The 144,179-nt window shown below is 36.9% G+C and overlaps 11 protein-coding genes across 20 annotated transcripts in view; 6 read left to right on the top strand and 5 right to left on the bottom strand.

The window, feature by feature from the left end:
* Nucleotides 1-6,375, bottom strand: part of grb14 (growth factor receptor-bound protein 14) — a 39,260-nt gene extending 32,885 nt beyond the window's left edge. The window contains exons 1-3 of the mRNA XM_047814987.1: nucleotides 6,222-6,375; nucleotides 5,896-6,133; nucleotides 4,361-4,469 (exon numbers count right to left, since the gene is read on the bottom strand). Coding sequence (XP_047670943.1) covers nucleotides 4,361-4,469; nucleotides 5,896-6,104 — 318 coding nt within the window. The 5' untranslated portion in view covers nucleotides 6,105-6,133; nucleotides 6,222-6,375. The remainder of the gene's footprint in view (nucleotides 1-4,360; nucleotides 4,470-5,895; nucleotides 6,134-6,221) is intronic.
* A 5,989-nt stretch (nucleotides 6,376-12,364) lies between these two features.
* On the bottom strand, nucleotides 12,365-51,417 carry cobll1b (cordon-bleu WH2 repeat protein-like 1b). Of its 7 annotated transcripts, none has more exons than XM_047814859.1 (14): nucleotides 51,002-51,417; nucleotides 50,662-50,748; nucleotides 29,084-29,266; nucleotides 24,965-25,172; nucleotides 24,500-24,725; nucleotides 24,303-24,344; nucleotides 23,880-23,977; nucleotides 23,257-23,475; nucleotides 22,831-22,969; nucleotides 17,351-17,608; nucleotides 17,169-17,240; nucleotides 15,619-17,000; nucleotides 14,318-14,455; nucleotides 12,365-13,731 (listed from the first exon to the last, which is right to left on the bottom strand). In XM_047814859.1, the coding sequence occupies exons 1-13, from the start codon at nucleotides 51,040-51,042 to the stop codon at nucleotides 14,318-14,320; spliced, it is 3,093 nt and encodes a 1,030-aa protein (XP_047670815.1). In that variant the 5' UTR covers nucleotides 51,043-51,417; the 3' UTR covers nucleotides 12,365-13,731. The 7 variants fall into 7 exon arrangements, with proteins under 7 accessions (XP_047670815.1, XP_027019962.1, XP_027019963.1 ...); XM_027164161.2 differs by having other exon boundaries at nucleotides 17,169-17,245; nucleotides 17,347-17,608; nucleotides 51,002-51,416; XM_027164162.2 differs by lacking the exon at nucleotides 51,002-51,417 and adding an exon at nucleotides 50,871-50,902 and having other exon boundaries at nucleotides 17,169-17,245; nucleotides 17,347-17,608.
* Nucleotides 51,418-57,635: 6,218 nt separating this feature from the next.
* LOC113654571 (secretin receptor) lies at nucleotides 57,636-68,240 on the top strand. The gene is made up of 13 exons (XM_047814938.1): nucleotides 57,636-58,076; nucleotides 59,043-59,151; nucleotides 60,453-60,548; nucleotides 60,632-60,738; nucleotides 62,273-62,382; nucleotides 62,478-62,610; nucleotides 62,782-62,935; nucleotides 64,378-64,438; nucleotides 64,954-65,023; nucleotides 65,209-65,300; nucleotides 65,451-65,589; nucleotides 67,081-67,122; nucleotides 67,374-68,240. The coding sequence occupies exons 1-13, from the start codon at nucleotides 58,017-58,019 to the stop codon at nucleotides 67,521-67,523; spliced, it is 1,323 nt and encodes a 440-aa protein (XP_047670894.1). The 5' UTR covers nucleotides 57,636-58,016; the 3' UTR covers nucleotides 67,524-68,240.
* Nucleotides 68,241-68,393: 153 nt separating this feature from the next.
* On the bottom strand, nucleotides 68,394-71,092 carry tmem37 (transmembrane protein 37). Its single transcript, XM_027164802.2, has 3 exons — nucleotides 70,167-71,092; nucleotides 70,030-70,089; nucleotides 68,394-69,196 (listed from the first exon to the last, which is right to left on the bottom strand). Exons 1-3 carry the CDS (start codon nucleotides 70,209-70,211, stop codon nucleotides 68,606-68,608), a joined length of 696 nt encoding a protein of 231 aa, XP_027020603.1. The 5' UTR covers nucleotides 70,212-71,092; the 3' UTR covers nucleotides 68,394-68,605.
* A 156-nt stretch (nucleotides 71,093-71,248) lies between these two features.
* On the bottom strand, nucleotides 71,249-75,147 carry dbi (diazepam binding inhibitor (GABA receptor modulator, acyl-CoA binding protein)). The gene is made up of 4 exons (XM_027164803.2): nucleotides 74,993-75,147; nucleotides 73,026-73,143; nucleotides 72,720-72,782; nucleotides 71,249-71,565 (listed from the first exon to the last, which is right to left on the bottom strand). The coding sequence occupies exons 1-4, from the start codon at nucleotides 74,999-75,001 to the stop codon at nucleotides 71,492-71,494; spliced, it is 264 nt and encodes an 87-aa protein (XP_027020604.1). The 5' UTR covers nucleotides 75,002-75,147; the 3' UTR covers nucleotides 71,249-71,491.
* Nucleotides 75,148-75,882: 735 nt separating this feature from the next.
* Nucleotides 75,883-85,183, bottom strand: steap3 (STEAP family member 3, metalloreductase). 3 transcript variants are annotated; one of them, XM_047814936.1, is made up of 6 exons: nucleotides 85,035-85,183; nucleotides 83,906-84,402; nucleotides 82,701-83,228; nucleotides 81,213-81,377; nucleotides 80,719-80,994; nucleotides 75,883-75,906 (listed from the first exon to the last, which is right to left on the bottom strand). In XM_047814936.1, exons 2-6 carry the CDS (start codon nucleotides 84,389-84,391, stop codon nucleotides 75,898-75,900), a joined length of 1,464 nt encoding a protein of 487 aa, XP_047670892.1. In that variant the 5' UTR covers nucleotides 84,392-84,402; nucleotides 85,035-85,183; the 3' UTR covers nucleotides 75,883-75,897. The 3 variants fall into 3 exon arrangements, with proteins under 3 accessions (XP_047670892.1, XP_027020585.2, XP_047670893.1); XM_027164784.2 differs by lacking the exon at nucleotides 75,883-75,906 and adding an exon at nucleotides 78,058-78,530; XM_047814937.1 differs by lacking the exon at nucleotides 75,883-75,906 and adding an exon at nucleotides 78,058-78,530 and having other exon boundaries at nucleotides 83,906-84,426; nucleotides 85,035-85,128.
* c6h2orf76 (chromosome 6 C2orf76 homolog) lies at nucleotides 76,899-79,366 on the top strand. The gene is made up of 5 exons (XM_027164786.2): nucleotides 76,899-77,286; nucleotides 77,394-77,444; nucleotides 77,532-77,569; nucleotides 77,970-78,051; nucleotides 78,900-79,366. The coding sequence occupies exons 1-5, from the start codon at nucleotides 77,145-77,147 to the stop codon at nucleotides 78,974-78,976; spliced, it is 390 nt and encodes a 129-aa protein (XP_027020587.1). The 5' UTR covers nucleotides 76,899-77,144; the 3' UTR covers nucleotides 78,977-79,366.
* Nucleotides 85,184-85,954: 771 nt separating the features above from the next.
* On the top strand, nucleotides 85,955-89,475 carry LOC113654230. The gene is made up of 5 exons (XM_027164250.2): nucleotides 85,955-86,228; nucleotides 86,720-86,825; nucleotides 87,026-87,142; nucleotides 87,311-87,389; nucleotides 87,694-89,475. The coding sequence occupies exons 1-5, from the start codon at nucleotides 86,023-86,025 to the stop codon at nucleotides 87,786-87,788; spliced, it is 603 nt and encodes a 200-aa protein (XP_027020051.1). The 5' UTR covers nucleotides 85,955-86,022; the 3' UTR covers nucleotides 87,789-89,475.
* Nucleotides 89,476-95,831: 6,356 nt separating this feature from the next.
* On the top strand, nucleotides 95,832-98,988 carry c1ql2 (complement component 1, q subcomponent-like 2). Of its 2 annotated transcripts, none has more exons than XM_027164156.2 (2): nucleotides 95,832-96,789; nucleotides 97,328-98,988. In XM_027164156.2, the coding sequence occupies exons 1-2, from the start codon at nucleotides 96,196-96,198 to the stop codon at nucleotides 97,505-97,507; spliced, it is 774 nt and encodes a 257-aa protein (XP_027019957.1). In that variant the 5' UTR covers nucleotides 95,832-96,195; the 3' UTR covers nucleotides 97,508-98,988. The 2 variants fall into 2 exon arrangements, with proteins under 2 accessions (XP_027019957.1, XP_027019958.1); XM_027164157.2 differs by having other exon boundaries at nucleotides 96,053-96,789; nucleotides 97,263-98,988.
* A 17,655-nt stretch (nucleotides 98,989-116,643) lies between these two features.
* On the top strand, nucleotides 116,644-127,676 carry marco (macrophage receptor with collagenous structure). Its single transcript, XM_027164567.2, has 17 exons — nucleotides 116,644-116,802; nucleotides 117,947-118,042; nucleotides 120,100-120,191; nucleotides 120,352-120,475; nucleotides 120,870-120,923; nucleotides 122,252-122,323; nucleotides 122,441-122,539; nucleotides 122,808-122,852; nucleotides 122,967-123,038; nucleotides 123,131-123,184; nucleotides 125,925-126,020; nucleotides 126,103-126,147; nucleotides 126,257-126,301; nucleotides 126,383-126,418; nucleotides 126,562-126,645; nucleotides 126,755-126,916; nucleotides 127,202-127,676. Exons 1-17 carry the CDS (start codon nucleotides 116,685-116,687, stop codon nucleotides 127,330-127,332), a joined length of 1,425 nt encoding a protein of 474 aa, XP_027020368.1. The 5' UTR covers nucleotides 116,644-116,684; the 3' UTR covers nucleotides 127,333-127,676.
* Nucleotides 127,677-132,138: 4,462 nt separating this feature from the next.
* On the top strand, nucleotides 132,139-136,956 carry en1a (engrailed homeobox 1a). The gene is made up of 2 exons (XM_027164569.2): nucleotides 132,139-133,290; nucleotides 136,181-136,956. The coding sequence occupies exons 1-2, from the start codon at nucleotides 132,714-132,716 to the stop codon at nucleotides 136,489-136,491; spliced, it is 888 nt and encodes a 295-aa protein (XP_027020370.1). The 5' UTR covers nucleotides 132,139-132,713; the 3' UTR covers nucleotides 136,492-136,956.
* Nucleotides 136,957-144,179: the final 7,223 nt, after the last annotated feature.

Genomic DNA, 144,179 nt, shown 5'->3' with positions numbered 1-144,179 from the left:
TATTTCAATTACCATCTTTGTTAAACAAACGTATTATGAAAAACTACAAGGAGTGAAAAGTAAGAGTCCAGAATAGTGTATTAGCCATTTTTCACTGTTTTATATAAACTTTAGTTACTTATGTAACTGTAAATATATTAACTCAGGATATTAACCCAAGAAGTTATTCTCTGTCGTTCACACCACTCCTAGCCAGGAGCCACTGAGCCACCTGAACAACTATGATTTTCATTAGTCATTAGAGATGATTAAGGTATTCCAAACATCGAGACACCACGGTGGTTATATGGGGTCATTAACTAGCAGTATATTTCACTTCTTTTAACTGACTTCTAAGCATAAGCAAGCCCTAAAAAGGTTGCTCAGAGACGACCACCACATTCACCCCAGTGGGAAAGCCAAACTTATACAATCTGGAAAAAGTGCATGGTGATACCCAGGTAGCAGCAGCACAGACGTCTTAAGTGGGAAGCCTCTAAATAAAGCCTGTGTGGAGGAGACAGTCCTTGTAGAGTGGCATGTCACAGTCCAGCCTGTCTATAAGCCAAGGTGACGATGTCTACCACCCAGTGCTGCCTTTACATAGAAAGTTCATAAAGAAGATCTTTAAAGGATTTGCAAAAAATAAACTGCACACATCACAAGTATACATCTCATGCAGGCTCCTAAATGACTATAATTTAAGAAGGTTCTATGTGGAGGAAGTAAATAAGGAATAAGCTATCCAGATGTTCTGACTAAGGGCGTGCCTAGAAGGACCTTCATCTGAATCCTTCACATAGTGGAGCGGGTCATGGAGGGGTTAAGTAGAATTCAGGGATTTTTATAAGTGTGTAGGTCAGTGGGGGCTACAGACCGAAGTGACTACAGTCTAAAGACTGTAAAAGGCAGGTAGGTAACCTATAAACATTAGAAGACAGGTCCAAGGTGCACAGCCCTAATCATTTGAATGTTGGCTTCATGATTCTTAAACTTGCAACCTCTTATATAATGGACCAGGTTCCCAAACAGAAGTCAGGTACTGACCCTTACAACATCTGACTATTTTCAGACTGGAGGAATTAAACATTGCAACTTGACTGGTAAATAATTATCAGCTCAGAGGAGCCTCTCAGATGCAAATCAAGACATAGCATCCATAGCATGTTCATCTGATAAGGGTTGAGGAAGATGCCTGGTTATGGAGCTACAAGAAGGGGCTCTACTGAGAAATGCAGGCCCCCGTGTTACATGGTCTCATCGCCTGATCATTAATTTCGGCTGAGCCATGTCTTCTCCTGTTACTGGATGATTCTTAGTTCATTTTATTTATTTTCATTAAATTTAGCTTCATCGTTTTATTTTGCCGTATAAATCTATTGGTATCGCACATGGTTAAAGAATACTAGGTATCAAAATGAAGGAAGCATAACAACCTTACCACATTATCCGCATTACTTTCATGGGTGGTTTGTTGGTTTGTTGTTTTTGAAACATAATCAAATTGCCTATGATTAGGGATCTGAAAACATAGAATTCTCAGCAGTATCCAACTTTTAAAACATATACATTAAAAGACATTGTTGAGTTTAAAAAAAATTGTTATAATGACTAAATTGCGTTAAACTCATAGCCATAATTAGGATCCTAATCTGACACTTTTCTCATTTATGTTTTGACACTTGTACACACACATGCAAGCCTGGGTAAGCATTTTCAACAGCGATAAAATGATAAAGTGATATACAGCGTGTCCCAAACTGGATACTTATGAACTATTCTATGACATTTTGTAGTGTAAATAGTGTGAGTAGAAGATGAAGTGCACGTCAAGCATGGAATATTTGACACTTCGTGCATTTAATGGCCACAGCTATGCTTACATAGCTCTCAGGTGTATGAGACCTGAAAAACTCAGTGTATTCCACTAAAATTCACACTTCATGCTTTGACGTCATTTGCCATCGATTGGTAAACGATTTATAGTAAATTATTAAACCAACAATGAACAAAAATAATTCATTTGAGAAGATACTTCCCTTCTAAATTTCATACACTAGATGGAAGAGTACAAAGTGTAAGTGCATAGTCTATAGTACACCATTTGAAGCACAATTTAAGAGTTTAAAATGACTTTAGACAAACCTCTGGACTGGACACAAACAGAAAAAAATAAAGTACTGGTCAACATTCCTTTATTTCACTTTCACATAGGCAGTGTAAACATAGGGATAGGATGTAGATCTAGTTTATCAGGACAGTGCATGTGATGCATGAGAGCTTTCATCACCTTGCATAATATGGCAAACAAAATTCAATACAAAGAAAATGGTTGCCATGGCATTAAAATGGTGAAGAGTAAATGGTGGAGAGATAAGTTGACATGACTGTGTTTACTTTTTTACTGACAGCCTACCAGGGCTGCTTGTAGAGTGTGTGTGTGTGTGTGTGTGTGTGTGTGTGTGTGTGTGTGTGTGTGTGTGTGTGTGTGTGTGTGTGTGTGTGTGTGTGTGTGTGTGTGTGTGTGTGTGTGTGTGGTAGAGGGGTAGGAAGTGTCTTAATTCAGGATAGCCGGATTATTAAAAATTTCGCCATAGTAACACAAGTTCTTTAATATTACTGTAATATTAATTTCTTCCATAATCGTAATTATTGACTTACTGAGCATTTGAAGCAGAGTGAATTTTCCCCTACCCTTAAAAATCCTCAGCACGTAATGGTTTCACTTTTAAATAAGAAAGTTTTGTTAATTGTTGGTTGTAAAATTTATAGGCACCTCTACCTTTAATCATTGCTTGTTTATTCTTGTGCATGTAACAGGTGTGAAATATAACTTCAGCATCATTTACCTAGTGATTAATAAAGCTAAAACCTGGGTAAATATGTAATGTGAGAATATAAGAGACTGGCAGTTAGCAGTCACAGCAAACTATTGCCATGGTTTGCTTAAAAATTAAATATAATTGCTGCAACCTGAATGCTTCATATTGTCACTGCTTAAAATTAACAGTCATATTTATTCATGATAATGACTACAACTGTTACACTGCTATTGTAAATAAATTATAATGTCTACTGGAAAAGTGTATTTTGTTCTAGTCTGATCTGAATCCAAACACTACACATTCCTCTCTCCCATGCTGTAAGACTGATAAACCTTCCAGCCAATGTTAAAGTAAACCAACTCAAAACTAACTTATGCAAATCAATGTATGGCATCAAGATGAAAATGAAAAGGACCAAATCAGTCAAAATGATGCCAAATGTTTTCACAATGTTCGCCATCTTTAAAGAACTTTACAATTTGGATACCTACAGTACATCTCTCATCTCTCAAATGAATATCTAATACTGTATTGAATGAGTACAAGTGTCTAAAACAGTGATGTGGATGCAGAAGTGCATCAATTTGACCACTGAAGCTGGTGTTGTTTTATATAATGAGTTAAAGTATAATAGTTACCAACAATGCCAAGCTGCCAAGTTATAGTTGTGAATAGTGAAAAGTGGAGTAATCGACAATATGGCAACAAACAAAATCTGTGTTACATCATTTAAATGTGTAAAGTGATTCAATATTATCCTCCATTTTGTCTTCCTTTAATTTTACAATAATCTCCACTATAATATAAAAGCTTCCAGCAGATGTAGGAACGTAGCTATGTGGATTTGCCCATTAAGCCACTAGAGCATTAATGAGCTCAGGCACTGACTGTCAGGTGAGGAGGACTGGATCAGAGATGCCCTTCTAATCTTTGGTCATCCCAAAGCTGTTAGGTAAGACTGAGGTCAGGACTCTGTTGAGGCCATCTGAGTTCTTCAACACCAAACTTAGTAAAGTATAGTGTTGTAGAGCTTGCCTTGTGCACAGGGGAATTGTCATGCTGTAAGAAGTTTAGGCCTCTTTCTCCAGTGAAGTGAAACTGTAATTCTACAGCATACAAAGACATTTCAATCTGTGCTTCAAACTTTACAGAATAATTTTTGGGAAGGTCCATGTATGGGTGTGATGGTCAGGTGTCCATATACTTTTGTAAACTATTCTTCTGCCACTACACATACTGTACATGTTTAGTTGAAAAGATTAATCATATGATTGGCTGGATGCTATGAGCAGTGAATCCACCCTTAAAGTTAAAATGGAGCCTAAGCCACTAGGTAAACTTAAGTAACGTTGGCCAAATAGCTAACAGTTTTCTGCCATCTTAAAATAAATAAAGTAATAAAGTTTGTTTTAATAAGGTTAACTGATCATTTCAGCCATAGCATTTTAGGCTTTAAATCAATATTTAACAACTGCAACTATGAAATATATACCCCATGTGTGCAGGTGCTAAGAGTAAGTTTAGGCATAGAGGTGTTTTTTTTTTGTTTTTTTTACCTGAGTTGAGCTGTTTTTGGTACAGGGTAGCAAATACTCGGAGGGAAACAGGTCTGGGAAGGAGTCTTGGACCATATTCATCTGCATCTCCTCGCCCTGTCGACATTTCCTGGCAAGAAAGAAACCAAAATCGACTCATTTAAAAGCATTATGATACAATAAGCAGTATAGCATGTAAAGTATTAAAAATAAATTATCTTGAGTCGGTTTGATTTTCTTATTGCACAGCCACAGAGCTGCTGTTATGAGGAGAGGCTATTCTGTGCAGGGCAGGAGGCAGAGGTGAGGTCATTTTGATGCTGGGCCAGCCGAGTGAAACGCCGTCTCCCTGGAGACACACTCTCTTAAGCCAGGGATGACATCACCGTGTCTACCTGAGACATCTAATTTCCCATGCAGCCTGGAGAGCAGCAGGCTGGAGTGGTGAGCTCATCCTTAATAACGGGCCGCACGTTGTCGATAAACCTCAAGCAAAATTTGAATGGCGTTGATAAATGAATTGAATGCAGTGGTCCAAATTCAAAGTGTGCATGTGGTGTAAAAAACAGAAATTTCATAACACGATACAAATATCTCAGAGAGCGAGATATTGAGGGAGCAAGAAAGAATGAAAAAAGAGAAAGATTCCATAAAAAGTGCACTAAAGGGGGGAGAACTCAGCCCTGATCTGCAACAGTGTGCTGCTGTACACAAAGCCTAGCTCTCTCTAATGTTTAAGAAAGTTTTATGTATGTTAACGTGTAAGAGTATCAATACTGTAAAAGCATGTGTCTGTGTGGAATTCTGGCATGTGTCTTGCTGGGGTGTGTCTGATATGAGCAAGCATGTCGGCCATTTTGGTTGTTTTGATTGCTGTTTACGCAACAAACAAACAGAGCACGTCTGTATAACCGTATAATCCTGTAATGTCCAGACAAAGCAAACAAAATGTGATGTGTCTATGTGAAAAAATGGCATCAGGCGAGGCAGCAAAATCAAAAATTTAAACACACTTCTACAGTACGCAGAGGCCTTGCATTCCCACTTCAAGCCATCTCTCAGCGTATCATAAGCTCTCTATTAACACCACGCTTACTGAGTTACTGAGCACAGCCTGGAAAGTAGCAGGTGCTTGATTTGAGTCCAGTTCGCAGTCCGGTTTTGAAGTACAGCCCAAATGTTGAGACGATGTTTACAGGGACAAAGTCTACCTCACTTTTCAGCCAAACTTGTGCGAGAGCACAAAGGCTGCTCTGTGTCTCGTTGGGACGTTCTTACCGATTACATATGTTAAAGATTAACTGCTGAAAAGTGAGTTACACAGACAGATAGACATACATCTGTACAAAAAAGAGAAACAGTGTGCACATGCATACACTTATGTATACTCTGAAACACACTCATAGATTTACACTCGCCTCACACTCGTCTCCACAAGGCAGCAGTTGTTTAAACATCATAATCAATAGCAAGTCAAACAGAGCCTATTACTTGAGACACATGATTAGAGGTATGAGAACAGAAGTCTGTAGGAGGGAGGAGGAAAGCAGTCCTACCTATTCCCTCTGCAGAGAGCTGTTGCTGCGGAGGCAGTCCTGTTGTGCACGGCACCGGGCGGCTGGTAGGGCGAGTGCAGTGTGATTAGGGCATGGTCGCCGCCACTGAGCGCGCTCACATTGCCCTTCCCTTCTCGAAATATGGCTGCTTTCTCGCCAAGACTGCATGGAGTGTCTAGCGCATCCAGAGAGTCACTCATAGCACTCATGGAGCCCAGGTTTATATCCACCGCATCATCTAAAGCATAGGACACACAGTGTCAGAGTAGCAGAGGAACAGCAGAAATGGGTGTGTGGATGTGTGTCGAGCAGAGCGCAGTACTCACTCCTCTTCTGTCAGCGTGCACACACCCGCACGCACAAACACACACTCGCACACACATGCATATTACTCCCTTGCCCAACGGGCTGTCCTAGCATGGAAAGCAGGTCCCTCCTACCAAAACATGATCTACCACAATAAAGTTATTTTTAACTCAATGACTCGCGAGTGAACACTGCTCACACTCGCACACTGCCTCCCAGCTTAAAATCCCCTCCACTGCTTCATTCTTCCACTTAGTCCTGCTTCAAAGAGCCTAACTACTCATCTAAATTTTTCTTCCCTCTCTCCTCATCCTTCTTATGTTATGTTTAAGCAATTTTTATTTTGCATTTCTGCTTTTTTTGTTCATATTTTTGTACCTGGGAAGGAGACCCACTCAGGCTGCTCGCTCTTACAAAAAGGTTTCTCCGTTGTTGGTATGCAACTTTGGTAGTGCAATAATGAGCCCTGGAGGTCAGCCAGACAGTAAAACCTACTGTTCCTTTGTCATGGACTTCGCGCTTTGCCCCCACCCCCCTCCTCTTCTCTATTCCACTACTCCACTACAGAGACAGCTCCAGGCTCAGCCTCATCAGAAGACCTATAAGCATTGTGTGTGTGTGTGTGTGTGTGTGTGTGTGTGTGTGTGTGTGTGTGTGTGTGTGTGTGTGTGTGTGTGTGTGTGTGTGTGTGTGTGTGTGTGTGAGTGTGTGAGTGTGTGTGTGAGAGAGAGAGAGAGAGACAGGGACAGACTTCTATATAATGACAGCTAATATAATATGACAGCAAGAGATATGTTATCAGCTGAAAAGACAACAGCCTGGTACCAGTATAGTTTGACGCAGTTAGACACAGAAGCCAGTTTTAACCCTTGAATGTCCCAAACCATGATTTATTTATTCATTTTAAAACATATTATTCAATAACTACTATGAATTATTTACTAACTATAATTGCAAATGTGGTAAAGGTGCAGTTATGTATAAATATATAACTAAATCTCCAGACAGCAATCAGGAGTCCACTAGGGGACAGCAGCTGGGATCCGACCTCACCACAAAGGACTTGATACCACAAATGATATGAAGCATGGCATATCTCATATTAATGCTAAGCATTAGACATCATTTGGAAATCTCATCTATATAATTTCACTCATTTTAGAGATCCAACATCAACATCAACAGAGATAATCAGCCAGCAGTGTAAAAGCAGAAATAGAAAACACATAGTTAAACACAGGGCAGCACATACTGAGGTTTAGCAGGGTCCCTGTGTGTGTGTGTGTGTGTGTGTGTGTGTGTGTGTGTGTGTGTGTGTGTGTGTGTGTGTGTGTGTGTGTGTGTGTGTGTATACCCTACATGTCTAAGACAAGAACACTAAGGCCAAGTAGCCAAGTTGACTCCAAAAATAACACTCATCCAAGTCACATTCTTCTGTAATCAGTCCATGCAAATGCTTTCTAATTACATTAGCAGGAGAGCACAGCCAAATCAGGAGCCATCATCACACTGGCTACATGACAGCGAGAAGACTAACACACAACTTCCTGCACTGAGCACATACTAATGGACAGGATTGAGACCAGATGGGCCAAAGTGGAATTTTGGATGATAAACAGGGATACATATAGATAAGTTCATGAAATTCAGTATTTTATCAAATTTAGTGCAACTGATTAAACTTTCCGTGCACTGAGACACTGATCTGTGAAGTCATACTGTATAAAGTAGTAAATAAAATAGTATATAAAAACAAATCACATTTTTCTAAAGAGATTCAGGTTCTTACTCATTTTTACTTTACTATATCTCAGTGAAGGAGGTAACATACACAATAAAAGAGAATTAAACTGGCCCGGATGAACACCAGTTTAATTTAGCTATAAAACAATCATATCATAAAATGTCAGCCAAAAATATAAAAAAATGTTTATGGTGTCTGATGAAACAGATTTAGTACTGAACATATGATAAGCAGGTGTTGAGTTTTTTCAGTTTATTTAGAAAAAAATAGGAAAAAAAGAGAAAATATAGAAAATAGAAAAAACAGAATTTCTTTAAGGTGCCAAAATATATAAGCATGTGTCTGTGCCTTTCTCTGTTGTTTAATGGTTTTACCGTGCTAAGCAACACCAAAGAAATGCCTGTGAATAGTGACTAGAATTTAAACACATAAAAGTACATTATTTTACCATTTACATGCCTTAGTGTATAGATGTATACAAGTTACCAGAACAACAAATACACAAATTCAATATTACTATGATTAAATACACTTAACTACTGTCACATACTTTTATATATTTTATTTTTTATTTTCTTTATAGGATTATTCATTTTTAAATAGCCAACAGCATGGACGAATTTAATATAAGATTCTTCATGCATATTGTGTTTTATACAGAGCAAAAATAGTCTAGATAATCTTAATCTTTATAATCAGCTAGTAATATGATAAGCCAAAACAGTGTTTGCGTGTGCTAATATGATACACATTGGAGCTTGCACGTAAAATAAAAAACTTATGGCCTACGTTTCCTAATCATTAACTAATGATTAATCAAGAAACATACTCTATACTTTATCCTGTGGTTTAGGTTTGCTCTGATTTCCCCTGAGTCTCTCTGCAGGAGATTGGAGTTTTGCGATGAGGTCATTCATAAGTACGCCACAGAAACCTGCGGCACTGAAAGCCTGAACAGGGAAGATTAGACTTTTAAAGCTGGAGGCTGTACAAAGGATTTGTTCTAATAATTACAAACTTAAATTCCGGTAGTGTTGCTGAGAGACTTATAGCTCAAAATAATGCAAGCCCAAGGTCTTTTAGTAGGTACTAAGAGAAATAGAATAGGTCACCAAATTCTGTTAAACTGAAATTGTTCTTCTAAAAATCCACACTTGCAGGCTTTTCATTTTCATTTTTATCTATGTATTGTCTAATTCCATGAAAACAAAGTTTAAGCATTGATTTTTGTAATCATTTCAATCCAACATCTTCACAAATTGTGTATAATATACTTTATACCTGTCGTGAAAGACGCCTGAGTTTTAATGGCACCTAATAAAATCATTTAATTATATTAATTAGGTGTTTTATATTAATCTAGGTATATTACAGTAGGTAATAAGCTGAAAAATATAATGCAGATCTAGGACTCGGAAGCACTGGGTTAAACATCCTATATGTTTAAAGTAGACCACTACTGGCTGCATTCTTATAACCATGTGAGGATCAGTTCTGCTTGATGAAGCAAAACTGCCCAAAGGAAGCTTATAGAACATGCTTTCTTTATACACTAATCCTTCTTTTGAAATGATTAATCCACATGTGCTAGAATAGCTTCACCTTACAAAGAGCAAACAATGACTTCTTACTGTGAAGGTCAAGTGGTAAATGCCCTCTTTTACGTCAGTGTATTTATTGTGTGATACTTCTAAAAATGTAACTGCTATAGAAGAAACTAACAATATGAGAAACCAGTTGTTGGTAAATGTCGTGCAGGGAACCGGTTGCAGAAAGACTTGCATGCCTTTTCATTTCGGGGTATGAAGCAGGTAATGCAAAAGAGCAGGTAATTATAGCCTGAAGCATGCTCTCAGCCACACACACACACATATATACACACACATATACACACACATATATACACACACATATACACACACACAAAGCCCATTTCTTGGAGCACAACAATCTCTTACATTCACCCTTTTAACTTTAATGCAGCTTTAACATGAAATCACTTGCAAGTACACACACACACACACACACACACACACACACACACACACACACACACACGCACACACACACGCACACACACACGCACACACACACGCACACACACACGCACACACACACGCACACACACACGCACACACACACGCGCACACACACACACACACACACACACACACACACACACACACACACACACACACACACACACACAGACACGCACACACACACACACACACACACTTTGCTTGTCTAGCATCAAGACAAACAGATCAGTAAGCAAAAGCATGGCTCAGCGAGAACACAACGTTCCACAGACATTCCCGCCTTCATATGCACAGCAAGGCGGGAAAACTTTGCCTGGATTTTTATCTAAACATTTCTACCCTCTGTCTCCAGCAGCAGTGTAAAGATACATGTGACTGTGTGTTAGCCAGGCTGAACTTAATGGCACCCTTAAGACACAATTGCAATTTTTATATCGCAGTGCAATTCATAAAATCTAGTCCAATAAAACAGATAGAATTGACAGGCCATAAAGATAATTTGGAATTAAAGTCATACCAAACTTCAAATGCGTGTAAAACTAAAGAGATTTTAAACAGTTCACCACTTTACCCTCAACTCTATACACTCAAAATACAAATTTTATTTTTTCCTGTGATGGCTTGTCCGGCATAAATTTAAAAAATCCAATCATATAGATTGAATAATTTTTTAAAATATTACACATCCACACTAAAGGTAGATGATGTGTATTCTTATTGGTTCAACCTTAACAACCTGGAAAGGTGCACTGTAGTATCTTTATTTCTAGGATATTTGGAGTATATTCACTCCAGATAAGTTTATTATGTGATATATATATATAACACATATAGACATTTTTACACTTAGTCGTGATTTTAAATGAGTCCTTTACATAAGTCAGATGCCAAACAAATGTGTGCCACATCACTATTTTGGTAAAAAAAACTGAACTCCAGAACAACCTTCCTGGTGAAATGAATTTAAATATCTTAAAAAAAAAATAATGGGGTGGGGGGGGGGGATTTTGTTTATTTTTCTTCTAATAAACACCAAACACAACAGAGAGGAGGTGTGAAGAGAATGTGCTGCTGTCATTCTTCTCACTTTGACATATGGAAGAAAAAAAAAGTGTCCTTTTAAATGAAATCTAAAAGGTGTGTTGATCTGGCACAAAGACAGAGGAGCAATAATAAAAGCCTACCTGTTGTGTAATCATACCTGCTCGTATGACCCGTTTCTTGCCTTAAAATACATACAACAGGTGAAATGCATACGACGTATCAAACATTTAAAAAAAAAAAATATCTACAACAATAAGGTGAATGCAAACTCAACACAGGCGTCCTGTCGTTTCCCTTTAATGCCTGGAATAAATGTGTCTCGCGCACTTTTTTGCTGACACATGCATACTGCGCTTGGAGCGTTAATCTTTCGTTATGTACAGCAACCGTGAAGCGCATTACATAAGCGATTGTGTTACGTTACTAAAAACGCTGTTGGGGGGAAAGAAGCTCAGAAACACCGAGAGTATATAACTAACACGCTATGACAAACGCGCGTGATTTGTATGACACCGGAGCATATACAGTACGTGTGATGGAGTTATTGTACCTGCTGCTCGGTTTCGACCGGGTTTCTTTTCCTCGTGCTCCCATCGCTACCCGGTTTTTTTTGTTGTTGTTCACGCGCTGTGGCTGGGTTAAAGAGCTGCCTGTTATTAGTCATGCACGCGCGCTACGCCACGTCGCAGTGACGTTGAGCTGTAAATTTAACGCTGTATGTAAAAACGCTGATCTGTATTTATGTGTCTAGGGGGGAAAAAACAAGTTAAGACCAATGAGAAGTACTGTGAGAAGCACAACAACTACCACACTTACCCCATCACGTGCATTTAACTAAAACTGTGTAGCCTGTGTCTAATGTATACAAATCCTCAGGGCCTAAAGCCTCAAATTAATTACTGTAATCCTCTAATACAGAGCTTCTCTAACTTTTTGCATCAAAAGACTAATTTAAGTGAATAAATCAATGCATGAATAAATAAATAATAAATAAATTCAGACACCCACCGCATACAGATTTAAGCCTATTTTATAAACATTAAAAACTAATCCAACTATTGGAAGGATCTTGTTTATGTGTGTAAAGAGAACAAAAATAGGTTCTTGGGAAATATGTCACTTCACGGAGTAAGCATCTCTGGTATTGCATTTAGTGATCAGTGCATGGCTACGGTATTTTTTATATGTATAAATTTTATTTACAGTATAGTGTTAATTTATGATCTATCTTTAATATAAATAGAAATAGGACATTTTATTCTAAGCTGTGCTGTGAAATCTTGTGGAGAACAAATATAGCTTTGTGAAATAAAATAAAAAAAACACAGTCATGAAAGGTTTATGCATTACACTTTAATGCACAGTTTGAAAATATATTACAGCAGAACCGCCTTTGAAACAAGCATGAGCAATGAACAGTGTGTTTTTCTTTGTGCTCAGCCTAGTTAAAAAGTTTTTCTTTTTGCAGCCCTCATACCTGTTTGTTACACAAACAGGTTACCCCCATATGTGTAATGCATTATTATATGTGTGCAGGTACATGCCTTTACATACTGCTTACTTCATTGAAATCATGACATGTAATTTACAGCTGTCATATTCACCAGTAATGTTTAGCTGCACTAAAGTTGTGCATTCAGTATACATGCACACAAATATAGGGCAACACCAGTCTGACAAATCTGAGTACCTTTTCCACATGAACTGATAGTCACAATACTCTACACACTACATCTAATAAGTTAAAGGGAATCACACACAAATAATACAACCCATATTCCATAAACCTGAACATATTCATAATTAAAGTAATAACATATCAGCTTTTAATATAAGGCATTTGAGACTATAATAAACGAAACAAGTGTAGTCAAGCTTTCAGAAATGGCAAATGCTGTGTATAAACGTTTTAAACTCTGTGAACTTTTTCCCTCAAGAGCATTGCATGTTTACTTAGAGTGCAGAGACTATATGTATATTAACTTCTGTATATTAACTATTGCTAAGTGAGATTTTACACACACTCTAAGGCATTTTGCAGACAGAGAAGGGGAGCAAAAGTACAGGAAAGGGAATGCATGGACATTTCGACAATACAGTGTAGTCCAATAAAGGCCCGTTAGCATTTATCAGTTTTAACACTGAGAACAGCCTAGCGCAATCAAAGTTTCTGAATGTATAATAAAACTGATTATATAATAAAAGAAAATGGTCATGATCCCTGTGTCCACAGTTAGATTTCGCTGAATGTGATATTTTCTACAAATTACTAATTAACCAGTAACCCAGCAGCTATTGAAAGCAACTAAAGGTTTGTTGTCATACAAGATATTAAATGCAGGCTGCACAAAAAAGCCATTTGTTTCTTAACAGATGTTACTTCCTGGAGATAAAAATCATTCAAGCATTAGAAAATTGCCAACACAGAAGATAAAAAAGCGAAGAAAAAAAAAGGCTGTGGTCCTCCTGTACTGTTCTTGGTTTAGGTATGCTGAGCTGGTGTGTCCTCACAGTGGATGGAAAAGAGGAATTATGGGGTGAGGACAAAATATAAAGGCACTGAGCTCAAAAAGTGCTCCTTAAGGCACTACATTGGGATAAAGGTTAAAGCTAAAAAAAAGTGGTTAAATACTCTGTTCCTGTGCAGTCAAAGTCTTCAGGACTGGACACATCACAGGAGACACCAAACATCACTGCAAACTAATATACAAAGTTTAGTTAGTATTGGATAAACAGAATTCAATGCAATCAGTATGCAATTTTTCCAATATTAAAGTAAGAAAAAGGTTTCATTGCTTCTTTAAACTTTGTTTTGTCTTTATTTGTATGTTTTATTTTTCCTGACATGTTTAGGTTAATATGATTTTTTAAAATAATATAAAATTTGATTTTCTTATTGACTAATTGTATTAACACTAAACTGAAAATTTCATTATTTTTTAATCTTTATTTAAATTAGTATTACTAATAAATCTAATTAAAGCTTTTCATGTACTGAAATAAATATTAATAACTGAAGTTCAGATTGTTTCTAGCAGGATTTACAGCATTTACAGGATGTATTTAATATAAATGAAGTATATATGAGGGTAAACTGGGGGCATATGCATATAATATTTAAATAAGGGACATATGAGATGGAGGTTTGTGACCACACAGCTGAAGCTGATTTATTAGTTGCTCTTACATCACTGCTCGTTCAGCCATTCTTTCAGATGCAAATTCATTTGTATCTCACACTGTATCATTATTTCTAACTTTGTATAATAAGAGCTATTGTGCTTACTCAGATGCAGTGAGTGTTAGAGCCACTATTTGTGGAGAGCTCAGGTGTTCTCCTTTTCCACACGTCCTCAGTGTCCTCAATAGGAGAACCACAAGAGTTACTGCTGCTCTTCCTCTGTCCATGACCACTGTCCACATCCTACACAGTATACACATATGTATTCAGTCATTCCACTCATTACAGTACAAAGTTATAGAATGTTACGGTTGCTATTAAATAGAAATTATTATTCTATTATTCGATCATTATTCTAAACGAACAATTAATGTTGTAAATTAATACAGATGCAGATACAAATTCTCTAAAATAGGCCAACTTCACGTTCTGAGTAAAAGTATGAAGTTACGGTTTATGAAACTCAAAAAATGATCATTAACATCAACATGCAGTGATCGTTAATGACTAGCTGGTAAAGGTCATGGTCATTTAATTGTTCCTAGTAGTTTTTATATTATAGGAATTGGAACACATTATATATTAAAATTACACATGAATACTGTGGGCATGAACAAATAAATGTAATAACTGAATGAGTGGGATCTGTAATTGACACCAATTATGAGCTGAAGTAATGTAGAACTGTCAAAACAAGCAAGGATCCTTAAATGATTGAATGAACAAAACAAACATACGAACATGTGAATGAACAAATTTGTCCACGTCCAATTTAGATGTAAATACAAATATGGATATTTGTGGAGCAATTACCAAATACAGATACATAATTAAATAGAGTATATGTGAGCTGTAGAGTTACTCCTGCCATTGATTTTATTCTCTCTCTCACTCTCACACACACACACACACACACACACACACACACACACACACACACACACACAAAAACTTGTCCCTCAGGCAGCAAGCTGGTGATAGAGACATTGGTACTGTGACACACCTTACATACATGGAAATAAATAAACCTGATGGTACAGTATGCACACTCGTCCAATCAAGCAAAAGCCGTTATTAGATATGTTGCTTTGTGATGCCGCAAGGAAAAATAGGCGCATTGTACACGAACAGTGCTACCCACAACATTTGCTAATGACCTCAGTGACAGAAGCTCAGGAGAAGCGCAGATATTCCTGCAAGTGAATACGCTCATTGCAAAAACATCAGTGTAAAGCTGCAAGAGCACTGTGTTGCTTTTATCCCATTGAATTTAATGGATAATTGTCCATGCCGAGTGTCATTTTTTGAAACTAAATAATTCACTCGTACCCTAAAAATAGAAAAAATTAGATTTAAGTTCATTGATATCTGCATTAAAAAATATCCCAAGCCAAAATCATACTCACCCTTGAAGTTGGCAAATCAACAAACTCATCTGCCTCTCTAATTGTGCTACGTTTAGTGATCGTCAAAGGGACCTTGTGACTGCACAGCCCAATAGGATTATGGGTAAGAGATTGTGATCTCTTGACTGCAGAATTGACAGCCTGGGCAAAGCGTGATGGTGTGGATGAGATGTATGGCTTGGGTGCAGCAAAACTCCGCAGCTTTTCCAGAGTCAGGCCAGCAGTCGGTAAACTCGTTTGGCGTGGCAGGACCGAATGCCCTGATCTACTGAACACTTCAGTCTCTCTCGGAGAGGAAGCTGGACTAGATTTCTCCATCTCCTCCTGCTTTAGAGGAGACATTGGTGGAGAAATGTGCTGCACCTCTGTAATCTTTTTTTCATCCTCCCACTGTATGGGTGGTGGAGGAGGGGGGAAGGTCTCCTGCGTAAACCCATGGAAACTCTCCCTTTGCGGGCTACGTAAAGGCTCCTTTTCCTCACTTAAACTCATACTGCGCACCAACGCTGAACTGACGTAACTTCCAGGTGTTCTTTTATTCTGTGGTAAGCGGAATGAAGCTGGTTTGGGCCTGGTTGCAGGTGGAACTTTCTTCTCCTTGTACTGAGAAGTACAGGAGGAGTTTGTAGGAGATTCTATAGTTGGTGAAATGGGTGGAGAGAGATCACTGCCACTGCCAGGCCTGCATTCAAACCTGGTGGGAGATGTTGCTGCTGGTGGTGTTGTAGCTTTTTGACTTAAAGGCTCCACATTCACTTCCTTAACTCCAGGCACACTGGGACACTCAAGCGTCAGCTCCACTTCGAAGAATCGTAGCTTGTCCAAGGTCTTTGGAGGCACAACAGTGTAGGTGGTCATGCCTACTTTAGGGATGTATTCTCGGGTCAGTTCATTTGAGGGCTTAGGCTTAGTCTTTGGGGACTTTTGTTTTCCAGGATTGGGAGTCTGTGTGAATTTGGGGCTTTCAGAGAAGTGAGTACGTGCGAATTTCTGCACATCAACACTTTGAACAGAGGGAATTTCTTGACATTGGGGCTCTTCTGTAGATGTGGCCATGTCCCTTTTGGGGCTCCCTAAGGTTACAGGCATCCAGACAGTTGACTCTGGGGTAGGTGTAGCCTCCGTTGAGTTTTTTGTCTCTGTTTGAATTTCAGTGTGTGTCTGACTTTCACTGGTTGCAGTGGAGGAACTGTTTGGTGTTGTTTGTACTGCAGCTGCTGCGTAACTGGGCTTTGGAGGAGCCTGTGGTTCTGCTCGCTGGGTGTGTATGAGTAGGTCTATAGAACTCTGGGATGCATCCATCGGTGCAGTGCTCAATTCCTTCAATGCTGTAGAACATTCAGCAGTGAAACATTCTGTTTCAGTCCCCTTGTCAACACTGGCTGTATAAGAGGAGAAAAATAAAATTAAGCAGACAAACAAAAAAATTCCACTATAATCAATGAACTTTAAGTTGCTACCAAAAATTACATTCTTATTATTATCTATATGCATTTACATGTCTTACTATGTGTGGAAGTATAAAAAAAGAATATGGAAACACAACACACCTCTGTTTGTTGACTGTAATTGAGCATCAGAATCAGCCTCTGGCTGATTTCTTCTCACCTCAGAGTTTGCAGCTATTCTGTCAGGGACAAAAACCATACATCACACAGAAGCATTAACCCTAGTTTTTCTTAAATATATAAATAAAAGCAGTCTTTTTTCTTCTCAAAACTGTCGTACTTGCCATCTGTGGTCAGATCAGAGGATACTTTTTGTAGGCTTTCTGTAGGTAAAGCTACACTTTCCATCTCTGAATCCTGAGGCGGTGAGGCAGTTTCAGCTCTGCCAGAGTCCAGAGAAACGTCTGCAGAGAGGTTAACGCTGATGTCATCCTCCAGAAGCTCTGGCAGAGGACTCAAGCTCTCAGGACTGGAGTTTACAGTGATGACAGTGGTTTCAGACTCCTGACTTTCTGGGATCTCTTTAGGAGTTGGTAGCAACCCTGCAAAATTGTGTTCAATATTATAATGACCCCCAAACAGGTTTAAATAAAAATGTTATGAAGATACTAGGGTTAGAAGCATTGTTGCATTAAATATGAAAAAGCTGATTAAAATGAAAACACTCAAGACAACTTTAATTTAACAAGTATTTAACTATCACCACCACCACTAAGAACCCATAATTTGCCACATGCTGAAGTTTCTTTTATAAGCTGCACTATCCAACATAAGCAGCCACATCCTCACTTGACTCACACAGCATCTATCACATATCTTTTGTACACTTGCTGGTCACAAGCTTCAGAAGCTTGTATTGTAGATTTCAATTTTATTGGCTCTTCATTCTCTTGTGTATTTGCACTTCCGTACACCAGTTTGTGATGGGAAAGCAAACATTTGAACACTGACACATTGAGCTCTTTTGAGCAAGGTATAGATACAGCCTCATGTCTTTAAAATTTATTAGAGTTTTGTTTGAGTAAACATGGCAAGTAAACATGGGTGGGTCGGTCAAACGTCTCCTCCTGTGAAAGTACTGCTACTTTTAAAGTAGTACGCCTCTTGGCCTTGTTTAGAAAGAAAAAGTGTAATTTTTCTTTTTTTTGAGGCTTGGCTCCTCTTTAGGTTTCTTCTTTATGCTTCCATGCACTTGATCTATTCATTAAATGTGTATGAAAAGCTGCTTTCCCTTGAAAGTGAGACAAGGGCTGCCTTTACTCCAGGTTACGTATGGGTTATGATGTGTTCATTAACTTTGGATCTTTGTCTCAAATAACACATGGATGAGTCTTTCTCTGCTTCATTTTCAAAGTAGGCTCAGTGGCCATTTACAGCATGGGTTAATAAAGGGATCTGTATTCTGCTTCTCAGCGGTGTCCAGGAGCAGCTTACATAATGGGCTGATGGGAGTAGTATTAGTGTAAGAGTGAAAGCAGGCAGACCAGAGTGCTTCTGTGCCACACAGTTCTTCGAATAAGGAGATCGCTCTTAATTAAGACATCACACTTCCCTGCACCAGCCACTGCATTCAGCACTTCAAGGGCTGTCGCTGGGGACTGGAGTGCAGAAGCAGTATTCAAAGAGAGAGCTTCTCTCTGCAGAGTGCTCTGTGATCTCTCTCTCTCTCTCTCTCTTTCTTTCTTTCTTTCTCTCTGGGGTTGTGGAGTGCCATGGAAATAGATAGCGGCAATCTGAATCTAGGCTTCACTTACTTCTTTCATTCCAACTCTATTTTACTTTTTACTTTTTTCTTTTCAATGTTCTCGCTTTTTTCTATCATTTTACTTTCACTACCTATCTCCTTTTTGTTCTATCTATCTTTATTCGCTCTGTCCCTGTCAGTGTTTCACTGCCTTTCTCCATGCCTCCCTCTGCTCCTCTGTGAAGCTGATTATTGCTGTCAGCAGGGGAACAAGCCAACACTGGAGAAACAAGCACAAAGACGATTCCAAACTTTGCCCCACTCTTTATTACTGAAACTTCAAAACCTAATGTTGCAAAAACTGTAAGACATTTCAAACTCTAATATACTGGCAAAAGGATATTAAAAAAAATGTTGCACACAAACACAAAAAGAGCAAATTGATGGGTAAAACATTGCATTGCTGAAAGATATAAGACTTGGAAGAAAGCAATGGCAGTGAAGTTTCTCCCTTGTCTCAAGTGGCTCCTTTTTTGTGGTTATGAACGACAAGCTGAGTCTGTAGATTCACATCCCTGATTAGAGTGCAGTTACTCCCTAAAAGCTAGGCCCCCTTTCACCCCTGTAGACATTTTTTATTGAAAGACTTGTTATCACATCTAAGCAAAACAATGCATTTTTACAAGAGCTTTTTACCACTGGGGCCCTGGGTATTCAAGACATTTTGAAAAGTAAAACATTCATGGTTAGAATGAGAACCCTTGTTAGGTTGCCCCTCTAGAATACACACAGTTGTGATTCCTGGCATTAAAAAAAACAACAACATAGTGACTTATTAAAAGTCAGGACAGAGCGCAGTTTTTCCTCACATATAGATCATATTATATTGCCATGCAACTAGTTTTATTGATGGGCACCAAAGTATGGTTCATCCTATTAAAACCACATTTAAACAGCTTTACTAACTACCAGCTGTATTAGTAGTCAGCTTGTGAAAGCTTATAGCACATTTTTTTGCCAAACACATGTGCCTGGCCAACTATTACTAACAAAGACAATAGTCGGTGTGTAAAGTATAGAGTTATACTGTATACGGTTTAGCATTATGTGGCATTTTGGGCTTAATTAAACAATGTGATTAAAAGCTTATTTATTTCAGACAGATCATTGAATGAAGTAATCTGGATTTAGGTTTAGAAATTGTAAGTTAACTACATTTCTATGATTTTATGACTTTCACAAAAATTAAAAAAGTATGTGTAAAAATATTAACACTAACAATTATACTAAAAAAATAGGAATAAAAAAAAACACTAAAAATGAAAATAAAGAGGAAATATTGATAAACATGTTTTTGTGTTGAAGTCAGCTTCAGGAGCCTGGCAGCTCAATTGCCAGGTGTGTGTGTGTGTGTGTGTGTGTGTGTGTGTGTGTGTGTGTGTGTGTGTGTGTGTGTGTGTGTGTGTTGGGGATTGTGCGACACTGATACAGAGGTTGAGATATTTTAGATGACTATATATCAGATAGTTGTTGCTAAAATCTGTATACATACTACATCTGCTCCCCTTCATAAAACAATAATTTATAGACATGACAACACAATGAAAGAAAAGAATCCACACAAAAAATAACTAGACAAAGGTAGTGTCTGGAAAAAAAATGCAGACACTGACATGAACATATAATTAGAATCTAATTAAATGTCAGAGGGAGAAGACGCCACCACAGGGGTTGAAGTGCATCAGCAAGCAAAGTGGAAAGAAACACTGCCTGTCATTTGCCCCCTTCTGGACAGTCTGTAAAGTCAAGCACTGTAACTGCTTTTATTGCAAAAAAAGAAAGTAGCACAGTCCTTATAATAGTATATAATATTAATAGCCTACATGTCTTTGAATCATTACGTACAAAAATATTACACAAGTACTTGGTTGCAGAAACAGACATAACAATTCAGTAATAAATAAATAAACAATGCACTGTTCTTCTGTAATGTATTAATGTATCTTGCCAAGAGCAATAAGATTCAGTAGGAGAGCCTGTTATCTCTAAATATTACTGTTAAACCACAAAAAAATAAATTTCAATCTACATTCATAGATGAAATACTTCTTTTCAGGATTTTATTGTATTTAGATTAACGCCTTTAGCCATGAGCAATAATTAAACTTCAGTGATGCAGCAATTTGATGTAAGTGATACATGTTTAAGAAATTTTAAAGAAAGCATGTGTTTGCTGACACACGTCACATGACTATATAAATTTGGTTGAAATCTGTAGGATTTCTCTAGACTGAGATTAATTGAATTTCAATTCAATTCAATTTCTGTAGCGCTTTTTACAATTTTACAGAAGTTTAGTTAAGTCCACAGAAAAGGATTAAAACGTGAAACTGTTGATAGTGTGACATTTTCTGTAGATATTTTTAGGTTTTAATTATAAACAGTAACTTTAAAGGGATCAAATGTGTCTTTAATAAATAAAAATGTTTACGTTCAAATAGTTGCTGTGGTATCAAATACAATTAAACACTATGGGAGATATTATTGGAAAATAAACACAAATAATTGTCACCCATATGAGGATTGAGGTTCCCCTTGGAGTCTGGTTCCTCTCAAGGTTTCCTCCTTCCATTCAAGGGAGTTTTTCCTCCCCAAAGTCACCTCAGTCACCTCAGACTTGCTCATTGGAGATAAATACAAGCACTATCTAATAAAATATCTAATATTAATCTTGAATTTTGTATTATATTAATCTTTATATTATTCTTTATATTAACCTTTTGTTCTATGTTTATGTTCTGTAAAGCTGCTTTGAGACAATGTCAATTGTAAGAAGCGCTTTACAAATAAACTTGAATTGAATTGAACACCAAACCATCATATTTTAATCTTCCTATAAAAGAGCCCACTATTTTGTCATTCCTTAAATAACTGCAAATCAGCTCAAATAACTGTCACAGGTCTGAAGAGATTCACACATTACACAACATAAGGAGTGATTTAAACCTTATATCTAGTTACACTTTAGCTACCTTTGTGGATAGAAATAAATACAATCTATTGGATATAATGTTTTGTTTTGCGCTAGCATTTTCTCTTCATATCATTCTACAACTAATGAAAGAAACATTAGTGCTGCTGAAAATGTTGGCTGTGCCGAGTTTGGACAGAAACGACCTGCATCTTTCAAGTGAAAATAGGATGGAAAGAGCTATGTTATAGGCAGCCATGCACTACAGCACTGTAGTTCAATTTAGGTTTTTTAAACTAAGGTTAAAGATGTCTACTGAAGACATTGTACAGGAATCTTGAGTGAAATAACCAGCTCACTGTAGCCATGCAACATCCATGTCTGTGCCAGCATGCTGCAGGAGAAATGCATGGCTCATGGAGTGCTGTTTATAAACCTTCAGTCTGACCTAGTTGGTGTACCTGTTTTGAATGTGTGTGTGTGTGTGTGTGTGTGTGTGTGTGTGTGTGTGTGTGTGTGTGTGTGTGTGTGTGTGTGTGTGTGCGTCAAGCAGTGTGGATGCAAATATTCCTAATCTAGTGCAAAGGCTATTCTACTACAGTCATATTCCAGCTCCACCGCTTTACAGTGATGGAATTACTTTGACTTTTCAAAAACACACCAAATCAATAATGGACAATCAGTAGCAGACTGAAAGAGCTGTAATTTCCCAAAATGACCACTAGGAGGCAGTATAAATACATAATTTAGCTTTAACTCTGCATGTCAACAATCTCATTTACTGCTCTCTCTCTTGCTGTGTTTACATGCAGGACAAAGTACAGCGGTTTTTCTCCATCTAAATGCAAACTGCTTACTAACTTAATTTGATAAATACAATTAAAATTAAAGGACTGATTAAATCAGAAACATAAAATTCACTATATAACAAAATGGGCACATTTCTCATTTCCACTTTTGACTGAATGGATCTCTGCAACATGGCTACAGATCGCCAAGCAGAGTACAGAAACAGCTGGAGAAACACAACCTGGGGTGGACTGTGCTAAATCTTTACGTCTGTAATAAATGTCTAAGTGTTTACTAGCTGCCAGAGGCCGCAGACTGACCTGTTACAGCTGTATCCTGGATTTGTTCATCATGGGTCACAGAGGGGTTGCTGGGGAAGATAGGGGGTAGTGGTGCCTTCCTTTTACTCCTCTTTAGAGATGAATCGGTAGATAAACTTCGCCTCAGAGAAGATGTGACCTTTACAATCCAGAAGTTTCACTTTCACTTAACATACATTAATATAAGCTGAAATGATCTGAATTGTCTGATCATTTCATCTAATTGTTTCTTTAAATGAAATGGATACAGTTTTGTGTGTAGTAAATAAATCCTTGATGTAGAATATAAATAAGTTCTGAAGATGAAAAACATGACTCTGAAAACCATTGAACACGTTCTAAGAGTATTCTCATTAACTATAGCTCAGGATTTTCTCTGATGTTAAATGTAAATCTAAAGAGAAGAATAACATAAGCACTGCATACCTGGTTGCCATCAGGATGACTGCTTGTTTGAGAGTTGCTGTGCATATGGCTGAGGTCAGAGGGCTTCATTTGTGGAGGCAGAGGGGCCCGTCTCTTCTTCTGTGTGTCAGACGGCATCGTGTTGGTGTCGTATGTTGAGGAATGCATGCTGAGGGAACTCATGCTCATAGGTCTCGATTTCCTGTTGATTGGGGATGCTGGCGCACTGACAGTTGGTGTCTTTAAAAAGAAACAAAAAAAAAAAGGGAGCAATAATTTCCTGCCTTTCAGAGTATTGCACAAAGCCAAACTCCCCCACTACTGAATATCAGCAACTCTTTAAACGACTCTCCAGTGTGCAAAAGTCTGAATTTGGGTACAAGGACAAGCATGACCACTAACCAATAGAAAAGCTCAGGGTTTGTCCATGCAAAGTTTAAAGAACACCAAAAATAAACATTTCAGCCCTGAATTGACTGTGCAATAACAAATTAGCTTTGTAGACTGAAAGGCTGCTTTCTCTCTCTGGATACTTCAACATTCAGGAGCAATAATTAGGTCATCATTTAAATGCTAACAAAATTACCAACTTGAGACATACTAGAGACTATAACTTGAGACTATAACTTAAAATCTTCACCCACCTGATCAGATTTCTTCTTACTTCCTCGTCTGAACATGCCAAACAGACCTTTATTTTCCTTTTCTTTCTGGAGTTTGTCCTTGCTAGGTTGAATAACATCTGTATAATAACAAGTTGTGAAATAACTGGATTAGAAATACATGTTTTTAAAAGAAACAAATGACCACATTTTTTAAATACTCAAAATATTGCCCATTTCGTAGTATTTTAAGTGCATGTTGATCTAATCTCAGATCCTCCTGGTGAGTTTGATTAATTGTGCCTTTCAAATAATGCAATCACATCGACAGTTCAATGATGTTTTAATAGACTGCAAGACATGCTGTACTGTATATACAGTGATATTCCATGAATATAGAATGTTAGATTGTGCAAATTATGCAGCCATAACTGATACTACATTACAGCTCATAGTGATTGTTACCTGAATGAGTTGGTGATGGAGGGAAGTCTGTTGGACTGATAACTACGGAGATTACAGAAAGGAGAGTTAATAAAATGGCAGTAGCGGTCAGCTAATGTAGTAGACATAGCTCTGAGGAAGTGAATATACCTCTGTGCAGCCAAAGCCAGCTGGATTTCTAATAAGCCATTTTTATTTTTATTCATTATTGTCATTACCCCGTGTGTCTCTGGCGTAGAGCTCCCTGAGGCCGAGATCATTGAGAGAGTTGCTCGGGTCCAGAGGCTCCTGGGAGAGCACATTCTGCAGCAGCACAGTGCTCTGGACATCAAATTCACATTTCTCACAGATAGCAGGCAGCAGCTCCTGCAGAGCAAGCTTTGGGTTCACTCGTAAAATTGTCTTCTGGGTCCTTTTATAGTTTATTACCAGGCGCACAGTAGCCTGAGGGAGACAGATGTGATCAAATTAATAAAAGAGATCAAATTAATAAAAGAGAGAAAGAAAAAAAAAAGAAGGTGAAACAGAGCCTATGGGTGTTTTCATTAAATGAGATGAGACAGTGAATAACTGAAAAAGGCTAAATGACAGCAATAGAAATAAAATCAAGTCTTGGCAAGTTTATTCTACATTTTATAATGCTACATTTTCCATAATTAAGGACATAATTAAAGCCCAAGTACCTCTGGCATTTGTGGTCCAGTCTGCTTATTCTTGTCCTCCATGCCTTTGGGCTTGAGCAGAACCTTCTCAGCTTCCAGAGCGCCAATAAGAGCATTGGGTTTAAACTTAATGTGGTTCTTATTGGTGGAGACTAGCTCAATGGTGTGGCCCGACGGGTTGAGATGGTACTTTGCACACAGCATCACGAGTAGGTCAATCATGGGTTTACTATGAACATATATGGATTAGAACATACACTTTACAAATCTTTGCTCCAAATATATTATCTCCACTAGATGGTACTGTTGTGGAGGCAAAAGTTCAGAAGTATGAGTGTTCAAGATTCAAGATGATATAAAGCACCACTGCCATCTTCTTACATCTCAAGGAAGTCTGTGTGTGTGTGTGTGTGTGTGTGTGTGTGTGTGTGTGTGTGTGTGTGTGTGTGTGTGTGTGTGTGTGTGTGTGTATATATATTATCTTCTTGCGTCAAGATCAAGATTTTCAAGATTCAAGATGATATGAAGCACCACTGCCGTTTCTGATATTATCTTCTTACATCTCAAGGAAGTCTGTGCGTGTGTGTGTGTGTGTGTGTGTGTGTGTGTGTGTGTGTGTGTGTGTGTGTGTGTGTGTGTCTTCTTGCGTCAAGATCAAGATTTTCAAGATTCAAGATGATATGAAGCACCACTGCCATTTCTGATATTATCTTCTTACATCTCAAGGAAGTCTCTCTCTCTCTGTGTTTGTGTGTGTGTGTGTGTGTGTGTGTGTGTGTGTGTGTGTGTGTGTGTGTGTGTGTGTGTGTGTGTGTGTGTGTGTGTGTGTATGTGTGTAAAATTACACTAGTTTCACACTGTACACCTGAGTCACAATTTCAAAAACAAAGTAAAAATACAGTATAGGAGGTGTAGCAAACCAAACACATACAGTAAATGTAAAGTTATTTTACATAAATATCATAAAGTGCTAAGACTAAAGTGCAGAGACTAAAAACAAGCACTGTGCATGTTCTATAAAAGGTGTTCAGCACAAGCTACAGTGTATTTATTTGCATGAATAATGTCCTACCAATAGATATAACCAAATTTTATGAAGCCTCTGGGTTATAACCAAAATACTGTCCTGGTTCTCAGGTTAAAGCTTCATAAACATTCTTAAACCATTTAAACTCCCAAACGTACATTTCTCTGTCTTACAAATACACAACTTTCCTAATAGTTTCATTTTAGTTACTAAACAATACATACTAGTTACTGATATACTAAAATCTCAGATGATCATTAAATAATGAATATTAAAGGAGTTAGCATTTGAGCAAAAAGTAAGTCAACATATATACACATACAGTGCTATGAGGAATGTTTGCCAAACAGGAGAATAGTGTGTGTGGAAAATCCTTTAGTGACACAGAATGAGCTACATGATGCTTTCCAACTGCTTCTGGAATCCCAGAATCCATGGAGCTTTTGGAAATATACAGCAGTTACAGTGAAGTCCTGAAGGTTAGGGACACTTTTAGGGTCCCAACAGAGAAGACTGGAAGGAATTTCATATGTAATTCTTCTAAATTAAACATGGTTTCAGTTTGAGTCTTGCAAAAGCATCAGCATGCTATTTCATTTACTGTGATATCAAAAATTAAGAGATTTTTCACCTGAATTTATCTGCAGGCTTTTTCTGCAGGTTAAAAAGTGATACTGAATTTTGATGACCAAGTTGCAGACTGTAAGATGACATACTTATCTACTTATTTACTACAGTAACTTACATAAGTCCTTATCTCTGTGTTGTTCTATGTAGCTCTGTCTTTGTTCTATCTAGCACCATGGTCCTAGAGAAACTTTGTCTCATTTCACTGTGTACTGCGTCAGCTATATATGGTTGAAATGACAATAAAAGCTTCTTGACTTTACTTGATCACACTGACTCCAGGATGGTTGAAACCGTTTCATTTTCCATCCTACGCTCAGTGCAGAACTGTGCAGAACCACCCAAGTGACTCAGAAAAGCAGCGATTTCAGCTGCTTTAACACTGATGTAATGCACTGGCGACCGTTATGATCATACTAATGTCACTTGAAACCAAACTTCAGTACAGACCACTTGGGAGACACTGGGGATACGTGTGTGGGTCAGAAAAGCCACAAAGACGACACATTTTGGCTGTGGATTTTAATTAAGCAAGACTGATCGAGATTTATATCTGTACTGATTTCAGGAGGGTGAAATGAATTTTCCAAAGTGTGACACAAACTCTGAGCTAATATCATTAACCAAGTGTTGCCAGGTTTCAGAAAAATTTCCAGCCCAACTGCATTTCAAAAACTACACATAAGAGCTGACACTATAATATATAAAAAAAAAAATTAAAAAAAAAAAAAAGAAAGAAAGAAATAATTGGGACATTTCAGTATTTCTGATGTGTGGACTTCCCAACAGAACTTCCCAACAGAAAAGGGGGACTAAATGAAGAATGAGATATGAATGTTAAGGTCAGAGGTACACAAAATTTTGACTTTTATTTCTGCTTCTCTAATTTTATTGGACAAGCAGGATTTTAAAAGTGCTTATATTTAGTATAACTGCATCTAACAGCAGTCCTGAAACTGTAGAGTTAGCTAAATAATCGGTGGCAAACACATTTCTTTTTATTTTTTATGAATATAACATCTGAAAACATTCACATAAAAAAAACAGAGTAAGTGTGGCTTCTACCCTCCATCAGCCTCTATTAGTGCTTGTGCAGTTCCCATGTTCAGCCATTAGCTGCAATAATATCTCTATGAAAGCTAGGTGTGGCAGTGAGCACATTGTTATGATTGCCCAACATCTACCACTGTGAACAAATCAATGGAACATTGGCTTATATCTGTGAAATTGGTCACTCAAACAGGTAATTAGTGTAACGGCCCTACCATACACTCACTACAGTATATATAGGTCGGAGCACCAGGATACTAACAGTTCTCTCAAATCTCTCTCAACTTTATAGTTGCCTTAACTGTTTAACTCTTGGTGTATATGGTACTCTGATAGACAAGCTGCCACTGAAAACACATCTGCAGCAGCTATAGCTGAGCTTCATAATTACTGCAATAAGATGAAAGATCTATAGAAAACAATTTAATCTTTCCTTGATGCTCTTTACACTCATTACTTTATTTTGCAAAATGTGCAAAGCAATTGATTTTATTTCATTTTTCATCTGTTATACTTTGCATTAATAAATAGTTTAATAGATTTTTGTACATTTAATACATTTTTGTACACCCAGTTTTGTGTTGTGAACATAACTGTGGGACAGCACATGGACGACTGAAGTCATGAACATACCCGATTGCGTAACATTGCAACAGAAAGACTGCTGAACACTACAGCTTATATTTCTACCCTCCCGTTTGTTTTTTAAACCCTGTTTTCCTGTCACAGGATTCTTGTCTATCGATAGCAAGTTTCACTTCATATCACGGGAGTCAAAAACATTTATCAACTGTTTAATTCAAAGGAGTAAGAATATGCTATTAATATGTAATTTGATTCAGTGTGTAAGGTATGCTTTACCTAATTATGGGTTTTGTTTAAAAGGTCATGAAATGAATAAATAATGTTGAATTGATTCATAATTGATTAGGATCTTCTTGCTGACTTAAGCATTAATCAGGAAAAGTTTATCAAAAATGTCAATAAAGAGCACAGGAATTCAGTGTTGCTCAAGCTTAGGAGATAAATACACTTTTGTAACCACAAATCTATAACAGCACTAAAAGTCAGCAATGCACATTGATCAGCACCTGACTAATCACCTGCACTACCCCAACTTAGCTGCAGAAATATTCCACTCATCATCAGTGACAGACCGTTTAATGCTACGAGAAAACAAGTAATGAGAACCTTAAGAAAAACTTAAGCGGCTTCACACCAATACTGTATCTGTTGACATGTGGCATAAAGACTGTCACCTGCTGGTTACCTTGTCTGGGTTAAATTCTAGCCTTGAGAACTTCACCTACCATACAGCACTAACAGAAGGTCTAAGCAGAAATCCTGTTTCTCACTTGTGTACATTTCTCACACAGTTTGCACTTCATCAACAAAGCATGATTCATGAACAAAGAATGACTGTAAAATTGACTCACCTGCCATGAACCACTGTGGTCTTCTCCACTCCTTCAGGCAGCACCACAGTCAGTAACAGCTCTTGTTCTAGTAAATTCTCCTTCTGCTCCATGGTAGTGTGTGTTACTGCAGGGGCATGAGATGATACACATGAACCATGCACCACCGCTGGAGGCAGGGGTGCCTTGTTTTTAGATGACCTCCTACAAAAGACACAGAGAAAGTGATGTATTTTGGCCAGAGATAGAGAGTATGGAGACAATGATCTGATTATTTTAATTCACACTTCTTAAGCATTTCTTGTGTTTTGGCTAGCGGCACTGATTAAGTGTGTTTAAACTATTACGTCATATGAAACTGAACATATGCAGAGGTCTGGCCTCTGTTAGTGTCCACTTCCCGCAAATGATAGTAATCAAGTATGGAGTGCTTGCCTGGACTCCACCACTGAGCTGTCATTTGGGGAAAACCAGGGTGTGCATCAGACACAGTATTTTCATCTTAAGATCATTCTGGATCCAGAAATACATAGTGATCTACTTCAATTAAGAGTAGAATTCCTATTTTACACAAAGAAAGTGCCACAGGGATGAAATATTTTTCTAGGCTAACCCAGAGGTTAGGTTTAAATAAACAAAAAGCCGATAAGACTTTTTCTCTGACTTTTGGATTATCACAGAAATAAGATCTGTGATCATGATGACATTTTGTTCATGATTATAATTTTCACAAATAAAAGCAATGTTTATGAATTCTATAAAAGCCTTAGAATATAGGGCATTGCAGATATATTTAATGTTGAGGACTAATATAGGAACATATCATGATTTTTTATTAAACAGTGAGTTTGTTTAAGACATTTAACCAAAAACCCGATTCAAAAGCCCACTGACTTTGTAACCATGAAACAGGAAGTGCTCATTTATTTCAAGGTTTTAGGACACATTCCTGAAGAACACTATACAGCTAAAAGCAGCTATTTACAGGGTCGAAGCATTGTACAAATGATGATCTAGCCCTGTGAAATAGAATCAAAAACACTTGTTATTTTTCTAATCACAAAATACAAAACTATATGTCATACGTCTGCAAATGTAAATGTACACATACTGTATATTAACTGTATAGAAGCTTATACCACCTTTCAAGGTCAAATGTATGACAAAGGTGGCACCAAACTCTTGGTTAGCAAATGGTATAGTGTTTATGCTGAAGGTCTTCTATCTTCCCTTAATCTAGTAATTAAATCATTAGTAAGTCTCTGTATTAATAAGACTTTCTGGTTGAGACAGCACTTTGTATGTTTCGACAGGCCATGTGACTTACAGAGGACCAGTAATACAATTCCAGAAAACATAAAATGTTATTTATACATTGGTACACCTTGATAAACACAAAAAAAAAAAAAATGAAATCTCAATTTGCAAATCTAGACTACTGTCTCTGTGGAGCTTTATGGTAATTGAAACAGAGCTGTTTGGGTTATCATGGAAAAAAGTCTAATCAGACTAAACTCTGTGTGAAATGGGCTGTAAGTGATCCTTTATTTAAGACTCAAAGCAAACAGCTATTAAATGAAGCAGCCTGGATCCACTTTACACACAAGTCACAAGGCATTTGAATGAAGTGATTTATTCAGGGAGATGAAGGAGGAAAGGGGGAGGCAGTAAATGAAAGCACAACAAACAAGATCCATGCTAGCTTCTTTAAGACCATACAGATGAGAAAACCAGCCATTTCGCTGGATATGACGACATTTATGCATGATTTTCTGATTTGACACAACACTGGATAACAGCACGCTACTTAGATCAGAGGTTGAACATTTTGGATATTTTCAGTCAGTGGGGAACAGAACATTTTGTAGAAATGGCTGAATAATCTAAACATGACAATTTTTCAGAAAAATAAAACAGCAATAGGACACAGCATACAGACATAGGTCAAATCCCACAAAACAATCTGCTGATCTTCTACAGTGTACACTTATCTCCAGCACACTGTATATTATTTTAATGACAAGACTGTGATTTGATTTAGTGGACTCCCTGTAGTGTCCTTCACTGGGAAGTAAATATCCTCCTGCTGGGGACAGAAAGCTCCAGAACACGTATATGTTTAGGCTTCATGTTATCTTTAATTTGACTGAAGCTGAGAAAAGGACGAAGCCAAAGCAAACACACGTTTGTTTTTATAAGAGTAAATCAGCAGACCATTAGGCTTCAATTTGACCTTCAGAGAAGAAAGATCCGAAACAAGCAGACTTGCCGTGTTCAAGCCACTGATACTCACAGATCTGCACATCTGCTTCATTTCCACAGTTCTGTTTTTGGTACAAAAGTATACAAACACACATAAAAACATGATAGATGTCTTTAGCAGCTACTAAAATAACACTGTTTGGAATACAGAAAGACTAACTGGTTTGACCTGTAATCTATGAGTTCCTCTGAAATTCCCTTAAATGCACAAGAGCATTTAATTGATTCTGATTTTCTCACTGAAACATGTTAGTGTTTTTGTGGTAAATGCCACTAATTTGCTCAATGCTGAAATGATACCACATTAAGGCATGCTAACAATCTCTAAATTGTGGTAATCAGAATTCCTCCAGGACCCTTAACTTTGATTACACATTGATTAACTTTACTTTAATTACACTTCACTATGAGTAATAATGAAGGTTTAGCTTTAAATTTTAGAAAGGAATAACATTTCAGAAATAAATGACTCTTGGAATAAATCTAGCCTTCTATCCATTTAACATCTTTCCAGAAAGTTTAGAACTATTAACTATATAAAGAAATTAATTATACAAGTATACAAGTTTAAAAAGTATAAGTAAAAGAAACCATCTATAAAAGGACAAAATTGATCATGATGTCCGGGGGGGAGGGACGGTATCTTCCCTCTCTCCTGTCTGCAACATTGACAAGAGTCAGTTGTGTGTGTAAATAGCAGATACTTCCTTCTTATTTTATTACGCTGCCGAGTGACACGGTATCAGCAGCAGTTTGAAAAGCAGCAATTTGAAAAGACGTAGTTAGCTAGCTTCAGTAAACCCATGCCCATTCACACTGCCTAGTAAGTAGGTAGCTGTTAGTGCAAACATCTTTTTCTAGGTTAGACGTTTAAAGTTTTATGTAGAACTCTACTATATAATTAGAGAATGCTTAAGAAGAACCTTGAACTATCTTTAAGGCACTACTGTTTCTAAGGGTATATACCAAAACGAGACATACTGTATGCTGTTGTCAATTTAAAGTCCCTGGCAACACAGTTTTAAACAGTTCCATCAACAGTTACTCCTTTTGGATGTGGCTTGTCCTTCATGGTGGTATGCCAGCATTACCTTGGATACTATAGATATCAATATACCACAAAGACTCGCTGTCCTGGCCACAGATAAGCCAGTGAGACCTACAATGTGTCCTTTTTTAAACTCTGATATGATGTATGCAATATTTTATGAAGAATGGGTTTTGCTATTGCTCTGCTAATTCAATCTTCACAGTCTGCTCCTACTTACTGTATGGAATGTGAAATCAGTGAAGATGAAGTCAGGCTCAAAACCTCCAACACTGTATTGGCCAGTGTTTCAGTTTCATTGTCCGAATTCCCTGTGGCTTGCTGGTTAGCATGTTTGCCTCGCACCTCCAAGGTTGGGGATTCCTGCCTCTACTGTGTGAGAGGATTATGTATGTTCTCTCTGTACCTCAGGGGTTTCCTCCAGGTACTCTAGTTTATTCCGACCGTACTAAGACACGCATTGACCGGATTAAATAAGAGATAAGAATAAAATGTCAGATCCCTGGCCATGGGAACAGTGCTAGCACTAGAAATGCATGTAGGAAAATTTCTACAATGCTTTTGTTTTTACACAAGTCATATTGTGGTGTGTCTGTGTATTTTGTACACTTTTGTAATGACACGGTACACACATAAACCAGCAAAGTTAGGCAAGACTGTGGTTTTGTGCACTTTACTGCTGTGGGTCTCTCCCAGCTAATAATAAAAAAGCTATACTGATAAGTACAGCATGTGCATAACACATCTGTTTAAATAGAATGGTTTAAAATGAGCTTTTTAAACTTCCTAATATCACATTGTGGCAGGAGACTTATTAACTACATAGGATTGTAAGTTTTCCAGCAAGAGCACATAAACATGTTTATGCATTTATCAAATTATGGGATTTTATCATAAAATTTATATTCATTGTCTTGTGCTAAATGTAAATGAATATAATAAAAAATAATGAAGCAAAAACACACCGTTTCAAAAGAATTACTCCACATTGTCAAACAAATATTACTATTACAATAGACTAAATTAGTGTATACATTTAGATGAAATTCAAACTCAGGCAAAAAACAGCCTAAGTTATTAGTCACTCTTCAGTTCCTGTGATTGAGGTAAAGCAGGTAGCGGATGTAAACAGATGGTTCATTCTCACCGGCACAATGTTAAACCTAAGGAGGCGTATGAAACGTAATTTGCCCTCAAACACTTCTAAAACTGCACTATTGAGAAGAGCTAAAGTTAGCAGCTGCACTGCCAACTGTCTCAAGGCCTTGCAGTGAGTGGTAAAAGAGGCTGAGAGAATTGCAAGCAGGAAACACAGGATCTTAGCAGACATCTAGCAGACATGCTGCCCGAGGAAGGCTTACAATATTCTCACAGATTGCTCTCATCCAACCCACAACCTGTTCATCATCTATCTGGTAGGCAATTCCCAAGCTTACGGTCACATTAACCGGCTGAGGAACAATTTATATTTGCAGACTTTCAGACTACTAAATAACTGTGTCAATTTAAGCATGTTAAATATCACCTTAAGCACAAGACTCGCTTTATTTTATAGGACATTGGACACTGTGTACCACTGTGTTACTTTATACCCTGCTTATTTTTATGACTATACATACTCAAATATCCTGTTGCTCTTTAAGTAAATATTACACCCAATAGCATCCCAATAGCATACCCTATTCATTTAATTTGTATTTCTGACTAGTATCTTCTCCTAATGAAAGGCTGTGTGTGTTTTCTGTTGTATCTGTGCCATAGCAATGTTTACAGAGCCTCACCACAAGCATTTCCATGTCCAACTGATAAGTTAAATGACTTTGACTTTGATGTCCAGTCTACTTAATAAAGCCTTGCCCATCTCGAATCAGACAGGAGAAAAACGGCAGAAACCTTACCTGGAAGAAAACTTAGTCTGTTCGATGTATGCAGTAAGCACTAAAATCACCACAGAATCAGGAGCTAAGAGTAATAAGTTAAATTCTACAATAAATTTCATTTTGATTTAAGTTGGCAGGGCATTTATCAAATAACAAAAACATCTAAAATATTATCTTATAAGCATATGATTTAAAAAAGAGGTTACAATACCGTAATCTGTGAGGTCTATTGGCTGGACACAAGCAAATGTACTATAGATAGACACGTTCTCAAACACAGGTTCACATAGTGAAGGTCCAAAGTCCAAAGATTTTACAAATCGTCACCCTCTTCATTGCAAAACTGGCATTAAACTATAATGAAGTACTCTATTCTTTTAAATTATATTAAAGCCTCATCACCCTCCCACGCATACACATCTATCACCGTTAATAAATGTTAATCAGCTATCACAGAGTAGAGGTAATTGCTCTCATATGAGCTAAGGAGATGCTATGAACTGATGAAAAGTGATTGAGACTTTGGATTCTGAATGTTTACTTAAAAATACCTTTGAAAGACATAGAAGCTTCCTGGTAGTATTTGGTAAATGAGTTTCAGTTTGTTTACCCCTCTGGCTCTAATATTCAGACAGGCATGTAAGTGCAGTACACATGTGACGCGGTGCTTCACACAAAGCCCTATTTGCACACAGTGGCATTGTGCTTTTTCAACACCTGACATGTTCCAGCCTGACCTGCCAGAGGCCTCCTCCTGTTCAAACCGGCTAACAGCAAGATCTGATCGCTGCATCGGCGGCACACCTATTTTAACAGCTATCTTAACCGAAAATTGGCACTGAAACCATACTGAAAAAAATCACAAGCCACTATGACAAATCATTTTCTCACACTTTTTCCCCAGTAGATGAATCTCCAATTAAATACATTTGACAAGCAATTGTACATCTGATACTGATAGAGTACATATTCAGTTTGCTGACATTTCACTCTGCCCAGGAGTGTCTGAGTATTTAATGGCATTAACAGACTGTACCAGTGCCAGCTCAGCGCATCGCTCAGTGCCACAGGAACATATGGGAACAGATGTTCGGTGGGCATTTGGCCTGCTTTGTTCCAGGAACACCTGGTGCCGGGAGAAGTATGCAGCACAGCTGCAGATGGTTTGCATGCTCTTAAAAGATGGGCTCAAGAGCCCAGACAGCAAGAGAGCACATGGCTTTCATATCAATAAACTACTCAAACAAGTATTGATTCTAAAGTTTGATGATGGTTTACTCATGCTCAGTTCTCATTAGAGGATACTACAGGATACCCCAGAATATTGCTGAACAAAGAAATCAGACAATTCTTGCATTAATTGAATAAATAGTGAGTAATAAAAGGTCTGTGAATTAAAATTGCACTGGAACAGGAGTTTACCAATAAAGAATAATTTTTCAGGATAAAAAACGTATAAATAATATGAACGAGCCGTAAAATGCTACCCTATTCGTCTGAGAAAGGTGGTCTGAGAAAGGTGGACAGGTTCAATCTCAGGTCAGAGATTATAGAGTTGTTATATAGGGTTATATGATATTTACCCAGCAAATATCATGTGACAAGGCAGAAATTCACTCTCATCAGAATGAATGAAGACGGAGTTCCAAGTATAACTGTAGCAAAAAATATCAAGAAGACTAACTAATACAGCATTTTGGTTCTGTGCAGTATACAGTGTAGAATGTACATCCTGAACTACTTGACCGAGTTCTGCCTCTTGTGCTACTGTTTCTGAATGTTGGTCTGCAGTAGCTGCTGCTAATTGCCCATGAATGGTTGGAATAATACATGAAGATTATCATGTTTCCACTAGTCCTTAAAATCACTGATAATGGTTTTATTCATCAGGAATGGAAAAAACTGCTTCCTCTATTCATCAAGTAAAGCATGCAAGCACTAAGACTTATCTGATTTTAGCCACAAACTGACCGTAATGCGGCAACCTGCCCATTTCCAGCAGCATTAATGAAGTGGATGAGGACTGGAGGAGGCTGAGGAGTGACTACCATGAGCCTGATTAATGTTTTCATCACTTACTCAGCAAAAATGTCTTGGCTTTTCAAATCCTATGTAAATACACATTATTTTAAATGCCTGAAATCGATACCAGTACATTGAGGTAGCACAAGGTATCTAAGGTCACATACTGAAAGGAGGCAGAAATAAATGCTGCATGAATTCCATACATTCCACTTCTCATTATTACAGCTGGGACATACTGGAGCTTTCAGAAATGAATACCGTTACATCATGTCTATTATATATATATATATATATATATATATATATATATATATATATATATATATATATATATATATATATATACTTATAAAGAAAACAATTTGAATACAAAGGGTACATAATATTTTACAAAATATGTCTAGACGATAAATAGCGAAGGAATCCGAATTCACAGCTAGCTTGTAACTTAGCCAAGGTCATGACCAAGAATTGTTGCAATTCTCTGGGCTAAAGGCTGTAAAACAGCTGCTTGTAGCAGTGCTTCTGTAAAGTGTGTAACCTACTGCTCCACTGAGGAAAGGTGGGTTTATATACGGAGCTCTGAACAATGCACCAAAACTGTCCTGTCCTGCTACCTACCGGACTACACCCAGAGTATTTTAGGAACAGTTCAACACTGAAAGAAATTCCATTGGGAATTTATTGTGACATATTCTAGTCCATATTAAAAAAGAAATAAAATCAAATAGCTTGTTAAACATTTTTTTTAAAAGGTTATCACATATTTAATTCAGTATGTCTTCATACATGTAGCGTTAATAAGTAAAATAAGTAGTCGTGTTACAGTTTTGTTAGTTTGACACACTATTACAAACCAAAACAAACTCAGAAAAGGAAACCATATTATCTTTTCACAATTTTCCTTCATTCACCCCTCTCTTACCTCCTGATCCACTGAAATAGGTTCCCCTGTTTACAAAGCTATCATAGTCCACAATCCATATAGAAGGTCATACAGAGTCAGCTTCAAACTGCCTGTACACACCGAACTACCTTAATGCCACGCCTTTGCTCATGACATCAGAAAGCTTGGCTTCACATACCTTTCTCACTCCAGCCAGCTGTCATCGAGAACTCCTCACTGCTGAAGAGCCTTGCGCATGTGTGTGAGAGTGTGTGGATGTGTAGCTGATCCTGCTAGTGCAGGAACAGGCAACTGTAAGCAGAATAGTAATGAGCTTTGACTTTGTAGAAGGCGGATTAATGACCGATGCGAACCCCTAAGCATTAACACCCTTATCTCTTGTATTGGGTCTGAAACTATAAGGCAGGACTTGCACTAATTCAATCAGGCTTTATCTATCGGTTTCACCTAAGCGTGGGCATGTGTGTTCTTGCAGCTGACGTTTACACAATACCCCTCTTTCCTCAAATGTAGTTGATCAGCCAAGACATGTTAGGTTTCTAATGTCTGCTGTTTTTTATCACGTTGCACTAAAGCTAAAAGGCTGGGGTTGTTCATTTATTTTAGTGCTACTAATTTAGCACTATGGAAATGGTAGGTCTAAACTGTAATTTATTCAGTTTCAAACAGTTCTGAGCAACCTTAAACAAGCTAGACGGACCTAGAATTATGAGTACTTTTAAAATAGTTTATTACAAATCAGGAGCTTTACTAAGATGCCTTTCAGTGAGAAGGCTGAAATCTATATGAACAGTTGAACTGGAAAAAAAAAAGCTTTCTTAAAAAAAAAAAAAATTGTGTCCGTAACACTTACATGGCTACAAAATAGAAAACAACACAGTAAAAATATTTTGATTGACTTATTTTTTCCTTTTCTTGGTACTGAACTAATTGTTTAAATCGAACCAGTTGTTTACACACATCGTTGGATCGTCTCCTTTAACGCCATAATCAGACCTGCGACACGCAAAGTAAAAACCTGCATTATGCCAAACAGAGAATGAACCACAGTTAAGACTTATAAAGCGACTAATGTGACACACATACTTTGTTTGATGAAATATTATATTAATATCAAGGTTGAACCTCACATACCATTACAAAACATGTAATAAATCTAATGTGTGAATTTGAATTTTATTCAACGGAACCCGAAAGGCTACAGGCTTCATGGCACTTTCACAGCATGATGTATGTACTCACATTCCTGTACAGGCATGTTGAGTCCCAGTGGTGTAATTAAATCATGTGACAAAAAGCTGAATTTACCAAGCCTGTGCTTTTGAAGTGCAAAGTTTTCCTAACAAACCTGTGAAAAAAGAAAGTTTGATGTCTGTAACAAAAGCTCATCAGCAAATCAACTGCTGATTAGATTCATTTCTGTCAGTATCGATGGATGATTTGGTGATTAGCATTTAGAAAAGATTTCCACCATGTATTAAATAGTCACTGTAGTCAGCTAATGGTCTTTGAATAGTTACAGATACAATGATTTGTTAAGTCACACATGGAACATAATACTTTCTTTTGTGCGTAAATCTCATCTGCATACTGTAGATTTGTTCCTTATAAGAGCTGCCACTGTAATCATTAAGACATTTTTACACTTGTCGCAGGACACTTGCTCACAATATAACACTAAACATCTTTTCAACACACTTCATTCTGTTTGTCTTTACCTTTCTACAACTGCATGATTTAGAATTCCACTATCAGAAAGCATGGGTTCCCACTTCTGTCTGCTTTTTCTCAAAGTGTCTTCCTCATGTCACAGGGAGGATTTTTATTTTTTTTGCCATAGTTGCCTCTGGCTTGCTCATTAAGGATCTACATCTGGATTTCTTTAGGGCTGCTTTTCAACAATGTGTAATGATAAAAATGTTTTACAAATCAAGCAGAATTTAATTACTCAAAGTTCATGTTTGAAAACTTTTTCAAGATTCATCATATATGAGATATATATATGATCCCAGGAGAACAGTATTTGTGTTAAAATACTTGCGAAACATTTTGTTTTGTATGAGTGTTACATAAAGTTATAAATTACCTGAACTCTCGGGTTCTGAAAGTCAAGGTGCTAATTAGCAGTCACAAATCAAGCACATTAACAACAACTTCCTGGCCGAGTACCAGTGTAATTATAGTCTATAGGCATAAAAATGTCAACATAGTGTCTTTTTTATTGTTTGGTTGTATACGAACACAAGAGCTGATCTAGTACATTCCATTTATCTTTAATAGGCATTTACATTTATGGCATTTGACAGACGCCCTCATCCAGAGCAACAAAAGTGCTTACAAAAGTCTATTGATGAAAACATCAACAATGGTTCCCTAGGACACAGACTGAGGAAACCATTAATCTAAATCTCTGTTAAGAGGTTAAATACATAAAATACATAAAAACAAACAGGGAAAATAAGTGCTTCAGGAAGAGGTCAGTCTTCACCCTTTGGACTTCACCCCCTTGGTGCACAGAACAGGAAAGAGTCGATGTATACCCACCTCTTACCCAGAGAGATGGTGAGATCAGTCAAGCACAGCTAGTAGATTAGAGTGGATAATAGACTCTATTGTCAGGTTTTGGAAGATATGTAGCCTAACCTAGGAACACTGGGTGCAGGAGAACAAGGATGGTAGTCCAGCACGCACACACACACACACACACACACACACACACACACACACCAAATGGATCAACGCAACCTGATAAACCAGTGTATCATCCAGATCCAGGATCTAGTACATGTCCTTACTGTAATTTATATATATGGTGCTAACTTAGCCTCAGTAACATATTGGATTGTTGTTTAAAACAGCATTTCCACAAAGCCCTGTACAACAGTTCGGTTCTCAAGTGAAGACCTGTATTTGTGATACGTTCAGGATGACAGAATGACACTGGGACAGCTTGGGAAAGAGTGCTTGCTAAACCAAGCCAAGCCAGCTGTAGCGCTTTAAACCTGTAGACAGATGGACTGCTGAAACATTGATCATGAAAGCAATCAGACAGAGAGAAACTGTAGGAGAGTATAAACAGCCAGCCGCATCATCTTCGGTCTCACTCGAATGCTGTAACCATTCATTATATTTTATACTGAACTTGTTGCACTGATATAAACCTGAAAGTTTGGCCAAATGAGCTAATGTCTGAGTTAGTCAGCAACACCCACTATGCTTTATTCCATATACTGCAAACAAGAAAAATGGCAATGGAAATTTACAGCCAAATCAGTCAACTCTAGGATTTCATGTCAGAGAACATGTTACACTGTACTGTAGCCTTGTTTTGTCTCTATCAGAGTTTAATGAAGAAATATTTTGTTTGAATTGTATAGACCTTGGTTTTCCGGGTGAATTTTAAATGTTTTTTTCATTTGCTCTGTCGACATAGTAGAGTATGACATGAGTAGATTCTGATTGTGAATGTGCTGTAATAGGAACAATACAAGAACAGGACAAACACCAGCAAAATTATCAATTAACAAAAAAAGGAGAAAGAAAATTCTTATCCTCTCAACACTCTTATCCTTTAAGAAGAGATTACACCCGCATGTTCAAACATGACCCATAATCTCACTGGAGTTTACACAAAAAATACCTCTCAGGCTATTTAATGTAATTCAAAATGCAGGCTATTTGACCTTCTGAATCATTGTTTGCAGTGCGGAAAGTTTTATTCAGCAAGCTGCATAGAGTTCGGCAAAGCATAAAGGCAGGAAGGGGTGACCTTGAGATCACAGCGGTAGCTCACTTATTTAGAGTGCAAGTAAAGCACAGCTACATGGTGAGACAGATCTTTTTGTTGTTCAATAGTTTCCATCCCCCTTGCCCCAGTCTGCACAACCATGTTGATCTTGCCAATTTTCCTGTCTCCTTTGGAAAAGAGGGGCAATGTAAAAAAAAAAAAAAACACTGTTCTGACAAGATTTTTTTGGCAAAAATGCATTCAAGGCGTGATGGCCATAAATTAAAGAATCATTCTTTTTGGCATTGCAAAACATGGCTGCATGTTAAAACAAATGCAATTCTCACTGCTCTAAAATAAATTCTTAGCTTTCATGAGAGCCAGAAAAGTGTCAGATGCTATTCAGTGATTTGAGTGTGAAATAGGTTTGTTTTGAACCCTCCAGAAATATTGTCATAAGACAGGATATTTGATGGGAAGTAAGACAGCATAAGAGTGCGTGTAATGAAGACAGAGAAAGAGAGAAATTCCCAATGGAAAGACAAAGCCTAGAGCCAGGGCCACAGCTGGTAATATTGTAAGAAAGGTCACTAACAGTAAACAGAGGCTTCTTAGGGAAGGTCTGGGAAGACCATTACTCCAACAACTGTGTGTGTGTGGGGGGAGGGGGGGGGGGCATGTCATCCTGTATGTGAAACCACCATGTCCTCTGTGTATCCCCTTTATTTGAACCAAAACAAAATGTTTTTCCCATACAGCACCCTGCTGCCCCCCAAAATCCCATTAGCACTTTCTCACTTGTTCACAGTGCAAGATAAACATCTAATATAGATTACAAAATGCACACACACTTAAACAACAGCAGTGTGATATACATCAGTCCATTCCACCCAGTAAATAGTGCAACAAAAAGTGGGGCAATGAGGGCAGAGATCTAAGGCTGGCACAATTTTGAAAGCAATACATTTCAAATGCTATTTAAATGCTAAATCTGGAGGCGAAAATAGAGTTCACTTAAAGAGTGAGTTGTGTTATTTTGAAAAATTGACATTCCTGATCCCCATTTAGTCACGTTAGAATTCAATATACACAAGTGCAGTCAGAGGACTTTACAATCTGAATATGAAATTGATCAAATCATGTGTTTCACTTCTCTTACACTGCAAGCATTAAATTACATCTTTAATCTTTGGGTAGGAATACAACATCAAACATTAAAATTGTTTCTCCAGAGAGCTCTGTTCATGTTTATGTTAATTTTAATGGGAGGGGGATTGACTTGTATCTGGCAAAGGTCAAAAAAAGGTCTCTCCCTGATGGATGACCACCCTGTCATTCACCCGTGGCTTCTCCTGGGCCCAGTACATCCTGAACACACAGTTCCCAGCACATACACAGACACAGATACAAGCCAAGGCCAGATGAACTCTCTCACACACACACACACACACACACACACACACACACACACCCCAAATCTCTCTGGATACTGGTTCGTGTATCTGACAAGGCTTTAGATAAAGAAGCAGCAGAGAACTTGTTCCAATCAGAAATTTCTTGAATAGCATGTACTGTTTACAAGATAAGCCATTTAAAATGAGGAGTTTTGAGCACTACACTAAAAGAGTGAACCAGCAAATACATGCCTCAATACAACTGTGTGCCAGTTAAAAAGGTGTGTGCACATGTGGAAATAAAAGTATGTAAGTAAAAAAGTATGTGAGTAAGCCAACATTTACATAGATGCAGAAAAACGGCATTGCGTCTAGAAGCATAATTATGGCCATTACACAGCATCCTTTCTTCAAAGACAAAGGTGCATTGTCTGTGCAGAGATACGTGCCAAAGGAACACAGCTAGTAGCAGATCACATGCTTAGTGGCTTCAAATAAAAACAGCAGACAAAAATTCCACCATTCATTAAGACTTTGTGGTTTATACCAAAATACTGAACAAATGGACTAGAATCAGACAAGAAAATGTAATTTTGGGTCCTGAATGGCAGAATAAAGATATAGAAACAAAATTACATATACAGTCATGTGAAAAAATTAAAGTGTGTTTGGTTTTTTAAATAGTTAAACATATGGGCAATTTATCTTTATTTTCATGATATTGGAGAATTCAAGTAATATAACTAAACAAATACAACCAAAAGAAAGGTATTTTTTTAATATGTAAAATGTAACTTTGTAGAATATGTAAAAACAAATTTCTTGCGAGGAAAAAGTAAGGACACTCCCATATTTATTTGTACTTAAAATGGATAAACTACCTACATGTGTATCACATCAGCTGCAAATTATTAGAACATTGTTACAGAGCATTTTAAAGAAGTCTTGCCTTATTTAAACCTCAGATATTTAGTTTGGTGTGTTCTTAGTTAGGTCCAAAGAGCTCTCTGGGGCCTTCAGAAAGAAGATTGTTGATGCTTATGAGTCTGGTACATAAAGGAGATAAAAAAGATCTCAAAATTTGTAATCAGCCATTCCACTGTCCGAAAAGCATTTATAAGTGGAGAACATATCAAACAACTGCCAACATTGCCAGGTCAGACTGTCCAAGCAAATTCACCCCAAGAGCAGGCTGCAAAATGCTTAAAGAAGTCTCAAATCCTAAAATATCTTCAGGGGACCTACAGCAAGCTCTTGCTACAGTTGATGTCAAAGTGCATGAATCTACAATCAGAAAAAGACTTTAAAAACCCAGCTTTAATCATCATGGGATGTGTGCAAGGAGAAAACATTTGCTGTCTAGGAAAAACATGAGGGTAAGACTGAAGTTTGCCAAAGAACACAGAGACAAATGCCAAGAATGCTGGAATAATGTGATTTGGATAGATGAGTCTAAAATTTTATTTACACACCATAACAGAGGACATATTTGGTGTAAACCATATACAGCAATTCAGAAAAAGAACCTTATACCAACTATGAAACATGGAGGTGGAAGTGTTGTGGTTTGGAGACACTTTGCTGCAGCAGGTCCTGGTCAGCTCACCATCATAGAATCCACTATGAATTCTACATTGTATCAGAAGTTGCTTGAGGAACATGTGAGAACATCTGTCAAAAAATTAAAGCTGTAGAGGAACTGGACCTTACCAAAAACATGACATGGCCAAAACATACCAGTAAATCCACCAAGGACTCGGAGCTGTAAAAAAAAAAAAAGTCAGAGCCTAGATCTAAATCCTATTGAGATCCAGTGTGGTGATATGAAACGGACTGTGCATGCAAGAAACCAAACATCCCCCAAACATCACACAGCTGAAAGAATTCTGCATTGAAGAGTGTCAGAAACTTTCTTCCAGTTGATGTCAGAAACTGGTAGATGGCTACAAGAAACGTCTCATTGAGGTTATTTCAGCCAGAGAGGGAAACACTAGCTAATAGCATAGAATGTCCTAACTTTTTCCTCAGATCAAATACACATTTTAATTAGTTCTTTTCTTTTGTTTATTAAGTGTTGTTTACAAGCAATTGCAGTACATCACTAGAGGTACTCTAGTGATTATCTAGAGCAGGGGTTCCCAAACTTTTCAGACCTCGACCCCCAGTATTAGACCGCTGACGGCCCGCGACCCCCCCGGAAAAATTATAACTTGTACAATTGTATTGTAATTGTAAATGTATTCAGAAAAAAAGCCTAATGTGATGGATGGGCGCTGTGCAAGGAGCAAAGCAGGTCTACTCTAGGTTTGGAGATCGCCACCCGCAGATCATCTTCCACGTTAAGCCGTGACCTGTGTTTATTCTTGTGAATGTAAGTCAGTGCAGAGAATGTCTTTTTGCATAAAAACGTTGAGCCAAATTGCATCAGTACATCCAACACGGCTTTCAACAACTGTGGATATTCCAGCGTGACAGAAACCCAGAACTCATCCAGCGTCTTGCCGTCAAATGCGTCCTCGGGGTTCGATCGGTTGAAAGTTCTATCAGCGCATCTTCTGTATCTGACGCCAGATGATTTGTCGTGGTTACATTGAATGGTGACCTTATCCAGTCATAGTGGTCGGGAGTGTCTCCTTCAGGGAAATACTACTTATGAAAGTGATCCAAAAGGAACATCATTGCAACCTTTTTTAACATATAAAAAATGAAAAATAAATAAAAATAAAGAAAGAAAGAAAATGAAATCATCTCGTGACCCCCCGACCCCCACTCCCAGTTTGGGAACTGCTGATCTAGCGGTACAAATTAAAACAAGATCAGAAATGGACCTGTAAACTTTTCCTTAATAAAGAACTTAATATTTAAGGGGGTGTCCTAATAAAAATAGTCATTTTCACATTCAGCACTGCAAAGATATCATTTTGCATGGGAAAACTGTTTTTTCTGAATACACAGCTATACGTTGATATCTCCTTGTGTCAATGTGAGTTTCATCCACTTTCCTGGTTTTCTCTCTCTTTCCAAAACAAGTAGGTAGGACAACTGTCTATTCTAAAATTGCCCCTAGTTGGTTGTATGTAGTGTGTGTGAGCTGCCCTGTGATGGAATGGCATGCAATTGAGGGTGTATTCCCATCTCATACCCAGTGTTCTAAAGATCCTCTGCAGCTTTATAAGTTATAAGTAATTGGTTGATATAATAAACTGTATATTTTTCATTCAATTAAAAAAACATAATTGAAGGTTTTTATTGGGATTTTAATGTGCCACTATTTCAGTGGTACGCTGTAAGCAAAAATAATTATTGAGGATATGCAGTATACACTTACTCACCCGTTCAATTTAAATCACCATTCTGTGTTTCCTATAAAAGATTGTATTGTGTGAAATTCGGAAATACTTTTTCTTCATTCTGATGTCAGATGTGAACATTAACTAAGGCCACTGACCTGTATCTGCATGGTTTTATGCATTGTGCTGCATCATGAATGTACTGTATATTGCATCATGCATTGTGAACACATTTTGTTATTCATTATTATACTGACACACTACTATTTAAAATAAAAAAGCAACTGTATATGCATTTTAATGTAAAAGAATACTGTGGCTATGAAAAATATTCATATACGAGTCCTCACTATAACATTTTTCTTTCAAGGCTCTTGTACTGTAGTCATACCAAACATGCATTGTTGATGCATCATTTCATGCCTGCATTGTGTGTGTGTGTGTGTGTGTGTGTGTGTGTGTGTGTGTGTGTGTGTGTGTGTGTGTGTGTGTGTGTGTGTTTTTTTTAATTGTGGAACCATTGAGTCCTGGTCAGAATTGGGTCTCCATGTGTGGAGGGGAACTGTGTTGCCAGGCATGTGTGTGTGCCTGTGTGAGTATTTGCTCCTAGGCCAGTTGTATAGATACACAACAGAGATAAATCATGGACTCTTGTAGAGCTGCCAAAAACTACACGTCACACATGAGGAATTCACACATGCTGAAATCACACATGGCATCTTCAAGAATGTAGTTATTAGCTTTGTCTTTCCCTGAACCCCTATAATTTCCATCCAGACCATGTACAACACTATTTAGCTTTATGTTTATTATTCTGTGTCCAACAGAGAAACACAAACACCCCAGTATGTCCTAATATCACCTAATTTTCTCTCTAAATACAACCTTCTACCCCCCAGTAAGCACATATCTCCCAAAAACATAATTATTTTAATTAGGTTTTTGAATACCTGATGCACATGTTTACTTCTACGGCCAAACAAACATTGAGTCTTGTGGCTCTGCTCAGACTGTACAACGAATAAAACAGAATGAGTCTCTACACCTTGAGCAGAACAGAAGAACACACGTGTACTCACACTCTCTTTTAGGGTCCATTAGGGTCTATGGAAATGTTTTCCTTCAGACACCAGCAAAACAGTACCAGACCTAGTGGTGTTAAATGGGGCTATTGAGAGAAAGAGGGACAGGAAGGAAAAAGTGTATGTGCATGTCTGTGTGGTATGTGGAGGATTCATGACATATGGAATGTAGTGTAGATGTATGGCACGTGCAGACAGAGTGAGCATTATACAGAACTCTGGGGGAGTTTAATTTATGTGCACCGCTGTAACGTGTGATAGTGTATTAATGATATATTTCATGAACTGAAAATAAAATTTTCCACATGGTCACAATTATTTTAGTATACTCTAAAGATCTAAAAAGACTTAAGGCAGACGAAAAATGATGGAAATAAAATAAATAAAATAATATTTAAAAAAAAAGGAAATTCTTAATATCAAATTCAAATTTATGAATGGAAAGCGTATGCACATCAAAATCTGATTTCAGTTCAGTCGTGAGCATTATAAAATATTTTACGATTACAAACTGTTATAATGAAAAAATAAATATTTGGTTAGTCAGAATAGTAAAAAACATTCAGAAGTAAAAAACAATAATACAAAAACAATAAGTAAAAAACATTTATAGTGTGCATAAATAATAAATATATAGTTGGGATGTTGGAAAACAGCAGGTACATTGTTGGAACTGATGGGAACTAGTACTATAGTATTAACTTTATGTAATCAATACATGTATGATAGAATGGTAATATGGCTACTGCAAAACACTAGGCTAGGCTCATCATTTGATTCTCAGCTCAGGTGTAACCTTTGTGTTCAATTTTATTCAGGGACTTTTAGAATATACAATCAAATCATGTGGGATGTAGAAAAACGAAACGTGACCATTCAATTCAATCCCATGGAAGTGATATACACATTTGAATTAAGTCAATTTGATAACCAACCCTGTGTTGTACAATCCCACCATACATACAGAACAAACAGTAGTACAAACTACAATAAAACAAATAAACTTTAGCATTTCTATGTAGCGCCTCAAATATTAGACGTTATTTTCCTGTATTTTTTTTTCCCATAGTAATAAGTAACATTGTGGTTTTTTTTTTATTACTTTTTTTTTTTTTTTTTTAGAGCAAAAGCCTAAGTACATCTGTGCAAAATCTCTCAAAAGTGAATCACAGAGTTGTCAACATTGCTAACAAGAAAATCTGACCAGGCAGAGAGGAAAAAAAATTACCACAAAAATTCTGTTAGTAGATGAGACGTCTATATATTTTTTTCGGGGCACTAAGCAACAGAAGACAATGAAAAGGCAAAAGTCCAGTCTACGGAGACCACAATCCCACCCACATACGGAAAGAAGGAGCAAAGCAAAAATGTCCAGTAAAGCTGGGATTACTGGTTGATTAAAACTGGGATTCACTGAAAATTGTGAATCATACAATGATTCTTTGGTCATAAACTGATATCAGTAGTATAATGTGGTGGCCAAACAAAGACGACAATTCTGACAGTGTCGGAATATGCTATATTAAAAATTCAGAGTTTGGCCCTTGATACAAATCTCATTTAAATGCTACCAACAGGATGAAGGTTCAAAAGCATGAATGCAGATCTCATGAAACAGCTACAACTACGGTCGTGGCAATGAGGCAAATCATGCTGACTGATGACATAAGCAGAATGTAGTAATCGTCTTTATCATCTTCTACCTTTGCACGAAGCAAATTAATCTACAAAGTCTGACAACTGTTTGATCTGAAAAAGCAGAAGAAAGTAAGTTTTCATCTGTTTCTTTTATCACTGTTAAAAATCCTTATCTTCAAAAAAGCCATAGATGTTGGCACTTCTATTTGCCACTACCAATGGTACTGCCATGCCAAGCTGCCACTGTTGGGCCCTTAAACAAGACCCTTAACCATCCCTGCTACATGGGTGCTGTATTATAGCTGCCCTGCTCTCTGACCCAAACATATTAAGCTGGGATATGCGAAGAAAAGAATTCCACTGTGCTGTAATGTATGTGTAGCAAAAATAAAGGCTTCTAGACTCATTATGCATATAAGAATGAACAACTAGTGGGGGGGGGGGGGGGGGTAAAAAGAATGACAATATCAGCCAGAATTTGCAGTAACCCAATGCCCAGTGCAGTGATTCACAAACAACTGTCTCCATGGTGATCTTTTGGTTCTGAGTAAAAGAATAAATGACATCATAGGTGAACAATAACCCACACTTTTGGCTTTCTCGTCGGCACATTCCAAGACCAGCTGTCGAGGTGAAGAGCCTGCCAACTCCAGCAGTGCAAAATACATTTCATTTACCCAGCCTCCTATCCAACACCTGACGTTTCACACAATAGGCTTATATAAGCGATGGTACGGTAGTTAATCTTTCTTCATTTTAGAAAACCCCATTATCAAAAGCTTTTGACCAAGAAGCAGCACTACAAGAAGTGTATGTGGGGTAGTGCAGCAAAGATACAGTTAAGTGACTGAGGCTTATTTGGATTTCCACACAGTTTCACCACAGTCAGCACTGGGTAGCAGATCCAGTGACACCAAAGCTCTGCATCCATATTACACAATCATCTCCCTAAAATTAGGGTTCAGGTTGTATTACAAAATCCCTTTCTTTCACTAGAAATCCCCTGACAATAAACATCAGATTTTTCTAGAAGCCGAAGTACTGTAGGCTCTTAGAAACTTAGATTACAGTGGACTGAAAATGATAGATGTACGTATTGAGAAGGACAGACAAAGCATTAGAGGACAGGTTGCATTAAAAGAATGGCCAGTCTCTGATATCAAGAAGTCATATGCCAAATAGCAAGACTAAAATAGAATTTCTAGTATTTCTGGATAAACTTCATTTAGAGAGTGACAGCCGTTTGCAAGCCACTCCTAGAGAAAACGCTTCCAGCTACTAAAGTGTATTAGCAAGCTGAACCCAAGTACTAATTTTAAACCTATTGACTTGTATTTATGATTATAGTCACTGAAATATTCAGCTAACTTCAACTCTATGCATCTGAACTTATATCTATTGTATCTATAGATAACGCTTCCTGCAGCTCATTGGGTCTGATGAAATGCTAAAGATATTATCTGTCTTATATGATGTGCCTGAATAAACAAGCATTTCCAACTATCTTTAAAGAAACTATTCTTGAATAGATGTGCTTTAAAGTTTAATTAAAAGCTTAATTTCCTGAATATACAGAACTGAGAAGAACTTTTAAGATACTTTTTTGTAATACCATGATCCCTGCCTCTCTTCCCTATGGTCTCTTTCCCACGATCTCTCATTGCTCTGCTTTGGGGCAGGAAACAGGGAAAAGTCAAAGGTTCTGTAAAAGCCTGCAAGAACCAGGATGTTAATTAAGGCTAGAAAAAGTCACAAACATCAACACAACCAGATAATGTTTCCAAACAAGTATGTACACCACACTCTTGACCTCAATGACAAGTCATTTCTTTACAGCAGACAGAGTAGCTAATGGGTGTCAATTAAGACAGTTGCTAGCAAGTTTATCTATCTAACACAGAAGCAAATGATTTCAACAATTGTGTGAGTAAACCCTGGTACAATATTTAATATCTGGGAGCATACCAATTTTCTTCAGTTGAACTATTAGCTAATTATACTGAATTGCACATGTGTTGTTTAGTTATGTGCCTGCTCTGTCCATACACATGGAGTAGAAACACTCATTTTGTATAGAGGTGAAATAGTATTTTGTCTCATCCTTCATTGCCATTCCACTACAGACACTGTGTCTAATCTGCTCACTCCAGTGTAAACAGTGTGCCCACGCCCTGCTGTACACATCTGACTACCTGGCTTAGGTGTGCTAGGAACTGAAACAGAATATACTGATTAAAGTCTCTAAGGACCGGATAGAGAAATTGTGGGTTAGGCTACAGTGCACTGACAGAATGGTAGTGAGTATACAGTAACTCCATTTAGTTCGTTTAGACGTCTGTGGCCTACCGTTTGTGTGTTTGCCGGCTGTGTTGGGCGTCCTGACAAACATCTCCATCCATTCCTCTGCTCGGCTGCATGACACAAACTCCCCGGCTGCAAAACAAAAATAAGCCTGAAACAATAAGGCACACAGGCACGCTCGTACGCACGCGCGCGCACACACACACACTAACGCACACTAACGCACACTCACGCACACTCCGCAATGAACCAACCTAGCAGGAAAAGTGAGCAGAGCCGGCTGCAGCTATGACAAACCTACAGCGTTACTGATGGGAAAATATGCTAATGAGCACACCGGGCTCTTTAATTGGCAAAAAAATGTGTCACAAGTTATGAAACTTACCCGGATCCTCCTTGATCCTCACCAAGATTCTCAACTCTCATCAGTATCTCTCTGTTAAAATGACACTCTTATTAACCCTAAATCACTTCCGCTTCTCTGCCCCACTGCTTGCCACATTGCTCTCCGTCCAAGCAAGTAAGTTGCTTGTGTTCCTGCTTCCCTTCGAAACTCAGAAACCTGCAACTCCTACCATTATTCCCTCTCTAGCAGTCCTGCTGCACTCAACAGTCGCTCCTCTGTTTCGGATCCCCGCTTGCACACACACACTTGCTCTTTAGCTCTGCAGTGGAAGACAGCAGTGTACATATTCCAGTCATGACACGATGGGCCGAGTGTGTGCCAATACGCGCCCCCTGCACTCCTCTTTCACACAGTGCGCAGCTTTCTCAACGCGTCCACTCTGTACACTGCGCTGGGACAAGAGTGCGCTAGGACAAGGCTTGTGTTTTCCGCCCAGGCAAAAAATGAACAGTGAATAGTGTGCTGCGCTTAAAGCCCACACATAACAGGGACAATATGAAGGACACAAAGAGAAGCGGATAATGCAACCCAGTAGTGTTGTAATGGGGATGTGGTAGCCTAATGGTGCTGGACTATCAATCAGAAGGTTGTGAGTTCGATTCCCACGTGCTCCAAGCTTCCTCTGCTGGGCCCCTTAGCAAGGCTCTTAACGCCCTGTTGTATAAAAATGAGATAAAATGTAAGTCGCTCTGGATAAGGGAGTCTGCTAAATGTAAATGTTTATGTGTAGGGCGCATAGTCAATGCTCACGTGTCATCCTCTGGATATATTCTCTGGTAACAAGTCAGTGTTTTTGACAACAGGTGCTCTCATGTACATCTCCAATGAAGAACTGCTTATGTGCATCTATAAATGTTACAGGTTACATGCATAACCGTAAGATAAACGCACAACTACCGTATGCACAACTTACCTAAACAATGTGAACCTTGCATAGTGCAGTATAAGAAAAAAAATGTCATTGGTAATCTGATAGTAATATAGCCCATATGCAAATACTGTAAACGTTTCGTTAGAGCTACATGGGAAATTCTCTTTGTATAATTTCTGGCCCAACAGCGTCATCTTGTGGCTCAAATGTTGTAGTACGACTGTGAAGCCCAGAAGAATGTCATCTTCATTCCATGGAGCGTCACTGCCATCTACATTTTCATATTTTTCTTGCTTCAGCATATCTGGTTTATCTTATAGAGGACTGTAATTGAGATGTGGAAAAGAGATGAAGAGGCGAGTGCAGGCGGAATGGGTGGAGAAAAATGTCAGGTGTGTTCAAAGGAAAGGTGTACAAGACATGAGTGAGGCCAGAGATGAGGATACTGAGGTTCTCTTTAGTAATGATGAGGATAGACAGGGTTAGGAATGAGAACATCAGAGGGACAGCTCAGTTTGTCTGTTTTGGGGACAAGGTCAGAGAGGATCGATTGAGATGGTTTGGACATGTACAGAGGAGGGAGATGGTTATATTGATGGAAGGATGTTGGAGATGGAGCTGCAAGAAGATGGACAAAGAGGAGATATATGGATGTGTTAAATGAGGACATGAAGGTAATTGGTGAGAGAGTAGAGGATGGAGAGGATAGAGCTAAGTGAAAACTGATGATTCGCTGTGGCAACCGATAACGGGAAAAGCAGAAAGTACAAGAAGAAGAAGAAGAAGAAGAAGAAGAAGAAGAAGAAGAAGAAGAAGAAGAAGAAGAAGAAGTGAAATTGAGTGAAAAGACAACTGTGTAATGCCAAATAGCCTGGAAAAAAACATAGAAGCCATTGACTAATAGTATATTACTGTATATTACTGTATATTACTGTATAGTATATTACTGTGTAATTTCAAACAGTGAAATTGAGTGAAAAAGACAACTGTGTAATGCCAAATAGCCTGGAAAAAAACATAGAAGCCATTGACTAATAGTATATCTGCTCTCAAAACTCCTAAATACTAATAGTATTTCTAAATACTTAATCTTAAATCTGATACAACACAACAAATCATGATAGTAATATAGAAAGAGTGTGTGTATGCAAACTGACTAGCCTCTGATTAAGCCTATTCAAAGACTTAATTATGGTGTATAATGTAGCACTGCTCACCACCTTGAAATTGTCCCTGTTTTGTAATCTCAGTATGGTGACAGAGGTCTGATAATAAATAAGGGCTCTGTTCTATGCAGTCATATTTATTATCTCTTGATAAACACAATTATTGATGGCTTAACAGCCTACTGGTTCCCTATATGAATAAAATTTAATACAAAGATCCAGTGCCATGTTAAATGCATCATCAAGAGGGCCTTTTTAAGCTATTATAACTTAAATGTAAATTGGCTACTGTCATTTGCATTATATGTTATTAAGTAAGCCTACCATGGTACTGGAGCGCACAATCAATTATGAGTATAAACCTCATAGGGTAAAACTAAATTCTAGAAAGGACCTTATTTAGCCTATTATTTTGCTTACTATCAAAATCAGATATATACAGCTTTAGTGTGTGGACTGACTATGCTAAAAAGATTGAGTGTGTGAATGTGTGTGCCTGGGTCACTGCATTAGACTGGCATCTCATCCTTGCATGTAATACCTCTTCATGTCTAGTGCTCCTGGGATATGGTCCACAGCCGCCCTTACCAGAATGAAGCACTGAAGATGATTGAATAATCTTTGTATTAATTCTCTATTAACTGTTAAATCAAACTATTAAAATGTTGACAAATCTATGTTTTTTTGTCATGGCCTTTTAATGAATGACTTTAGAGCATTTTCCACATACGTGAACAATTTGTAGCCCATATATTTTGAAACCAGTGATACATTCATAATAAATAACACTCTGATGTAGTCTTCAGATTAGTAACTCATTCATTTGTGTTTGAGCTGAAAAAAGAATATAAACCACTTTGTTCTGTGGAATGAGGAAATAAGAAACATTCTAGATCTACTCTTTCCCATCAGTGAGTGTTTAAGCTGGTCCTGGGTTTCACCTGTCATACACCTGATAAGGAGTACTTGATAAATGCTTTTGTGGTAGATTAATACACACGTCAGGTGCATTTCCAAATGTGTTATGCAATACCTAATCACCTCTAAAAGCATTTCTTCCCACACTGCTCTACGTCAATCACTGTACTGTTTTTAATATTATGGTATAGTTATTTTAGCCTGTTTATCTCTTTTTTAAGGTTAGAGGTTCAAGGTCACTGTTCCTCCATGACAATGGTGCTACATAAAACACAGAACTAAAAGAGACATCCCAGAACCCAAAAAAGTACAACACACAGTACTACATAAATGGCATGTGTGCAAACAAGTGCAAATAGAGCAAGACGACACAAGACAGAACAGGATAATAATAATAACATGGAACAGTGCAGTTCTAACCAATATACACAATATAGGAACTGAAAGTACTACAGAATATTTATTTTTTTTTGCAAAGTGAGACCTATCCACACTGAAGCCTCTTAACATGTTTTCCATGCCATCCCATAACTTAACTGATCAGAAGGCAGTGCAATGGGTGTCATAGGTCTTCTATTCCTCCTCTCTTGATCTACGTATGTCCAGCACAGAAAAAAAATAATAAATTCACGCTAAACTAAATATTAAAAATATACATTTTATAGCAGGTTACGATCTATTCTGAAAGAGCACCCTCATCTGGAAGTGTATTGGGCAAAGGGTGTTTGATTTTACACTAGCATAGATCTGAAGTAGTTCTAGCTGTAAATGACAGTTTTATATTGTGTTGGTTTTTTTTGTTTAACTTTTTTGTACATTTAATTAAACTTAATTCTAATATTATTATTATCATTTAATATAAAAAAAAATAATCATTGCTAAACTGCTGTGGCATAAAAGTAATAAAACACTGCAATAGAAGAAAATAATCAAATTAGAGGTGGTTGATGAGGTTCCTATAATAGCACACCCCATACATATGCAGGTGAATAAAATAACATTTCTTTTAAGGAATTACATACTGTTTAGGGTTTTCTATATATTACAGCATGCTTTGGAAATAAAACATTATTCTAAAGTAGACATACTGACTGTATTATCTGTGTTCTCTGGCTGTTGTATTTGACCTGAGCTACAGAATGCTGAGATAAAACAGGCATGTGAAAGGAAGAATTATATATTGCTCTTCCTCCACCAGAAATGTCCATCCATTCATTTGTTTCTGGCTAACTTGGCACAAAACACATATGCAAACTTCAAAAATAAATCCTTAGATGCTTCTTTTGATCATTTTAGATTGAGATATAAATTGTATAAGACCATGAATTTCTTCCAAACTGTTTGATTGTACCTAGTTAAGCTGTCTATGGAGCACATATACAGTGAGTGAAATGCCATTTTGCTTTAATAATAACCATGGTGTTCCTCATTGTCTTTATGGTTGTTTCATCCTAGCTAACCATTACATGGACCTTTGAGGTTAATACCACTACAGAATCTGTGTTGATGCAGGGCTGCACCAAATAACACTTTAACACAGACAATATTAGTGTTGCTTCTTTACTGATATGAGAAAAGCCACTTAGACAATTGTGCCAAATGATAAGAGCATTAACCCAACTAGTTACGTCATATCGTTTGACATTTTGTGCCCTTGTTATTGTGAACAATTTTTAAAGCATGTCGGCTAGAGCTTTGTAACACCTGATGATTAATTCTGTAAACATTTCCATACATTTGGATATATTTTCCGAAACTGGTGTTGGCACTATTAGATGTTGGTACAAAGCAGTTTGGGCACAGCGAAGGTGAGTTATGGTTATCTCAAGTGTAAACAGTTCAGTTTTTATTGTACACAGTCAGCCAGTCACAGTCTTAATCAGAGAGTGCATGTGAGAGAGAGAAAAAGAGAGATACATCTTTGTAGATCAGTGAGTTGTCCCTGGTGACTAGTTCGAGCAAGTCCAGAACTGTTCCTTTCCTAAGCATTATCTCTCTCTCTCTCTCTCTCTCTCTCTCTCTCTCTCTCTCTCTCTCTCTCTCTCTCTCACACACACACACACACACACACACACACACACACACACACACACACACACACACACACACACACACACACACACACACACACACACACACATACGCTCCTTGTTGAAAAATGACTGTTATTACTGCCAGCAGGTTCATAAATCAGTAACTTTTCAATCACAGAGATAAATTGAGGTTGATGTACCTCAACAGTAACAGGTTCTCTACAGAACCACAGACAGAGCCTATGCCACTCTCCTGTTTTCATTGCAAACAAAAGCTGCAGTAGCTAAACAGAGCTTCATGACAGAACCGGAATTACGTCAGATGAATAATGAATAAACAGATTTTTCTGATAGAGCACCTCATCTTTCTCTCTTTCACATATCCCTGATAAGTAATACATATTTGTATGCAATTAGTCTCTTGTGTTTGTGTTGGCTACTGGGGATGGGCGAGAACAGCCATAATCGTTATCTTTTACTCTCTCTATTGTTTACAGAGAGAGAGAGAACAATGAGAGAAAGAGAACTTACTTTGCAATGGAGTACATACCCTGAGTGAAAATGATCGTGAGTGTACTTCTACAGATGTTGTGAGATAAGTCATCACTAAAAGGTGAGAACTGGTAGTCACTAAATCAGGTCACACCTACAGTAGCTATCTGTGTGGGAAATAAATATAGTGAATAGACCACAGCCTGGTCACAATTACAAACATGTAAATACTCTTGTTCTGGGTTGTTCTGAGTCTATCGTTGTAACTACAGGCACAAGGTGGGCAAACACCCACCTCCAGTCCATCATAAGTCATTTTGCACAGATTCACATATAGGGGCAATTCAGAGTAGCCAATCTATACTGTACAAGCATGTTTCTTCGGAGGTGGGAGGAAGCCAGATAACCCAGAGAAAACCTATGATGTTGTGCAAAACCTGGGCTCAGCCTGGAACTGTGAAGCTAGAACAAATGTGTCAGAAAGTATGTGGGGAAATATTACAAATTAGTGTTGCTGAGAGAATACAAGCCTGAAGGTTATTACTGTGAAGCGATTGTGGATTAGAATGATTGAAAAAAAACATTTATACCACATCCAGAAAGGCGTATTGGTATATTTCCCATTAGATGTGAATGCATATGTCCATTATGTCTTCCAGTGGATTGGCCTACACAGGCTCTTAGATGGACCACAACCCTGAACAAAATAAGTTAGTTACTAAAGGTGAATAGATGAATGAATGTATGATTGTATCTGTTATATGTCACACACTAAATGGGCTTATTCAATAGTTCTGGAAATGTCATGCAAGCAAAGAAAGTCCAAAAAACAGCAGTGACCAGCCATTTAGAGAGCCAGAGATGATTTAATTCATAGTGAATATCATTATTTTTGTGCCGCCTTGCAGAGGAACACAACATTAGAAATAATAAATGTATTTAAGATGATTACTTTTCTGGTCTTACAAGGTTGCACAAACTAAGAAAGATGTTTGGGGAAGTCGGAAATTAACATGAAGCACTATGACCAACTAGTGGGAATTTTTTCGTTTATGGGAGGGGGAGGAGTGAGGAGGGCTCAGAAAGGTAACGAAAAATGGGAAGCGCCTCAGACTACGTCATTTTCACATGATGTTGTCTATGTTACTCGATCACCCAGTAAGTCAAATAATACAGGACTTGGGCTCGAGGTCCTATCCGATAAGGTACTGGACGTGAACATATTTTCGACTAAATTATGTGAGCGCGTTTCATTTTGCATGGCTTAAATGGATATTTGGATTGTCAAATTTATTACAATCGAGTAAACTGTTTTACAGTAAGTGTTTTACAGTAAGTGTAAAACTTACGTATTTGTCGGATGCGGACTGATGCTCATCACGCACGGCCATGCTGGATACCCGCTTAGAAATGTCCACATGGGTTTCTGAGAAGAGGCGCGTGCTGTTAACTTTAGAGAAGGTTAACCTCTGTGCAGCAGGTGGTGGTGAGAGCGGCGCTTCATCTCCAGCACAATGAAGCTTTCGGAGTTCCTCAAAGCTGCAGTATTGGCGCTCATAACTTTCTGTACACGCGTGAGTTATATGTTACAGCGATTATTAGGAATATTTGATAAAATGCTTTTATGTTTTGTACACTGAAAAAAAACAATAATATTATAATAAATTAATATTATATAAATTATAATATATATATATATATATATATATATATATATATATATATATATATATATATATATATATATATATTCATTGGTTTGTTTAGTTGCGTTTTATTCTAAACGGGGTTGGAATGCTTCATGTACTTGCAAAATCATTTTATTCTTTATGTAATGATTAAATATAATCAGTGTTTATAATCATTTATTCTGCAAAATCAGTGTCTGCAATTATATATATAATGTCTACTCACATGGCATTTATTTTATATGCGACTCCGGTACACGTAAACACACACACACACACACACACACACACACACACACACACACACACACACACACACACACACATACACACACACACGCACACACACATACATACATGTGTGTGTGCGTGTGTGTGTGTGTGTGTGTGTGTGTGTGTGTGTGTGTGTGTGTGTGTGTGTGTGTGTGTGTGTGTGTTTACGTGTACAAAAAAAAGTACACGATATTTCAGGTGCTGGAACCTTATGGCTCAGAATTAGTTTATTTTAAAATCCATGGTAAATGATTTAAGATGTACGACTTTTATTTTTACAGGTACACATTTATACAGAGTACACAATTTGCAGATTTGTTAGAATTTGTTAAAGTACACAATTTGCAAAATTCATTAGAATGTGTATATACATAGCTAAATAAAATTATAAAATTAGTAGCTAAATAAAATTAATAGTAGATAAAAAGGAATAAGACATAAGGAGTAATAGAATAATTATACAAAAAAGTGCAAAACATGTGGTACAAAATGTGCAGTTGTGTTATATGCAATAACAATAAAAGTCATATTACTGTGTTTAAAGTAGTGTAACACAAATGACTGTTTTTGTGTGTGCAGGTAAAATCCATCCCTTTAGAGTGTGATCCAGAGTACCTGTGGCTCCAGGAAGAGGAGAACTGCAACAAAATCATTCACCAAAATAACATTACACACGTTAACTCCACAGGTAATCCATATACACTCGTACACACAAATGTACATTCATCTTTCACTATTCAGTCACTCCTAAATAGATCCAAAATGTTTTATTCAGAAGACGATCAAACACCACGGGGTTATACATATTACTGTACACACCTGGGCACATCAGACATTTTCATACCCATGTGTTTCTGTTAATAGACAAACATGTCATTTTATTTTTGGTATATGTAAACTGATACGATATGAAGAACCACCATGATGCAGCGCTGCTTGTTATCACATTAAACATGTAGCCCCGTCTACCTTAACCAGTTCCCACACAACCTCAACTATTGAGTCACTTTCTTCCTTTGTCAAGGTTATTTACTTTTTCCTCCAAATTGATATTTTTAGATAATGGTCTGCATAATTTGAAGTTTAACATAATTTAAAGTTTGAAGTTTAAGTCTGCATGATTGCTTACTAGAGCTGTCAGTAACAGCAGGCTTGCATGCAGACCATAAACAGCAGTCTGTCAGTACATTGACATTGATGTGTGCAATACAGGTCTCTCTCTCTCTCTCTCTCTCTCTCTCTCTCTCTCTCTCTCTCTCTCTCTCTCTCTCTCTCTCTCTCTCTCTCTCTCTCTCTCCCTCCCTCCCTCCCTCCCTCCCTCCCTTTCTCTCTCTCTGGTATTCTCAACTCAATCATCATATAAATCACCTAAGTCATTGAGATTTGCAGTTGTTTCTACCTGTGTGAAACACACTCACAATAACAAACTGCCTCTGTTTTCCTGCTGTTCATCACAAGACCAAGACATTACAGCAATACAGAGAAAAATGAACTTTGAATGTCTCCTGTCTTAAAAGGAAAGCATTCATCAGCATGTGAATGGTTCCTCTCTCATGATTGATACTGTGTGTATGTTTGTGCGTGCATGTTCAGTTCCTGATTTCTCCTGACTGATTATATCTCCTGACTGGCTTACTCAATTACAGCTACTATGAACGAGAAGACCATTTAGATCACATTATCTGTTATCACATTATTGTATATGATGTGCAATATTAAAGGGAACAGAGTTTTAGAGACTCTGTTCTAGGATATTTTTGGCTGATGCAGAGATTATTTTCCTATAAACATTATGGACAAAAATCATTTTGTTTATTTCTCATAATTATAAGCAAAACCATTATGTTTATTTCTCATCATTAACCTCTGAACTTAAATGCCAAAGAGAAGGAAAGTTCATCTAATAAATGGGAAACATTCAGTGTATATGATGTTCAAAGAGAAATCATGCTAATGCCAGCATCATTTCCCCTTATGTAACCCCTGCAGGTTGCAGTGCATTATGGGATGATGTGAACTGTTGGCCTCATGCAGAGGTTGGAAATGTAATCTCTCAGCAGTGCCCCAAGTTCCTCAGGGTCAAAGGTTGGTTTGATGTGGTTTTTGGAGGCAGTCATGCATCACAGCATGTTATTATAGAGACTGTATGTGTTTATCTATATGCATAGGAAATGTAAGGAGAAACTGTACAGAGAATGGGTGGTCCGATCCGTTCCCACCATACATGCTGGCCTGCGGATCCTTTAATGGGGTAGTGCACCAACACACAGACATGGTACGATTATACATGCAGTAGTTTAATAGTAATTTAAAGGATTTAAGCATTTTTCACCCGAATTCTCTTTATTTGATGTGTACTAGATTTGATTACTACAGGCAAGTATTTTAACACATTTGTTACTGTACTGAGCGCTAAAAATGTTAGTGGGTGTCATCACAGATAAAAAAAAAAAAAACGGGTGTTGTCACAGATAAAATTCAGACCCAAACGGGAGGATAGCTAAAAAACTAGGGGGGAAAAAGGAACCAAAACAAAACAGGGACACAAAACAGAGACCACGAAGACAGCACATGAGTATACCGCATTGCCCAAAGTCGGAATAAAAAGGGAGACAATTAGACACATGAGGAACAGGTGTGTTGAGGCTGAGGCAGACACGTGCACACAAAACGTAAACAAAAAACACAATGGACAAGAGACAACTGCTGGAACACCCCTAATGTTCCAACAGGTAAAAAATCCTGACACATTCTACAAATAAGCATCATTCATTCATTCTTTCATTCACCTTAAGTAATCGCTATATCCTGGACAGGATTGAGGAGTATCCAGAGCCTATCCCAGGAACAATGGGTGTGAGGTGGGAAAAGTTCCTGAATGTGATGATAGTCCCACCAAAGGGCACCATAAACACACATATTCAAATAAACAGGGACAATTTAGAATAGACTAAATACTGCTATTTTTAGATGATATATTATTATAATATCTGGATATTGCTACAAAGCCTTAACCCTACATCATATACAGTATACAGAATTATTAATACATTTGTCATCATGTCGAGACTACAGCAATTCTTTGTTTACTTGCCTTAGTGATGGAGCACTGGCTTGTCTTGTAGCTTGTCAGGAACAAGTAAACATAGCGAGCACTTTTCTCCAATTGTGGTGTCCTTGGTATTTTTGCAGACATGTCTGGGTTATTTGAGTGATTTATTATTCCAAAACAGTAGTTGGTGTCATGGTTCCAATAAGCTTTTCAAATCTTTTAAATGAAGTACATTACATCTTTGAAGCTGCATGTAGTGAAATTAACTCACATTATTCCAGTTAAAATATTTATACTTCATAAATATAAAAAAAAATTCTACAACAGCAATTCTGGTTAACAGTGACTTTTAGAAACTGCTGGTGCATTTCATGATGATGGCTCTGAATATTTCTCAATTGCTGTCTCCTTGTAGTAATCATCGGTCTTTCATTTAAAAGCTCCTAGCTATCCAAAAATGTTAACATGGATAAACAAATAAAGTGTAAGTATAGTAAACATGCATACTGTAGTATTCATTCTTTGCTGTGATAGACAGACATTAGGTTGAAAACAGTGAAGTATTCCTTTAGTCAGCAGAAGAGATAAGCTTTGTGTTTTTTCTTTGTTTTTATCCATTGTTGTATGTAGTCTAAATGATTCACATCTACATAAAAAATCTGGTTCTGATGCTGTGTGTTTGTGTGTGTGTGTGTGTGTGTGTGTGTGTGTGTGTGTGTGTGTGTGTGTGTGTGTGTGTGTGTGTGTGTGTGTGTAGAAGCTGGCATCACATAAGTACTTCATGGGGGTAAAGATCATGTACTCAATGGGCTACAGCATCTCAGTGATTTCCCTCACCATTGCATTCATGTTGCTGTGTGTGCTCAGGTACAGCCTTGTAAGTGTGTATATGTTGCTTTTATATATATAAAAAAATATCTGTCTGTAATATAAATATGTTATGGAATGTTGTCTTTTCTCAGAAAGCTCCACTGTACTCGGAATTTCATTCACATGCAGCTATTTCTTTCCTTCATTTTGCGGGCTGTTTTCATTTTCATCCGAGATGCAGCTTTACACAAGTCACAGGATTATTACCACTGTGAATATCACCCGGTACACACCCACAACCACACACACACAGCACTCGTATCTGGCAAATATGCACACATACACTAGCAATACACAAATAGTATGAGCTGAAAATAATTTACATAGATGTTTTCTAAAAGTGTTCTCTGTTTTATTATCCTACTATGCTAAATATGGGTTTGTATTTCCTTTCAGCTTGGCTGTAAAGTTGCACTGATTTTGTCTAACTATGGCATACTGGCTAACTATAGTTGGCTGTTGGTGGAGGGTCATTACCTGCACAGCCTCATCCATCTTTCCCTACATTCCCCAAGAAAATGTTTGCACTGGTACATCAGCTTTGGCTGGGGTATGTCACACTCACACTCTCTCTCTCTCTCTCTCTCTCTCTCTCTCTCTCTCTCTCTCTCTCTCTCTCTCTCTCTCTCTCTCTCTCATGTATACACACAAAACCTACACACCAGAATTATTGACAATCTTCAAGAGAATGGACAACAATTCATTAATTCATGGTCAGTAAGTGCTTTATGCTGGTCCTGGTCACACTGGGTCCAAATTCTAGCCTAAGCTCTTGTCACGAAGCAGGAATACACACTGGATTGGACGGCATTCCATGACTGGTCACCATGCATTCAAAAATTCACATCCAGGATCAATTTACAGCAGCTAACACCATGTTTTTGAGGAGTGGGAGGAAACCAGAGAATCCAGAGAAAACCCACATGGACGCAATATCTCCACAAAGACAGCAACCCATGTTTAGAAAAAGAGCCACAGACTGGAGTGGTGAGATAGTAATACTACCCACTGCACCATCAAATGCCTTCTGACTCCAGAAAAATGGGTTGTCCATTAATCATTCATTCATTTCATGGGGAGCCTGTACCTATCTCAGGCGTCATCAGGCATCAAGGCAGGATACACCCTGGATGGAGTGCCAAACCATTGCAGGGCACACACACACTCTCATTTACTCATGCAATCACACACTGCGGACAATTTTCCAGAGATGCCAATCAACCTACCATGCATGTCTTTGGACCGGAGGAGGAAACCGGAGTACCCGGAGGAAACCCCGGAGGCACGTGGAGAACATGCAAACTCTACACACAAAGGCGGAGGCGGGAATCGAACCCCCAACCCTGGAGGTGTGAGGCGAACGTGCTAACCACTAAGCCACCATGCCCCCACCGTCCATTAATCAAGTTAGGGTAAATTAGACAAGGTTAAACAAAAGGAGATAGATAATTGTTGACCTTGAATTGAAGAGGATTCTCCAACATTGTTATAAAATTCAAAATGCTGTTATTCTTTCAGTGGGAGTCTTCACCCAGAAAAGTCTTCACAGTCTTAATGCTAATAACATTTAAGTAACATTTAAGTCATTTGAAGAAAAAAAAAATACTGCTAAAAGAGTATTGCTTAAGAAAATATTTTAGCTTTTCTAAAAAAAAAAAAAAAAAAGAAGAAAAACATTCAGAGCCCCAGTAGGATTATGCTCAAAGTGATATTTTTCCTTTTTCCGAGAATTCCAGAGCAGATTCTAGAATCTATTTTTACATATTTTTCTCAAACACATTTTCTCAAATACACTAACACACATTAATATCTCTCAGACATGCTCACAGCTATGTATGCCTAGTTATGTAAACATTTCCTGGCAAAAAAAAGGTTATATTGCTATTGTCAACATTTTGCTGTGATATTTTATTACAATGTTGAATGCTGCAATAGTGAAAGTTCAAGCTTGCACTGTTGAGTTAAGCATTTGCTCTGTTCCCTTTCATTCAGGCATGCCTATGCTCATCATCATCATGTGGAGTGTCGCCAAATATCTGCAGGAGGATGAGGGGTGTGTTCACACAGACCAAAATATTAATACATTATAATGTATTGCTCTACAAAAATCTCCACACATGATGCAGTATATCTTTCAACAGTCACTTTCTGAACTGTGATAGAACATTCTAGTGACTAAATTTTCCAAAGAGAAACACTGACCTCACCTAAAATGTATACGTACACCTATGGTGTCATATTTACTATTCTATATTACAGGTCAGGTTTGTATCACACGAAAATTGGGCTTTCTGGGTCCAAAAATGGAGACGGATCATGTGCGCTATATTGTTTTCACTCTTATTGGAGTGTTCTAAACTATTTTCATAAAGTTAAACTTTTCCTTTGCATCATTGGACACACCTCCATCTAGTTGCCAATGGGGGTTGCCAGTACTTATTGAAAATGAATGCACAGGTTGGTTTGTGGCTACAAGTCGCTGTTTGTGTAACATAGCTTAATGGCATATTAGATTCAAACCTCCAGTACAGAGTTAAAGGAAGTGTGTGTGTGTGTGCGTATGTGTAGGTGTTGGGAGACAAGAAGCAGAGGTTGGATCTGGTGGATTCTGAGAGTTCCTGTTATCCTATTCATTACCGTAAGCAAAATAAAGACACACATTCCCAAAGTCAGAAGACTGTCTTCATCACAGCAATTTTCTAATTTTCTATTATTATTATTATTATTATTATTATTATTATTATTATTATTATTATTATTATTATTATTATTATCATCATTGCTGGAATGTACCAATATTTGTTTTGTTTTTTAACACATAAGATGAACCTCCTGTTTTTCTTGAGAATCATACAAACAATAGTAAGCAAGATGAGAGCTCCGGACACAATTGGAAATGAGTTTAAACAGCACAAGTAAGTTAAACGCAAAACAGCCAACACTGAGCACCACATAAGCATTTTCCAGGCAAACATGAAGAGAAGAGACACAGAACAGATGGAACAATTCTGTATTTTAGTTTAAACTACTTTTGTGATGCTGTTTGTCTGCTGTATTGTATGAAGGAAGCTGGCCAAGTCCACACTGCTGCTCGTGTCACTGTTTGGTGTGCAGTATACCCTCTTCACTTTTTTCCCTGATGGAGTCAGCACCCTCACTTTTCAGATCTGGAATGCCATTGAGCTCGCCCTGGCCTCCACACAGGTAATGTGATGTATAAAGTATGGAACCTGACCAGATTATACTGTTATCAACAATGCAGTGCTGTATTGCAGCCAGACATGAAGCTCCGCCACTACCCAGAAGTTCATTTTCCTCCTATAGAGTTTTATTCCGCTTATTCCACAGCAAATTACTGATTGAATGTTTGTAATATTTTTATTTATATGGAGTTATCATTATATGTGATTAACTGATTCAGTTTTGGAATTAATATTAAAATGGTCAAGGACATAGTAAGGTCAAGTGTCTGAAATTGTTTTTCTTTAAGCGCTTTCTTCCTGTTGGAAAAATATTTAAGGGAATTTCTGGTAAACAAAGTACTAGAAGGACTAAAGCCATCAACAGCATTATCATATTTTTTTTATAAGTAAATGATACATCATACTTTCTATAAAATTATAGTTTCTTTTATTGGTGTAGAATAAATACTATACTAATACTTGTCAGTGCCAGGCTTTCTCTCAAAACAGCCTCAATTCTTAGTTACATGAAGTCCATAGATATTTGAAACACTCCTTTGAGATTCTAGTCCATTTTGTCAAGATACTTCACAAACCCCTGCAGATTTAGCAGTTGCAAATTCATGCTGTAAACCTCCTATTCTCCAATATCCGTGGGTGCTGGGAAGGCCACTGAAGAACACTGAACTCAATAAAATAGATGATTTTTTAGCATAGTGGCATAATGCATTAGGAGATTGTCATTAGATCTCCACTGTTGGAGTGTTGGGTGCATGAATTCATGATGTTGGGTGCATGAATTCATGCTGTTGGCCCCAAATTCTTACCATCAGTGTGCCTCGGCAGTAATCAAGACTCAACAGGCCAAGCTAAGATTTTCTAGCCTAGATTTGTTGAGTCAGCATCCACTGCAGCCTCTGGTTTCTGGTCTTGGCTCTTCGGTTGTTGTAGCTTATCTGCCACAAGTTTCAACATGCTTGGACATTCTGTGCATTCTGAGATGCTTTTCTGATCACTTTAGTTGTACAAAGTGGTCATCTGAGGTACAGCAGCCTTTCTGTCATTGGCCAGTCTGGCCATTCTTTAATCAACAACGTTTTTGTGTCAGCAGACCTGCCATTGAATTTTTTTTTATTGCACCATTCTGAGTAAACTAGACTGTTGTCATTGAAAATCCCAGTAAATCAGCAGTTCTAGAAACATTCAAACCACCAACTACGCAAGTCTGGTAAACTACTGTATAGACTATTGCTAGAGCATTTTGGGGAATTTAACAGTGCTGTCTTGCTATAAGTTTTGTATTAAAATTGAGTTAAAAACAGTGATAAAAACCAAAAAATAAAAGCAATAAAAACAGTGCTTTTAAATTCTCAGACCCGGTCATTGTTTATTTTTCATAAGCATGACCCATTGTGTTTTATTCAAAACATAACAGGACTACTGACTAATCTAGTCTAAAATCCAGACTATGGCCCATGCACTGATGTGACTGTGTGTCTCTTCTGTTTCACAGGGCTTCATAGTAGCACTTCTATACTGCTTTCTGAATGGAGAGGTAAGTGACCCAAACACTCTCACTCATTACAGATTTTGGTTGAAATACGAGCAACAGTGCAGGATTTCAAGCACAAAGAATTGCTTGGATAAATTAGAGAAGCTGATGCTTGGTCAGCATTTTTTTTTTTAATAAAATGCTTACTGGAATCAGCACAAAATACACTAAAAGTATCTTTAAATATTCATCTATTTCAGTTGTCTTATAAAACTATTCAGGAATATATTACCTTTTTGTTACTTGTTTGGCAGGTTCAGCATGAAATTACACGGCACTGGAGACGGTGGCGTCTAAAGCAGCGTGTCCATGGTGACGCTAGATTGCATCATGGCTCCCTAAGCCAAAGTGGTCTGCCGCTCACACAGATATCACTCTTAGCCAGAGTTAATAACATATCCTAAAAAACGCATGTTTGACTGACCATAAGACAGTCAAACACAATAAAATATTACACACATCTAACTGTAAAAAATAAAATAAGCTCTGACTAATTACAAACATCAAACATGACCAAATAACTCAAACTATAAACATTAATAGTGAGCTACATTAACAGTCTCAGTGTAGTTGGACTTCTAGATGCACTATGGCTGAATGAAGAATGCTTCCCTCAAGTGCGTGCAGAGTTTCCGTTGCCATGTTTCAGTCCCATTAATCTGCTGTTAATAGAATCATAGTTGACTTTGTAATAAAGCATTTCACCAATCTACTTAAAACACGGCAAGATAAGAAAAACGTTTTATGCTATATTTAAACATACAACATAGAGTAGCTTAAAAGCTGCACACATCAGACTCTAAATAAATAGTAGAATATTCGTATTTCTTATATTACGTTTATGTCATGTGATATAAATTAACAATGTTTGTGCAAAGTGCATAAAATTCTTCACTAACTTCAGTAAACTGAATACTTCACACAATATTTTATTTTCAATTATCCAGGACCACTGACATTGTTTACTATTCTTTTAGTTAAATATTCCTAACCAGGGGCTTTTTAAAAAAGAGAAAAATTATCCCTATTTTCAATTTTCAAAACAATTTACTTGTTGTGCTTGTTGTGTCTATAAGTAGATGGTACGGTTATAAAAACAAGTTATAAAACACTGAATGTGATATTAATGATAATGTTGCTACATGTTCTTTGTTTCTATTTGCTATACAGGGTAATGATGTTGTTTTTTTGCTTAGCACAATAGTTTATAAATATGATTACCTTTGTACTGTAACTGTGAATTGTGTGAAAAATATACGATATGAAAAATTCTATTAAAGATATTGTGAAAAGTCTTTATTAAGTTTACAGAAATGACAGAATAAACTATTTGTCAGTATAACTCAAAATCTGTTTAACTGCATTGTTCTTTCAGATCTTCTTACCAATTAACTTCAACAAATCCAGCTTTATGCTATAAACTCATGTAAGAAACATGTGAATGTTGTGCATAACCCAGAAGTGCTAAGTCTAGGAGGCTCCATGCCTAAGATTTCCCCACATCACCACTAGAGGGCAGAAAATTTGTCATATTCTGGATGTGGCGGGCTGCCATGCCATTGAGAAAGAAGAGGAAGGTTGCAGTGAACTGGCACCAGAAGGTAAGTGTGAGTCCCAGAGGTGTAGCATTATCCCATAATAGAAACACAAAGGTCATGTCCCCTGCAGCAGCCAATCCTGCAGCCAGGAGCACAAGCCATGCCCCTAGATGCCACCGCTGCCGTGATGGGTATCCCTCGCTCACCTGTGATAACACCAGCAGCTCCAGGCCAAAGATAGCACTCACCACAGCCAGAGAGACGACACAACGACACAGCCCGAGCCCATGATTCAGGAGCTGGCTCCCTTCCTCTCCAATATTCCTAGTACAGTTAGAGGGTGCACCATCGTTCTCTGTGTCCATCTCACAGAAGAACCAAAGGCCTAACACACGGCGCTCAGTCAGCAGCCAGTGTCCATCACACACTGCGATGGAGGACAGGACAATGGAGAGAACCATACACAGAATGATGAGAGTGCGACAGAACACTTCCAGAAAAAAAGGGGCAGACTTCCCCCGGGCAGCAGGAGTCACAGCCTGTGAGTGATGAAGTCAAGGAAAGCAAAAGTTAGATGATGGTTTTCATAATATAGAATTAAAGATGCATTAGATACAGTCCTAGTGCCATCTGGTGGTCAACATGGGTTAATTTAATTTGCAAGTATTGTCTTTTTTTTCTTTTCTAAGCCTCTTCCACTAAGCACTAAAGTTCTTGAAGTGCATTTTGTCTCGTAATTTTCAGTTTTAACACACAACAGTGTATACAATAAACATTTATACTACAAGATGCAACAGAACAGTGCATAATTGTGCAATTTGGAACACACCTTTTAGCTGGGCCCTTCATTCAGATGTGTTCAAAATGATCTTTGCTTTCTGCTGTTCTAAATAATTTCAGAGGTTAAAATTTGTGTGTCTGAAATTGTGGAATGTTGTGGAACCATGGACACTTTTCATAATATATTGTCCACGGCTCCTTGGAGGACGATTGTGATGGTTTGCTTCACATATTTAGTGTTGTGTAAATGACATAAATAAACTTTCCCTACATATTAGGATGTCCCAGTAATTTGCAAACTTAGGGTCAATATAAAGAGAGAGAGAGAGAGAGAGAGAGAGAGAGAGAGAGAGAGAGAGAGAGAGAGAGAGAACAACAGAGGCTATTTGACTCCTTTTAATTTATGACTCTTGTGCACCTGATTCCTTTCAAAAAGCATGCATATCAGTCCATTGTAAACAGGAACTTCATTAAAAAGTAATCTTTCTTTGAAATATAAAGTATTTAGTCATTTTATTCACAATCTCTACAAATCCGTTGTTTAGCCAAAACTAACAATTCTCAAATGGTGAAAAAGTGAAATAAACCTTACCGTAATTCTTATCGCCGTCATTTTGATCAAACTTTGCTCTGCCCTGAAGGCGTCACACACCTGTGATACCAGTCGAAAGGGCAACAGTGTAAATTCTATGTAACATTAACCAACATGGAAAAGAATCAGCAGTTCACCTTTAAACCACAGCCAGCTATGAGACATTGGTGGTTAGTGGACATAGATGGTTAAGATTCTGGTCACGTCACTTTTCAGCAGCAGGAGAAAGAGAGAGAATAAAATGAACCTCCACTCCTTAAATGCAACTTGTCAGTGACATATTGGTGATTATGTAACCAAGCACACACCCGTACTGTCTGGCTACAGCTGAAAGACACTTATGCAAAACTGATATTTTGGTCCTTATTTGGATCAGGGGTTGTGGGCTAACAGAATGATATAGTAAAGCACAGTACCAGATCTAATATGGAAGTTATTTGGTACATAAGTAAAGACAAAATGCAAAATGTATTCAAAATGCATATGGTTAGGACAGATGTGCATTACATTCCACTCACCTACTGCTCATTATTTAATCATAAGGTCCAGGTCACTTTAGGTGGGGTATCAATGTGTGACGATTCATTATGTGCAGGCTAAAAATTACACTGCTGTAATTATATATATAAAAAACAAACTAAAAGTAACACTACTGAGTATAAAAACGACATACTCAGTGAACTTTCTATCAAACATCTTTAAGCAATAGGAATTAAACACTTCTCATGTTTTCCAGATATCATTTCAGAGCTGAACTTTGAGTCACAACTTGAAACTAAATCTGTTTTCTTCAAGTATCTGTTGCCAAGTGCTGCACAAAAACTGAGGTTTGATTGCATCATGTTTCAAAATCTTATCCTCTTTTGATGTGCAAGATCTGTGTGGAGGTCGGTCATCAGCACACATACAGGAAATATAAAAAACACAAAAGAAAATATTGCTAAATCAGTGTCGGCCTAGCATTAGCAACCTTAATACAGATCGAAATTAAATCAGTACATCCTTGCACACATTACATATTTAATTAATTTAGCTCTATTTATCTCAATTATTGGCATTTATTTCTAATATATAACAGCATGTGTATTTTGCATGTGTACAACTCTGAGCTGTTTAAAACACTCTGACACAGTGTTAATTATTCTGATGGACTGATCCTGACAAGCAATCTGCCATTAACAGCTCAACAAAAATAGAAATGAAAACCACACACACAGAGTTTTTGAAAATTGAACAGACTTTATGAATTTTGTAAAACATAAAAAAGTCTGGACAGGGTTTCGCTACCCAGCTGCTGGTGGATGTTTTCTGTAGACCCAAGATGGCTTTGTGCTTTGATCCAACCGAACATCATGTGAATGAGATGCATCATGCACAAACATACACACACACCAAGAGGTTTAAGGCTTTACACAGGACCACAAGTAATTGACACTTTCTGAAAGGTGACACTAATGACACATTAGATTCCATGTTTTCCTTTCAGCTCTTCCACCTTGCTGATATAAGCCTTCATTGCGTCCTCCTTACTCATACCTATAGAAAATTACAGGGAAAGAGGAAACATTAAACCCAGTGCAGAAGAATACTGCAGTTAAATTCACTTCTGCTCACTTTCGATGGCTACTTGTAAGTTTACGGAAGTAAAATCTTGGTCCTTGATCATTTCTGGTTAGTTTAACATCATTTAAATGAGCACCATGTTGTTCAGTGGCTAAATGCTCTGGAACTAACTTACTTCCAGAAATTAAAGTGTTTCGATTTCCAAGAAAAAAAATCTAAACACTTCTGGCACAATCTGAAACAAACTGGCATTGCACATGTACTGGTATGTACTTTTTATCTAAGAGGAGCAACACAAAATTCTATGAATTACAATTTTAAAAATAAAACACTATCAGCAATCTGACATCTGTAAATCTTTTAAAGTTTGTGAATATTCTAACTGCCAGAGAGTTTCGGAGTGAATAGCTTATTAATAGTCTTAACCATGTAAATCCATGTTTCTAATACTCTGACAAACCAGATACATTACTAAGCCATTAAATGAAAACAAGTAATGCTTCATGTGTGCACAGCGACCCATGATAAATGAATATTACACTAGAATGCCATCACCAGTCTGAAACGGACTTAATCTACAGATCTATGGTAAGAGGTTTGTGTTCAGACAAATCTAATAGGGCTGTATTCAATCTTACTCAAACTGCATCTCCCTTCTGTTAACAAAAGCTTTATACCTGACTGTCTGTAAAAACTGCCTGCATTGAGACTTGTTTCAGTGCTTTCTAACTTAAGAGACAGAGCTGCTTTCTGTTCCGACATATGACATATCATGTCAGATAAGACATATCATGTCAGATAAGACATATCATGTCAGATAAGGTTTGTCTTTTTCAATGCCTTTCTTCTCATTGACTTTCTGTGGACACATATGGCATGACAAATACATAGTGATTTGATTATTAGCTTAAATAAATAAATAAATAAATAAATCAAGCTGCCCTAGGACCACTTTCTGCATTACACATTATAATGCAGGTTTGTGATTATTATGAATGTATAAATATGGATAAAATACATAAATGTATTTTTATGTATAAATTATGTATAATATTTGAATGTATAAATTAAATACATGTTCTTGGTAAAAAGCTTTGTGTCTTTAGTGGCAAGAAAATGGAACAAACCTTTTTTTGCCTCCCAGGCATCCCATTTAGCTTTACCAGTGAAGTCCAACATGCCGGGCCGAGCTGGAAAAGGAAAGCTTAACTTACATCACTGAAATTCCTTTGAGCCACGATCGACATTAACATTTAACATTAAGATATATTCATTTTTTTCTATATGTTGCAAGGAATAAAACCATTTTTTAAATAAATATCTGAAACTTCTAGTATTTAATACACATACATTATATGCTTCTGCACAATGTATTGAAAGTGGATGTAAAAAGTCTGTAAAGAGCTATGGTATAAAACAGCGTATGGGCACACCGGTGTTGACGTCTCCCACTGTGGACTGTTTGAACAGACTGTAGATCTCCAGCATGTCGGCATCAGATGGTTTCGCCTTCAGCTGCTTCACTTCCTCTGCTGCCTTCTGAAATGCCTCCTGTGTGAAAGTGAAAAGTTAAGCCTCCGTTAAGCAGGGTATGTTTGATCTAATATTCATGATACTAGTTATATATTTTACATTTAGTAAAGAAAATACTGTGATCATCTCATAGCTGCCTAGAATACTGTGAAATACTTGAGTGGGTGTTAAACTACAGTGCTGTATTCCAGACTTGACAGAGATCACAAGAGATCAAAATACAAGTGTCTGAAACGTGTTTCCATTTGTGTCAGTGGATGTCAAATTCAAACATCAGTAACTGCCATCTGATAGGACATATGGAGTCATTATTTGGTAGGATTTACTGTTCCTCATAGTTGTATGTATTAATACTGCACATAATCAATTTATTCCACAGAACCACCCCAGTCCTTCACAGTATATGAAATAACAAAAGATTAACTAAAAGTGTGTCATCTGTGGCTGGCTGGCTAAAGAACAAACTCAATTAAATGGCAGAAGTGAGTAGAAGTGTGTCTAGTCTCTAAGTATGTAACCATTAACTTAAAAAAAAGGATCCCAAACAGAGATGAGTTTGTACAAGTATTATAGAGCATTACGATAATAGAGAGCAGGTGAGTGCATGCTTATGTGCAAAGACCGTGGTTTAATTGTGCAATTTCTTGCACACACTTTCTTACACAAGCACAAGTATCAAGATATTTCTGAAACTGTGGAGAGATTTATTTTTTGCCAAATTTCACTGTCTTTCTCCATCTCAATAATAAACAAAACTAATCAGAAATAGAAGTGGGTTAATCCTGCATTTTTTGGGGTCTTAATAAAGCTTACTTTGTAAATTTATTTAAAAAAAAAAAGTTTAAATAAAAATAAACAAATAAATAAATACAAACAATAAGAAACAAATAAAAAGCTAACTACAATACCTTTAACAAAACAAAACAAAAAAAGCACCCTCGGGCTCATCCGTGCTGCTGGGGGTTCCAGTTCGACTACAAACTTGACACATGTATGAAACATAACTGTACAGTCAGGAGGGTTTTTTCTGTTTTGTTTTATAATAAATAAATACTGTAGGAGGATTGTAAGGGTGTAAGGGAAGTCCACTATATTCTAAAGGATTGAGCAAACTTCCTCCTTATCAATCTATAAGACACATGAATCTTGGACCCCACATTCAAATCACACATCTCATATCCACCAAAAAATGGTCATGTCAGGTCTACATGTCCAGAGCACGTCAAGTCAAGTCAAGAAGCTTTTTATTGTCATTTCAACCACATATAGCTGTTGCAGTACACAGTGAACTGAGACAAGGTTTCTCCAGGATCAAGGATCTTCACAGAACAAAGACAGATCTATAAGGACTTAGTAAGTTAGTCCTAGATACATAAAGTGCATCTGTGCAACCTGGTGCAAACAGTGCAAGGGAAAAAACAATTATACCAATGTATCAGTGCCTAGAATACCAGACTACATCAAATAAAGAATAAATTAAATGTATGATGTTCTTATTAAACCAATCTGATCTACTTCACCATGGCAAGAAGCCACGCCCACGTTCAGTATATATATTTTCTTTAACCTTTAGAGTTGTTCACTTTGTCTAATCTGCGTCTAATTTCGCAGCAAATCACCGCCACCACCGCCACCACGAGCTGCATCCTGGTGCATAAACACTCTTTACTATTGCAGCTTGAATTAACACGTCATATTTCAGCGCCGTTAGGAAGCTAGCGTTCGAGCTAGAGTTTTAGCAATGTGCAAAATAATAAATAAATAATATTCAATTTACACCTTTTTACACGCAACATTAAACATTAATATATAAATGTACTATATGATATTTGTCTGAATCGTTACATAGTTATTCAATAACACTAACCTCACTCATGATTTCTGTAGATGAACTGCTATCTGTCCCAAAAAGAACCCGTTACAATGAACTGTGAACTTGGTCAACGCTTCAAAAGGCAGCGTATGCCCCGCCCCTTCAATGCTATTGGCTGTGACAGGATGTATGATCAAAATGAACCAATCGTGTTTGTGAAACCGAACAATGAGCTGGTCATAGACATGAATGGCGTCAGCTCACCACATATTTGGAAGTCTGCTAACTAGGGCATGGGGCACTCGGATAACTGCTATGGTGTGAAGGGTTTTGGATCATTAAAAACCAGGTTATACACATGCATGATTCTAACACACTGTAACACATTTAAACTGATATAACACCAAGTACTTTTTAAGTGAGCACCAGATGAATAGGTTTAAATAATGTACATTACGATGGCATAATATTATACGATTTAACATTGTTAACTGTTCTGCTGCTGAACAAGACATGGTTTGATATAATGTTGTGAATAATCAGTGATGGGTGGTTTGATGTGTGCTGACACTTAAATTATAATATTATATAATATCATGATCATATATGATCATAATTTATAGTTTAATGAATAGCTTTCTACTCTATTTCTACCCATCGCTTCTCTCTTTCTACCCATCACGAGGCATCCAGAAATTGTACCAGCTACGATTGTCTTCGGTGCCGCGAAGATTTTGGACCTTAGACTCTGCTATACTAAAGAGGTGATGCCAACTTCATGTGGTCTTTGAGGACAACAATCTCCACATCAATACAACATTTATCAGACTATATTTATAATCACACACTCCGGTGTCACCCATATGAGGATGAGGATCCCCTTTCAGTCTGGATCCTCTCAAGGTTTCTTCCTTTACCATTCAAGGGAGTTTTTCCTCACCACAGTCACTTGAGTCGCCTCAGACTTGCTAATTGGGGATAAATACAAACACATTTAAATATATCTAATATTCATCTTGAATTTTTGTATTATATTAATCTTTATATTATTCTTTATAATAACCTTTTGTTCTATTCTAAAAAGTGCTATACAAATACATTTGAATTGAATTGAATCGAATTGAATGTTACACTTTTACATTGTTGAATATTGTGATTGTGAAACATCCTGTTACCACTTATACTATAGCAAAAATAAACACCATTTTCTCATCAACCTACCTTTTTGTGGCTTATGGATATCATGAATCAAAAGCACAGCTTGACATGTTTCAGAGAAATGGAAAGTGTAATATCCTCTGTCCTGTACACTTTCCTGTTGTGGAAAGGCTACTGAATGAAGTGCTGCTGTCATAGAAAATTAATCAACATATTTTTGGCAACTAGACTCAAGAATTCAACAGATTTGTGGAGAAGGCTTATAATAGCATAAGAGCAAGATTAAATCTTGTTTGTGAAAAAAAAAAATGTTTAACAGAAATAAAGATAATAAGCAGCTGATTGTTGAGTTGCTCATTTATATGCTTTGGTTTTTCTATACTATATCCTCTTGTCTGCACTGTACATATTTGACTATATGTTATACATATCTAATTCCATCATTGCTACACAAATAAATAAATAAACGAACGAATAAATAAATAAATAAAGCAATAAAGCAAACATATTAACTCAACTGAAGTTATTTATTTTCCTTGATTGACGATTTTTAACTTTTGAAAGATCTATATTAGACATGGATGTGGTATTATTGACCTAGGGTTAGGATATATATATATATATATATATATATATATATATATATATATATATATATATATATATATATATATACATAAATTTAAATCCAGATTAATTCAATAGAGTGTTTGCTTTATTTTTCTTTTAACGAACCATTATTTCCACCATGCAAAGCGACATGAGTGAATCGATTATATCTGTGTGCGATTGCATTAGTCTTCTGCATCAGGTTTTTTTTTTCTCGCGTGTGCATTTTACTGCTAGTTTAGTCTGAAATTATTAAAACAAAAAATAAATAAATAAACAGTGAAATGTGCAGGACAGTGTGTAGTTCATAACCACGTTGTTATTCTCATTTGTATGAGGAGTTGAACATCTAAGGAAAGTCTATAATCCGTGAGTAAGTTTAGTTATATAAATAGTAGCATAGTAGCATAGCTCAACAACCCTTTTAGCTTGCGTGCTAATGTTGACAGTCATGTCATCTGAAGCTGTTCTCACTGTGCGCCTGGTTCGCTCTTTTGAACATCGCAACTTCAAACCAGTGGTGTTTAGTGGTGTGAATTTAGACCAGAATGTCGAGGAGTTTATTGCTTTTGTAAAGAAAGGTAAGATGTGTTATGCATGTCTTTATAAATTCAAGTTATTGTGGCTTTTCTGTAGCAAGCCATTTATGTTGACCTTCTAAACTTCTTTACATCTTTTTAACATTTAGACGTTTCTACCAGAAGTGGATTACCACCACCTTTTAAGAAATATGAATATGGTAAATTAACTCTGTAAAGGTCTATGTGATAAATATATGTTAAGGAGTGTTGTTCACAACACTGACGAACTCTTGTCATGTTTACAGACACCATGAAGATCATCCATCAAGCACATGGAGCAAAGGTATGGGCTTAACTGTAGTAAAACTCCACCATGAAAGTTTTAACCAAAGTGGAAGCCCACTAACGCTCCAGCATGTAGTTAAACTGCATTGTCTGCAATGTAGGAAACCAATATTCCATCTTGAATAAAGGAAGGTTAAACTTAATCATGTTAAAAATCTGAAAACTCGACAAAATTTCCAAAAGCCCTTTTGTTTATTTTTTTGTTATATATTATATGTATGTTTATTTTACGTATACAGATTAATATACAAGCCATTCATTATGGATTTGTACTTTAAATACAACCTTAAGTTGTAAAATTTTAGACGTTCCTGAAAAATAAAATAAACCTGAAAACATAACCCCTTATGTGTTGAAATGTACTGAGTAATAATGTAACATGGCATTTCTGATTTCAGACTAATGAACTGGTGATGAGTTTAGAGGATGATGAAAAGCTGATATTGCAGAATGGCCTCGATTTACGAGCATGTGGTATAGGTAAATGCCCTCTTCTTTCCGTGTGGAGTTGTTTCACACATTTTTCTGTTACTAAAATCTAAAATGTATGGTTAAAGTATACTTGTTTGTCTTCATCAAAATATTGGTGTATGTGAAACTGATTGCTGAAGCCTGCAATATACAAATTATATACTAAGCACTTTAACGAATATATTTTTTGTTCTGTGAGCACTCCCAGAGATTTCAGATTTGATGTTGTATATAATGGTGTAGAACAAATAATTATGGTCTTTAACAGTTCAGTCTTTATCCATGGTACATCAGATTCAGCCATTTGCTTTAATAGATTGCAAGGCAAATCATCACAATGTCTATCAATATAATGCTATTAGGGGACACAGTGTCTTAGGTGTTAGCACATTTGCTATACCCCTTTGGGGTTGGGGCCTCGATTCCCACCTCTGCCCTGTGAGGGTGACACCCCATCCAAGGTTTCCGATGGCTTGTTCCTTGTGACCCTGTGTAGTATGAGTGGCACAAAAAACATAAAGGAGTATAACCCACTATGCTCTAATGTTAAACTTGTGCAGCTACAAAATTCAATAACTAAGATAAAGAACATATGTTATCTGACGTTATAGCTCAGGTCTCTCATACTTTTGATGAGCACTTGCAAAACTTGGATATCTGTGGTTGTGAAAAATATCAAACTTGGGTTAGCAAGTCAGTGAACTTGTGTGAATATCATGTGATCTCACTGTCCATCATTACTTATTAGTGTACTAATTTGCAATTATTAATGCAGTCTTTAGCGATGGTTGTATAAATTTTGTTGCATTTATCCCCTTTGGTCACACTTGCTGTCTCTGTCTCCGTTCTTCTTCCAGCCAATGAAACAGAGATGGCCTTCTTCAAGATGAGTGACTATGAAAAGTACAAGGCCAATCCCCAGACTGTGTGGTAAGACACAGGAAAGTGACATGTTTGACGGAATCCTGATGTGTTTTTATTTAGATGAAACAGTGCAACATCCTGAACAGCTTCATGTTTACCTGTGTTTACATTGTCCAGGATCATTGATTTAATTTTGCACCAGTTTCTTCGTCATTTAAAAAAATCACTTTCTTAGCAGACTTTATTTTAGACATGATTTAGTTCCATAAGTTGGATAGATTTATTAAGATGAGTTATTTTGGTATAGCTTGTACCAGTTCACAGAAATGTATCCACCGATAAATTATTTACCAGTATAAAATCTTTGCAAGTTTTAATACCACCTGTGTTCTTTTAATTATTTAACAGTGCTGCATGAGCCTGTAATTTGGGTTTATTAAATACATTTCTTTAAAACCAATTGTGTCTCTTTTTCCACAAGAGGAACAATTACTACTTTTTTAAGATCCAATGTCAAAGTGTACATTGTTTTATTTATTGCAAAATTGCAAGATAAATTTCACTGAATATCTAGTTATAATTAGAATATCTAATGTTCTTTGCTTCACAATGCAATCACAAGGTGACATATGCCAGATCTGGTACTGGGGTAAAAACACTTTGGCTTTTTCAGTTCTTTACACCTGAAAACAGTTCAGTATATGTGGATTGGATGCCATATGATTCGAGATTTGAAACCCTGACCAGTGAAGCAGCATTTTCTTGGGTTTATTCAAATTCTAATGGTAATTAGAAAATGCAAACTTCAAACATGTATTTATTTTATGACAGCGTATAGTTCTGCTATAACAGTGTAGATATAATTCAAACTCAGTTGCAGAATGAGAAATTGCATTTTCATTGTCTTTTTATGTTTGATTTTATAGTCTATACAACATTCCATTACATTTAACCAACATAGTGAACTTTCACTAGATGATGACACTTTTAACTGCTCTATTAAGGTTTGAGAATTTATGTTGTTTAGCTTAGCAGGAAAATAGTTGGAAGTCATTAAGCACTGATTATGGTATATAACCTTAGTGATAAAAGGTTTACTGTGTGTCAACCGGAGGTAAGTTTTTGATGACAGGATATTGGTTCAGCAGAAAGGCTGACTGTGGCTTCTAACATGGGTGCAAATGTGTATATATAAAAAAGAACAGCTATCAGCAAACAGGATCTGTTTACAATGTGGCAGTTTTCATGTCAACGGAAACTATATTTTATGAAGCAGTAGTTCCGTAGCAGTGCAATTATTGAATTGTTAAGGAAACTATTTTAAAGTGTTTTTATTTTTTTACTAGTCTGAATGACATAAATGCACTTGAAATACTGTTTCACTTTTCTGTAACTAGTATGTGCTTTTCAAAAGTCAAATTTGCTACTAGCCCATTTTAAATAGTGTTGTTTTTTAAATTATAATGTCACAGCTTAACTGATACAAATGATTTCATACGGTTATACTAGTATAACACTCAGTCGATAGTTTGTAGTTTGCAGGGTTGTGTAAGGCTAGTGTGGTCTGTCTCAGAAAGCTTGAGAAAGGCCATTGCTGGTTCTCATCAACCCCCTTAACTGTTAAATGAATTTTGGAAAATAACGTAATAAAGCTTTTCTGGTTGCAGCCCATAAGGCTACAGCATCTTAAAAATGTGCATTGTGCATTATGCTTATGTAAATGCTAAATCAAACTAATGATCTGTGTTAAAATTAATAAAGTTGTAAACCAGTAAATGCTTCATCAATGTCAACTGACTCTCACTACTAGACCTGTGGAACTGTCCTATTCTCCTGCACTTGCTGGTGCTGTGACACAGGGCATTTGCGTGTGCTTTCCCATCCCCGGCGTATGCGTGCCAACTTGGTGGACAGACATGGCAGCAGCAGGAAACATCGGCACACCAGCACAGCACATGGCAGAGCCACAGCTAGCATGTAGCTGGGTGGCATATAGAATGCATAGGCCTTGGAAGAGAAGGCAAAATTCCAGCCAATCACCAATGTATGCATGACAGAGAGAGTCAAAGCAGCATAGCCCAGTCCAGACTGAAAGAAAATGAGAAAATTTGTTTTCAAGCACTCATCCCTCTTTAAATTTCATATTTATTAACAGATACAATCTGTTAAAAGGTGTGGTCTGATTGATTTAAGTCTAACTGTATAATTGTAATCATAGCTTGAGGCCTTGAAGTCTTTGCTGCTTTTTTTTTTTTTTTTTGCTTTCTTTTTCATTATCTGTGTTGACATGGACCTGCACCGCTTACCTGAATGAACCTGAATTCTCTCCATGTGAGGATGTTGCCCACTGAGGGGAGAGATGTGATAGCCAACAGGGAGAGCATGCCCAGACCTAATACTCCACTGGACACATAGAGGTCAGTGCGCCATACTTCCTGTTCATCCCAAGGCATCTCCACACCTGACTTAACCTAGGATATGAACACAAAATCTAAAAGAACACATCCCAATACGGTGTATATGTCTCATAGCACAGCAAAATCATTTCAATTTAATAAACAATGCTGTTTAATGCAGAGGTGTGATTTTAAGGCTTATTTAATTTTTCCATAGTTCTAGACCTGAGAAGTATGACCCACATGAAATATATTATATTAATTATATATGTGTGTGTGTGTGTGTGTGTGCGCGCGCACAAAATACTTAGCATCCTTAGCATCTCAGCTAGTTAAACTGTTGGCTATAGATACAGAAAACGTGAAACGTCACAGTAAAAATGATTTAAGCGCCTGATGCATCTTATCTGGTCACATGCCTGTTTATCTTTTATAGTTGCATTTATGAGACAAGTTAGTTCCTGTTTTCACCTTATTACGGGTATAAACGCCATACCCTCAAGGGCCTCTCTTTTATCTTTCTTAAAGAAAATAAAACTAAATTATTTAGCTTATCGGAGAAACCCGAAAAGTGCAAAGTCTGCTGTCATAAAGACTCTTGTACTGTAGAAAGCTAATGACCATCATACAGCGCTCCTTTCATAAATAATAAATAAACTACTTACATATTTATTGTTAATAATTACATGCTTTTGTTAATAAATACAATTATATAGATTGCTCATCATGCATATAATTCAATGATAATGTCACAATGCCCTTGTCAGTGATGACGCCTTCTGACCAATTTAGTAGAGATGAGGTAAAAAGTCAACACAAGTTCTATGAAGTACCTGAAACATAGTATGGGGAAATGGGGTAACTAAAGTAGCTCTTTTTTCCCTTATATGTGTGGTTCAGTTTTCCATAAATAACAAAAATAGTTTATAAAACACACAAGAAAAAATAAAGGTACTTTCTCATATTTTCCTCTCACCTGACATTAAAGAGTTCTTATTTCATCAAGTTCACTTAAAAATAGTATTTATTTAGGAGTAAATAAATGACACTAGTTTTTGTCATGTCTGTCAGCACATTTCCCACAACCCAGCCAGCAACCAATCTACAATCTACCACGTCTCCACCTAGATCTTAGCTCATCTGGACCGTTGACTGTATCATGGTTTTGGTTACTGCCTTGCCCAATTGTAAGTTAAACCACTCCCACATTTGCATCCAGTCCTTGTTACAGTATTTTCTGTTAATTAAATGTATGGAATAAATAACAATCAGCAACAAAGGAGTTGCCTCAGGTCAGTGGGACATTTATTGTAAAGTAATTACCATGACATCATAGTTAATTAAGTTAAAACAAATGTTTCACTGAAAAAATAAACACCCAAATATAAAAACCAGTACCTGTGAGTAAGCAGTGTTTATAAGCCTGCGCTGTGTGATGGCACGGAGTGGAAGGCAGAGGCTGTATACTACATGCAGAGCAGCAAACAGGAAACTAAGTAGACCAAGCTGTTTCCTCTGCAGCAGCCAGGTGTCCAGCCAGCAGGGGAATCGCTGGTACTTGGTGCCTCTCCACAGCTGCAACCAAGCAGCAAACAGCCCCGGCAGGTACACCAGTGCCAGGCTGACCAGTGCCACGCATGGCAGGCTTTTATTCACTAGATCAAAGACTAGGCGGTAAAAGTTGTTTTGTCCATTGGACAAGTATGGCAGAAGAATCTCACGAATAAATCCATAGCAGTAGAAGAAAATGAAGAGCAGGAAGGTAGTGAGGAAAGGGACATGCCATGATGGGAAGAGATGCAATGGCTTTCTTTCAAGATGCTGTGCACAACACAGGCTGCCAACATCTACTGGGTAAAAGCCCATCCGCCGGACGAGCTGGGCCACCTCATTCTTTGCTTCTGCACTGTCACTGCACAGCAGCACCTACAGTACAGTCAAGTCAAACATCAGGGAACTTATAGGACATAACAATATGATTAAAACAGCTGTAAGCCCAACCTGAAAACCTTTATTTTACAATACTACAATGTACATTAATTCATTATAGAATGAAGTGATTTATTATGACAAATTACCAATAATTATTTGCTTTATAAATAAATAAACAATTCTTAATACCCTTGCATGAATTATTAGATTTAGATTAAATTTATTTCATTTATATGCTGTATGTCTAACAAATCTCTTTTTAATTAGCTTATTTTGTACTTTCATTTAAGTTGTGTAAACCAACCAAACATATAGAATAAGGTTTCCCAGGCACCTTTTCCAGTGTAAAAAAAAAAACAATCTGCTCTCTTTATAATTTTGGAACACACAACCTTTATCAGTATAAGTCAATTTTATTATGCATAATAGATAAATAAATGTACCATTGTATATGTTTATTGGAGCCATCACATATATACAAATCCTGAATGTTAAACACTCATAGTTTTAAAATATGACATTAATAGTGATTGCCTTTAGCAAGTAATTAAAATCACTAAGTAATAATTTAAAAAGCATTAATATGTAGTGTTTACTAATGTAAAGAATTCTAAATAAAAAATAATAATGAATCTTTATATGTCTGGGAGTCTCTGTGCCTCGTCACTGACCTGCCGGCTACCATCCTGTGCACCAGTCTGCAGAGTCCAAGCAGAAATTGTATTAAAGGCTTTAACAACCACACTGTCTGGGAACATCTCTGCAAGCTTCTCTGCATTAGATGGTCTCTTGCTGTTCAACTCCACAGCATTACTCACATCCACGAGTATCTTTCCAGCCAGTGCTGTCCTGAGGCCCAGCAGGGATTGATAGTGTTCAGGGAACAAAGCCATGAAGACCAGCCTCTTGGCTTTTGCTACTGCCGCCTCCTGACTGTTCAGCTCCACCGCATCCAGAAAGAGACCAGGAGAGATGCGCCTCACACAACGACTCCCCACTGCCACACCAAAACCACATGCCACCAGCCGTATAGCCAAGGAGCGTGAGAAGTCACCAGATCCCAGTATGGCCACAGTGGAAGAACAAGGAGCTGCATGTGCATCATCAACTGTGTCCTCTTCATCCATGAGAAGAGGGACACTCATCTCATTTGACATAGCTACCGGTTCTGTGTATGGGGAAATGCTTTAAACTGAAATTCTACATTTAAAATTCTGCATTTAAACAAGAACAAGGGTTTTAGATTTTAAACAAACAATAGCTACTACATAAACTGGCATTCCTATAAAGCATAACTGATGATGATTATAGAGATGAGATGCATGTGAAATGGATATTGAAATAAACTTCTGCACCTCTGCATTTTGTGGGAAGAAAAATGTAAACTAGCTACTGAGAAACTATCAAAATAAATAATAACGGTAGCAAACTAACATTATCTAACACCACAGGTGCATCTTCTGTACCATTAGTATGTATCCTGGCTAGTATGTAGTGTGCATTTGAAAGTGGTCCTTAAGTTCAATACCTTAAATATCTTAAAAAGGGACGCTATATTCGTGTTTCAAGTTGAAAGATACACATAATTAAGGTGCAAAAGATGTCGTATTTAACGTTGATCCTGTCCCTTCCATTTCTCTTTTAACGGGTAAACAGAAAGCAGTGCACCGATGAAGTTTATGCTTTTGATTAAACACAGAACAGGACAAATGGGGTACAATCTGTTAACCATTTACATCAAAATGTCCACGTGTCTAAACTTCATTCAAAAAATTGAAATAAAGTTATTCTTTCACTCACTTTGTGTGCTTAGCAGCTCCCAGCGTCCAGCGTGTTGCTCTTTGTACTGTGTGTGTGTGTGTGTGTGTGTGTGTGTGTGTGTGTGTGTGTGTGTGTGTGTGTGTGTGTGTGTGTGTGTGTGTGTGTGTGTGTGTGTGTGTGTGTGTCTATAAGTGTGAGTGGGTGTGTTAGTATAAGCCAAGTTCCTCCCCATCGCCCGCCTGTGCGTTCATGATATTAGACACGTTGAACAGCCTTTATCAGATTACTGCATGTTCAGCAAGTAAAAGTTCTGTACAAATTATAGTCACAACACCAATACACTTTTCAAATTTAAATTCAAATATTATTTGTCACATACACAATCGTATACAGTACGTCATGTAGTGACATTCGTTTTATGACATGCCATATACAAAAATAAACAAAAAGAACAACATAAATCTAATTCAAAAGTAAAATAAATAAAATAGAATTCAATAGAATAATAAGGAAATAAAATGCAATTTGTCATACAATAAAGTGGAAAGCTAAACAAGGAAAAATTAATAGACAAAAATGAACAATATAACATGGATACAGTGACTAATGTGGTGATATGAATGATATGAAAATAGTTCTGTTATAACGTCCAAAGTGTGTGATGTGTACAAATGACATTTTCCTGTTAATATAGCAGTTACTGTAGATGAATGGAAGCCTTTATTATTTCCACATATACATTGCATATCACAGAGGTTGGGGGTCAGAAGTGACAGCTTGGCAGTGCTGAGGCTTGACCCCCAATCGTCCAATCAACAACCCAGAGCCTTAACCACTTGGGCCACCACTGCCCTGTTTCCTATACAGAATGGATTGATATAGCTTGTGTGAATTATATTCTAGTTTCTAGCCACTCTTATACCATGTTTTTACCTTAACACTGTTTTGTGGAATCACCCTATTGGCGTTCCATACGAGTGAAGGTGGCGTAGGAAGAGGACGATAAGGAAGACGCTGGTCTGTACAGATGGGATGTGTAAGGCTGACAGGCATGAGGAGTGAATCTAAAGAGCTGTTAAGCGATGAGACGGCTAGGGACACCTTTGGTCCAGCTGCAAGCCCTGAGCACAGGGTGGGGTGTATGTCCGTTATGGGAGTGTTACTGCTCGGGGTCGGTGGACTGCTGTCTGTCCTGGCTGCAGGACCACTGCACGCGCATTGCTCAGTCACATGGTAGGTATGACATCATAACCTGCTGCACACAGATACACAGCTTTAAAACAGAATCTAGTAAAATCATCGACTCGTCAACGTCCATATTGTGTAGTGAGAACTAGTGTATAATAATAATAATAATAATAATAATAATAATAATAATAATAATAGTAACAATAATGCTAACATTATTATTAATAATAATGTTAGCATTATTGTTACTATTATTATTATTATTATTATTATTATTATTATTATTATTATTATTATTATTATTGATGATAGTGTTAACATTATCATCAATAATAATAATAATAATAATAATAATAATAATTCTGTTATTAATAATAATATTAACATGTCGTGTAATAATATAAAGAATATATGCACACATGAAGGCTTGTGCTTGTGGGCTGCATGAGACTATTTCTGCCATTCAGTTATCTGTTTATTTATTAATAGAAAAATATGTAAATATTTGTACGGTAATGTCATCCTGATGTTTACAGGACTGTAGACATCCCATGCTTTGATGCATCCTCCCTTCTGGTAAACCAGATAAAAGAGTGGACAACAGATCACTGTCCCCTGAAGAGCCAAAAGTGCCTGTTCTCTGTGAGTATCTATGCACATGCAGAGAGAGAGACACACACACACAGAGAGAGAGAGAGAGAGAGAGAGAGAGAGAGAGAGAGAGAGAGAGAGAGAGAGAGAGAGAGAGAGAGAGAGAGAGGTGTCATTTAAATGTGTTAGTTTGGTAACAAGGTGAATTTGCAGGCACTTGACTAATAAAATACTCCATATTCCTGTGGTAGCTCACGTCTGTAATTGGTGATGATATAATTGCCACTCACACCACTCCAGTAATGAGGTTCATTGATGACATCACATTTAACTTCAGCAGCACAAGCTCAGACAGCTGTGAGATTAAGGTACGTGCATTCAATTGATGTAATTTTCTAGTATCATAAATCAGCATAAATGAATGTCTCTCTGCTAGCATCATCAATAACTGTACAGTTATATAATATAATATGACTAAAATAAGAGATTCCCTCTTGCTTCTTCCTCACTTTATTTCTCTTAAATGTGCCCTACAGGGTCACTCTACATCTCGTAGCTGGTACACCATATTAGATTCAGGAAGCAATTACCTGAATATGTACAGTCTTATGAGAGGTGAGTTACAGTACAGCTTGTTGCCCTGTCATTTTATCATAAAAACATAATCTCTGTGCTAGAAACAAACTCTGCAAATCCCACCAGAGACAAAAAGGAAAACTATAATCAATGTTTCTTACCCTTGCTGGGTGATAATGTTGCTCTTCAAATGTATAATATTTTCTATTATTAATTGTAATTTTCAGAACGTGCAAATTCTACAAATGGAAAAATCAACAAAGCAACAATGCATACAAACATATGTATAAGTACATGAAAGTATTGCACTTATATATTGTTCTTGTTCTTCTTCTCTTTTTAGCCAGTGGTCTGTCCTCAGCACCAAGCTTCACTGAGTCCACCAGTGACCGAACTTGTACACAGTACTCCTCCATTAGACTGAAACTGAACTCATAAATGACACTTCTCTCTCATGCTAGACCCAGCGATGTTCTCACATTAGTACTAGTTACATAAATAACTTGTTCAGTGAACCCTGAAGAACCAGCAGGAATAATACTACTAGATCTTCTAACAAAATCACACAGTTATGAATAATGCAGTATTCACTATACATTCTGATGTCAAACGGCCATTCTTGGTTCAAAATGGCAATGAGCCCTGGATTTTAAAACCATGGATACATGAGTACCAACAATATCATGAGGAAAAAATAATTCTTAGGATTGCCTTGAAAGGTTGTCAGAGATGATCACAATGATCAGCTCAGACTTTCTAGAGTGGAAGAACAGCTAAATGAAGCCCATAAGTAGAAGTGGCATGTTATGTTAGGGGATGGTATACTGTTGAAATGGTGATGACGTCCACCATACAGTTGGCTAGCCACTGCTTAGACAAGGTAGCTCCCTAAGTCCTACCACAATACAGGATAAACAGTTGATCTGAGGATCAGATGGTTGCCAGCAGTAACACCACATACTGGGCTCAGAATAGAATGCCCTACAGGCTCATCCTCAAACTCTTCAACAGTTTCACATCCAATGCAATATTTAAATATTTCACCAGGGAGACATTCAAACATTTTTACTCAGCAATTGGATAGTTTGCATGTGAGTATTGTGCTTTATCTGGTGAGACCAGCAGTGATGTGAACCAGCATCAACAGCAGGCATGAGGCTAAAACTGACCTATTTGTGCTTTATTGTATTAGTGTCATAAGAGTGTTAGCGTTATTATAAGTGTTAATACATAAGTGAATGGTTTTAGCCCACAGTATATGATTGTTTTGTTTATCATCATCCAACAAGGCTGCATACTCTCATTTTTCATTTAACAAGAATTTTTCTTCTTTCTCTCTCTATAGCAGTGTTACCTTCCCTTACTTTGAATTCATTTTTGATTAGTTGCATGTCTCTGTTAATATTTATGTGATTTATGTTCTAAATAATTAAAAATATTTTTTAGCATTATTTCCCCTACTAATATTTGGATATCTGTTTGAGCCAGTTTGGTCTTCTGACATCTTATGTAGCTCTACAGACCACTAGAGGGCATTGGCAGCCCACTTGTAGTCCTTAGCTTAGTGGTTGAGAAACCCCTGTATATACTGTAGCAGACTGATTGTGCTCCGACTTGGACTGATTTTGAACGTATTTTGCAAGTTAAAATGTGAGATTGGAGCTCAAAAACTGCTGTGTTTGTTTGTTTTAGTTTATTATATGAACAAACAGAATGATTCAATGATTTTTGAGCAATGGCAACTTCAGGAGGACATTTTAGTAAAAACAGGGCAATATTAACACTGCCAGTGAAACAATACTACTACTACTACTACTACTACTACTACTACTACTACTATAATAATAATCATCATCATCATTATAATTATAATAATAACATACCTACCTAGACAGTAAATGGAATTCAGACTATAAATAGGATTTGTAGGATTTATCCTGGTACCCTGAAACTGTTTCTTACAGTCCATGTTTCTTCATGTCACATAAACTAAATTGGTGTTTGTTCAGTCTTATCAGCATGTAATCATTTATTTGTTAACTTCTATTAAATTAAAAACATTGCTAACACCTGCTTCCAATGATGTTTTTCTTGTGCAGTGGAGTTATGGGTCAGAAAACAGGCACAATGGCCAGTAAATGGAGCAAAGGATGGCAAAAAAATATGTATATAATAATAAATTGCTTTATGGTCTATTTAAATAAAATGCAAGAATACTTGCTTGATGTGCTACCGCAGGAAAATTATAGATAAAATTTCAATGTCCATATCCAGGGACATTGACCGTCCATTTGAAAATATCCAGGCTAGTTAATGGTAGCTACTGGAAGTTTATTTAAATTAAAGATAGTTAGTTAATGATAGCAGGTAAATGAGGTAAACCTACCTCAACATGCTATTTTAAATTAGATGGAACCAGGGGCCATTAGCATTCAAATTCCCAAACATTTCAATCCAGCAGCTTATCCATAGTCAAATGTGCACAGATCATTACTACATTAATTACAATGTTTATCATGAGACATTAGTGATATTGAAATGGTTCTTGATAGTTTTTTTACACTGATGACTAATGCTAAACTGAGCCCATTAATTTGATAGAGCAGAGACAATGGCTTAATGAGACAAGAACAAAAACTTCATGATTTGTAGCAAGTACTTTAAATGTATAAAAGAAAAGCACATTTTTACTTGGAAATGTAAGTAAGTGTACAATTATGTGATTTCAGTAAAACTCAAGCAAAGATAATAACAAGAGCTCAGGATCAAACAAATGACCCTGGAGCTCTGAGCCATCAGCACAGTGCAACCACACACCTGAAATGGAGTATTTTAAGCAACATTCTAACCAAATGTGTAGTAATTTTTCATATTTATGATTAAGACTATGTTATGAATATGTTCTATTTGATTAAAAGCATTTAATCATCTTCAAACTCTGAAAAACAAATGATTTGTTTATTTAGCCAGTTAAAGGTTTATTAATGAAGTGTGTAAAAGTGTTACAGATAATGTGACAGGTTTCAGAATGATAGTTTACATTTAAGTCGAAGAATTACTTTTTATTTCTAAATATTTTAGAGGACATAGAGATAACTTCACCCAATTTTATTCAATAATTTTAATTTCAAAATTTAGAAATTCGGATCAAACAAACATATAAATAACTTGTACAGAAATGTCAAAAGTAAATATTGTGTATAAAACCTAGAATAAATATTCTTTATATATCTCTATGAATGTGATTATTGAATGAACAAATAAGCAGATAGCTAGATATATCGATCGATTGATCGATCGATCGATCGATAGATAGATAGATAGATAGATAGATAGATAGATAGATAGATAGATAGATAGATAGATAGATAGATAGATAGATAGATAGATCTAAAACAATGCAAACCAAATTATTCTTAACAGCTTAAAGCAATGTTCTCATCTTGGGATGTTGAGCTGGCATTAGCTCTGGCAATAATATAGTTGATTATTATAGAGTATATTTAAACATTGCAAAATGATTTGTCTTGATGTAATTTGATAATAGTCTATTCATATTTTTTAATCACAACAAGGTGCATAATGTCAAGTGGACCTCATAGTATATCTGTGATTGTACCGATGATGATGATGATGATGATGATGATGATGATGATGATGATGGTAGAAGGAGCCATTAGGAAGCTGATGTTGGTATCATTCCCATTGCTAAAGATGCTTTCATGGTTGATTAGGTAAGCGCTGTGACTTACGGAAGCAGAGAAATTTCAGTTCCTCCTCACAGTCTCTCATTTCCCAAATCCCTTCATGTTGTGCTAAAGCTCCACAGCGCAAGTTTCTAGCCGGGCAATGGGGTTCACTCTCACTAGACCAGGCCTGGTACTTTAGGGCATTATGAGTAGTCCAAAACCAACGTCCATCAAGAAATCGCAGACCAGTCCACAAATATGCTGTTTGTGTTGATCCACCTACATTTACAGCTTCTTTCATCCAAATTTCTGATGTCAGACTGACCAAGTCAATGTATTTACTCCTGCAGTAGATAAGTGCCTCTTCCCATGCCATTTTCTGTTCCACAAGAATCACTTCAAACTTCATCATGCAGTAAAAACTGAGAGTCCATGTACATGGGACAAGGCTGCATACTTGTAATGCGTTCCAGACTACAGGACACTTAAATGTAGCATATTGTGTTATCTGAATATTCTCTCCTGACCACCTTGTGAGATTACTGTCTATATATAGTCCAATCCATTTCCCCGACTGACATGCTTTATAGTCGTCTGTGTTGTTAGGACAAGAAGGAGGCACAGTAGCTGGAAGAGAGATGATCTCCTCCGAGGATGTTACAGTTGACAGATCATCATATCTTTGTCTGCAGTACTGTTGAGCTTCAGGCCAAGTTAGTAATTGGCTCACATAAACGTGCTGCCTAACAACACAGTAACTCATTCCACAGAGACCCATGAGGAGCAGCACAGCAACTGTATCCTTCATCTTTATTTTGAAATGGCAAAGTTTTTGAGCTATCTTATGATGCTTTAAAAGCTGGTTGCTTTGCTGAGTCCAGAATTAACCAGTAATATAGTCCTGTTATGTGACAAATCAAGCCAATCACAAAGGATCTCAAAACTATGACCAATCACAGTTCTGACTTTTTATTGACTATACCACTGACTGGTCGGAAAAATAAATTTGAATGTTTTGTTTTAAGATCTGCTTTAGTGAGCATTGTTACATGGTGATTACACTGGTATGGAGTTCAGGTAAATGAGAACAAATCGGCAGATTAAGCCATTGTAAAATTTGCGTGCCATTAAAGTGAAATCAGTGAAATCATTATCCAACTTAGGGAGCAACATCAATCATGCATTATATGTATTCTGTTTTTTTCCTTTGGCTTCCTGTTTTGGCTTCCTGTTTGTGGTCACCACAGTGTATCATCTGATAGGCATATTTAATTTTGGAACAGGTTATATGCCCCTCTTGTTGCAACTCTATCAATTTAATCTGAGTTTCAAACCTGTGCTGAGAATGAACCAGAACTTCTGCCTGGGAATAGAACCCAGACCATGGCTGCAAGGGATTGGGATCCTGTCATTGGACTACCAGGAAACCATATCATCTGTAGTCTGGTAGATTATGTTATTCTGAATAGCTCCAACAATCTCTGTTAGCTGCAATATTAGCATATCAATTAGCATGTTTTGAATATGTTTTGATTTTGTGGCTGTTAGAAGCTGAAGTATGGAGCATTAAGAGTATTCTATATATTCTCAAATTTGTACATCCATAACAATTTATACAATTTAATTTTCTATTACAAATGATAAAAATGTTAAGTCATCTGGTGTGTTCATGCTGCCTCAAGACAACAGCAGTAAGCACAGACATATATAAATACATTTAAACTATGATGGTATCATAACTGAGCAGACCTACATACAAGTGTACATAACGTTAGGACAAATAGCAGAGTTTGAACAAATATTAATGAAAATGTGCCTTCATATTCAGTATTAAAAATCAATGCTGTGCCTAGTCCTACAGATGATGACTGTTTGCTGAATACAGACATTTGAACAACTTCTACTGTGTGCTTCCTTTCTGACAGATTTATCTTGAGATCTTATTGAAAAGTAAAAATGTCATTGCAGCTTTTATAAACTTTACAGCAAATTCCCCAAGTACCAGAATGATGAAGTGCCAAAGTCATTATATTTTTATCAAACTGATAAAAATGTTTCACTTTAGGCTTTGAGTTCATCACTGGAACACATTTTCATTTTCACTTTGATTCTAACATCAATGTGTAACACAGATTTCCCTGTCTGATTAACTTTAATTGATGTTAATATAATTAATTACATAGTTTCTTTTTGATGTCTTAACTTATAAGTTTCAAAGCATTGTGATGACCTGGTTTGTGTGTGTGTTGTGAGTTTGTGTGTGTGTGTGTGTGTGTGTGTGTGTGTGTGTGTGTGTGTGTGTGTATCAAATACTTCATGTTCTTGACCCTTCAGCTACTACGCTAATGACCAGTTACCATACACTCCCAGTAGTCCCAATATTTTAAGAAAAGTTTTTTCCATCATCATTAATCATATGAGAATTATTGTATTTGTTATTTAGACAGTGGCAAAACACTCAGCCATACAAAATGTTTTCATTATAAAGGAGCAGTAGTTACTGCTACCAAAATGCACCAAATAATCTGGCTCTCAGTCAGCTAGTTTCATGATCATTTGCATGAAACCTCATTCATATATTATCTTATAATAAGTTGTTAACTTGCTTGACCTCCAGGAGTGTTAATATATGCAAAAGTGGACTGAACCTTGTACTGCCAACGGCAAACTGACATTTACACACACACTCTCTAAATATTATTGTCACAGTATGATGCAATGTGTGTGCGCATGTGTGTATGCCTGCTTGTGAAAAGAGGGGGAGAAAGCACATGCATGCCCTTGTCTGTCTGATGTCCTAACCTAACTGTAAGAGCAGCATCTGCAAAAGCTGCATATGTATGTGAATGAGTATGATAGAAAAAGAGATGACTGCTCATATCTGCAAGATTCTTAGCAAATTTTATGTCAAGGACAAACAATTCCGTATTTCCATGCCATCCGGTTACATTGCCTATAACAGCAAAATTGAGCTGTCAAGCAGTGTTCTGTATGTTCACTCATATTTGTAGTAGTGTTAGCATAGTACAGTAAAGGGCATCACAATCCACAAAACTGTTTGGCATTCAGCATTTATTGTGCTGATAAGTATGGTGAGGGTATGAATGCCATCACCATTACCCTCCTCCACCACCTCCTCATCATCATCATCATCAAAAGTATTTATTCTATATAAAACTCATCTATCTTCTTGCTCCACCTTTTATGTGTAAAAGTGGTGACAAAAGCTCCATTCTGATCATGCACAGTATGTCTTCAATGTCAGATTGTCCTTAATGCCTTCATGAGTGTCAGTGTCATTCATCCCAGAAAGCGCCATTAAATTTATTATGAAAGTGTTGCACAGAAGCATCTAAAAGTCAAAAGTCATTAAGAATTATAAAATCTAGAAAATAAAACAATGTGGTTAAGATAAACACACAAAGAAAGAAGTAATAAACAAATGAATCAAATAGAAAGGATAAGTGGAGGGGTTTCTTTATCCTGGATTTAAGTTGTTTAGAGTGTCTATCGATAGAATCAGTGATGAATCAAAGAAGCATCTAAGAAACCAGAGTTTTTTAGAATTGTTAGAACTAAACCCTGATAGTTTTCCAAAACTTTTTCCTGGACTTGTTTTGATAACTCCTTAGTCTTCGTGGTGTTTGTTTAAGAAAATTCTCTAACAGAATCTGCGGTTTTCCAGGAACAGATGTATTTTTAGTATGATCAGGTGACACTTTAATTGCACACAGAAATGGGATTCAATCCTCAAACAATCACAACTTCTGTGTTTTTATTTGTAAAGTGATTCATGTTATATAATATATACTTCATCTGAGTTCTATCTTGTAACAATACAAAATGTGGAATTGAAAAGTGGTGCATACCTATGTAGTCATGTGAGCATGCTGTGATTTAGTAGTAATAATAGATGACTTTATTCATGTCTGTATCCTTAATGTTAGATAATGACACAACATTATCCTCATCTAATAGTCCAGTAGCCAAAACAAATATCACAGCCAACTCATTTCCACCATTACAGCTGCATTAACAGTGCAGTGATTAAAACCAGAATCAGGCACAGACACACAGGTGTTGAATAATAATGACCATGCTTAAAATTTGATGAGAGATGGATAGACTATTGCCTGCATGATAATCTCTTTATATATGTGGGTGATAAAGCTATCTATCTATCTATCTATCTATCTATCTATCTATCTATCTATCTATCTATCTATCTATCTATCTATCTATCTATCTATCTATCTATCTGTTCACTTATGCTTATAAGAAAAAACAGGAGGAACCTGAAGCCACTCACAGGTCCTAGCTACGGGTCTCAACTAAGCCCTTTGACCCTGAAGAAGACCAATCCTCAAATTTATTCACTCTGTATAATCCAAGTTCAATTTATTCTTCATCCATCTAATAAGGCTAGTATACACTCTTCCTCGTCACTCATGTGTGATCTAATGGTCGCATGTGGAGGTTCCGAAAGAACACCTCCAGCTTGTGCTCAGTATGAACATGAATTTGCAGATTTTTACTCAGATCCTCGGGGTATCAAGCAGATGAGCTGTCGAGGCTTAACAGCGTTAAACTTGGCCTCGGGGTGCCAAAGAATTAAACAAAGTCGAGATGAAGGGGCAGATTTAGGATTACTGTCTGCGTCCAAATAAGCACCCGTGCGTGTCCCTAATTCCCCTTGATCTCTGTAATCTCCGGAACAAGTGACGATTGTTATTCATACATTTGGATCGTAAATACAATCACCGAGCCACTAATCCTAACTGCAGCGGGCAATTTGCCCTGCGTTAGTTACGTCAGCGCGTCTTTGGTCTCTCCTCTGCTCGGTCTGGAGCTCTGAGCGCAGCGAGCATTACAGCCGTGCCAGCGCAAAGACTTTCTCTGTCAACTCCGTGAACTGTAAGCTGGAGTGGCACCACGTAAAGGTTACGACAAAGCCATGCACTTTTTACAATTCAAGCAAGAGTGATACCTCCTCTACCTGTTACTCTTCTTTTTTTATTTTCTTTCCCTGTCACACTTTGTCTGCACAGCTGCAGCGATTCACCATTGAACCCAAAAACCACGACAGCGTTTTAACGCGATCTTGCCGGGTGCTGCAGAGGAATCGCCTGGTTGGCGCGGCGCTGGGTTTGGTCGTCATGGTGGTGGTGCTACTTGTCGCGATTCCCCTGCTGGTCCAGAGCTCCACCATCTCCGCGCACTACGAGATGATGGGCACTTGTCGCATGATCTGTGACCCGTACAGCCCGAAAGCGAGCGCCACGGCGCTGGAAGTCATGCAGGACCTCGGCGCCATCCCGCCGCCGCCGCCTCCTCCGTCTTTCTCCCGCGGGAACAAAGGAGAACCTGGCCGCCCGGGCAAGCCTGGACCGAGAGGTCCTCCAGGTGAACCTGGTCCCCCTGGACCTAGAGGGCCGCCCGGGGAGCGTGGAGATGTCGGAAAAATCGGCTTTACCGGGGCTCCACAGGGAACAGCACGGACTGACACCGGAGAACTTGGCTCGGCGTTTGGGAGTGTCAAGATCGCCTTCTATGTCGGGCTTAAAAACCCACACGAGGGTTACGAGGTGCTCCGTTTCGACGATGTGGTAACTAACCTGGGCAACCACTACGACCCTTCTACTGGCAAGTTCACATGCCAGGTCTCTGGAATTTACTTCTTCACTTACCATGTACTGATGCGCGGAGGAGACGGAACCAGCATGTGGGCAGACCTCTGCAAAAACGGCCAGGTAAATGACATTGGGCTAAAGCTTCATTTTAACAGCATATACATTTGTAAGCAGGAAGGTAATTTCGGGGAAGTCATTCTCATGCTCTAGATATAAGACAGATATATAGACACAGACAGAAACAACAACCGAAAAAAGTGCGTAAAATTCAAGAAACTTCAGCTAATTAAACTTCAGCATAGGCTCCAACAACGCAAGTGTAATTAATAGTGTTTTCTGAACGTCACCTACATCTGTTGGTATGTAAATACATTTCTAAAATAATTTAATGCATTTACAAATAAAGCGTCCTTCTGTTCTAAGCAGTAAAGCTAACATAAGTGTAAACTTTATTCTTTAGTATGTGGCATTGGATTCATTAACTTATTTGCCATATCCAATTATTCCATGTATGGTATACAGAGCATATATGCATATCTTCTACTATATATTCTTAATATTCTTTAGTAATATTCTATATGTGTATACTACAGACCCACAGACCCATCTCCCACATCCACATGTTCCATCTCTCATTTAACATCTTGTTGGTGAACAGGTTCGAGCAAGTGCCATCGCCCAGGACGCAGACCAGAACTATGACTACGCAAGCAACAGTGTGGTGCTGCATCTGGACTCAGGGGATGAGATATATGTGAAATTGGATGGTGGGAAGGCACATGGTGGAAACAACAACAAATACAGCACTTTTTCTGGCTTCATACTGTACCCGGATTGAGCTGGAGCAAAAAGAAGTGACACTGAAGTGAATAGTCATTTACCAAGTTGACATTAACACAGGTTGAAGCCCTGTCCAGTCTAACGCTTCATTTCTGTGTAACTATGGGAATATGCTATTTTACTTACTGCCTGGACTATAACGTATACAAAACCATTGACAAGTTAATGTTTAAAGTTGAGCTTTTTTTCCACACACAGCTCAATGCCCAGTGAAACTTAATACCTACATGTTTGTTTAAGTCCATATGGCACAAGTAAACCTTGGAAGAGTACAGAGGGTATGTCTGAAGCGAGCTGCCTGGTGGGTGTGTCTTTAAAACATTGTAATTAATATATACAGCAATCTGGCTGTATATATTAATTTATTATTAACAGTCATGGCATATTGTATTTGGCATAACACACTTTCAGTCCTGTAAAATGTGGTCACTAACCTTAACCATAGCTATTAATTCACTGCCAATTTTGTTAAATATACATCTAAAATGCATCATAAATAAATGTAAAAAATCTAGCAAAGAAATATGATAAAATTAGTATATTAAAACAATTATTTTAGTTAATCTCATATGACAACAAACAAAAAACATAAAAGATCAAATGTGACAATTCAAATGTTACTGAACTGAACACCACTGGGGGGGAAATAATAAATAAAAAGGCTAAAATATTATGCTAATATCATACTAGTAGTAAATATCATGCATATATGAACTCAAAGATAAGTCTTAAAGATGTTTTACACACAAAGATGCACTGTCAATTTAGTTTTTATATTAATTGGATAGCTAGTATACAGTAGGTGCCACAATTCAGTAGATTAAAATATGAACATGCATTTTTATGTTAAATAGTTATAATGTCACTTTTACAGTACAGAGGTATGATACTTTATGCAACAGAGTTTTAGGACCAGAATGTGAATGAATGAAAAAAAAAATTCTTAGACTAATGTAATGTGAGCATAATTACTTTGTCTCCTGCAGTTCTGTTGTGTCACAGTATTACTACTGCGTGCCAGCTAGTGTCAGCTGATTATGATACCCAGACAATCCTTTCACATATGGACTCCAATACATACTTTTCACTGATTAATATCAAGACAGTCCTGCTCAGTGCTGTTCTGGACGCATAAACCATTCATATTCCCATATAAGAACACAAAGACACACCTTGTGTGCCCTACATCGGAGATGATTTGAAATAAAGAAGTAGGTTTTCATTCAGCACTGGGTTTTTTGCTGTGTTGCCTGTTTGTGTTGTGTGTATAAAACATGCATTTAAACTTTATGTCAAATCAAGTCTATGAGGACAATGTGTGAATTATTAGTATAGGTCTGTCTGGATTGCTAGTCCTATATGATGTATTTGTCCTGTAGCACAATTTATACACTGCACTGTTAAAATTTATTTAGGCATTTCAATAAATAATGTTTTGTATAACTGGTTTCTTTGTATGTATTAAATGTTGTCCTCAGATACATGACTCAGAGTCATGAATCATGGTGAGCAGACTTATTGCTCTCTGTGTGGTAAAAAATAAAAGTCACACAATGTTTTTGATGTACATTTCAGTAAATAAGTAAAGGATAATTGGAAAACAACATCTCAGCCTATATGAATGTCTTTACAGAAGTGTGAAAGAGTAAGTGTGTGTTTGTGTGTGCTGCTAGTTTTTGGCTGGTCCAGCTGTCAGGCTTCCGGCACTGCAAGCCTTGGATCAGCACCAACTTGGCTACCGATCATGGATCATTCTCCTCAAGAGAGAGATTGACCTCTGACCCCCCACTGTCTAAAAAACTGACAGACAGTTGCATAATGTTGCCATTAATGATTGTGCTTTTAACCCAAACCTTTATTATTAGATTAATACAAGTATATTTCCCCTTGCAGCTACAGAGTATTTCATTCCCAATCCAAATATTACTTAATAATACAAACATCAATTATCTAACTTAATCTCATAAGCTTAGAGAACACCTTGAAAATACAATTGAACAATTGAAATTAGTCTATATGTTAAGAATGTTAGACCCATTCTTAGTTTCTCAGCCCAAAAATGTTATTATTACTAGGACTGACATGTAATAATACCCATCCATTTGTTTCATGCAATCTCGTTATTTCTTTTCAGCCAAAAAAAGATAGAAAAGAGAGTAAATGAATGAATGAATGAATGAATGAATGAATGGATTTCCTCTGGCTTTCCAAGCAGAATATTATCTTCCAATGAGAACTGACATGCATTTCTTTGATAAGCACACAAATAAGTATTACTCGTTAATTTATGTATCAGCAAAAAAGGACATGATGAATACTAAGAAACTCTGAAATTCGTGTAAATATTCAAAAGGTTCTGCTATTCACTAAAGTATTTGTAAATTTTAAAACATAAAACTTTGTTGAATTAGAAAAGAATGCAAACTAGTAGCATTTTCACTAGTGCTGTCAAAAATGTGGACCCCACTATATATCCATCATGAAATATATAAGTTCTAACAGCTCATATAATTATGTTTTATAACCATGCAGAAAAATACATACATCTTAAACCTTTGGGTGGCTTGGTTACAGCAGCAGAAGAAAACATTGTTTTCCACTCTTGTCAGTCAAGAACTATGTTGGATATTGATACTATAGTGGGCACAGGTTCACCTGAAATGTTAAGCTGGCAAATGGAAAAATACCAGACAAATATACATCCTGTATATTCATATACATATACACATAGTTAAAAGGTCTAGTCTTGTAATATTGGACAGCTGGTGTACATCTATGGTTGTGGGGGTTTTTTTTCTCATCCCTTGGATAACACATTTATCACTTCCCATGAGCATCATCTGTTTGAACTGTCAGTGATTACAGTTTATCCATTACATAAGTCATAACTGTCTCTGTTACTTTATGTCATCATTATCTCACTGCTGGATATCAAGATGTCAAATGCAACACTTTAAATAATCCAAAGAGCTGCTCAAAACTGTTCATCAACAAAACTTGGCAGCCAAACCCAGCTTTGCTCAAAATATCAGTCATACTCAGGACTTGCTCCCTACTCCTGGATGTTGAAATTTTCTGCCATATCAGACAAACTGTTGCTACTATAATTTACCATTACATATTACTAGTATTAGTTAACTACATGTGTTATGGGCCTCCTGGTGGTCTCCTGGTTTTATACAATTGAGGATTAAGGATATTGCTCAGGGGCCCAGCAGCAGCTTAGTGAATCTGGGGTTTGAACTCACAAACTTCTGAGTGGTAAATCAACACCTTAACCACTAGGCTACCAGGTCTACATGTATTCTACTTAATAACTGAAATTTCCAATGTAATTAGGTCTAACGTTCTGTTAGCAAACTTCATGTGAATATGGGAATATAAGATGTGTGTTTGAAACATTTAATGTATTTATTAACTGTATTGTTGATAACATACATAACATGGAGTTATTTGCACAATACCTTCTGATGAAGCTTATATTACAGCCTCTTGTAATCTCTTATTCCTGTGAGTGCCCTGGCATCATATCTACACTGCACCGGATTAGGACCAAATATAGTGTAGTGTTCTCCTGCACAATTCAACTGCCCAATAGCAGAATGCTTCAATTTTACAGATCTGCAACAAAGGGCCAAAACTGTACATTAATTCAAATTTAAGTAACTTTTTTTTATTTCATTGAGTATTTTTGTATGTTGTATTATTGTCTGCCACAATAACCAAAATACCAGTGAACATTTCACAACTTTTCCATTTCCTGCATTTGAACTTTTCATTATAGTTCTGAAGCTGAGTAATCACAAAAGCGTTTTCCCGCTTTGTTAGGACAAAAACTTCCAGTTATTCGTCATTTTCATAACACTTTGTCTAAACGGTATGTGCACTGGATTTTTACTTTCATAAGCACTTTGTGGATCTTTATTAAGTCATAATGGATGATTTATGAAAAGCTTATGGCAAAATGTGTGAAGTTTTATGTAGTATGAGAAAAGAACTTAACGAGTAGAGTGTTAGATGGTTTGTTATTATCAGCACAAGAATCTGTTTATGATGGATCTATTCCCCTTTCTTCTTTTTTATTTATTTATCTGACATGTGGAGTTCAAAATTAAGGGAAGTTGCTTTTGAACTTGCTGCAAAATGAAAAATTGCTTAATACTATTCATAGGACATGACAATGATTATTTACTTAATGTTGTTCCTCTTAAATAAGTGACGTTGATTGGAATGATGTTGAAGTTTTGAAAACAAATTGATTACCATCTATCTATTCAGTTGGTTCAGAAAAACATCTGCTCCTAATTTAAATACAATAAAATCTAAGATTTCACAGCTGTAAGGACAAATAAATAATTTGTAACACAAGGATAAACAATAAAATAAACTGAAATATAATGGTAATTAAGATTTCTTTTCTTTTCTGTTTGAATGAAAGTGTAATGATAACCAAAATGTGTTTGAAGGTTAAGATTTTCATTTTAACCTTTATACAGCTTACATCTTTTGTCATAAGAAGCCAGTAATTGCTGAATGAATAGCACTTAACAGGAATTACACTTAAAAGGAGAAATTGTTGAACAGGGATCAATGTTAGAGGTAAATATGAACTAATTTTTTTTAATATGAATTTTCAACTTTAAAACTTTTATTCTATTTCTACTGTATAGTTCTGTAAAGCTTAGAGACAATGTACATTTATAAAAGTGCTATACAAATACATTGAATTGAATTGAATTGAATTGAATTGAATTGAATTGAATTGAATTGAATTGAATTGAAATAATTAAGCTTCAGTGACCACTGTATCCTAGTCAGGGTTGTGGTAAATTCAGAGTCTACTCTGAGAATACAGAGCATCTGGTCAGAACATACCATGAGACATGGCACTATGGACACACACATTTACACACTCCTTAATTTTAGCATAGCTAATGCACCTACCAATATCTTTTTTAGAGGAGATAACCAGGATGCCCCTGCGAACACAGGCAAAACATGAGAACATTACCTGAGTGCAGGATTGAACCCAGGACCTTGGAGAAATGAACTTAACACCAAGTTAATTTACATGTGATGCCATTTTGCCAAAACAATGACTTTAACACAATAACAATGTAAAAATCATGATAAGCTGGTCACTTTTGAAAACAATCATTAGGCCAATGAAATGTTTCTGCATTTTCTACCAGTACAGACTTTAAAGTAATTGTATGGAGCATGGCCAGTCATATAGTCTTCTGGTCACCAATACTGAAAGGTCACCCCTTTCTTTAAACTCATAGATGAGTATACAGTGTGGCAGCAATCTCAGTGATGTCATCTCTGTATGAGATTCTGTGTGGTCAGTAGGACTATATTCCTAACATATGTGATTTGTGTGACTTTTCAATTGTATTGTAGACATTAACGCAGCCCAGCCTACAGTTAGTTGTCATGGTGACTAAATTATGAGAGAGTAAATCAGAAAGACTGAGGCAGCACAGAGATCACTGGCCATCCACTCACCTACTCTCCCTCCATTTCTTTCTCTCTTCATCCCTCCATCGTGTTTCCTCACTGCCCGTCACATCTCTATTCATGAGTCTTTTACATAATAGGCCATTATGGAGTTATGAAATATCCATCATCAAAAGCTGTCAAGCCCTAAGGCTTGCGCCACACTCTGCATTTCACACTTGGATATCAGTGTGTGTGTGTGTGTGTCTTTATACTATGATCCATGCGTGTATAGTTTCTTATCATCGTGACACATCATTATTAAGGTCCACAATTCACAACCTTCCATAGTGCTACACAGCTGGTGTAAATCATTTACTCTAGTCACTTAGGTGCATTTCTCTTTCCTTAAGGGCTACGAAAGTGTAATGATTTGGCTGTGAAGCGAGATTCTGTAAAACTACGACTATTGCCCCAGGGTCAGGTCTGACATTGAATCCTCCAAAATCTGAAGTTTCTTGAATATGTTTTAATATATAGAAAAAGAAGAAAAAACATATACATGAAGTTAATTCTAATTCTATTATTCAGTTAATACTAAATGAAGCACTGCGTCTTATGATTGCTCTTTCTTAGCATTTGAGATAAGGCTTGTGGTTTGCATTACATTAAACTATGCTGCATATTATTGTATATTTCTCTTTGTGTTAAAAAAGGGATGGTGTTTTATTCAGCACTTGCAGCATTGATGTTTTCAGTAAGATTTAAAGTTCAGATCCAAAAGAATGCTAACAGTTGCTTATAATACATTTTGGTAGGTTAAGCGGGTTTATATATGTACCAAATATGTATGTATGTGTATATACATATGTAGATATGTACATATGGAACTTTCTGTTCAAAATTTTGAATATTAAGTGCTGAAGGATAATTTCAGCCCAAAGCCAAACTGATGCTTATTTGTGTGCTGTGTTTAAATATAAATTTATCCTGTGGCCTCTTAAAGAGTTACTGTGGTCCCATCTGCATGTCCTTTAGCATACACACGCACGCACACACACGTGCACACACACACACGCACACACACACACACACACACACACACACACACACACACACACACACACACACACACACACACACACACACACACACACACACACACACACACACACACAAACCTGTCCTTTTTAATAACAAAACACATACAAACACAAACCTTCTAATCCTCTTGGGTCCACGTCTCCTCTGTAGTCCTGTGTTTTTAGTTATGAAGCTAGATGACAGTGGAAATTCTAATCAGCATGACACTTCCATCGCACTGTGTGAGTTCACTGTGATAGGCAACCTGCTTGCAATTAAATGACCACACAAAGAAAAATATACTAAAGATGTTTTTGAAAAATTTGAAACTCTTAGCTTATAACATTTCATTCAAGACTGGACTAGTTCTTCTCCATAGATTATTAACAGTCATATTTAAGGAAAAAAAAGATGAGGGGTATGGGGTGTGGAAGTATAGGACTGGCTAGTGGTACTGAGACTTGTCAATCACAGTTAAAGACAGAGCTATATGAATTATACATGTGCTTAGGGCTGAACTCTGCAGAACCCTGTGTGTGCGTGTGGTGTGTTTGTGTGTCTGTGGCTGATCTCCACCTGCTCTTGGTCCCCAGGTTCCCCAGCTCTCATTAGTTAAAGGCCAGCTCTGCTGACCTCTCTTAACTTCCGTTAGAGTTTCATTATGGTAATTAGTCACAGTAGAGCTTAGTGTGTAGGCGTGTGTGTCTTTAGAAATGACTGAGAAAAGCCTGAAAAAGAGGTTTAATTGAAATCACTTGTGCTCTATTAGAAAGCTCAGGTCAAATATGTAGCTATTGTACTAGCATATGTAGCAAAACTACTTAGACACCAATAGCAAAAACATTCAAAGCTCTACATTCACATGTATAAATGATGCAAAGTGTTACAGAGGATGACACACTCCTCCATCTTTTCTGTCTCTAATAGCTGATCCCATTTCAGCATTTAAAGTTTGTTCTGCATTTATGAGGTGTTTTTCTTCTCCTGCTCTCCCCAGGGTTTCATTATAAACCCACCCCTGACACTACATAGCCCAGCCATATTTAAATCCTAGTGCACCATGTCATTCCCATACTTAAAATCTGATCTACCATGCTTTAACTGTGGGTATAGTCTAATCCGGTCATGACTTCGTGGACATCATGACTTAAAAAGTAAAGTGAAGCAGTTCATCCCTACGATGTGCCATAAAACTTACAAACATTTGACATGCACAAGCTTGATTCCTGAACAGAAAACTATGTAATAGAAGTAGCTATGTAGACAACATTTATTTGAAAATGAGCTATCTCACTTAATTTTGCAAATTACATTGAACTGTGTTAAATATCTGTATCTGTGTATGCCATTATGTAATTGGATTTCATTCAAAAACTCCAATCAATATACTATTTATGAAAATGCACAAATATTTACACGTTTTATTTCTTTTTATTATACAGGTGGGTGACAAGTTAAATGCAATAGAGGGTGTTTTGCTGGAATGTTAATGAAAGGGTCACCGCAAATCATTCATTCATTTATTTTCTACCGCTTTATCCGAACTTCTCTGGTCACGGGGAGCCTGTGCCTATCTCAGGCGTCATCGGGCATCAAGGCAGGATACACCCTGGACGGAGTGCCAACCCATCGCAGGGCACACACACACACACACACTTCTCATTCACTCATGCAATCACACACTACGGACAATTTTCCAGAGATGCCAATCAACCTACCATGCATGTCTTTGGACCGGGAGAGGAAACCGGAGTACCCGGAGGAAACCCCCGAGGCACGGGAAGAACATGCAAACTCCGCACACACAAGGCGGAGGCGGGAATCGAACCCCGACCCTGGAGGTGTGAGTCAAATGTGCTACCCACTAAGCCACCGTGCCCCCCTTCACTGCAAATCAATTAAAAATTATTATGACTGATCACCTTAATAGTGACGTGAAGTGACGTGACATATGGCTAAGTACGGTGACCCATACTCAGAATTTGTTCTCTGCATTTAACCCATCCAAAGTGCACACACACAGCAGTGAATACATACACACACCGTGAACACACACCCAGAGCAGTGGGCAGCCATTTATGCTGCAGCGCCCGGGGAGCATTTGAGGGGTTTGGTGCCTTGCTCGAGGGCACCTCAGTCGTGGCCGGCCCGAGACTCGAACCCACAACCTTTGGGTTACGAATCAGACTGTCTAACCATTAGGCCACGACTGCCCAATAATAATAATAATAATAATAATAATAATAATAATAATAATAATATGATAAAACATTTCTGTCTCTATTGAGGTGACAGAAATGTTTTATCATATTATTATTATTATTATTATTATTATTATTATTATTATTATTATTATTATTATTATTATTATTATATATGACAGAATTTACCCAACCACATGCAGAGATGGAAAAATGATTGAGAAATTATACATATAGCACATATAAAGTGAGGGTATAGATAGAGTACTAAAATCTTTATCTTCACCATTTTCCACAAATTCTAAACCTTTATCTTTAAAAAAAATAAAATAAAGAGTAGCCAGCCATACATGTTGCTGTTAAATATAGAGAATTAGCTCAAATACCCTCAGCATGCTTTTTCAAATTAGATGGAGTTCATGCGTTCTTGGGAGGAAAATTAGATGGCATTAAATGTTCATCTTTTCCTTAAAAACACCTCCGAGATACACTATATGACCAAATTTGAACAACACATCAATAAATCTCTTTACATTATACCCCAGTTTGTAGGCTTATCCAGCCTTTTAGCCTCATTTATCACCCATCTATTTTCTGTAGCACTTATCCTACAGTACACAGGGTACACAGGGAACAAAAAGCCTATCACAGGGAACTCAGGGCACAAGGCAAGGGAGCCAACCCATCACATGGCGAAGTCATGCACTCACAATTTAGTGTTGTCAACCAGCCGTTGAGGAACAGAAAAAAAAAAACAAAGCATGGGAAGAATGTTCATACTTCACACACACAGAGCAGAGGCAGAAATCAAAACCACAACCCCAGATGTACGAGGCAAACATGCTAATCACCATGTCCCTGTCACATTGTGGGAAAATAATTTTAAGTCATTGTTTTATTCATTCATTTGTCCCATTGTTTAAGGTGGCAATGGGTTACAAGGCCTTAGTCAAGAAGGAATGCCAAGCATTAGAGGTGAACTAGTTTCTATGATAATGAAGGGGTCTGTGAAAGACTGTTATGTTAATGTGATTAAGGGTGGGTGAAAGTCCAGGATCTGGTGTGGGGCTGTTACATCCTTTCATGCTTTGATTGTCACCTGAGTGTTTTATCTCTATCTGATGGGACTGCCCCCTAAAATGTGTATATTTACAATGTATTACAACTTTAAGTCAGACTTGACTGCAGCGCCCGTGCCAGTACGCTCTGACTTGCAGACTCGTTTCATCGTGTATCTACAATAAAGACTACTGCACAAGGATATCCAAGTCTCCTGGTCTTCTCTGGAAAACATCTCTATCAATCTTTCTGTTAAGGTGTGTGTAAATGTTTGCGTAAGCAACACCGACCCAAAAATTCCAACTAGATTAACTAAAATTTCAGAAACATTTTTTTTCTCAAAAGTTTGCATATACTTTGTATTAGTATTAATAGTGAGTCAATTCTGGACATTCTTTTTTCCTCCTTCTGCCTTGCTAGACTATTCACTAAATCACTCTCAACTGTCTCAACTTGTGGAGTGGAATGAACAAAACAAAACAAAAAAATAAGTGTGCAAGTTAAAGCATGAAGAGAAACAAAGATGTAACAAGCAAGCAAAAGAATAGTTTGTGTTTACTTTCCAGTTCTTCTAGGGTGATGGGGTGGATAGCTCTATGTCGGTGTGTGTGTGTGTGTGTGTGTGTGTGTGTGTGTGTGTGTGTGTGTGTGTGTGTGTGTGTGTGTGTGTGTGTGTGTGTGTGTGTGTGTTCTCTTGTGTGTGTGTGTGTGTGTGTGTGTGTGTGTGTGTGTGTGTGTGTGTGTGTGTGTGTGTGTGTGTGTGTGTGTGTGTGTGTGTTTGTGTGTGTGACAGGACATAGGACATAGGTGTGTTTTATGGATCTGTTTGACATCTGAGAACCGACAGTGACAGACACCACATTCAACTGCTGTCACAACAGATAAAACAACATAACACACCCCACATCACTGCTTTTGCCCCATCCAGTGTCCTGCACTGATGTCCGAACGCTTTGATCTGAAGAGACAGACCAAAGTGCTCTTCTCCTTTCACACACCCACACACTCTCACCTCCAAAAGTGGAGAATGAGAAGGACAAATGAAAGCTCTATTAGCCATTCAGACCAAACATTTTCACCCATTTAAACGATTCACTCCTTTCTTCTCTTATCCACTTTTTTATTCTGCTTCTTCCTCCTTCCCCTCTCAGGTTTACTCACATCTTTCCTTGATAATCCCTGATTTGTTTCCCATACAAGAAAGAGGTCAGTCCAATTAGGTCTGACAAACAAGCCTATCTCACTCTTTCTCTCTCTCTCTTGCTCTCTCTCTCTCTCTCTCTCTCTCTCTCTCTCTCTCTCTCTCTCTCTCTCTCTCTCTCTCTCTCTCTCTCTCTCTATCTATCTATCTATCTATCTATCTATCTCTGTCACACACACACACACACACACACACACACACACACACACACACACACACACACACACACACACACACACACACACACACACACACACACACACACACACACACACACACACACCCTCTGTCCCTCTTAGCAGACTGGCCCTGCAGCGCAGACACACAGACATGCACACAAATGTCATATTAAATTATGAAACACAGAAGAGATAAGAGAGAGAAGCAGAGAGAGGGGGAGCCTCCCAGCTGGACACATGGCTAGAAGGGCATCAGAATGCAAATCACGTCTTTTGATTATACTGTACCTTTGAAAGTCCTTGTATGTAATGACACTTTACATAATACTAATAAACTGCACATACTACTCTTTAGACACAAAACACGACTAAAAAGACTTCGCAGAACGACAGCATAGGGAATAAAAATGTACAGTGTTGAGTCGTATTAGAATTTTTCATTTTTATTATGTTAAACTGGACAAGGCGGCTGTGTTTCTGTCTCTCTGAATTATAGGAGGAAGGTCATTAAAAGTGACTTGGCAGTGCTACTGAACAGACATTTCATACAGCCCTTTATTCTAAGCTCCATGCCACATATAGGATTAGCTTTAAAAAGAGATGTTAACAGATTTTGCTGTTGAACATGTTGTTGTCTTGACATTGGCTGTGTTTGTCTTCAATCACAGTGTTAAAAATACCTCATTCATGAACCAGGTGATGTACATTTTAAAATATAGCCTTCTTAAAAGATCACAGACAAAACTGTAACTGTAATTGCTCTGAAGAGAAGAAAAAATATTCGGTACAAAATTTTCAATCAGTATGATTTGATATATTATACACCAGCTGAATCTCTGGTGATTCACTCATCTCATCTCACTCATTTTCTACCACTTATCTGAACTACCTCAGGTCACGGGGAGCCTGTGCCTATCTCAGGCGTCATCGGGCATCAAGGCAGGATACACCCTGGACAGGGTGCCAACCCATCGCAGGGCACGCGCACACACACAGACACACTCACAATTTTCCAGAGATGCCAATCAACCTACCATGCATGTCTTTGGACCGGGGGAGGAAACCGGAGTACCCGGAGAAAACATGCAAACTCCACACACACAAGGAGGAGGCGGGAATCGAACCCCGACCCTGTTCGGTGTGAAGCGAACATGCTAACCACTAAGCCACCATGGTGTATGGTGCAGCCATGATGTATATGTAAGTATACAACAATGTTGTTGAATTCTCAATTCTAATTGTGTTTTTTTTAACCACAATACAATATTGTCAACTAAAAAGCAAAGGACAGATTTATGTTGTTGTTGTCCTTAGGCTGCTCCCTATTCAGGGCTACTACAGCAGATCATCTTGCCTGTGTATTTAAATTTGTCACAGAGTTTATGCTGGATACCCTTCCTGGTGCAACCATCCCCCATCCCACTGTATCCAGGCTTGGTCCGATGCTGAGAGTTAACCCATCAGTAGCTGGGAATCAAGCACGGTTTATAGTGGTGAGAGCACAGGATCCTACCGCTGTACCACAATGAACCCAAAATGATGGATTTCTTTAAATGTTTTTTTCTTGTAAAAACTCAATCACTGTAAGCCATTTTGAGATGGTTAAAATATAGAAACAAAAGTTTACCTGCTGCTTTATAAGTGTGAGCAAACTCAACTTAAAGACCGAATGTTTGTTCCAGCTCACATGTAGTCAAGACAATCCATTACTTTCAGATTACTTTTTGAAAACAAATAAATTTGAGTTCAACATCCAAAAATGACAAATGGCATTAAAGAAAAGAAATATGTACACATAACTTAATAGTTGACAGGGCTAACATGTATCACATGAACTTAAGAAATTTGGTAAACCCACCACATAATCTAAGCATAATAACAGACTGATTAAACATTAGTCGATATATGACAAAGGAAAAAGGTTATATTGTTGATATATGGAAGTTAATTGAAGTAGTCTATAGTGTAGTGATTTCTCAGTACCTTGAAAAATGCATGTGATTTTAACTTCACGAGAGAGAAAAAAGACAGGCTGGTGAGTGAAGGAATGTTTGACACCATATCCTTTGTTTAAAGTGCTATGGAAATCAAATTGAGGTAAAAGAATTTTACAGAAGTTTACAGAAGTGATAACAGGTTTTATGGACAATCCATAATAATTAAAAAGGTAGTATCAACATTACCAGGTTATACTGGTAACTGGTAACACTCATTCATTGGCACAGTGTGGTACAGCTGCCAAGTTTGTTATTCAAATCTGTGAACATATTCAATGAATATGCTTATAATCTGTGAGTAAATGGTGCTGAAAGACTGACTAATAAACTGACCAGTTTTTTCCGACTTCAGCGACTAACAATTAAATTTGACTTGTCATGAAAACAGATAACTGAACACTTTCAGTTCCTTCTATGTGTATAGTTTATGGAGAGATTTAATGAAACAGCAATTTTTCCTCAAAGAAACAGTCATTTTCCGGTACATTTTAGGAAGTTATGAACATTTTTCCCTGACATAACACAATCACAAATATTCAAAGAACATTACAAAATGATTCTCAACCAACAAATAAGATGCTAAAAAAGACGAACAAAGAATGAAATATATAGCTGAATAATCTTTTGCAAGTAGATGCGGCTGGGTTAAATATTTATTTCATAGAGCTTGAAAATAATACAGAGGAAATAGTTTTTTAAATACAAAATAAATTATGTTGAAATTGTTGAAATGCTAATTTATGTGAGACACGTTTATAACGTCTCTTTCAAACTAGCTCAACAGTGTAGTGGGGGGTCATTGCTGCCTCAAAGCTCTGGGTTCACCAGTTTGATTCTGATCTCGGTTTACTTTTAATATGGTACCTTCATCCGTGCAGCTGGAGCATGGTGCCTTGTGATGGACTGGTGTATTCTCACCTCACACACAGTGTTCCCAGCTCCACCAAAGCACTAAACCAAGAGAAGGTGTCTGAATAAATTAAAATTAATCAGCTGTGTCCCAAAACATACTGTATGTACCAAAATATGAGCTAAAAATACACTTAGATGTCAGTAAACAGAAATCTTAATGATAATTTCTCAGGTGTGTCACTAAGTAATTAAAAATTAATGGAAGCTCAAGCTTTGGCAAACATCTCTGGGTTTCTGTAATCTTAAATGTAATCATTAGGATAATCCACTAGGTAGAATCCATAGAGATGTTTTTTCCTAAAAAGAATGTTTTTTTTTTTGTCCAACCATAATGATGTAAAGAGATTTTCAAATAATCAGAATCATAATAATGCATCTCACATATTTACACAGTGTGCTGCTGAAGCAGACTAGCAGATTAATCTGTGTACATGTTTAAATGGGCTAATAGCATGCTACTCATTAATTCAAAGATGAAACACATTAGCGCCTGTAGTCTGTATATTCATGTTTATTTTGAAAAAAGGTACATTAAAGGTATGAAATTTCCATCATGTTCATACCATCGTATTCATACCTTGTATGTAATGTACTTTGAGTATGTCAAGTCAGTAGCGTTTCTTATTTTTTCTAAACTGTTTTGATTCTAGATAAACAGGCATTGATGTAATATGTTAAGAGATGAAAAGAAAAAAAAAAAGTCTGGCACATGACTATGTGGAAGTAGAGTAGCAAAGCTGGTCAGTATGAACTTGGACAAGACCATAACCATGGGCACAAATAGTCACTTCATTATATACAGTGAATTGACTTACAGTAATTAATTTTTCATTAATATTTCAACAGTGAAAAACTATTCTCTAGCTGTCATCTGATTTAACTGATTGAAAGTATAATTGAAAGTAAAGATCAACATTATTGGCACCCTTGAATAACAAATACCTGAAAATGTGTATGTCTGTCTTCAGAAACAATAGGAAACTTTCATATTTAAATGAATGTATTTCTATAGCAGAATTTTCCTTTTTTATTTTATCCACATTACAGTTCATCAGAAGGATTTTTTTCTCCAAAGAGGTTTGGACAAAGATCAGTTGTGTCTCTTTTAGTGCTGCCTCTTCGACCTTCATCCATGCAGCCGTTCTTGGTTTAGTGAGTGGCGTATGGTGCAGTTTACACCATCAATCCAGATCACTACAGGCTGTTGCAGCCCTCATCTATTTGGCGCTCTAGGTGAAATTTTCCATTGACAACCCCCAACCTTCTCGCAACACCATCAGCCCAACACCTTTATATCAGAATTTATACCTAATACAAATCATTTTTATGTCAAATGTCAAATTGTGTTATCTGGTTTCATATTAGCATTATTTTTTTTAGGTTTGTTGGTTTTCTGAAACACCACGGGTGTGGTAAAATATGTGTGAGCATGATACATTTCCAAAACGCATGCTACCAACTCATTTTTTTTTTACTCTTTGAATAGCATGAAGCTCTTTTATCTTTTTTTATTTAGAGTAAAGCAGATGTCAGTTTAGATTGGCTTCTGTGAACAGCCATAAATTTTTCTACTTCAGTTTAAGCTTGTAAATCTCAGGGATTTGGAGGCACAGAGGCAATAAAAGACTGAGTCATATGTTTCCATTCAAATGAAGCATGATATGAACACTATTTGTTGGATGAAAACAACACGTGCGAGTATGATTACAAATGTGGAAATAAAACATTAATTTCTGATATTATATTAATTATGAAATTACATGCAATTTGCTGAACATGTTTCTTTCTTTTCTTGACTTTTGACTTGACTTGACTTGAGATTGATCACTGAATCGGTGCATTTGCAGTGCTGGAAATCTGAAAAATCCTGATTCATTGTTCTGTTTACCTCATCGTTTCGATTTGCTGTAACAATCACATGATGCCAGAGGTATTCTCATGCTTAGATTCCATACAGTATCATGTCCTCTGGGTTTAGTAATGTCCATGTCAGCAAGGGAAAATAAGAGACTTTAGGCGTGAGGGGTGTTGGCAAGCACTAGTAGTGAGCCAGGGGAGGAGTCTTGAAGAATAAGCAGGAGTGAATGAGCAAAAAACACGATCTGTGTACAATTCAAGTTTGAATCAGTGTACGCTTAGTGTAAACTGAAAAATGAGAACAGTTTTAAATCACTGTTCCTCTCTCTGAAACCTGCCTGCTGTATCCTGATACTTCCCTCCCACCTACTGTACCAAGGTGTCACAGACTGCAATTTAACAAATAATCTGATAAGAAAATGTACTGAGAAATTAGCATTTTTAACAACCAACACACTAACACACCAACACACACTGCCATCTCTAAATACACACTCGTGCAAATTGCACTGTCAAATTTATTTTGCTTTTTTGCTATGAAATACTTTATTAGAGCCAGAACTAATAAATGATCTCACATGTTTTTACAATGTGTCACATACTCTTTAGTGTGTTGCAGATCATTTGCATGTTGCACAAAAGTGTGAGAGATATCTGGCTGAGACAAAAAAGACAAAGAAGAGACATTTCAGGGTGATTGGTATCTCACAAATTATAATTTACCTTCAGTAATAGGTCCAAACTGTTGCAATGCCATTGTGCACAAAGCAAGTTCCCTAAAGACTTGATTTGCCATGTTTGGAGTGAAGGAGCTCAAGTTGGCTGCAAAGATCTCTGACCTCAAACCCACTGAACACCTTTAGGACAAACTGGAACACCAACTGAGCTCTAGATCTCCTCACCTGTCATCGGTGCCTGATCTCACTAATACGTTTCTGGCTGAATGGGCGATTTCCCACAGACATATTAGTAAAAAAAAAATCTAGTCAAAAGCCTTCCAGGAAGAGTGGAGCTTATTTAAGTACTGTAATATCACACAAGCAAGAGTGTGATTCCAGTCATAAGCACAAGGTTGCAAGTAATCACACACATGCCAATATTCAGCATAACAGCAGAAAATGCGAGTCATATTGCTATTGTTTTATCCAAACAATATGTAATAGAAAGTATCTGACAATTCAGACAAAATATGGCCAAATAATTTGTTTTTTTTTCAGTCTGTGAATAAAAATAGATCCTAACGAAGCCATATTCAATGATAGTTGGCTATTACCACATCACAATTTGTTTATTCTTGTTTAAGGCTTTCTTTCTTCCTTAATCTTAAAGAATTTCATGTTTTAATGCAGCCGTTATTTTTAGACAAAAAAAATTCTTAATAGGGTTCAGTACAAGGGTACACAATCACTCAGATTGTGAAACTTTGAATGACCGATAAATGACTCCTTGTGAGAGTTTCCCAGTTTGTTCCATATTGGAAACTTTTTTGTAAAACTTACTACTTGATCTTACATAGTACTTTGTTCATCCTTTGTACTTTTGCTTTTATTTTATTGAGTTTGAACTGTTTCTGAAAGAAAAAAAAATGAAAAAAAAAAACAGTGTGAAAGATCATACACATATACACATATAATACTGTATACCTGTCTTTCTTGTTAGAGAACCACTTAACAGTTTGATTCGGAAATTGTACGTGAGGATGTGATTAATTCATATGGCTGACTGTGTGCGCTGGATGTTTGAAGAAAGAGAGCACACTTTTTTTTCTGCTCTTAGATGAACTCTGACAGGGTCACCCAAGATCATCAGCACAAAACACATACATCAGCAACAGAGTGATGCTCTCTTCAAATACACAACCAGACAAACATATAAACAAGTCAATGACATGCAGTTAGAGTAAACAAGGTCACACATTCAGAGCAGGTGAGACTTCAAAAGCCTGTGATCAGTAAACACATTTGTTACAGGTTTCACGGAAGGATTGAATTGCCAAGTTTTATTGTATGTAGCATAATAACTCAGTTATCCACTCTTAAATGTGCTTGTTGAAAAGACGTGTTGAAGCCAATCTACATATTACCTACTTCTTTCTGGTAAGATGGTGACAGGAGTTTTTCTTTTAAGCCTAAGGGATTAGACTCATACTGCTATTAATTCTTACCTCTACATATTCTTTGCTCCAAATTGCCTCTTCTTGCCATTATATTCTTGCTAATTATATACTATAGTATAATACCTACAAAACCATGTTTGTATCAGCTGTATATAATATTTGGTAGTGTGTATGTATATATTCATTAGTCAACAGATTGAAGCTTTTTGCTGCTGTAAACATCTGGTCAGGACTACAGATACCAATGCTCATTTCTGGGATAACTAAGGCTCATTTATAATAAAGTTGATACTGTTTATTAATTTACATTGTGCTTACGAAATAAATCCAACAAATATAAGAAAGAGTGCTGGATTGCTGGTCGGTCAGTGGCTGCATTGCTGATTCATAATTTAATGAAATCAAATACTTCAATTTATGCAATCCATCTAGTTTGCATGCATTTCCCATCTATACAATACAAAAGAACAAAACAATTCTGGTTTATGTAAGAGCTGTTTAAGTTCCCCTAACTAAAAAGTCTTTATTTCTGCCCAAATTCAGATAATGTCTGAATCAGCTTGTGGCTCTAGTTTTTGAACTGCCGTGCATGTTTACTGTTAACTTGTATTGTATTTTTTATCTAATTGCCAAAAAACCCTAAACACATTACACATATAAAAAGGGGAAACACAAACAACAAAAAAATCACTATAGCTATGGGATTTGTTCCAGCAGTAGACTGACTGAGATATTGTGAAATGTGTGTCTGTGTCAGGGCCAGAATGTAACACTAATTTAGGCATGGGATCTACATCCAAACTGTTTTTGTTCATATAGATATAATTTTCATCCATCCATCCTTCCACCCATCCATCCATAAATCCATCCATCCATCCTTCCATCCATCCATCCACCCATAGATAACCACAGAATACTGTGTACATTGTGCAGAAATGCTACAGATACTGTGTAGTTTGTAAAACGGATGTTTCAGTTCCTTTTTTCTAACCTAATGCCTTTGAGAAAATTATTTTCTTACGTGTGTTCCTAGTCAAATGACTAATTTGTTGAGTCAGCTTTTGAGGCAACTGTTTAAATATAAAGTTTTGTTTTGTACTCTCTACTCTAGTGATTGTTGGACTGAACAAGATGGAGACATCACTAAATGAGAATCAGGACAAAGACACAATATTTTGCAAAGAAAACCCTCTCTATGGTGCAGACATGAATTTCTCCAGCTCAGGCCGCTATGATTTCCAGACAAACGGTAAGTAATATCTACATATATCACGTTTTATTTATTTGTTTGTTTGTTTATTTATTTTACACACAATAAATGGACTGGGACAGCAAGAAACTGACAACATAGTAAAACATCCAAATGTTGGGATGTTTTCAACATAACCAAAAAAAGATAAGATTATAGAAATTTTAATAATTTTTATATTTTGAGAAGTTTAAACATCTTCTTTAGAATTTATTCACTAAAATTATCATAAATCTGATGCTTTGTTATAAAAGGTAAACAGCAAACAATGCTTATACTGCACATAATATCACCATAGCAAGTTATAATAACTTTAATTTAAAAATTATTTTAATTTAAAAGATTTTAAACCAAAACCTATTTCTAGACCTAGATGATTAAGTTACATTTTTCTTTCTCTGATGGTCTATTTCACTCATTTTAAGCATTAATTTAAAAAAAAAAAAGAAAAATGAAAAAAGAAAAAAGAAGCCAAATGATTTGCCAATATAATAAGAACATTAAAAGCTTAAAAAAAATTCAATTAATATTTGTATATTTAAATATTTGGATAATATCACCCTATAATAAGAAATAGTTTGACTAAATTCAAGATATTTTTACTTCCTAAAATGTCGTTTTTTGCAGCGTAGCTTTTTGCTATACGATTGTTGTGTATGTTCAACACCGGGATCAACATCGGGTTTCCAACCACCTATAAACTAGCCTACCCGAGGTGGATATTTGCAGATATGATTGTTTTAATAACTTTGGTAAAGTTCAAGAGGTGCAATTTGTGCAATACCTTCAGGAAAGCCTTTTTTTGTTCATCCTGATTGTATGTGCCATCCTGTGTGCAATTATGGGGCAGTCATGGCCTAATGGTTAGAGAGTCTGACTTGTAACCCGAAGGTTGTGGGTTCGAGTCTCGGGCCAGCCACAACTGAGGTGCCCGTGAGCAAGGCACCAAACCCCCCAACTGCTCCCCGGGCGCCGCAGCATAAATGGCTGCCCACTGCTCCTGGTGTGTGTTCACGGTGTGTGTGTGTTCATTGCTGTGTGTGTGCACTTTGGATGGGTTAAATGCAGAGAACAAATTCTGAGTATGGGTCACTGTACTTAGCCATATGTCACTTCACTTCACTTCATTATGTTCCCTTTGCAGATGTAAAACCAAGAAAGTCATCAGGAAGGGTGTGCAGTGTTACAGTGATTGGATTTCTGCTTCTGCTACTAGGACTACTACTCCTGACTTATAAAGGTAAAGATTCATGTGTGGAAAAAGAAACTGTTTTTTTTTTTTTCTAAATTCCTAAATGCTAATGGAATATACAGAAAACAGAAAATTTACTTAACAGAACAAGCAGGAACTTAAAAAAAACTTAAAAAAAAAAAACAATCATTATATTTGACATAAAAAATAATTTTACTTGTATGTTCAAAAAGTTTTTTTTAGTGTCAAGTGTCCATTTATGCTATTATTGTATGTTCCAGAAATCCAAATTAATACATTCTTAGCACAAAATGTTTTTCACATGTGTGAAGAAACACAGTTCTTCAAATCAAGGAAAATTCACACACACACACACACACACACACACACACACACACACACACACACACACACACACACACACACACACACACACACACACACACACACACACACACACGATTGAATGTCTGCATGATCTTGTTTAGAGATAATGGTTTTCGACATCTAAGATGGGTTTAATAAAGATATAAATAAATAAGAACTTAATTGGCTTAGTTGAGGGCAGTTTACTGTAATTCATATAATATTGTATTAGAAAGCTTTACTTGCATTGTCTACAATGAAATTGAGACACTGGCCAATACAGGGTTGGAGGTTTCACACCTATGTGCAGCATGGTGGCCAATCTTCACTGATTTCATGATTAAAACAAAAGAGTGTAAAGGTAGAATTAGCAGAGTAGTCACAAAGCTCTACATATTATTTTGCAATCCACACAAAATAATAGGAGATTGAGTTTGCAAGAGGACAAATTGTAGGTGGACATCTTGCTGGAACATCTGTGACCAGGTCAGCAAGTCTTTGTGGTGTATCTATATCCATGGTATCCAAGGTAATGTCAGCATCCCAAAACAAATGACGAACTACATCCAACAGGAGTAACTGTCGACACAAGTTAGTCTGGGTACTAACTGGGGTACTAACAAAGATTGTATCCTAAAAAAACATAAACCCAGAGCTGCCTTCACTGCAGAATTAAATGTGCATCTCAACTCTCCTGTTTCCACCAAGACTATTCATCTGGAACTCCACAGGGTCAATATTCATGGTCAAACTGCTATAAACAAACCTTTGGTCACTCATGCCAATGACAGTGCTGATTTCAGTGGTGGCCGCAGCATACATCTTGGGCTGTGGTCAAAATGAAACATATATTGTTCTCTGATGAGTCCACTTTCACTTTCTTTTCCACACTGAGAAGGGTTACAGTGTTGAGAAGCCCCAGAGAAGCTCAGCACCTGGACTGTTGCACTTCCAGAGTAAAGCATGGCAATAGACACATCACTGCAAGTCAGGAAATGTTTTCCTCCACCAGCATCACATAGTGACATGGCCAGTGTTCTGCAAGAAGAATGACTTAAAATCCCTCTGGCAACTGTGCAGGACTTGAATCTGCCTTTCCCAAGAGGAATTAATGCTGTATTGGTTGAAATTGGTGGTGCTACTCCCTAAATGAAATTATACATTTAATTTAAATTAACTAATTTTTCAATTTCAGTTAGTATTAATATGAACTAATTTGTGGTTCTTGTATTAAGTGGCTTGGATGTTTAATGTGCTAAACTTTGTAATAAACACAGAAAATTACTACATTTTAGAAACAAAAAAGAACAAAGATTATTCTGACATATTTAAATCTATCTAGCATGCACACATATACACACACACACACACACACACACACACACACACACACACACACACACACACACACACACACACACACACACACACACGATATAACATTATTTGTCATGTGCCATAAACAGAAGGTTTTGGCACACAACAGAATCATGATGCTTGATTTGAGTTATAGAACTTGAGAAGTCCTCTCAAATATTAAACAGGTAAAATCAAGTAAAAATAAAGAATAAAGATACATTTATGTTCTGATTAAACTTGAAATGTTACTAGAAAATGCCCAAAATACCCAATATACCAAATAATATTAAGATAATATTTCAGGAAACCTAATTAAAGGTGATCATATAGTCTTGATCTATAATTTGTTGTTGTTGTTGTTGTTTATGTATGTATGTTAGTCTTCACTCTAGAGGCATGGATTCATTCAGAGCTGACAAAAAAGCAAAATGAAGAATCTGCTTTGAAACAAGAGAGCTCTCACTTAGATCAGGTAAACATAAAGATACACACCCTGGCACACACACACACACACACACACACACACACACACACACACACACACACACACACACACACACACACACACACACACACACAAACATAAACATACAAATTCAGTTTTAACCAGTGGAATTCTACACTTCCTACAGCACTGCTTGCACAACCTTTGTGGGGATGAGAAAGGTCTGGAGTCTTTGATGTCACAAATGAACCTACTTAATTCTAGTGCTCACCAGCTACAGTATCAAGTGCACAGCATCAGCCAGGAGAAAGGTCTCTCTCTCTCTCTCTCTCTCTCTCTCTCTCTCTCTCTCTCTCTCTCTCCCCCCTCTCTCTCTCTCTCTCTCTCTCTCTCTCTATCTATCTATCATTTACTTTATTTTGTTTTTAATTAACATTTTATTAGAAGCTATTCCAACAAATTCCAACAAATTATCAATTTTACCAAATCCAGATGATTTGTGGCCTCTAAAAGGTGCTTTAAAGCAGCAATTTGCACTTTTTAGAGTCCCCTTCTGCTTATAAGACAAATTCCATTTGAAATAAACCTCTGGCTTCCAGAGTGTCTGTTAAACCTATGCATGTCTCACAGGTTGCCTATTAAGAAGAAAAGCTAGTAATGGATAAGAGTCTTATGCACTGGGAACATTTTCATTCTTTTCAATAGCACTTCCTGGACCTCCAGGACCTCCTGGATCACCAGGACTCATGGGCTTGCAAGGTGAGTCAGATCCCTATTAAAACAGTGCTTGCCAACACACTTTCAACTTTCAAAGTTCTCCATAACATGGGCTAGAAATCATCTAAGTTTTCTCAACCTCTCAAACTCAGAAGAGTCAAATCTGTATTGTGCTCTTAACCCAACTCTATATCTTTCCCCAATCATAGCCAAAATGATACGATATACCTGACTTTACCTTTCTATTCCATGTAGACTTCAGATCAATTTTAAATGCACTCCAAATATCAAGCTTGAATGTGCTCTCTAAAGTTTGTGTACAGTGCCCCCTACCGACCAGTTCAAGATTAATGGTCAAATCAAATCAAATTTTATGAATGTAGGTAATGTGGGTAACGAAGGTAATGAACATGCAGGTTCTCGAATTCATTCCCTTTCATACTTCTAGAGTATGTTAAGCCTAAAATTATATTAAAAATAATTTTTATATTACAGAGATTATGTTCAGGTCATACAGGGTTAGGATATGTTCTTAGTGCTGAGGTGAAAAAACATGTTGAAAATGCAGTCTTTGTAAATTTGAATCCAAATCATTCTGTTTCTTGCACATTTTCTTCATTTCTTTTTTAATAACTTTAATTTCATCTATATAATTGGGATTTTCAGGCAGGGGCACTTTATTTATTTATTTATTTATTTATTTATTTATTTATTTATTTATATGATTTACATTTATTTATTTATTTATTTATTTATTTATTTATTTATTTATTTGTTTGTTTGTTTGTTTGTTTGTTTGTTTGTTTGTTTTACAAAATTATTATATAGAATTATTAATAGTAATTTAGGCCATTGGTGAAATTAGCTATAATTTTGTATATGAAATACATTTTGCACTTATAAAATGTAATGTGTATGTACTATTGATGCCTTTGTAGTTTCAAAAGTTTAAGTACTTCCAAATTTAGAGGGAAAGCAAGCATCTCATAGCCTATGTAATGAGCCTGTCTGTCTTTGCCCTGTTTCTGTTTGCTGTCTTGCCCTGCTGTTGATTGTTTTGCCCCGCCCTTGTTGGTTACCATGGACAGTAATTGTGCTCAATCCTTCCCTAAGGTGTGTCGTCTCTGTCGCTCATTGTCTCTGCTCGGTGATTGGTTCATGTCACATATATATTCACTGTTTGTGCACTTCCCTGTCGTGAGTTGTTATAGGTATATGTGTTTTTTGCTTTCAGCCCAGTGTTTTTGCCTAGTCCTGCCTACCTGTCTGTGTTCCTGTGTTGTTCATTAAAAGGATTAACTGCATTTGGATCCTCATTTGCCTTTGTCTAACCGTGACAGGCTAATCTTAGTTTATCCTGTTTTTGACAGGTCCACCTGGTGCTAAATGTTTAGATGGACTCCCAGGATTACAAGGACCTAAAGGAGACCCTGGATCACCAGGTCAGTATGTGAAATATGGAATAACCTGGGTGTATGTGTTTTCACTTTTTTTTTTTTTTTTTTTTTTAAAAATACTCTACTTTTTTTTTTTTTTTTTTTTTTTTTTAAAATTAATAGGTAAAGCAGGTGAACCTGGAGCCATAGGTTCAAAGGGAGAGAAAGGAGACAGAGGCATTACAGGACTAGTAGGTCGACCTGGGATCTCAGGATTCCCTGGTAATAAAGTGTCTATAACAAATAGTTTTCACATTTTCCACAAACAGGTCTAGTCTTTATCTTGTTTCTAATTTGTATGTCTGCAATAAATATATAAAATATTCTTCAAAACGGCAAGGAAGCTATTAAAGAAACACTATGTCTGACATTTGACCTTGCTGTGACTTTTGGATCTATGTTTGGATTAATTTATCTAATAATGAACTGTCAAAAGTACCCTGGAAAGAATCCTGGAAATATTTCAGTAAATTTTTGCTTTCTTCTGCAGGTGTTCCTGGTATTAAGGGTGAAAAAGGAATTTCAGGACTACCAGGTTTATATTCTAAACTAAAATTTGTCTCAATATGCTGTTAACTGTTTTAACTCTCCATATTTTCCAAAATATATTATAATGGTTTAATCTTATTTTACTCTCTATTCTCTCCAGGCATACCTGGTTCTAAAGGTCAGCCAGGAGAACCGGGTATTGCTGGGCCATCGGGGAACAGCGGACCAACAGGTGATACAGGACCTCATAATCTTCCTAATAAGGTTGTTTTTAAGCATTGTTAAGTTTTCTGTATACCAAGTCTATTTCCATTTCTTCTGTAGGACCTAAAGGAATACCAGGCTTACCAGGTGTACCGGGTGTTAACGGTTCAACAGGTGAGAACAAAATAACATCCCATGCGAGCACTTCACTTTTGTGGGGCAATAGGACAATACTTTAGTGGCAAGATAATAATCTCATGAATATTAAATATATATCCTCTGTTTTAAAGCTCTACATAAATGTTTTCAGCACACTTTCTTTTGTACTAAGCAACAAAACATTTGCAATAAGCATGATTGTGGTTTTCTTATTTCCTTTCATTCAATTTATGCCATACATTTATGGCATTTATATCCAATTTAGCCACAACGGTTACAAGCCAATGACTTCTGTGCCAGTCTCAAGCCCGGATAAATATACAGGGTTTCATCAGGAAGGGCATCCCGTGTAATCCATGCCAAATCTAATTGCCAGGTTAAACACGAGGGAAGGTGAGCAGTACAGATTATAGATTAGTGAGACATGGATATGGGAAGGATGTGCAACACAAATTTGATTAAAGATAGAGATGGAAAATTGCTAACAGACAAGAAGATGGAAGGAATATTTTTAAGGAGCTGAACAAAGGAAAGGTGTATAAGACAGTAGTGAGAGCAGCTGTGCTGTATGTGTTAGAGACTGTAGCATTGAGGAAAAGACATGAGGCAGAGATGGAGGTAGCAGAGATGAGGAGGTTGAGGTTCTCTTTAGGAGTGGTGAGGAGAGACAGGATTAGGAACGAGCACATCAGAGGGACAGCTCAGATTGGCTGTTTTGGGGACAAGGACAGATAGATTGAGAGTTTGGACATGTACAGAGGGAGGTGGTTATATTGATAGAAGGATGTTGGATGTGGAGCTGTCAGTTAAGAGGTCAAGAGGAAGGCCAAAGATATGTATGGATGTGTTGAAAGAGGACATGAAGATAACCGGGTGTGAGAGAGGATGCAGAGGATACACCATTATCCAGAGTGATGTACAAAAGTGCTTTAATGTCTCTATCAAATACAGCAACACTGGTTCACTGTCACAGATTAAGGATACCATCAGTTTAAAACTCTGTTTGGAGGAATTTACAATTATTTTTGAACATGTATAATCAAAGGTACAAATAAGTGGTAGTTTAAGTTCTGGACCACCAGTATTCACTTTTAGTCATTTACTTGAGTAAAAATATCACTATTACAATCAGGAAGTGACCTGACTATAACCCTATAGGTTAGGCTATGAAAGGTCTTGTCTGCATTGTCATTCTCATCTTATCACAGAGTTTAGGAAATTGTGAATTAGATGCTAAATAACCTCTCATCATTTGTTTGTTTTTTGCAGTTTGGTCAGTATTTTAGAAGTGGAGATTCTATTTATTAGGGCCTGAGCACCGAATGGTGCGAAGCCCTATTTTTGCTCGGGTTTAGTTATTTTTTTTATTCAATTTTTTTTGCACACATTGGCCAATTGGGATCCCTTAACATGCTCGCAAACTCTTGAAATTTGGCACACACGTCAGAGTCGTGCGACACTAGGCTCGGGCACAGGCTGGAATACGGGCGTGGCACGGGGCTCTGTAGCGCCCCCTGTATTGCAAAAACAAACATTTGTGCACAGATCGGTCAATTATGTACGCACATGTACGAGAGTTGGTACGCATATAGATGTCATCGACCTGAACTACTTTTGCGCTCTAAACTATTAGCTCCACCCAACAGGGAGTCGGCCGTTTTGGATTGCTTTTCATAAGTGCTGTGAACTTTTAAATAATCCTCCTAGGGAATTTATGCGATTGACATCAAACGTGGTGAACATGATGCCGAGACATTGCACTTGCTAAATTCCGAAGGGATTTTTGATATTTTTTTTGACTGTGCTGCCATGGCGAGGCGACTAAGTTATGGCGGATTCAGAGAAACGAAGTGTTTTCTATCTAAAGCAAAAAATGTCTTATTGTGATTACACGCGGTGTGTATGTTCGGCCAAGGATTCCGATCGCATTAATGTGCCTATTGTGAATCTGACATAGCGCCACCAACAGGCCCCAGGAAGTGTCAGTCACAACAGATGCATGTGGTGAACTTTTAAATACTCCTCCGAGGACATTCATCCGATTGACACCAAAAGTGGTGACCATGATGTCGAGACGTTGCACTTGCTAAATTGCGAAGGGATTTTTGAGATCTCGAATGGTGCTGCCATGGCGAGGCGAATAAGTTATGGCGAATTCAGAGAAACAGGAAGTGTCTAATGGAAGTGACTAATATATAAGTCAAAAATGTCTTTATTGTGATGACACGCGGTGTGTATGTTCGGCCAAGGATTCCGATCGCATCAATGTAATTATTGTGAGTCCCGGGTACTTCCTCTCCCCCCCCTCCCCCTTTTTTTTGTCTATTAAAGTCTGTTAATTTAGGTTTTTTTTTTTTTTTTTACCGTTATTATATCCAGATGAAGTGAACTGGACATAATCTGTCTGCATGCACTGTCTTTTACCCAAATTCACAATTAAAAAAATAGTAGCAGAGTGACATTTATCCTAAATAGAGAGCAATATCAAAATAGAATTATAAGCAATTACTATCCTTATTAGTTAACAGTATCAGAGCATTGATTGCTTCTGGAATTGATCTGCTGCTAGCTTAGAGATTCACACCCTTACTGTTGCCCAGCAACTGTAGTATAACCACTTGCTGGATAAACAAATTGTGAATTCTCTTTCACCTTTGGAAAGCAAAAAAAATCACGTTTTATTACAGACCAGCTGAATTAACCTGGTACTAACTGATGTCTCAGTTAACATGAACTTTTTCTTGTGAACTCTCAGGAGCTCCTGGACCACAGGGCCCAGATGGGCTGCAAGGGCCTCCTGGAGAGAGAGGTACACCCGGAGAGAAGGGAGAAAGGGGAGACAGCATTCGAGGTAAGGGGTGCACATACTGGCTATGATTGGACCACACACAGTGCTGGTATAAAGTTTTATAACAATATGCAATTTTCTTTAGGTATTCCAGGTGCTCCAGGAGCAAAGGGAGACAGAGGATTTCCTGGTAAATCAAATGAGAAACTGATTTTTGTTACAGATAATAGGTTTATGTACTATCTAATATGATCATGAATGAATCATGGATGTATATTTATAGCATATTTAATGTGCAGGTATACCTGGAGCTAATGGGGTAAAAGGAAGTAAAGGAGACTCTGGTGAGTACATTAATGTGACCATTTACTCATAGATTCATGATACATGTTCAGAAACTGCTAAATAGTGTCTCACAAATTTAGGCTCTCGAGGTTTAGCTGGACAAAAGGGTGATACAGGTATGTGTAGAATTATCCTTGTTCATGTATAGACCGTGTGTGTGTATTAGTGCTATAAGTAGTTATAGTAGTATGTGACTTTTTTATTATTATTATTATTTCTATGGTTAATGTGTTTATCTGGTTATATTTCTGGCCTCCAGGTGCCATGGGTCAAAAAGGACAAAAGGGAGATCAAGGACTACAAGGTGCTAAAGGAAATAAGGGAGAAACGGAATCTAGTAGAAGTAACTATACTATTGGACTTTATTGACATATTGTATGTGTGTCCAACCACTTGATTGTCTTTTAATATCATTAGCATCTAATTTGTGTCTGACCTGTTTGTCCCATTAGATGTGCGCTTGATCGGCACTCCTAATTCAGGCAGAGTAGAGGTACTGTATAACTCGGAGTGGGGCACGGTGTGTGATGACAATTTTGACATTTTGGATGCCAAAGTGTTGTGTAAAATGTTGGGCTTCCAGCAAGCTACACGTGTTTTCACAGCAACACCAGGTGAGTCACTACAGCTTCTTGCTGTTTCTATAAAAAATGATCTTATCATTTCTTTAATCATGAGTTTAAAATCATTGCATAGAAACACCCAGTTAACATCCAAAGTAGGTCATGCATGCAAATACAATAAACAGTAGTAACAGTAAAAAAAAAAGGTTTTCAATGATAGCATATTTCAAGTTTGCTTTTAAAAAACATTAACATGTGTAATGAACATTCACACTGACATCCTTATCCAAAACCTTGAGTGGGAATCTAAATAGTCCTTTGCATGATGTATTTCAGGAACAGGTAAGATCTTGCTGGATGACTTGCAGTGTACAGGAACAGAGTCCACCATATTTGATTGTGTACATGGTGGCATGGGAGTGAATAATTGCCAACACGCTGAGGACGCTGGAATAACCTGTTCCTGAAAGGCTAGACCAAGCCCCCCACCACACACATGCGCACACACAGTATTGAATAGTAATTTAATGATATGGTGAGTTACCATTTCTCTAAGGTGTCTTTTTTTTTTTTTTTTTTGTCCATATTTGTGCATTAGCCACATCATTATTACTACAACAATAAACACATTGCTTTGGAATTATATATTCTTTTGTTTGTTTGTTTGTTTTTTTCTATATATTCCACTTTTGTAACAGTGTCATCCCAGAAAGTATGTAACACAAAGTAACATCAGTTAAAAATGTATTGTTTGGACTGGACTAATAATAAACTTTTCATTTTACATTAAAATACTTTTGTTGCTGTGCAACTGGTAGCCTTGCCACGTCATTGCTTAAGAGTTGATGATTTGATCCTGAGTTTGGTCTACTGTGGAGTTCTGGGTTTTATACCCTAATTGTCATTTGGTGTAAATGTGTGAGTGTATGTGTATAGTGCACTGCTATGATTTGGCTTCTTATTTAGAGTGTATTCCTGCCTCATGCTAAGTATTCTTTCCATGATTGCAGCACTGTTGATCTGTCTAGCCCAGGTGTTTGCATTTTGATATTTATAGTGCATCTTTTAGGACATCCTTAGGACAGAAACGAAAGGAACCAAAAAGCCACCAAATTCAAAGGCTCCTTATAGCACAATTCTCTCCAAAAAGGTAAGTAACATAATATCTAAATACAATCTCTAAAACTACAATCATGTACAATCAAGACAAATAAATTCTGCTAACAACTACAACTGAGCCAATTTACCTGATGCCACAGTATACCTGAAGTCACTCATTTTCTACCGCTTATCCGAACTACCTCGGGTCACGGGGAGCCTAAAGTCACTCATTTAATTCTTTTAAAACGTTGAAAGTTTTCAAAAACCGAACATTTACAAACGCACGGAAGGTATTATTTACAAATGAACTAATAATTAACAAACAAACCTAACTTGGCCGATATGACACTTGCTTTGACTATGTTGTATCAAATAGAATCATCTGCGAAATGCTCTGACAGATGGGTCGCTTTGACCCATTTAATTTAAAATAAAACATGAATTCTTATTTAATATATTTTTTGGTTACAGGTAAAATTTCTGGAAACTGTGGAGACAGCTATAATATTACAGCTATTTTGACAGGCAATAGCATGTAATCTTTTTATTTTAGTTGATTGGCATATGTAAAATTAACATGAAATGTGTTACAATATTTGAACTATTAAATTTCAAATAAATGTTTTTAGATCAAAAACTGCTTATACTCAGGAAGGCACTGTGGACTTCTGAATTATGTGGATTTGTTCTTACACTAAGACATTTCATCATGATCAATATACAATCGGAAGTTCACCTGCTGCCTTAAAATTGTCAGTGAACTCAACTTGATAACTTTTGCTTTAAAATCAAATTTAAAAAAAACTTTTAAACTTGGGATTATCCTCTGTTTAACAGTTTTTACACAGAACATTTATGCATTCCTTAAAAGGGACAACTGAACATTTAAGATTTCTTTTATTTTTTTTTATAAAGTATTAACTGATATACGGTTATTCCTACAGATAAATTCCAATTTGCTCCAAATAAATTTAATTCAGTTAAATTCATTTAAATTCAAGTTTATTTGTGTAGCGCTTTTAACAATTCACATTCTCTCAAAGCAGCTTCACAGAAAATAAACATAAAACAAAAGTTTAATATAAATAATAATATAAAGTTTTATATAATAATGTGATGCCTCCTTTCATAGATGACAAAGTTTAAAACAGATTACAATGCATTACTATATGGAGGTTATTCTCAATTACATCTAATGTGTTTCACAGTAAGGCACCTCATTATTTTAACAACTTTATCACAGATAAATAATAGAGGGTCCTAGGTTTAAAGAGTATGACACAATTACACATAACCATAATTAGCAGTTGTCATCACTATTGCTTCATTTAATTCCTGAATGTACGAGTGCAAATCAGTCGTCCTGTAAACTAGTTAAGTAAATTTGAATCGTGAGCCTATATGGCATTAGCTATTGTTTGGGACTTTCAAAACAAACTTAGGTTACTTTTAATATTCCAAATATTAAGGTTAATATTTTAAACATGTCACACTTAGGTCTATAAAACGTTTTTGTTGGCATGACTTGCAAGCTGTTACATGTATAGGAAGATTAGTGCTTAATGACAACCTATAATAATAGACTGTTATGTTAACTGATTAACTGATTAGACTGCAGTCATTTTGGTGTATAGTACATGGCGCTTTATCTCTTAAAGTCTCTTTCGCCACTAGATGGGGCAAGTGTTCTCCAAACACTTCACCACACGTCCAGACATTGATTTCTTTGTTCCATGCGTTTGTAGTTGGGTTTTTCAACTAGTTATTTGTTACTTTGTTCCTTTGCTGTCATGTTTACTTGTTTAGTACCAAAACATTTTTAAATATAGGAAAACATTGGCGCAATTTTTGCGTAAAATGTCTGTGATTCTTCCTCCTTCCCCTCAGGTTTACTCACGTTTCCTTGATAATCCCTGATTTGTTTTCCATTCAAGAAAAAGGTCAGTCCAATTAAGTCTGACAAACAAGCCTCTCTCTCTCTCTCTCTCTCTCTCTCTCTCTCTCTCTCTCTCTCTCTCTCTCTCTCTCTCTCTCTCTCTCTCTCTCTCTCACCTAATAGACAAAAACATATTAAGTAGCATAAACGCACAGGCCAAACGTCCCGTTATAAACACATACTTTACATCAAATAACACATTTATGGCGACTGAGATCCACCTGAATGTATTAATAGATTGTAAGTGAGACTCTGATATGTTTCAACTTTTGTAGATTTTTAAACCTTGGTTAGGTCGATCGTCGTAATTGAACAAAGTAGGGCCAAAATAAATTTTAAAAAAGTCCAGATAGTCTGACTGCCGAGGAACATATAAACGTATTAAATATGAGTGAACGAATAATGACCATATAATAATAATAACACAAATATTACAAAATTTCAGATTTCAGATGAATGAGGGCCTTGATGCCCGATGACGCCTGAGATAGGCACAGGCTTCCCGTGACCCGAGGTAGTTCGGATAAAGCGGTAGAAAATGAGAGAGAGAGAGATGAATGAGGGTTTAATAAGATTGTTTGTTTAATACTGAAGTATAGTATACATTTAGTCGTTTTCTTGTCCAATTTTCCAGCTTAAACAAAAGATCTTTGGGTTTCGTTTTTGTTTAGCACCCATTGCGGTGTCATGAGAGCCTTTTTACGCATGTGCTAGACTACAAAAGTGTCCTGCGATGTTGTTTTTTTGTACTTTACGCACTTTATAACGTACAGTAGGCCATGGAATAGAATAGGATAGGATAGAATAGAATAGAATAGAATAGAATAGAATAGAATAGAATAGAATAGGGAGGTGTGTAGAAACGCGCAGCTCGTAGAATCTACAGTAAAATGGGGGAAAAGGTAACCTAGTTATTAAGGTGTTGGTTTACCAATCGGAAGGTTGTCAGTTCGATTTCCAGGTCCCACAAGCTGACATTGTTGGGCCCCTGAGCACGGCCCCTAACCCTCAATTGCTCAGTTACATAAAATGAGATAAAAATGTTATAAGGACGTCTGCCAAATGCCTTAAAATTAAAATTTAAACGTTAAATCTGGCAAATGTAAAATAAACCCTCGTGTCATACAATACAGTGCAGTTGTAATTCCTCGAGATCCCTGAACAATATGACAAATTAAAAAAATATATCAAGAAGAAACTGAAACTTTCAAAATAATAATAATAATAATAATAATAATAATAATAATAATAATAATAATAAAATCGAAAAAAATCTGAATCATTGCTGTTGTACCACTGCATGCTGCAAATTTACCCACAAACAAAACACATTTATAGAATGAATATATCGTGTATAACGTTTACTCTGGACCTGATGAGCTGTATTACTCTGCAGATTGAATTAAATCAGTTTAATAAATGTGAACCATGTGCAGTAATTATAGTGTGTTAAATTACGTCTAATTTAATATCAGTTGTACTATAGTTTATAGACTTGTGCTGCATTTGCAGTAAATTCCCCCTGTTCTGTCATTTCTCTTGGGAACAGGTCCAGCTGGGCAGCATACTTAGCTGCACATTAAACAATGTTTTCCAGCGTTGAAAACGACATTTATCATGTTTTTATACGTCGAGCTGAAATTAATCACTAAACGCTTAAACGTCAATCAAGTCCAGTATATAAATGTTGTCTCAGTGAACCCTGGGTGAGAGCGCAGCGTCTGTGGAACGCGGTGCAGCGGAAGCTCATCCCCGCTTGCGCCTGATTAAGCGGCAGGTTTGTCTACTCCATTCACTTCGATATGATAAACGCGCACTAATTAAACCCTATAAATTATCTCTCACGGACGCTCTTCCTGCAGGAGAGATAGCAGGCTGTTCGGCCATTAAGCGCCTGAATGGATCTGACTCACAAAACGGGCAAGTCTTAGTGTCCTAATTAGAATTTAATTACCTTCCACCAAACAGTGCTGGGGATAGAGTTCTCAAACCTGCCCACACCGAGATAAAATGAAATACAACACAAAGCTGTGCATGGGTTTCAAATATATAGACAGTTCAACCTTTGCATTTTCAGAAAGTGAGTCGTTGCAGGATTATTACTATCAATATTAATTATATAACGCCATAATAATGACAATAATAATAATAATAATAATAATAATAATAATAATAATAATAATAATAATAATAATAATAATAATAATAACAACAACAACAACAACAATAATAATAATAATCTTTTGATCACTTATTTTATTCTATTCTATTCTATTCTCCTACAGTGTGGGATAATACACACAGTATATTATTATAGAATATTATATTATTAGCATAATGTTAATGCTCAATTAGGCCTATTTGGCTTCTGCACTTCTGAGGTCTGAATGAAATTCTGCAGCCGGTTGTGCTGTTTTGAGACCAAATGATTTGAGCGCGTGAAGAAGTAGCTAATAGAAGACACTCGGAATTGGACGGAGACACACGTGGCAGAGAGTGTCTCGCTTATAGATAGGCTTACAGAACATAGAGTGAGCTGACGTTATTTCCGGCTTAAATGGGTCTAGGAATGGGAGAGATCCGTTTGGGCTAACAGAGTTCATGACTGCCCGAGTGTCATAAATTTTGGAGACGACGCTGAGAGAAAAAGGAAAGCGGCGCACCATGCGCTGTCAGTCCTGTCAAAACACGGATGCGGTGAGCACGCGCAGGCTCTGTTTCCGAGGCGTGTCGACGAGCTGACTTTGAAAATGTGCTCCAATCCGCTCAAGCAATTAGCACGTCGTCTGAGATAACGTTTCTCAACGCCTTATGCCTCGTCACATGCAGGAAAGAGTAGTTGGTTCCAGACTCGACTGGTGCCCCTATTGGAAAGCGAAAAAAGAAAGAGGAATGGAGGAGCCGCACGATCCCGCCAGTCGGGACCCGAGTGAAGCGGATAGTGCGCCTCTGTCCCTGAGCCAGGTCTCCCCACCGCCGCCTCTGCTGCAGCCTGCATTGCATCCAACTCACAGGACCACTAACTTTTTTATAGATGACATTCTCCGACCTGACTTTGGCTGCAAGAAGGATCAGGGAACAGGAGCTAGGGAGCGTCCTAATGACTCTGACATGGGCGGGCAGGGTAGGCCCGTGCCGCCCGGAACTCCATGCCCAGACTCCACCGACAGCGTGTCCTCTTGTACGTCCTCTTCAGTCTCGTCGCCATCAAGCCAGAGAGAGCCCAAAGCGGACAAATCAAGTAGAGCTACAACACCAGACCATGCTAGAGAATCAGCACCAGGTCCCAAGCTCAGTAGCGGAGAAGCAGCGGGTGGTAAAGACCCTCGCGCTTTACTTTGGCCCGCTTGGGTTTACTGCACCAGATACTCAGACCGTCCTTCATCCGGTAAGGCAACGGGTCATTACAGCTATTTCAGTTTAACACTAACAACTTGGGGTAAGGTGTGGCGACTAGGTCTAAAATAGTTTCAACATTTTCTTAAATAAAGTAAAACGCAATTATAAATAAATAAACAAACAAATAAATAAAATTTTAGTAGGCTACTGTGGAATTTGGCATAAATTATGGATGTAACATGAAATATGTAATGTGTTTAAAGTTTTATTTACATTGTTAGGATTTGTAAGCTGATATGCATAGGTCAAGGTTAATCTACTGATGTTGAAAAATATAGTAATTTTACTAATTATAAAATAAATAATAATAATTATTATTAAGTCTACATAATTTTGCCAGTCAGTGACATCATTTTTATGTATTTAAATTTGAACCCGTGTGTAAATAGATGTCTATTATATATTTTCAAGAAAGATAAACATTTACTTCTAATTACTTTAAAATAAGTGAATGGGAAAGCATTTTAATTGTCTGGCTTTATTTCATAAACAAAGTAAATAGATACATACAACATGGTCCAAAATGTACCTGGTTGTGCTTTAACTTTATATTAATTTTGCTAACAAAAAATCAGGTAAATTAATTTGCAGGTTTGGGGGCTTTACGTAAGAATTTCAGAGGCATTTGTGCATAATAACAATCTAAATTGTCAGTAAGAATAGTAAAAATAATTTTCAGACAAAACCATTAGAGAGATTTTGGCACTTGTATCGCCTTTTCACTGACTCTACTCAGACTAACTGACTGCACTCGGACTTGAACTTGAGTGATTCATGACTTGGCTTGCCTCTGAAGACTCCTAAAATATCGGCCTAGAAAAACCTGAACAAAAAATCATAAAATACTAAGACCGCCAAAAATTTCAAAAAAGTAACCATGTACTGTAAATTATTGTTGTTCATGGAACATTTAAAAATAGAAATGTAATTAGAGAAAATTCACCACGATGTCCATTTTAGAAAACCAAACATACCATACCCAAAATATACCTCACAAGATCAGGGCTTTTTTTTGTCCTTGTACGATCTACAGACTGAATAAGAGTGCATGCATTATTAAGAACTAATGTTAATAGGGCTATTACAGTGTTGTTATTATTTATAGATCCGTCTATATACACCACAAGCTGGAACTGTTATTGCTACGTCAGTATGGTCATGTTATAAACATTAATAATAAATAATAGGATGTTTCTAGTTTTTTAATTAAAAAAAAAGCATGAACAATAGTAAAAACATATATAGAGACATATTCTGTGGTGTTTACCTGTCAGTTTGTGTGATCTATCTATCTATCTATCTATCTATCTATCTATCTATCTATCTATCTATCTATCTATCTATCTATCTATCTATCTATCTATCTATCTATCTAAAACAAGGCTTTGTTCATTTCGGTTTTTAATGGTGACTTCAAATGCTAGAAATGGTGGATATATAGATTTTTTTAAACATTTCAAATAAAAGCTCCACCTAGAAACCCAGAATGTTACCTATTTTTTTTTTTTCAGATATAACGTTAGATAATAATAAAAAAAATAACCGTTGTGAAGTATGTGACCGAAGTGCTATAGCCAATAAATACAGAATTAAAATTAAGCGAATCGGCAAAGTAACCTCAAGGTTTATAAGGCCCATAAAACCTGCTGAATTGTAGGTTAGTTTGTTGTCATCTAGCCCCTATACATGAGACTTGACTCATCTCTGGTATGGGCTAATTTCTGTTTATTTCACTGATTAGAATTTTAAAAGTGTCTATTGTCTAAATTGATGTGTGTACAGTTGTTACAGATGTTGTTACGGAGTTTTTGTGTCTAATTAGCTAGTCAACATGTATTAGACATTAGACCATTTATATGTATTAAATTAACAGTCTAACACTGAAATATGATAGTCATAATTAAAGTTTTTTGATGAGAAATTTAAAACTTGAAATATGATAGTCATAATTAAAGTTTTTTTTTATGAGACATTTAAAACTTTCAAAAACTTCGTTTAGGGAATGTGGAATGCACTTTATTTAGCACATCAGGACATTTACAAAAGTACACTATGGCTTTAATCGAAAAGCATTTAAACAATAATAAATTGGCGATTTAGCCAGGTCAGTCGTTTGAAATACAACATTTGACCCATTTCTTGCTGGAAGGCTGTTTTGTTATTCACATATCCGTGTTTCACACTGTCGGCGTTTAATCTGTTGAGTCGGGAAATGGGTGAAGCCCGGTTAGCTGAGTAGGAACATTCGTTTACTTTCGCACACACCTGATATGTGAATCTCAGAAATGTAAACAAAAGCAGTCTGATGTCCAAAAGCATTACAGCACTATGAAGTAAATGTTGAGGAGTAGCCTTTCGAATTAAACTGCTATGAAAAAGAATATATCCTAAATTATATATTTTCTCACACTTCACAACGAAGACTAAACTGAAGTACTGTGCTTCTAAGTCTTTAACATTCTAGCTACTACCACTACTTCTCATACTACTACTACTACTACTACTACTACTACTACTACTACTACTACTAATAATAATAATAATAATAATAATAATAATAACAATAACAATAATAATAATAATAACAATAACAACAACAATAATAAAAATTATTGTTGTAGTTATTGTTATTATTATTATTATTATTATTGCTATTATTATTATTAATAAGTGCAATATATAACTAATATTTATTATACTGTAATTTAATAATAAATGTAATAATAAACATTCTTATAAAAGTAGTACATAGATAGTTGTGCAGACATATCAGTCAATGTATTAATATATTTCAGGCGCCTTTCATTTTCAATTAGCTTCATGTGTTTAGTATTCTGTTTGATAATTATGGATGCATCTCATTGTTGTTCTTACATCAGGCCCAAGGACCCGCAGACTGAAGAAGAATAAGAGCCAGGCGGAGAATAAGCGGCCCAGGACGGCATTTACGGCTGAACAGCTGCAGCGGCTGAAGGCGGAATTCCAGCTGAACCGTTACATCACCGAGCAGCGGCGTCAGACCCTCGCACACGAGCTCAACCTCAATGAGTCGCAAATTAAAATCTGGTTTCAGAACAAACGCGCAAAGATAAAAAAATCCAACGGTTACAAAAACTCATTGGCGCTGCAATTGATGGCGCAGGGATTGTACAACCACTCCACCACCACTATCCAAGACGACAGTAACTGAAGGATAGAAAGGTGCATGAAGCTACACACAAACTGAACAGCAGGACTGCGTTTGGAAATCGAAGTGTCTGAAGAGAAGTTTGAAAACTCAAGTAACCACTAATCAGTATCATTATAGCCTACACTTGTAACATATACTGTAGGGCTAACATCTATATATATATATTTTTCGATCATGGGGTTATGTCTATCTGTGTGTTTTTATGTCTATAATTATTTCAGTATCAATTATGAGACTATATATCAATATATTAGTCTCATGCCAAAGATTTTACCAGATAAAAAGATGGCCTACTTGTAATACTTTGGGAAAATGTCATGGAAGATTGCTGCTTCAGTACAGTCTATTTCTATAGGACAGTGGACATTATTGAGGAACTATCCTGACTATCAGAATACCAATTATAGCCTTCTATTTGAAATATTCAGACCTGTTCTCTCCAAATAAACACTTTTATATACAGGAGATATATATTTTCTTCTTGTTATATGATAATAAATGCTGCGTGTTGAGGGTTTATGAATAGGTTAACATGCTTTATTCTTGGAGCTTTTCTTAATTCCAATTCATGTCTTCTCAAGCATAAATTATTCTAGGCCTATCTGTACACCCGACAGTCACCAGCAAATCGCACTATTCACACTATGCACACAGTGTATACGTTTGTATTACCCTGCATATTAAAGTGGCATTGAAGCTGCTTTTTGTTGTTCACTCTATAAATAGTAAATAGTTCATTTAAGGGAGATAAAAATTATATCTGTCTATCTTGAAAAGATTATTTTAAAACATAATGTGTTTTAATTTCCAAATAGTATTATATATAATATAAGCTATATAAAAATATAACCTATATCCGTTTGTATAAAACTGGCAAATCCCTAAATCTCGGATTATCGTTAAATAATGCAAAAACAAACAAACAAACAAACAAAAAAACATAAGGGTGTGTGTTATGTGTTTATGTGATATTATTAAGTTACAGTGTTAAACATCTACAAGTACCACGTGTTTACAATATTGAATTATTTAAAACACACCATCAAAAAAATCTAAATAAATTGCAAAATGACATTTAAAAGTAGAAATGATAAAGATTATAATAAAATAAGGTTCAGTCTTGTTCTAAGCTGTGGACTGCACTGGTGGAGAAACGATAGCTATTGTGGATATAGGATAAAATACATGCAGGTTTTTCTACAGATCTAGTTTGCGTTTTCACGTGACTGCATTAGTCAAGGATTATCCGAAGCTATTAATCAATCATAAAATGAAAATGAGTTATTTTCTCACTGTATCCAGATGACAATTTTATCAAGCTGCTTTGCCTGGAGCTACAGACTAAACCGTCATATCCTGTGAAACTAAACGATGAAAGAACTATATTCAGGCGCATTTTACATTTCTCCTCTCATTCCGTTTTGTGCAATGCGCTCTCTCTCTCTCTCTCTCTCTCTCTCTCTCTCTCTCTCTCTCTCTCTCTCTCTCTCTCTCTCTCTCTCTGATTCAAACAGATATGGTCTTTCAGGTTAGTCTCATAAGGCTTGAGGCAGAAGGTGCAGGTCTGTACTGCATTACACAGTGTATTCTTGCTAAGAAAATAACTTGTGTGTGTGTGTGTGTGTGTGTGTGTGTGTGTGTGTGTGTGTGTGTGTGTGTGTGTGTGTGTGTGTGTGTGTGTGTGTGTGTGTGTGTGTACATGTGTGTGGAAAGCTGTGCTCAAACATTTATGCTTGTCCAGACAAGCTCGACAGAACCGCACGAAATCTGTCACGTTCAAACATTTGATCAAGAGAACTTTTATAAAACGTAATGCTATATGACAATCTATGCTAAACGCTCTTAAATTCTATTGTGTCTGAAGTTCTTTTGGCAAACAGTTCCAGCTAAAGATATGTCCACAGCACTCTGATTCACTTATAAATATACATGTATTATAGTATTATTATAGTAGTGTAGTACTAATAAAATATTTATAATATTTTTATATTAAATGCATTGATTAGTCAGTACTGTTAACGAATGTCACATTATTACTTTATAAACAGCACATTTTCTGTTTAATTACAATTGCAATCAGAATCGAATTTACATCATTTTGTGCATTTTGTTTGTGTTTTTTATTTTGTAAATGATAATTATTATTATTTTAGGTCAGGATCAAATCAAATGAGCACAAAAAACTTGCGTATATCTTAAATATAATAAATATAAACAGAAAAATTAAGTATGATTGATGGATGGCCAAAAGGGTCATTAAAATCGGAGAGCCAGAGATATTCTTTACACCAACCGTGGTTCCCGGATTCCATACAATTTGAGAACCATAGCACTGGATTAAAGTGTCATACAAAGGCTTATAATCAATTTCTCTTTTGTAGGTTTATAACAGGATAAAAACGCAACATGAAACTCGTACCCGCTGCGTGCGCGCCACACTATAGGGGTTTCAGCAAATGGTGATTGATAAATGAATGAATAAAGAAAGAAAGAAAGAAAGAAAGAAAGAAAGAAAGAAAGAAAGAAAGAAAGAAAGAAAGAAAGAAATGCGTAATACAATCCTTAATTGCCGAGAGTTAAGTGTCAGCACTGCGAGGTGTTCTAGGATAACTGAATGAAGCAACCCGAGCTGATGACAATGGTGTTTAGGTGGATGCTACTATATTTAGTCAGATGTGCACTGACCCATAAGGGGACATCTTTCAACCACGTTTATGTTTCGTTCTGACTGCAATAGACCCATAGCTCTGCCTAACAACGAAATATTATTTACATCATTATATTATTTACGTTAACGTTTCCTTATATTGCACTTTATCCATATACCCCATTACAAACGTTACTACCGTCTATGTAATAATGAACTTTGGACAACTTTTGATCTGATAGTTCTTACAAGTTCTAACCAATTCTATGGCTGCTCATTTGAAATTTTTAGCACAAATCTGTCTCATTTCAGAAGCACAACTGTCTGAATACTAAAGAAACGCACTGTAAAGGATGCGACATTTTTCTTTCTATAAATGAGCATACACTAAATGTGTAAGAAACACATAAACAAACAAACATGACTTTAGCATTTTAAAATTACTTTCAGTAAGATGACCATTAACAACAGTCTGTTTTGATTTATATCAGGTTGTGGTTTCAGCAGGCCGTTCCACTGCTTTTGCACATAACGAACAGATTTAGGCATGGCAAAGCTTTACACCCTCTCACAGACAGATGCGGCTGATGGTTAAACTGCGTCCGGACCACACACTGTGCTGCGGGGCTTGTGTTAAACCTGTTAGCCACGCTCCTCAGCTCCAAAAACACCGCAACCCACAGAGACAAGGATGGAGCTCTCTCTCTTTCTCTCTTTCTCGCTCTCTCTCCCTATTACACACACACACACACACACACACACACACACACACACACACACACACACACACACACACACACACACACACACACACACGCACGCACACGCACGCACACACACACAGCTAATAATCAGCTGATTAATACTACGCAGAAACCTAAACTTAACATTAAGCTTAATTTCAGTATTCTATTTATTTGTTTGTTTGTTTAATCTATTTTTATGTATTTTTTTATTTGTTTGTTTGTTTGCTTGGTTCTAATCTCAAACTTACTCTTAATCTAAAACAGTTCAATTTAAAAATCTTTCCTAAAAAAGAAAAAAGAAAAATAAGAAAAAAACACTGAGATTACTGTTAGTTTAGCTCATCAGGTAACAAGTCATACCTGATTTTTTAAGTGGATGTGTTAAAACAAACAGTGTGGGGTATTACAGGAGCAGGATTGGACACACCGGCCTAATAGCTACACACTCATCACACACTCGTCACACACAATTTTACCACACTATAATATCACAGACTGTGCTATCACACGCTACTCTCTGCCAACAAAAAGGCATGAAAATCTGGCCAGTGTTCTCACACATGCTGAAATGTGTTTTAAGCGTAACAGAATGGAATAGATAGTCCAGCATTCTCTGTATTTAGAAACATGCTTCCTGCTTCAAGTGGCTACAAGCTTCTCAGGCATTATTATAACTACATATATTATTAAATTAAATAATTTGTAGTAAAATAAAAACAAAACAAATAGCTGACATAGCTGAAAAACAGAACAAGAGTTTACAGAGATAATTCTAAATTAGAGATAATTCTAAATAGAATTATTTCTTTAAACTCTTGTCCTATTAACCCGCTAAGTATCCAGATAAAATATTTATGATTATATTATTTATATTATTATTTAATAATATGATTATATTATTTATTTTGATTATTTACTTGGTGACTACAATGACATGGTAATACTTTATAATACATGTACAATAACTCATATAATGCAGGAAATAAGGAGAAATAAATAATTAGTACTATATTAATACCCAATGAACAAATATTGGGTAAAGATAATCAGTAACTATAATAAAGTAGGAGTTTAGTAGTAGTTTACTAGTCACCATATTTTTCAAATTTAGTTTGTCAGGAATATCAAGGTAATGGAACTGTAATAGGACAAAAATTATGTTAGACTGGAAAGCTTAGTGAAATTGTTCATTAATGTTGTATTCTTGCTTTAACAGCCAGACAGGCAGAGACAGCAGAGAGAGACAGAACGAGAAAAAGTAGACAACAGAGGCTTTTCAGCACCAGTCGGGGTCAAGCTCGCTGACAGCACCCCAGACACAGTACAGCATGTGAATCCTAGACTGTGTGTGTGTGTGTGTGCGCACTCATCTGCATGTCTGTGTGTCTGTACAGACGTGTATGCACAAGTGTATGTGTGTGTATGCTGTGGAGAAAAAGGAAACACATGTGAAACCACTGCTCTCCATTTAGATCATTCCTGACTCTTTCTCTCAAGCTCTCCTCTGTGTGTGTGTGTGTGTGTGTGTGTGTGTGTGTGTGTGTGTGTGTGTGTGTGTGTGTGTGTGTGTGTGTGTGTGTGTGTGTGTGTGTGTGTGTGTGTGTGTTTGTGTGTGTGTGTGTGTCAGCGAGTGAGTGAGTAAGAGAGAGAGAGAGAGGGAGAGAGAGAGAGCTGGTGTAGACTTCTGTTTAGGTGTATGGTAGGTGTATGAAAGTGGTGTATATAGAAAATTAAAATCGATTATAAAAACGAATAATAAAAAACAAGCACAACTCACACAGTTCATAGTAAGCACTAAGTTATAATTAAGTTTATTATTAAAAGCTCTGTGGTGCTCATTATATTACAGACAAATATATATTGTAATGTATATTTAATTTTATATATGTTTTATTATGCATTACATTATAATAATATTGCATTATAGTGCACCTATAAAAGTTGGGCATTGACACTACTGAAACTGCAAATACTAAATAATATAAACTTGAAACAGTCATCAAAATGAACTAAAAATATATATATATATATATAAAAAAGTTTTTAACTGTTTTCAGTCATCTCTCTTAAAACTCATACTTATATTTATTTTAAATGCAATCCAGGACAGTTTGTTCTGTTTTTTTGTTGGTAGAATTGTTGTTGTATTTGTTGTTGTTTTTCATGTTATATCTGTGTTGTAACAGAATATATAGTGCAATTACCTACACTACAAAGATACAGAATAAGAACTGCACAACCACATAATAAAAAAATTTAGTAATTACTCCAGTCTGGTCATTACGTCCACAATAAAAGCATAAATAAAGCATAGAAAGCAATTTCTTATTTTAAAGTGTAACATTTGATAACATAAAGATGACACATCAGGGATCGATAAACAGAGGTTAAAATCTAACAATATGTCTTAAAAGATGATTATAGCTCTAACAATACACTGAATGTTAGAGTCCTATTACACATGACAAATAACATTTACAGAAACCGAAACTAATGTTATGTCTCAAACTCTAATCCATCTATAATAGTAAGTACAGCTTCTATAATTTCAGATATAGTTTATGTGTACAGCAAATACACAATATTCAACAACAGAAGTGAAAAAATGCTTATTAGTATGTTATTGTTCTCATACTCACAGAAATGTAGATTAAAATGACAGGTAGTGACTACATTAAAGAAAAGTTTAATAATTTGGTTTGCACTATTATTCATGTATTTTTTTATTTAACCATTGTGTATATCATTATATTAATGGGGTTAACACACAGTCACAATAAAATCACAACATGTCTAGAAAATAATAGTGCACTACGGATGATTACTGAAAAGTTCAGTAGTTCATGGAATCTTTAATGTGAGATTCACAAACACATACCTACACACACACACACACACACACACACACACACACACACACACACACACACACACACACACACACACACACACACACACACACACACACACACACACACACACACAGAGAGATTAGATCTATAGAGGATACAAATTGCACATGCAGTTCTTCTTAAACTCCCTCTCTTTTATCACTGTGACTTGTACTCCCGATGCAAAACAGACAGAAAAGCCTGAAATTGCAGAGCATGTGTGTCTGTAGCACATCACTGTGCTGTCAGTAAAGCAACTATTATCATTCTAAAACCGGACGCTTAACAAAGGACCGGACACTCTACGTCAAATGTTTCTCTAGCATTTCTCTCTAGACGCACACACACAAGAAACATGGATGAGCTGTCAGAATGTCCTGAGCAATGAGGTCATAAATCATGCACCCTCATAGTTTAGATGCTAGCAGATAGGCATTGGTCATCTAGCTTCAATAACATAGTAGGACATGACAGAAGCCATACATTAACACAACCTCTGTGTCTTTCCTGTTTCTTTTACCTAAAAACACACAAAAGATACATTTAAAATTCCATTTAAAATTCTTACAAATGTAGATGCAGCATATTCTTTGCACATATCTCTGTGTGTGTGTGTGTGTGTGTGTGTGTGTGTGTGTGTGTGTGTGTGTGTGTGTGTGTGTGTGTGTGTGTGTGTGTGTGTGTGTGTGTGCGTGTGTGTGTTTTAAAGGCATGTTGGTACGAGGGATTCTGCAGCTCTGATAGCCTAAAGCAAAACCTCTGTTTAATGTCACAGCGGCCTTATCAGAGCTGTGTTTGGTGTGTGATGACTATCAGCTCTGACTACACGTTAAACTGACATGGTAGCAGATTCATGACTAGCGCCACGGAGACAGTAGTCCTGCAGACTACCTGCCTGACATACAGTACATACATATACACATGTCTAGGCTTAGCCACCACCTGTCTAACAGAGGCACATACTTATGGGTGACTTTCAGATTATTATTTCTGCTTATTTTCCAAAGATATATTTTTAGATATGTAACTAGCCGACAGAGAGTTTTAAGACAGTTGACATTGTAATTAACGTACAGTGCCTTTTCCATTTTCTTGCTACAACCTGGAATTGAAATAGACATAACTGGGATTATGTTTCATAATAGCCCATAATAGCCCATAATATGACCTCATTGCTCAGGACATAGCCTGAAATGGGGCAGCGGGGTGGGTAGAAATAAGTATTGTCTAGTGCCCTAACCTAGTCCTGCCAAACCCAGCTGGCATCAGAAATGGCATAACTAGGTGAAAGTGCTTTTAATTAAAAATTAAAATGTCACATGATTTGAATAAAAATATACCTGTTGACCCAGAGTTAGAAAGCACCACACACAAGCACAAGAAGCATCATGAAAAACAAGGAGC

This window comes from Tachysurus fulvidraco, chromosome 6 (genome assembly GCF_022655615.1).
Source record: "Tachysurus fulvidraco isolate hzauxx_2018 chromosome 6, HZAU_PFXX_2.0, whole genome shotgun sequence".
Lineage (NCBI taxonomy): Eukaryota > Metazoa > Chordata > Actinopteri > Siluriformes > Bagridae > Tachysurus > Tachysurus fulvidraco.
This window is presented reverse-complemented; position numbering and strand designations above follow the sequence as displayed.

Bases quoted from the DNA above. Each gene is read 5' to 3' on its own strand.
- cobll1b (XM_027164161.2), bottom strand. From the start codon at position 51,042: ATGAGAGTTGAGAATCTTGGTGAGGATCAAGGAGGATCCGG. The intron at 50,749-51,001 runs GTAAGTTTCATA...TTTGTTTTGCAG, and splicing joins GAGGATCAAGGAGGATCCGG to CCGGGGAGTTTGTGTCATGC. The intron at 17,001-17,168 runs GTGTGTTGTGTT...CCTCTTATACAG, and splicing joins ATTACAGTCAACAAACAGAG to CCAGTGTTGACAAGGGGACT.
- LOC113654571 (XM_047814938.1), top strand. From the start codon at position 58,017: ATGAAGCTTTCGGAGTTCCTCAAAGCTGCAGTATTGGCGCTCATAACT. The intron at 64,439-64,953 runs GTGTGTTCACAC...GCGTATGTGTAG, and splicing joins TATCTGCAGGAGGATGAGGG to GTGTTGGGAGACAAGAAGCA. The intron at 65,301-65,450 runs GTAAGTTAAACG...TATTGTATGAAG, and splicing joins AATGAGTTTAAACAGCACAA to GAAGCTGGCCAAGTCCACAC.
- tmem37 (XM_027164802.2), bottom strand. From the start codon at position 70,211: ATGTCCACTAACCACCAATGTCTCATAGCTGGCTGTGGTTTAAAG. The intron at 70,090-70,166 runs GTGAACTGCTGA...CTGGTATCACAG, and splicing joins TAGCTGGCTGTGGTTTAAAG to GTGTGTGACGCCTTCAGGGC. The intron at 69,197-70,029 runs GTAAGGTTTATT...CATCACTCACAG, and splicing joins TGACGGCGATAAGAATTACG to GCTGTGACTCCTGCTGCCCG.
- dbi (XM_027164803.2), bottom strand. The intron at 72,783-73,025 runs GTGTGCCCATAC...TTCCTTTTCCAG, and splicing joins AGTGGGAGACGTCAACACCG to CTCGGCCCGGCATGTTGGAC. The intron at 71,566-72,719 runs GTTTGTTCCATT...AATTTTCTATAG, and splicing joins TGCCTGGGAGGCAAAAAAAG to GTATGAGTAAGGAGGACGCA.
- c6h2orf76 (XM_027164786.2), top strand. From the start codon at position 77,145: ATGTTGACAGTCATGTCATCTGAAGCTGTTCTCACTGTGCGCCTGGTT. The intron at 77,445-77,531 runs GTAAATTAACTC...TCATGTTTACAG, and splicing joins TTTTAAGAAATATGAATATG to ACACCATGAAGATCATCCAT. The intron at 78,052-78,899 runs GTAAATGCCCTC...TTCTTCTTCCAG, and splicing joins TTTACGAGCATGTGGTATAG to CCAATGAAACAGAGATGGCC.
- steap3 (XM_027164784.2), bottom strand. From the start codon at position 84,391: ATGTCAAATGAGATGAGTGTCCCTCTTCTCATGGATGAAGAGGACACA. The intron at 83,229-83,905 runs GTCAGTGACGAG...ACTGTACTGTAG, and splicing joins CACAGGATGGTAGCCGGCAG to GTGCTGCTGTGCAGTGACAG. The intron at 80,995-81,212 runs GTAAGCGGTGCA...ATTTTCTTTCAG, and splicing joins GAGAATTCAGGTTCATTCAG to TCTGGACTGGGCTATGCTGC.
- LOC113654230 (XM_027164250.2), top strand. From the start codon at position 86,023: ATGGGATGTGTAAGGCTGACAGGCATGAGGAGTGAATCTAAAGAGCTG. The intron at 86,229-86,719 runs GTAGGTATGACA...TGATGTTTACAG, and splicing joins GCGCATTGCTCAGTCACATG to GACTGTAGACATCCCATGCT. The intron at 87,143-87,310 runs GTACGTGCATTC...TGTGCCCTACAG, and splicing joins CAGACAGCTGTGAGATTAAG to GGTCACTCTACATCTCGTAG.
- c1ql2 (XM_027164156.2), top strand. From the start codon at position 96,196: ATGGTGGTGGTGCTACTTGTCGCGATTCCCCTGCTGGTCCAGAGCTCC. The intron at 96,790-97,327 runs GTAAATGACATT...GTTGGTGAACAG, and splicing joins ACCTCTGCAAAAACGGCCAG to GTTCGAGCAAGTGCCATCGC.
- marco (XM_027164567.2), top strand. From the start codon at position 116,685: ATGGAGACATCACTAAATGAGAATCAGGACAAAGACACAATATTTTGC. The intron at 120,476-120,869 runs GTCTCTCTCTCT...TCTTTTCAATAG, and splicing joins CAGCATCAGCCAGGAGAAAG to CACTTCCTGGACCTCCAGGA. The intron at 126,302-126,382 runs GTGAGTACATTA...TCACAAATTTAG, and splicing joins AGGAAGTAAAGGAGACTCTG to GCTCTCGAGGTTTAGCTGGA.
- en1a (XM_027164569.2), top strand. From the start codon at position 132,714: ATGCCTCGTCACATGCAGGAAAGAGTAGTTGGTTCCAGACTCGACTGG. The intron at 133,291-136,180 runs GTAAGGCAACGG...TTCTTACATCAG, and splicing joins CTCAGACCGTCCTTCATCCG to GCCCAAGGACCCGCAGACTG.